The following is a 144,179-nucleotide window of genomic DNA, read 5'->3' as shown; positions in this document are numbered from 1 at the left end:
AGGTAGACGCTCCTACTAACGTCGCCAGCATTAATTCCTTCTAGGGTGATAAACTGACTCCTCCAGGTAGCCTTCTCAGACAAGCACATCATCAAATAGAAAAATCTCAAGGGGACATCTCCCCATGCCCTGGGAATCCCACTTCCCTTTGTTGTTGTCGTTCAGTTACTATGTTGTATCCAAGTCTTTGCGACCCCACAAAATGCAGCATGCCTTTCCCTCACCATCTCCCGGAGTTTGCTCAAATTCATGTCCACTGAGTCAGTGATGCCATTTAACCGTCTCATCCTCTGTCATCACCTTCTCCTCCTGCCCTCAATCTTTCCCAGCATCAGGGTCTTTTCCAGTGAGCTGGCTCTTCACATCAGGTGGCCAAAGTATTGGAGCTTCAGCTTCAGCATCAGTCCTTCCAATGAATATTCAGGGTTGATTTCCTTTAGAGACAAAATAAGACAAAACAGTTCCTCATTTCAGAATAAATTTTCTTTCTGACAAAATCTGTTTTCTGTCTGCCTAAAGCACCTTTATTTATTTTTTTTAACCTTTTTATTTTGTATTGGGGTATAGCCAATTGAAAATACTGTGACAGTTTCAGGTGAACAGTGAAGGAACTCAGCCATACATGGACATGTATTCATTCTCCCTCAAACTCCCCTCCCATCCAGGCTTGCCTAGTCTTCTTTAGACTAAGCTCCTTGACACACTTTAGAGGATGTCAACCCTGAGGGAGCCCTGGGGGGTCAGGCCAGGGATGCCAGAGGCTCTAGTGAGAGTTACCTGGAGTCAGAGGCCTGTTGGAAAGCCGCATGCAACCTCTTGTATCTGTGGATGTGCAGAAAAGCAGCACATGACTGCCTGATGTCTCATTCCTTCACACGTCAGTCGGTCTGTGTGTGTGTGAATGTCTCTACATCTTATGACTTTCTACCTGGATGGCATAATGAGTATCTACATGCATTCCCTTTACCTGGAATATCCCCCATCTCCCCACCTCTATCAGCTTCATCTAGTTACACACCAACACACCTTCAGATCTCAGGGATATGTGCCTTCTTCAGAGATGACTTCCCTGACTCCTCAGGCTAATTGCCCAAGTTATTCATACTCTCTGTGCCAAGCCCTCTCCTCCATGACCTTAGCTGTAGCTTGCAATGATGCATTCATCTGGGTCATTTTCTTTTATCTCTGCCTGCCTCTCCCATGGTCACAGGCTCCATGTGGGAAGCATGAGTCCAGCTTATTCCTCTCTGTAATCCCAGCTCTTACCTGGTGCAGGTTCAACCCCTATGTCAAGAAGATCCCCTGGAGAAGGAAATGCAAGCCCCTCCAGTATTCTTGCCTGGAAAATCCCATGGACAGAGGAGCCTGGTGGGCTACAGTCCATGGGGTCGCAAAGAGTCGGACACAACTGAGCGACTGAGCATGCATACATGCACAATCCTAGCTCTATTTCTGTGCATATTATGCACTCAGAAAATTCTCCTTGGTTATTCAATGAATTTCAAGTAATGAGATTCTCTCCCAGAACTTGTTTCTCCTGTTCTGCCACACCACTGCTTGGCTTGGATTTCTGTTTGGTTTGAGGCTTTGTTTTGTGGATCAAAGTCATTATAGGCAAAGGCAAAGTCCTTCCACCTCCAAATATCTCCTGTGCCAGTTGGCCAAAAGGAGCCCTTCAAAGGAAGAATGCAAAAATAGTAAATAGGAATTTTAAAAAATTAAGGTCTGAGTTCAAACAAGCCAAATATTTTGCCAAGAGTAGCATACACCAGTTGTTTCAGAAGGCTGTCATAGACACAAATCAATAATGTTTTCCTTCCAGTAGATTAACTTCATGTTTAAAACAAGAATCTAATGGACAGCTCTTTGCTTTCTCCCCTCTATGATATGATGCGGTTATACCATAGCGAGGAGTTTGAGGGCACAGAAGGTTAGAAAGCTAAGGACATTGTCTAAAGCAGGAAAGAAGACTTGGAAAGAAGGTCAGATTCTCCCTGACCTCTCAAGTGGGATAGAATTGTTTATGCACTTGAAATGTGATGTGCAGATAAGTCACGTTGAAGGTGACTGTGTTGGCTGCACATATAAAGAACCAAAGAAGGCCAGCCTGCTGACAGGGAGGATGACAAGAGGTCAAGTGTCCATGAACAAGATAGCCACTCCATTCCCACCTTCCTGAATCCTGATCTTTGTCCCTTATGAGGCCAGCCTGAACTTTCCATCCTTGGAATCCCATGGTACCCCTTGTGTCTCCTGAGAAAATGCCCACTCCTCACATTTCTTGTTGCCAAAGTTACTTGGAGTGAGTGAGTGAGTGGGTGAAGTTGCTCAGTCGTGTCTGACTCTTTGTGACCCTGTGGACTGTAGCCTACCAGGCTCCTCCATCCATGGGATTCTCTAGGCAAGAATATTGGAGTGGGTTGCCATTTCCTTCTCCAGAGGATCTTCCCAACCCAGGGATCGAACCCGGGTCTCCCGCATTGTAGGCAGACTCTTTACCCTCTGAGCTTTGAGTGTGTTTCTGTTCCTTATGTATTAGTTTCCTGTGACTGCTGTAACAAATTACCACAAACTGGGTGACTTAGAACAACAGAAATTATTCTCTCACAGTTCTAGAGGTTAGAAGTCTGAAGTTAAGGTGTCAAGATGGCCAGATCCTTTCAGGCGCCTCTAGGGGGAGAATCCTTTGCTTTTTCCAGTTTCTGGTGGCTCCTGGCATTCCTTGGCTTGTAGCCACATCACTCCAGTCTCTGCCTCCATTTTCACATGAACTTCTTCTTTTCTGCCTCTCTCCCCATTTGTCACTTCTAAAGACATTTGCCATTGGATTAAGAGCCCACTTGGTTAATTCATGATCATCTCATCTCAAGATCTTTAACTTAATTACATCTGCAAAGATCCCTTTCCAAATGAAATCACGTGTATAGTCACTGTGGGTTAGGACTTGGACAAAGCTTTTTGAGGGTCGCCATTCAGCTCATTATACCTTGCAACCCACTGAGCCCAGGGGTGAGTTGACCAAACATTCCTGATTAGGCTTGCAAAGTGTCAGTGACCAATTGATGTATAGACCACAACACAAACTGTTTATAGATTCTAAAGAATGAATAAATGAAATAAAAGGCAATTTTGTATTTTTTTTTTTTTTGGTAGGGGAAGTGCTTTGTGACCAGTTGTTCTTGAATATTCTGGGATGGAGTCAAGCCTTGGTCTGTCATATCTGAACTCACTGTCTTCTCTAGACCCTTCTGGATTTGTATTGATGATAATATAGTGTGGTGAATTGAGCACGTGCTAGGTATCAGACACTGTATTTGGCTCTTCATGGGGCAACACCATGATCTTCTGAGGGCGGTTTTCGTATCCCCAGGAGTCACACTCAAATTGGTCTAGTGCAAAGTCAGCATTTTCATCACCAGGAAGACCTTTTGGAGATCTGGCACCTTTGAGGGCTGCGGATATTAGAGAAAAGAGAAGGACCTAGTATGGGCAGCCCCTACTATATGTCAGCTTCCCAGGTGGCACTAGCTAAAGAACCTGCCTGCCAATGTAGGAGACACAAGAGATGAGGGTTTGATCCTTGGGTCAGGAAGATCTCCTGGATGAGGGCATGACAACCCCACTCCAATATTCATGCCTGGAGAATCCCATGGACAAGAGAACCTAGTGGACTAGAGTCCATAGGGTCGCAAACAGTTGGACATGACTGAGGTGACCTAGCACACACCCATTACCACGTGTCAAGCACTGCCTTTGGGTCATCACAGTTATCCCCTTTGATCTTTATAGATCCTCCATGAGAGAGATGGTACAGAAATTCACAGGAGGCCAATCAGGCTAACCAGGACTTTCCCTGGACATAACCTGCTGAAGTCAGTAGGACAAAGTCCCATGTGCTCCTGCTCATCAGTGCCCAGGAGTTATCAGCCCCTACAGATCTATCTCTACCAATCTAAGGAAACACAGCACAGGTAGACACCAGAGTGGTAGTTGTAAACTGAAGATGAGAAAGCGCTTCCTGAATTAGAATACTCTTCTCGCTGGAGAAGCTGCTAATATCACCTCTCAAGTTGTGGGCTTGGATGAGAAGTGAAGCAGCGTTCAAGGTCATGCCCCAAAGGGACGGCTTCTCCTGGTACATGTTTTGTCTTGGTAGTTTTCTACCCCAACCCCAGGGAAAAATTTATTTCCAAAAGCCTATTCTCATAGTTTCCCTCTTTCTCCTTATTGTCAGTGGAATTTTTCCCGACACACGGTGCAGATCAAGACCATCACTGACCTCCCCCTTTATTCCTACTCGCTAGCTCTGGCCACACAGTCACCTAAGTCAGCCACCAGGACATCATCCTGAGCTCTCTCATGCCCAATCAGTCATCAAGTCCTGCTAGTGCTAAAGAACCTGCCTGCCAATGTAGGAGACATGGGAGATGAAGGTCGATCCCTGGTTTGGGAAGATCCCCTGGAGCAGGGAATAGCAACCCGCTCAAGTATTCTTGTCTGGAAAATCCCATGCACAAGAGGAGCCTGGAGGGCTACAGTCCATGGGATCACAAAGAATCAGACACAACTGAGTGACTAATGCTTTCACTTTTCACGTTTTTGCTTGCATAGGACCTCTGAACATGAACGGTAGGGGAAGGGAATAATGCAAGGCCATTTGCAGTGGTTTTGTGGTTAAAATTAGTATGAAGTCCCTTGAAGGATCTTTTGCAGAGTAGAGAGTAGTTTCAAAGTAGAAGTTTCCTAACCTTCATAATACATTGGGAACATGTGTCAGATTTGTTCATTAGACAACATGGAGTATTAAGTGTTGGAGTAGGAATTTTTCCTTGGTCAAAGACATTTTGGTTCCTTTTTTTAAGAATGAGACCCCACCCAAACCTACCCCCAGAGACCTTTGAGGTCACTAAAGAACGTGGAAGAAGAAAGTCTGCCCAGCTAAGCGATTTTATGGAAAAAATCATACACTTGTCAGTCGAAGTCTTAATTACTCTCACTGTGATGGGAATAACCATAAAAAGTCATGTGGTCTAAACTGGACAGGATAGATGGTTTTGAATTGTCTTCAGTCCAAAGATATTTCGGTCTGAGCCAGGAAGTGAGACACTGAGGGTAAAAACATCTGAAACCCATGAGCACCTTCCACCTATTGATCAAAGGTATTAGAGGATGTAATGAGCCCAAGCGTGGTTTGAGGAAAGTAGCTTTAGCACAAATGAAAGCAGAATTTCCTGGGGGCTGAATGAGCATCTCGGTCAATTTCTATAGAGTTCCAAGAAAAGAGAAGTTTTGACAGTTTACCTGATCAATGCATTCTGGTCCTCAAATGGATTTCTTTTAAATATGTGTGTATAAAGCCTGATCAGGCTCTTAATAAACCATCTATTACTTGTCAATGAATCCAGTAACTGTCTAAGCTCCTGTTCAGTATGTATAAAAAACACGCCCACACATGTGACTTATAGTGTCAATAGTTGTACAATATCAGTGTGCTCATCTACCCACAGGAGTACGCATAAACCAAATGCATCCAAATAATTCATTCAACACACTTTGAATTCCTGGGCTGGAGTTACAAACACAGATAGAATGTAATCCCTGCCTTCAAGAAGCACAGTCATGTGGGAGTGACAGGTATGTCAGCAAATTAAAAGTCCCTGTGGAGTGACTGAGTCAAGGATAGAAGTTTGTACTGAGAAAAGGGAGGTCTGGAGGCAGGGGTGTCAGAAGGCTCGGAGAAGGAATTTCAAGAAAAAAGAGGGAAGCTGGCAGGAAGACAAGGGCACGCCATTATGAGAGAACTGCTTGTGCAAAGGCCCTGAGCTATAAAGTCTTAGTACTCAGGGGACTGCCGATGGTTAGGTATGATGAGTATTGAAACAGGGATGTACGATAAAGGTGAAGAAATATAGGGAGAGATCTGATCTTTTTCAAAATCAATATTTTTATTGATGTACAGTTGATTTACAATGTTATATGAATTTTTGCTGTACAGCAAAATGATTATTATACATATATACATTCTTTTTTCATTTTCTTTTCCATCAAAATCACAGAATTTTGAATACAGCTTCCCTGTGCTATACAATAGAATCTTGTTGCTTATCCCCTATAGATACATACATATACACATATCATCTGCTGCATCTGTTAATCCCAAACTCCCGGTCCATCCCTCTCCCACCCCACTTCCCTTTGGCAACCTCTAGTCTATTTTCAACGTCCCTGATTCTGTTTCATAGACAGATTCATTTGTGCCATATTTTAGATTTCACATATAAGTGATATCATATGGTTTTGTGTTTCTCTTACTTCACCTCGTATGATAATCCCTAGTTGCATCCATGTTGCTGCCAATGGCATTATTTCATTCGTTTTTGTGGCTGAGTGGTAGTCCATTGTATATATGTAGCACTCCTTCATTATCTATTACTAACCTCAATAGACATTTAGAGGTCTTTGGTATTGTGAATAGTGGTGCTATGAACATAGAACTGCATGTTTCTTTTTGAATTACAGTTTTGTCTGGATATATGCCCAGGAGCAGGATTGCTGGATCATATGGTAATTCTATTTTTAATTTTCTGAGGAACCACCATACCGTTTTCCACAGTGGCTGCACCAACTTAAGTCCAAACAGTGTAGGAGGGTTCCCTTTTGTCCACACCAGGAGAGGTCAGATTTTTCACTCACTGCTTCAGATAGCATTGCAGACTCTACCATCTGAGCCACCAGGGAAGCCTCAGATAGCATTCTGTTCAGTTTAGTTCAGTTCAGTCTCTCAGTCGTGTCTGACTCTTTGCGACCCCATGAATTGCAGCACGCCAGGCCTCCCTGTCAGATAGCATTACTGAATACTTATTACTTACCAGGCAGGTACTTCTTGATACATCACTAAACAAGACAGATGCAGTTCCCAAGCTCATGGAGTTTATGTTCTGATGGGCTGAGACAGGATAAACAAGCTAATAAACTTAATTTCACATAGTGATGAGTGCTGGTGAAGGCAATAATCAGGAGGCGAGACAGAGTAATGGGTTTGGAAAGCAGCTTAGAAAACATGGTCTGGGAAGGCTGTTCTGAGATGAAGGCTGTTAAATGAGGCCAAAGATGAAAAGGCCAGAAATGAGGACTAAGGACCCTAGCCTTTCCCTTCTCCAGGGGATCTTCCTAACCCAGGGGTCGAACTGGGGTCTCCTGCATTGCAGGTGGATTCTTTACCGACTGAGCTATGAGGGAAGCCCCAGAAATGAGGACTAAGGACCCAAATGTGGAGGTTCTTATCATTTAGGGGACAGAGAAAGGAAGAAGAGGCAGCAAAGAAAACCAAAAGAAATAATCAGAGATTAAAGACAGGAGTTGGGAGAGGACAGCGTAATGGAATCCAAGGGAAAAACAGACTACAAGGAGAAGAAAGGCCTTCACTCCATCCTTCTCCCTTCACTTAGTTTTTTTCAAAATAGATGGTTATCAGATTCCCAGGCAAAGACGGTGTATTAAGCCAAGCATCTGGTTTTCCTCCTCTTAAAAATCTCACTTAAAACTATATTAAAGAAAAATTTTCTAATACCTAAATCCACAAGGACAGAGAAAGTTGGCTAAGAGACAATATCAAAATTCTGAAAAGCAGATGTGTGTGTGTGCTAAGTCACTTCAGTCATGTCTGACTCTGCGACCATATGAATTGTAGCCCACCAGGCTCCTCTGTCCATGGGATTCTCCAGGCAAGAATGCAGGAGTGGGTTGCCAGTGGGTCCTCCAGGGGACCTTCCTGACCCAGAGATCAAACTGGCATCTTTTATGTCTCCTGCATTGGCAGGTGGGTTCTTTACCACTAACACCACCTGGGAAGCCCAGAGAGCAGACAGAGGAGTGTTAATTGACTTGACAAACACAAGGAAGCCAAATTCTAAATTGGCAATGGGGAATGTGGAGAAAATTCAAAAGACTCAGGAAATGGTGGCACCACATACCTTTAGAAATGAAAGTAAAGCTGGGAGATTAAAATTAGTTAAAACTGGGAGGACTTAGTTGAAAGCTGTGTGAGAAATAATTCCTTCCTCCCACTCCACATCACTACTCCTCTCTTACCCTGGCAGAGACTGGGATTATAATATTTGGAGAGAGTAAAACACAGCTGAGGGCATGAGTGCTATAGTAAAATAACTTAAAATTTGTAAATGGATGCAGCTGATCTCTGAATTCCTCCTGATTTTCTGCCCTTACACAGTTCCCAGAACGCTGACATTCTGGTCTGTATCTTTAAGCCAGGAGAATCAAAGAACATTCTCTAAGGAATCTAACTTGCCTGGGAGGAAATATCTAATGATACAGCATGAGCAATTACTCTAAGGGTGGCTGATTCAGATCATTCTACAGACAGTTCAAAATCTAGAAGCAGACTAGCATACACAAAGCTCCTATCAGCTACCTGGCCCACCTCTCTTAAATATATGCAACAAGCCTGACTCCTGAGAAATAAACACTCACACTTATGGTCAACTGATTTTTGAAAAGGGCACAAGACAGTACAGTGGAGGAAAGGACAAAGTGTTTCCTACAGATGATTTGGGACAACTGGATCTCTACATGAAAAAGAATGAAGCTGGACCCCTACCTCACACCATACACAAAAGTCTACTCAAGGTGGATTATGTACTACATACACGTAAGAGCTAAAACTATAATTCCTACAATAAAATATAGGGGCAAGTCTTCGTGACCTTGGGTTAGGCAATGATTTCTTAAGTAATGATGCAAACTGCACAAGAAAACAGATAAATTTGACTTCATCCAAATTGAAAACTTTTATACGTCAATGGACACTATCAAGGAAAAGTGAAAGTGAAAGTCGCTCAGTTGTGCCCAACTCTTTGCAACCCCATGGACTATACAGAATACTGGAGTGGGTAGCATTCCCTTTTCCAGGGGATCTTCCCAACCCAGGGACTGAACCCAGGTTTCCCGCATTGCAGGCAGATTCTTTACCAGCTGAGCCACAAGGGAAGCCCAAGAATACTGGATTGGATAGCCTGTCCCTTCTCCAGCAGATCTTCCCAACCCAGGAATTGAACCAGGGTCTCCTGCACTTCAGGCAGATTCTTTACCAACTGAGCTATGAGGGAAGCCCAATCATCAAGGAAATGAAAAGACAACTCACAGAATGGCAGAAAATATTTGCAAATCATATATCTGAGAAGGCACTTATATCCAGAAATACAAAGAACTCTTGTAAATTAATAATAAAAGACAAGTACCCCAATTTAAAAATAGACAAAGGATTGGAAAAGATATTTCTCCAAAGAAGATCATCATTAGATGTGAGGGAAATGCACATCAAAACCATAAAGAGATCCTACCTCACACTCATTAGGATGGCTAAAATCAAGAAAACAAGCAATGGCAAGCAAGTGGAGAAATTGGAACCCATATGCACTGCTGGTGGAATGTTAAATGGTGCAACTGCTTTGAAAAACAGCCTAGTAGTTTCTCAAAAGGTTCAACATAGAGTGACCATAAAATCCAGCAACTGTAGTCATAAGTATATATTCAAGAGAAATGGAAACATATGTCCACATAAGCATTTGTACACACTGTTTCATAGCAACATTATTTGTCATAGCCAAAAAAGCAGAGAAACCTAAATGTCTAACATCTGCTAAATGCATAAATAAATTGTATGTTCATGCAAGGGAATATTATTTGGTCCTAAAAAAGAATAAAATACTCATAAATGCTATAGCATGGATGAATCTTAAAGGGATTATGCCGAGTGCAAGTTGTTGTTATTCAGTCACTGATTCACTCCCAACTCTTTGTGACTCCATGGACTGCAACGTGCCAGGCTCCTCTGTCCTCCACTGTCTCCCAGAGTTTGCGCAAATTCATGTCCATTGAGTCAGTGATGCTATCTAATCATCTCATCTTCTGCTGCCCTCTTCTCCTTTCACTTTCAATCTTTCCCAACATCAGGGTCTTTTCCAATGAGTCAGCTCTTCACATCAGGTGGCCAAAGTGTAGCCAGGGACAAAAAAATCACATATTGTGTCATTTCTTTTACATGACATATCCAGATTAAGCACACAGATAGAAGATGATTCGTGGTTGCCTGGGGTTGGAGTGAGAGGAAAAGAAGAGTGATCGTTAATGGGCATGAGGTTCCTTCTTCAGGTAACAAAAATGTTCTAAAATTAGATTACGGTGATGGCATCACAACTCTGAATATATTAAAACTAATCAACTGCACAGTTTATATGGATGAATCTTACGGTATGTGAAAAATATTTCAACAAACCTATTAAAAATCTCACTAGTCATAAAGATATCAACAAAATATAAAACATAAAGATATGCCAATATCTTCCTAGTACTACAGTATGTTTCTCCAGCTTGTTACTCAAAACCCTTTTGGCACTTTTTCAACTTGTAATAACCTTGTAAAGCTGGTTGGTCTTCAAAAGATGAAGCAAGTCAAAGTTTTGTAATTAGAGGGAAGAAGTACTTCTAAGTTCAGAGGTCAGGTTTTTACTCAATAGGAAAGGGTAGGTCAGAAAATATTGTTTTACATCTTAAAACTAACTTTTAACACATGCTTATTAACTGTTTGCATGGTGTTAATAAGCTTTATTTGTCTTTCTGAAGAATCTGAGGAGTAAGAAGAATAAAGATGCTTAGCTAGGGGTCCCCCTGAATTTTTCTTCAGTAATGTTGATTATTTGGTTCTCTGGATGTGAGATGGTAGGCAGCAAAGAGCCAGTATGTCAAGGTGGTCACCAGGTTGGAATCCAGACAAGTGAACCTGGATTCGTTTTCTTCCTTTGCCACTTAGTGGCTGTGTGACCTTCTGCATGTTGCTTAGCCTCTCTGTGTTTCCATTTCCTCTCTGTAAAATAGGAATTCTATCTCCATCCCATGAACAGAGGAGCCTGGTGGACCCCAGTCCATGGGGTCGTAAAGAGTCAGACATGACTGAAGCAACTTAGCACGCACGCGTCCTGATTCAGTTTTTATCTGAGGGCCTAGCCCATTGCAGTTACCTTTGTTTTTAAAAAGCTTTTAACAGGCGCTTATGAGCACTATATCTTGGTTACTTTGTCCTGATTTTAAAAATAGTGTTGGCATTTTCTGCAGATCAGTATCTTATTCCTGTTTCATTAGTTCTGTTTTATTTTGATGTGTTTATTATTGAGTTACTTGTCCAAGCTCTTCCTTGAAACTCTGCTATCAATCAGGAAATAAAGAATTAAAGCATTTGACTGCTGTGTATTTTGTTACTGAACAGTGGTGGCTCTACTGCTGGTTAGCTAAAAAATAGAGTGTAGAGGGGGTGGGGGGCAGTAAGGGGCAGTAAGGGCAGGCGGCACTATACAAATTTCCTTTTAAAGGTCCCAGGTGGCAGCATTCATAAAGAACTCGCCTGCCAATGCAGGAGATGCAAGAGACACAAGTTCGATCCCTGGATTGGAGGATCCCTTGGAGTAGGATATGGCAACCCACTCTAGTACTCTTGCTTGGGAAATCCTATGGACAGAGGAGCCTGGCAGGCTATAGTCCACGGGTTCACAACGAATTGGACATATAATGAACACATATACATTATGCATTCACTCCAGAAATTGGGGGTTGAGTAGGAATCTTTGTAACAATGCAAATATTTCTTGGCCATCAATAGCACATAAACAATAATAATAAAGTTCAGTTGTCCTTGATATTTTGCCAACTTTTAGCCACATAAAAACTAGAATGTGCAATTTTTTTTAAAGCTTTGCCATTGTGAATCCATATTCATAATGCAGAAAGAGAAGACAAATCCTGTTTAACAGCCTGATTTATAATTTTCAAACATTTTCAGTATTCCTACTCTAGCCCTGAGTCCACATATTTTAAGACTGGGCCCCATTGCTTCAATCAGATAATCAGATTATTCTTTCCCTGAAGTTTAGCTAGTAATAACTTACTGACACTAAGCATGTGTCAGACTTCCTATTAAGCACTCTCCACATATTACCTTATTAAACCCTCTTAATAGTCTTGTGTCACCAGTAATTTTATTATCCTTGCTTTACAGAGAGGACTCTGAGGTTTGTAGAGTTTAAGTGACTTGCTCAAGGTCATATAACCTCTAAGTCCTGGAGCTGGGATCTGACTCCAGGAGGCCAGAGTAACTTTGGGAAGGGGTATTTGGGAGAGGCAACCTTGATGCACAGTGCCGTGGGGAACTTGGACAGGGGAAGGTGATGTGGGAGGGTCAAGGTATAGGGAGAAAGGGCTGCAAGGACACGTTCCATTGGACTTTGCAGTCAGACCGGAGATTTGAGGTCCCCTTCAGGGAGCATCCCCAAGCACCAAGGACTAACAGATATCTGAACAGGTGGGCAGGAGTGCCAGTGTTGCCAGCTTTTCATATTTTCCTGACTTTAACATACACAGGGAAGAAGAATGTCCCATGTAACTGTGTTACTCTTAGACGCTCGTTCTGAGGTCTGATTTCTTCTTTCCTTCCTTTCTCTCCCTCTCTCCCACTGTCTCCTCTGTCTCTGTCTCTCTCTTTCAGGAAATACACACTGAGTTAACACTATGCACTAAGAACTATGCCTGGTTCAGAACAAAACAGACAGAACCTCACCCTTATGTCCAGCGGAGAGACAGAGAGCAAACTAACGAGAAAAGACTGAAAACCGCCACGATGATCCAAAATGCCACGAAGGAGAGGTAGGTGCTCTGGAAAAGTGGGAACTAGGGGAACCTGGCCCAGTCTCAGGGCGAAGTGAAAGTTGCTCAGTTGTGTCTGCTCAGGCCAGAATACTGGAGTGGGAAGCCTTTCCCTTCTCCAGGGGATCCTCCCAACCCAGGGATCGAACCCAGGTCTCCCGCATTGCGGGGAGATTCTTTACCAGCTGAGCCACAAAGGAAGTAGGGATGAATTCCCTGAGGCAGTGACATGTCAGCAATGACCTAGGTGGTAGCAGGGGTTAACCATACAAAGGCTCGGGAGAATGTTTCAGGCTGGGAGCCCTTTAAGGAAAGAGCCCTGTGGATTGGAGCATGAAGATTCTGAGAGGAGGCTAGTGAGGCTGGATTGTGAACAGAGGGCAAAGTTCCAGATCTTCCAGACCAGGAAGTAGGCAAATTATGGCCCCCTGCTTAGTTTTGTAAATATAGCTTTCTTGGAATACAGTGACATTTGTTTATCTACCGCCTGTGGCTGTATTTGGCTACAATGGCAGAGTTGAGTAATTACAATAGAGAACTCATGGCCCACAAAATCTAAAATATTTCCTTTCTGCTCCTTTACAGAAAAAGTTTGCAGACCCCTGATCCAAGGGGAGTTTCCAAATGAAACCAGTGCTGGGCAGACAAAAAAAATATCCAGTGACATAACTAGGCCTGCTATATCTATGCTGGCCAGGCCAGTACCCACACGCTTTGTAGAGGAAGCCGCTTCTGCCCCTGTGGCCAGAGCGGAGTAGACCAGAGATGGGTCCCAGAGCAGCCTGCAACAACATCAGTTGAACAAAAGAGAGGCTGAACAACACTGAGATGACTCAGCACAAATGCGGGGTGAGGGGGCTTGGAGATCTAACCAATCAGACCTTCTCTTTTGGAAATATAAGTGCCGAGTCAGCAAAATAAGGAGGGCTATTTGCACTCAGATTGTCAAGGCCAACATTACTTAGAAAAGAGTCTTGGTTTCTAAATATGTAGCTCACCCTACATCCCAGAGCGTAAACAGGAATCCACACAGTAAATACCTCCTTGACTGAAGGAAAACCACACTTGACTCTTCCTCCTAAGAAATTTGCCTGTCTTGATCACTATAGTCTGATGCCTTGGGAATATCTTCCTCTGACTTTTCAAGAGAAAATGTTTCCATTTTTGAGTTTTATTTGTTTTATTAATTTGATTGTGCTGGGTCTTAATTCGGGCACACAGGATATTTAGTTGCAACATGTGGCATCTAGCTCCCTGACCAGGGGTTGAACCCCAACCCCTCTGCATTGGGAGCTCAGAGGCTTAGACACTAGACTACCAGGGAAGTCCCTATCTTTGAATTTTAGACAGCAAGAAACGAGCTACTTTTCTGGCAAGGAATATGGTCAAAAGAAAGACTCCCTTGTTGAAAGAGAATTTAAACACTTCAGTAGGTGGTTAGGAAAATGTAACCATGTTATGCCCAAGTCGCGAAATCTCCCAATGACCACCCAGAAGCCGATATCCGATGCGAAAGCAAGAGAGTTTTTATTACCAAGCTCGAGCTGGGGCTCCCACTGTTACTGACCCGGCAGCTAAGGAGAGGAGCCCCGAGTTTTGGGTTACACTGCTTATATACGGAATATTCAGGTGAAAGGGTAACCAAGGGGGTGTTCAGGCTGAAGGACTACTGATTGGTTACCCTCTTCTGTAGGGTTGTGTGTGGATTTCTGTTGTGTTTTTTTTTTTACTTCCATGGTAACTCATTACTTCCAAGGTAAATCACAATGGTAACTCATTACTTCCAAGGTAAATCACAATGGTAACTCATTACCTCCAAGGTATAACTCACAAAGGTAAATCATTACTTCCAAGGTAAATCACAAATTCTTGAACTTAAAGTCAGGAGGTTTAACCTAAGGGCTGATAGGCTCGCGCACAGTGGGGCAAGTTTAGGCAATATCCAAAGTCTAAGTCTGTTTGTCCGGTACCTTTGCAAAATGGAGCTCTTTTACAAGATGGAGTAGCTCAGGCTCTACAACCACAAGACGTTTTAGGGAAGGTAACTGAAATAAAAGCTAAGCACCACGGAATTAGTAACCCACTGGCAGCTGGGCAGGAGTCCTGAGTTCAAGTCCCTGTTGGGAGCACCAGGGCAAGTCACTTCTTTCTTCTGGAAAACAAAGTTTCAAGTCATTCATTCTTTCTGCAAAGCTGTGGATTAATGGCTGGATTAAAAGGGTGGCTGAAGAGTGAATGAGGTGGAACGTGGAAGATGATAGGCAACAGGGACCAGGTCATCTGGAACCTTGAACTTCACTGTTCAACATCAGCTTTCACCTTGCCTGAAACAGGGAACTGTATGAGTTTCTTGTGGCTCTTATAGCAAATTAACTACAAACAGTGGCTTAACACAAATTTATTCTCTTACAGTTCTGGAGGTCAAAAGCCCAACTTTCAGCAGTCTCACTGGATGGAAATTAAAGTGTTCCTTTCTGGAGGCCTTCTCCATTGGAGAAGGAAATGGCAACCCACTCCAGTATTCTTGCCTGGAGAATCCCATGGACGGAGGAGCTTGGTGGGCTACAGTCCACAGGTTGCAAAGAGTCGGACACGACTGAGTGACTTCACTTTCACTTCACTTTCACTTTCTGGAGGCCACCACAGTTCGTGCTCTTGGCCCTCTTCCATCTTCAAAGTCAGCAATAGCGGACTGAGTCTTTCTCCCATCACGTCATTCTGATCTTCTGTCCTGCCTCCCTCTTCCACTTAGAAAAAAGAAACAACTGCTGTTTGGTTATTTGACTGTGCCAGATCTTAGTTACAGCATGTGGGATCTTAGGTTGCTGCATACAATCTCTTAGTTGTAGCCTGTGGGATAGAGTTCCCTGACTAGAGATCAAACCCCTGTATCAGGAGTTCAGAGTCTGAGCCACCGAACCACCGGGAAAGTTCCCTCCCTCTTCCACTTTTAAGGACTCTAACAATCATACTGGACACAATTGGATAATCCAGAATAATATCCCTCTCTTAAAGGAAGCTGAATAGCAACCTTAATTCCATCTGCAACATTAATTCCTTTTTGTTGTATGACATAACTTATGGAAGGGTCCTGTTGATCATGGCATCCAGTCCCATCACTTCATGGGAAATAGATGGGGAAACAGTGGAAACAGTGTCAGACTTTATTTTTTTGGGCTCCAAAATCACTGCAGATGGTGACTGCAGCCATGAAATTAAAAGACGCTTACTCCTTGGAAGAAAAGTTATGACCAACCTAGACAGCATATTCAAAAGCAGAGACATTACTTTGCCGATTAAGGTCCATCTAGTCAAGGCTATGGTTTTTCCAGTAGTCGTGTATGGATGTGAGAGTTGGACTGTGAAGAAGGCTGAGCACCGAAGAATTGATGCTTTTGAACTATGGTGTTGGAGAAGACTCTTGAGAGTCCCTTGGACTGCAAGGAGATCCAACCAGTCCATTCTGAAGGAGATCAGCCCTGGGTGTTCTTTGGAAGGAATGATGCTAAAGCTGAAACTCCAGTACTTTGGCCACCTCATGCGAAGAGTTGACTCATTGGAAAAGACTCTGATGCTGGGAGGGATTGGGGGCAGGAGGAAAAGGGGATGACAGAGGATGAGATGGCTGGATGGCATCACTGACTCGATGGACGTGAGTCTGAGTGAACTCCGGGAGCTGGTGATGGACAGGGAGGCCTGGCGTGCTGCAGTTCACGGGGTCACAAAGAGTCGGACACGACTGAGCGACTAAACTGAACTGAACTGGGGATTAGGATGTGGACATCTTTGAGGGGGTCACTATGCTGCCCACCAAGGCACCACTGGTGGTTTTGAGCACTTGAGTGAAACAATCAGACTTATGCTTTAATGCACAGGGGCATCTGTGTTTGAACTGACATCAGGGTGGCCAGGGAAGAAAGAGAGAGGCCAGTGAAGAGTCTGCTCTGAATATCCAGGCCCAATATGGTGCCTGAACCAGGATGTTGAATTGGTAAAATTTCAAATATATATTGAAGATAGAACCAACAAGATTGATCAACAGAGCAGATGTAGATATATGCAAAAGAAAGGTGTCAAGGACGACATGGAGCTTTTGGCTTGAGTACCTGGAAGAACAGAGGCACCATTAATAGAGGGCTGCCCGAAGAACCAGTAGTGGTGAATATTAGCTTAGTTTTGCACAGTATTAATATGTGAAGCCATGTGGTTGAATTAGATCACCTAAGGAGTGAATCACTCACCTAGAGCCAGACATCCTGGAATGTGAAGTCAAGTGGGCCTTAGGAAGCATCACTACGAACAAAGCCAGTGGAGGTGATGGAATTCCAGTGGAGCTATTTCAAATCCTGAAAGATAGTGCTGTGAAAGTGCTGCACTCAATATGCCAGCAAAGTTGGAAAACTCAGCAGTGGCCACAGGACTGGAAAAGGTCAGTTTTCACGCCAATCCCAAAGAAAGGCAATGCCAAAGAATGCTCAAACTACTGCACAATTGCACTCATCTCACATGGTACTAAAGTAATCCTTAAAATTCTCCAAGCCAGGCTTCAGCAATACATGAACTGTGAACTTCCAGATGTTCAAGCTGGTTTTAAAAAAAGCAGAGGAGCCAGAGATCAAATTGCCAACATCTGCTGGATCATTGAAAAAGCAAGAGAGTTCCAGAAAAACATCTATTTCTGCTTTATTGACTATGCCAAAGCCTTTGACTGTGTGGATCACAAGAAACTGTGGAAAATTCTGAAAGAGATGGGAACACCAGACCACCTGACCTGCCTCTTGAGAAACCTGTTTGCAGATCAGGAAGCAACAGTTAGAACTGGACATGGAACAATAGACTGGTTCCAAATAGGAAAAGGAGTACGTCAAGGCTGTACATTGTCACTCTGCTTATTTAACATATGCAGAGTACATCATGAGAAACACTGGGCTGGAGGAAGCACAAGCTGGAATCAAGATTGGCAGGAGAAATATCAATAAGCTCAGATATGGGGATGACACCACCCTTATGGCAGAAAGTGAAGAAGAACTAAAGAGCTTCTTGATGAAAGTGAAAGAGGAGAGTGAAAAAGTTATCTTAAAGCTCAACATTCAGAAAACTAAGATCATGGCATCCAGTCCCATCACTTCATGGCAAATAGATGGGGAAACAGTGGAAACAGTGGCTGACTTTATTTTTTGGGGCTCCAAAATCACTTCAGATGGTGATTGCAGCAATGAAATGAAAAGACGCTTACTCCTTGGAAGGAAAGTTATGACCAACCTAGATAGCATATTCAAAAGCAGAGACATTACTTTGCCAACAAAGGTCCATCTAGTCAAGGCTATGGTTTTTCCAGTAGTCATGTATGGATGTGAGAGTTGGACTGTGAAGAAAGCTGAGTGCTAAAGTATTGATGCTTTTGAACCATGGTGTTAGAGAAGACTCTTGAGATTCCCTTGTACTGCAAGGAGATCCAACCAGTCCATCCTAAAGGAGATCACTCTTGGGTGTTCATTGGAAGGACTGATGCTGAAGCTGAAACTCCAATACTTTGGCCACCTGATGCAAAGAACTGATTCATCTGAAAAGACCCTGATGCTGGGAAAGATTGAGGGCAGAAGAAGGGGACGACAGAAGATGAGATGGTTGGATGGCATCACCGACTCGATGGTCATGGATTTGGGTGAACTCCGGGAGTTGGTGATGGACAGGGAGGCCTGGCATGCTGTGGTTCATGGGGTCCCAAAGAGACAGACACGACTGTGCGACTGAACTGACTGACTGGCTGAAGGAGCGAATATAAAAACAAAAGAGGTGAATGTGCCCTGGGACCCCATTGTTACATTGATTCCCAGCGGTAGATCTGGATCCGCCAGTAGATCTCAGGAGCTTACAAACTTCAAGCCTCTTGCAGTTGCAGCCTATCATTCTCCCCCACAGTTACCTTCCTCTGCTTTGCAGGGGAGTACAGCCAAGGGCAGTGTCTCTCGTCTCAGTCTAATGGGGCATTCTGGTAACAGCGCTGCCTCTTCCCTAGCCTTTTCCTTCAAACAAGTGGTCTCAAAGTTTCAGAAAAATAGGGTAGCTCTCTCTCACCAAAAGTGGAGAGGATGACATGTGAATATATTCATTCATTTAATAAGTATCAGTTGAGCACTTACTACATTCCAAGCTCTATATTGACTGGGAAACACTGTGGTTTATAAGACACATTGTACAACTGATGACAAAAAGACGTGATGAACCTATATCAGGATTGAATCCCATGGGTTCACAAGAGTTGGACACAACTTAGCAACTAAACAACAACAGAGACCTGAGAAATAGCTAGATAGCTTAAGGGATATATTTCTCTAAAGCAAAAGAGGTCCAGAGGTGGGACTGCAAGGTCGTATATAGGTTCAGTATCATCAGTGTTCCAAGATTCTTCTTTCTGTTTAATTATCTTCAATGCATTCTAAACTCTATGGTTTTCTCCATATCTTGTGATATTTGCATTATTTTATATCATTTTTATTAATGGTTAGTAGGTTACTCACAAAGTCTCCATATTCACATGCTTTGGCTTTCTCATCTTATTTGTTCCCTCACCAAGAGGAATTCAGAATTTAACAGCAGAAGTGGTTCACGCCTCTATCTGGCTGGTGAGAATGCTGGTCTTATTTGTACCCCATCTTCCAGTATTCAACTGCCTTTCCCCTTGAAATGGATACTTCCCAGGAAGGCTGGTGGGGCAGATACATTCCAATGACATCATTTGAAACTCATTAAAAGGTCAGCAGGCTGGCTAAGTACTTCTTCCTTCAAAAATATACTCAGAATCATAAATGTTGAGAGCTGGGGGTCAAAGCTTCTCAGACTTTTGAGTTTCTGTGAACTAGCATTAATATTTTTAAAAGGTTGCTGAATTACTATTCTTCCAGAGAATGCCATTAAAAATAACAAGCTTCTAGGAACACAGTATCACCTCCCACAATGCACAGGACATCCCTCATAACAAAGAATTTTCCAGCTCCAAATGACAATAGTGCCCAGGTTCAGAAACCCTGGGTTAGCTGCCCTTAATGAAAGGCAAAAGAAGAGAAGCCCCCAACCTGGCAGACATCTGCATTGGCAGACACTGTTGAAATGTGGGAGTGGGTTGGCCAGATGGGCTATGATGAGGTCAGCTAGAGAGGGGGTGGACTGGCTATCCCAGGCCTGGGCAGGGTGGAGGGACAGGGCCAACACTTATGGACATCTTGATTTTAAAATGGGATAAGGCACATAAAATCTGTAGCACTAAGCCTGACACATGGGCTTTCTGGATGGCTCAGCAGTAAAGAAACTGCCTGTAATGCAAGAGACACCGGTTCTATCCCTGGGTTGGGAAGATCCCCTGGAGAAGGAAACGGCAACCCATTCCATCATTCTTGCCTGGCAAGTCCCATAAACAGAGGAGCCTGGCAGGCTACAGTCCGTGGGGTAGCAATGATTAGAACATGACTGAGCATGAGCACAAATGAATGAACCTTAGGGGACAAACTCTGCTGGGCGCCTGATCAACCCTACATAATGGATTGAGACGATTTGAGGTTCTCAGAGGTGATCTGAGGAGTAAGGATGAGGTAGGAGGGCAGAACAGAGAAGAGCCTGCAAGATGGAGTCTGAAACCGAGACTCCCAGGAAAATCATCAACTTGTGTGTGGGGGAGGGAAGTGGGCGAAGAATATTTTAAGATGCATAATGCATTAACGCACAATTTGAAGTATCTCAGTAATGTGAAGATTACTCAGACAATCTTCCACCTCACCTCCAGCTTCTGTGATGTTTAGTGCAATGTGAACGTGTTATCGGCTCAATCCTGTCTGACTCTTTGTGACCCCATGGACTGTAACTCACCAGGCACTTCTTGTCCATGAAACTTCCCAGGCAAGAATACTGCAGTGGGTTGACATTTCCTTCTCCAGGGGATCTTTCCTACCCAGGGATCGAACCCAGGTCCTCTGCATCGCAGGCAGATTCTTTACCCTCTGAGTCATCAGGGAAGCCTTACTACAATGGTGCAGGAGTATTACAAAGGTTTTTGGTGGATATTAAGGGTCTACATTTCCCACTGGGGTTGAAACAGTGTAGAACTGAGACAGCAGCCCAGAAGCAGAGGCAGGAGCCAGAGGTGATCACAGGAAAAGAGGCTGCTTGGAGCTCCCAGATATCCCTGCAGGGTTCTGGACTTCCACAGGATGTGGAATATGGTTTTGAGCCTAGTTCTCTCATCAGGATTACATTTTCATAGTAAAGGAGCCATTCTGGTCTCATACTTGGGCATGCTGCTGCTGCTGCTAAGTCGCTTCAGTAGTGTCTGACTCTGTGGGTCCCCATAGATGGCAGCTTACCAGGCTCCCCCGTCCCTGGGATTCTCCAGGCAAGAACACTGGAGTGTGTTGCCATTTCCTTCTCCAATACATGAAAGTGAAAAGTGAAAGTGAAGTCGCTCAGCTGTGTTAGACTCTTAGCGACCCCATGGACTGCAGCCTACCAGGCTCCTCCGTCCGTGGGATTTTCCAGGCAAGAATACTGGAGTGGGTCGCCATTGCCTTCCCTGACTTGGGCATGAGTAAGTAAGATGATATCAGCTTGGTTCCAAAGTTCTATACCTGCTCCAGCTGGGTCAGAATTCTGTTTTCGTTCTAGACTCACCCAGACTCAGGACAGTCACTAGCTTGGGTATCTTCCAGGACTGGAGAGGAGCCCTGCCCTGGCCCCTTAAGGCTATCCAGAACCAACGAGACTTTTAGGTATGGAGTATTCTGACCTTTAGTTCAGAAAACTAAGATCATGGCATCCGGTCCCATCACTTCATGGCAAATAGATGGGGAAACAGTGGAAACAGTGACAGACTATTTTGGGGGGCTCCAAAATCACTGCAGATGGTGATTGTAGCAATGAAATGAAAAGACGCTTACTCCTTGGAAGGAAAGCATGACCAACCTAGACAGCTTAAAAAGCAGAGACATTACTTTGCTAACAAAGTCCATCTAGTCAAAGCTATGGTTTTTCCAGTAGTCATGTATGGATGTGAGAGTTGGACTATAAAGAAAGCTGAGTGCCGAAGAATTGATGCCTTTGAACTGTGGTGTTGGAGAAGACTCTTGAGAGTCCCTTGGACTGCAAGGAGATCCAACCAGTCCATCCTAAAGGAAATCAGTCCTGAATATTCATTGGAAGGACTGATGCTGAAGCTGAAACTCCAGTACTTTGGCCACCTGATGCAAAGAACTTGACTTATTTGAAAAGACCCTGATTCTGGCAAAGATTGAAGGCAGGAGGAGAAGGGGACAACAGAGGATGAGATGGTTGGATGGCATCACAGACTCGATGGACATGAGTTTGAGTAAACTCCGGGAGTTGGTGATGAACAGGGAGGCGTGGCGTGCTGCAGTCCATAGGGTCCCAAAGAGTCCGACACGGCTGAGCAACTGAACTGAACTGATCTGATCCGTGTGGGAGTAGGGGCAGATCTTTGTGTTGTCCCTGTGGTTGGAGCACAAAAGCATTTATGATGTAACCAGACGGCAGGGGGAGTAACATTGTTGCTGGGCAACCTGGCTTCATTAACTCTATGGCTTTCCTCAAGGGGCTACCCTGTGCAAAATTTCCTGAAGTCTTTCCTCCCCTCCCCCTCCCCCTTTCCCAACTCCCCCTTCCTGAGCCCCAGGGAACCAATCAGCCCCCATCCAACTCTAGCAATCTTGTTATCCTAGTGCAGAGTGGTGACCGAGGACTTAGGATTTAGTTTTAGACAAACCAGGCTCCATTGTGTAACCCAGCAACTTCCTTTGCCTCTGTGCCAGCGTTTGCATTTGTAAAACGGATGGTGGCTAACTAAAACTGGTGGCTAACTAAAACTGTCTCTTAAATGGACTAAATGTGGCAATACACTCAGGGGCTTAACGCACTCCAAGAGCTTGACGGTGACTATTCATCTTCCAATCATCTAGCAAGTTCATCTCACTCATTCATTCCTTGTAGCGGTTCTTTTCTGTCCTTCTGGTTTAAATCTCAAATATCTATCTAGGTAGTAAAGTTAGTTCGCATCTGAAGCTTTTTTTTGGTCTGTCCCTCCTTCCCAGGGCCCACCCTCTGCGGACGCAGAGCGTCTGTTGGTCAGGCTGATGGTCGGTTACGGCAGTCTCCGAGGCAATGCAATCTTGTCCTCGGCTTGGAAAGTCTCCGAACCGCTAGCTCAGATCTTCTGCGGCGCTGCCCTGCATGGAAAGCCGCCAGCCCATTCTCAGGGGCGCGAGTGGAAGAATCACACTGCAGCAGAGGTAACAGACAGGGACCGAGGCCAACGAAGGGGGATGGGCGCATTAGAAGATAACGGGATGACCAGGATCAAGAACACGCCGCCACGCCCTCTCCGCCCGGCCTCTTCTCCTCCAGCCGGTGGCCCCAGTGATCCGAACAGCGGCTTCCGAAGTGACAGCCACGTGGACTGCGGGGGACTAGAATGTTGCCGTGGGGGGCGGGGCTGGAAGGGCGCCTGAGAGGTGAAGAAGGACCCGCGTACGCATGCTCGGGCGCCGGCTGCCAGGCGACGCCGCCGGGAGCGAGTACGCTCCTGACGTCACGCGCCGCTCGTCCAATGAGCGGCGGTCGGAGGGAGGCGCCGTTCCGCCCCCTCCCGCCTCCGCCGCCGCCTCCGCCGCCACCACGGCAGCCGCCTCCGGGAGTGTCTGAGGGCGCGCGGGGCCGCCGCAGGCTCGGGCGCCGCATCGCGCGGTCCGGAGCTGCCGGACGAGGCCCAGCGTGCCGCTTGCTCCGACCCCCGCCGCCCGATGTCCTCAAGATGGAGGCAGCGGGGAGGGCGGCGTGAAGAAAGCGGCGCTGTGGGCGCTGGGGCAAGGGCCCGGGCGTCCCGGGCGGCGGCGGCGGCGGCGGCGGCGGCGGCGGCGGCGGCGGCGGCGGGATGGGGCTGCTTCTCATGATCCTGGCGTCGGCCGTGCTGGGCTCCTTTCTCACGCTCCTCACCCAGTTCCTGCTGCTCTACCGCAAACAGCCCGAGCCGCCGCCGGACGAGGCCGCCCGCGCGGCCGACGGCTTCCGCTACATCAAGCCGGTGCCGGGCCTGCCCCTGAGAGAGTACCTTTATGGCGGCGGCGGCGGCGGGGCTGAGGAGCCCTCTGGCGGGCCCCCCGAGGGCGGCGCGACCCCTGCCCCCGAGACCCCCGCCCCGCCGACGCGGGAGACCTGCTACTTCCTCAACGCCATCATCCTGTTCTTGTTCCGGGAGCTGCGGGACACCGCACTGGCCCGCCGCTGGGTCACCAAGAAGATCAAGGTGGAGTTCGAGGAGCTGCTGCAGACCAAGACGGCTGGGCGCCTGCTGGAGGGACTGAGCCTGCGGGACGTGTTCCTGGGCGAGACCGTGCCCTTCATCAAGACCATCCGGCTCCTCCGGCCCGTGGCGCCCTCGGCCACCGGGGAGGCCGACGGCCCCGAGGGGGAGGCGCTGCCCCCCGCCACCACCCCCGAGGAGCTGGCCTTCGAGGCGGAGGTGGAGTATAACGGGGGCTTCCACCTGGCCATCGACGTGGACTTGGTCTTCGGCAAGTCCGCTTACCTGTTCGTCAAGCTCTCGCGGGTGGTGGGGAGGCTGCGCTTCGTCCTCACCCGCGTGCCCTTCACCCACTGGTTCTTCTCCTTCGTGGAGGACCCGCTGATCGACTTCGAGGTGCGCTCCCAGTTCGAAGGGCGGCCCCTGCCCCAGCTCACCTCCTTCATCGTCAACCAGCTCAAGAAGATCATCAAGCGCAAGCACACCCTCCCGAGTTACAAGATCAGGTGAGAGGAAGGTTGCGGGGGAAGGTCGCCCGGGCGCTAGGGCCCCCTGGCTGCTGGGACCCTGAGCCTGGCAGGGCACTGCCTCCGTCGTTGGGTGGGAAGGGCAAATACTTATACAGCCCCTGCTTTCCAGGGCTCTTCCCCACCCTGGACAGGGCCCTCGATTAAGTGCCCACATTCTTTGCTTCCGAAGGGCATTAATAAGGAGCTGGAAGCCTTTCCGTGTGCTCTTGGTCGTCCACGGTGCTCTCAGCGCGGGTCGAAGCAGCATATTGAAAATGGAAGGGAAGTCCCTCCTTCCCCGGACGGCTCTGGGACTGTTGAGAAACTATTTCTCTAGGTGGTTGCTGCATTGAGGGCAGCCTTGCAGCATCGCCTCGGCCACACTGAGAAATAGTTCTTGGATACCAAGTACAGGCATGAGGAGTGTGCTGGGAGCCCAGAGCTGTTGTATTTTGCAACCGCAGGCCAGTTTTGCCGTGGTGCTTTGACAACTTTCAAGGCAGAGGCAGCATCTATCGGAAAGGAATACTTTTCCACTGCAAATTGGAAACGAGTTGGGAGCCTATACATCTTGTACTTCTCTGTACCTTTTGTGTTAATGTCGTCTAGGGTAAATTCTGTAGCACAACCCCAGGCTGCCCCGTGACCTTTCAACTCTACTTGGCTGTAGGCTCCTCCCACAGTACCTGAAATTGCCCAACAGGTAGTACTTTAAGATGGGTAGTGATTTTAACTTTGTAAAGCCTACCTATATTTGGCGGCTTGATTTTTGTGTAGTATACTATTTTGATTAATGTACAAGGGTTTCGGTTTTTATTTATTTATTTTTAATATTGTAAAAGTGGAAGGGGAAAAGAAGTTTTGTGGGGCTAGAGTCGGTGTTGAAGGGTCATATGTGGTTATTCTAAAACAGATACATTTTTAATTTTATTTAAAGTGTTTAACCCTTTTGGATTTTGTTCTTTACCATAAAATTATGTCAGCCTGGTATTTGGCTTACCTAGTTCCCTTTAGTGGAAGTTACATGTTTCTAGATCACTAACTTGCTACCACAGTTTAAAACATCAATGACCCAGGTAATTCAGGAATGTTTTATGTTTGAGACAGAGTATTGACTTGTGTTATGTGGCAAGTTTACCTTAATAATTGTGTTTGTTTAGGCTAATAGCACAGTTGACAGCTTAAAACTGTCAGGTGGCAGAAATTTATAATGGAAAAGTTCCATAGATTTGCAGAAGATGGTGAACTGGCCACTGTCTTGATTTCCTGTTCTGTGAAGTAGAACATACTTTATGAAGCCTACTCTTTCAGCTCTGGAATATGTGACTAAATTCTCAATGAATTGCAGTGTTTAAGCAGTGAGGTGTTTATAGCAGTGTGTGGCTGAGAAAGTCATGAGAGAAAGTTGTTACAGATTTTGATATGTTTTCACAACTTCAGTTCTAATATTTTCTAAGTGGCTTTAAGATGCCAAAGACTTGACTAAGCTGTTACTAATATTTGGGGGTTATTTGCAGGATAGCCAGTGGTAACGGAGAAGGCAATGGCGCCCCACTCCAGTACTCTTGCCTGAAAACCCCATGGGTGGAGGAGCCTGGTAGGCTGCAGTCCATGGGGTCGCTAAGAGTCTAACACAGCTGAGCGACTTCACTTTCATGCATTGGAAAAGGAAATGGCAACCCACTCCAGTGTTCTTGCCTGGAGAATCCCAGGGATGGCGGAGTCTGGTGTGCTGCTGTCTATGGGACACGACTGAAGTGACTTAGCAGCGGCAATGAGATTACATGTCATTTGAGTTGTTTGGTTGTTTGTTTTCAATGTTGACTTGAAATTCAGTTAAATCTGAAGGAAATTATGATTTTAGGACTTATGGAGCCATTAATAGGTTTATTTCCTTTGAAGGAACTTTAGCGCTGTTAAATTGAATAACATCATCATTTAAAATATAGTCAAATTGCTTTTATTTATTGTATCCAAAAGGATTTTTAGAAAACCTAAAAATCTTCGGTGTGTTTGGGTGTTTATGATATTTCAACTTTTAAACCTTAAACGTTAAATGGTCACCTCCAGAAGTCTACACACTTGTGCTCTATATTCCCAAGCATTTAGGTAGTCAGTAAGTACTGCACAGAATATATCACTCAATTTGTAAATATTTACTGTGCATCTGCTATGTGCTTACCATTTTTCTGGGTACAGAGTTTCAATACAGTCTCAACCCTAATGGAGGTTGGAGTTTAGTGAGGATTGAATTAGCTGTACTTCATAAGATTTAGCTAGAATGTCATTGATGGGGTAACACTGAAGTAATTAGGAAGCTGATTTTAGTTTAGTAAAAGAAAATGATAGAAGTATGAGGATGGAGAGTGCTGCTTCAGAAAGTGTTGAGTTCTCTTATCTGTGTGTAGCTTTTCTGCCAGGAATATTTTAAACTACTGATGTTGTGGAGCAAATTCAAGTTTTAGCAAAGAGAATAAATTAAAATACATTTAAGATGTGTCACAATTCTCATAATGAGAATTAAAATAGCTATGGCTTCTCCTTTTTTATAGATGGGGGAAGAGTGCTCAGAGTAGTTAAATAACTTGCTTAAAGTCACACAACTGTCAGATGGTGAAATGCAGCTCAGATAAAGCCAGACTACCCTTTTTTCTTAAACTATACTGTGTTGTCCTTAAGGGATTTTAAAAGTATGCCATCAAAATGATGTATGTGGGGGGTATCCTTCCAAATTAACTGAGAACTCTTGAGAGGCATATGACAGTACAGCTTTTTTTCTCCTTAAATTAGAAGTTTTGCGAAATATTCCTTTTAAATTTAAATCATAAGGTTAAATCTTTGGGTGCTTCTCTATTTAGCATTTCATTTTTAATCCAGCAGATTTTGTTTCCAAATAGGTCTTGCTAGTTTATCCTTTTTAGCTGTCTACTCTATTTAGTAGAGCTAAAGCAGGAAAGAAAACTGTTTTGAGTCTTAGGATCTTTTGGCACTTGAAATTACTATAAAGCAGAAATATCTTAACAGTTGGCCTTGTTGTCACTTCTTCCCCCCTTCATTTGTTTTTCCATTTTCATGTTGCTAAAGTAAAAGTGTAAAGTGGCCCATCAGGGCTACCAGTTCTCATCAGATGAGAGGGCAGCTCAAGTGGTTGGCTGCTTTCTAAGGACCCAGCTGATAGACACTTCATTTTACCCAGCTAACATAGTTGGTAAAGGTTGTAGTATTTTTTTAATGAGTATACATTTTTTTACATATTATTCTAATTTTTAATATTCCAATGTCACTATCTCAGTGTTAATTTTTTTGATTTTTTTCTTAAAATGTACACTTTAAAATAGTAAAGCCATAATTTTAAAAATTATTATTAACCAAAAATTAGTCTTCAAGAGAAAAAGATTACCATCAGTGTTCTATTCTTTTTTTTTTTTTTTTCCTCAAAAATTTTTTTAAAATTCAGTTTCCTATTAGCAGAGAATTGTGGGTTACCAGTGATCTTGACTCTGTGGAGAACCCATCTTCAACATGAAATCTGAGTCATAGTCCTGAGGAGTTTAGGGTTTGCAAGTCAGATATTTAGGATTGTTACTGATGCTCCTCTTCCTAGGGTATCATTGCTGAATAGTCAGCAGTGGTTGCATACTGAAAGGCCAGATCTGGTTCGTAGGTACTTTCAATTTGGCCTGCACTATAGTTCTTTTGTTTCTTCATTGCCAGCATTTAAAAATGGAAAATATTGCATGATTTGGATTTCTGGCTTCTCTTAGGAAAATCTGGAAGATCTTAAAGCACTAGGCCTGCATTTGTCCTAGCAATAATAAGATGGGAGAGATGGAGTCTAGTCACAGCTGCAGGAAGCTGGTACATAGAGTGAGTCCCCACCCACTTGCTGCATTTACTGATGACACTTGCCTGGCCTGGCATTATATACATTTGAAATTGCTTACTAAATGAAGAACATTACTCTTGCTCTTCACTGCAAGTGGGAAGAGTGTCAGTAGCTGGGTAGTAGAGGGTGATCATTTTTATCCCTTTTTAAACATTATATCTTTGAAAAGCCTTTCACTGAACAACTTTATTTTATAAAAGATATTATCATTATAATGTTGAATGTTAAAAACATCATTCTATTGGAAATCTTTTTAAAATCCCTTGAAACATTTATCTGATGTATAGTGATAGTAAGTAGACAGTGGCTGCTTTTCCCTTGAGTGCTGGACTTTTGCTTTAGTGCAAAGTGTGGGTCATCAATTAACTATGTATAAGTGTTTACTTCTCTGAGTTACAAATAAGGGGGCATCTACTTATTGACACTATTTGAATTTAATAAATGAGTATGGAACAAATATTGGAAAACTTCACTTTTCAAATTCATGGAATGTCTTCTGAGCATGACTGTTTCGTCAAAACTGTTTCATTCAATGTTCTGATACATATTTGTAGAAAATTTTCATATATTCTTAATGACTGGAGATTGAGGATAGGTTTGTATTTAGTTCGATAGGTTCTTTTAGCATAATTATCTGTATCTTCTCTAATATATGATTAATTTCAGAGAACTAAATTAGGCTTGGTCTGGAAAGCTTCATACTCTGTAATGTAGCTTGTAATTGTGTTATTTCTTCCTTGGTCTGAGATGAGAAAGAAAAACATTTATTCTTAATGTTAACTATAACTTTTAAAAATTTTATTGAATATTGGAAGTAAAGATAGTTTCTAGTAATCAGTGTCTTCTTAAAAATTTTCAAAGTGAATTCTCTGAAAGCTGACAAAATCATTTGTAAAGTTAAATGTATTCTACTGTGTTTATTCACTTACACTTTCTGTATATGGACCGCTTTGAAAAGATATCTTTGCTTAGTCTGGAAGTACTTTAAAATAGCTACTAATCATAATTTTATTTACTCATATTGGTAGGAAATAAAGCTCACCTTTGGTTCTTTGGGATAGTGAAGACAAAGACATTGGGATATCACTCTAGCTATTCTAGAGTAATGATGTAATGTATTAGCTAATTTTTCATTTGTTATTTCTTGTACTTCTGCTCAGATGAGTATCTTACATAAATGGAATTGTAAGATAACATTGTCTTAGATAAATAATCGTCATTTTTAAAATAGTCACTTATTTTTAGTAACTATTTCCTGAAAACTACCATACCAGGTGGAGAAGGAAATGGTAACCCACTCCAGTATTCTTGCCTGGACAGTTCCATGGACAGAGGAGCCTGGTGGGCTAAGTCCATGGGGTCGCAAACAGTTGGACAATACTGAGTGACTAAAACACACACACACACACACACACACACACACCATACCTAGTGTTGTGGTTGGACAACACTGAGTGACTAAAATACACACACACACACACACACACACACGCACACCCCATACCTAGTGTTGTGGTTGGACAATACTGAGTGACTAAAACACACACACACACCATACCTAGTGTTGTGGTTGGATAATACTGAGTGACTAACACACACACACACACACACACACACACACACACCCACCCATACCTAGTGTTGTGGTAAGAGTATGATGATAAAAATGGTTATAGCGTAGTTCATGCTTTCAAGCTGGTTACTCTTCCTGGGAAAAACAAAAAACAGTTAAAGATCATTATACTGGCTTTTGTATATATCTAAGACCTTCAGTTTTGTGAGAAATAAAGAGGAGAAATCAGTGTCTGCTAGGCAAACACTTGATTACTTTGTGCTGTGTAATGTTTTGTGACCTTGGAATACCTGAGTATGCTCCAGTTTAGTGCTGGTTTTAACTTCTTGCAAGTTGGGTTTTCTTCAGCTATTTTGAATTATTATGATTTAGACATTTAAAACTCTTTAGATGGAAAATAGTATATTGAACATTAAATCTTTGCTCTAAAAATTTGACTTACATATTGAAAAGAGAAGAATAATAATGAGAAAGCTGTTGGTGTCTAATCAGTAGTGTAGAGATCTGTTGGCTTCTGAGAAAGCCCTACTGTGTTACTGGAAATAGCCAAAGCAGATCACTATAAAGTAGATTGCCTTGAAGGAGCATGCCTGATCAAACACTTAATATTGACTTATAAATATTACTAGTCTATCGTATGAGATAGAGTCACAGGTAATAAAATCAGTTTGCTAACTGTATGCAAAGCACTGTGTGTGCACTTCCATATACTTGCTATCTTTTTTCATAGTTCCAGGAACTGTGTAGGAGAAGTTGGTATCTCATTTTTACAGAGATGTTGGAAACTGGAGACTTCCAGGGGATTAGTGACTTTCTCAGAGTTCTTTTAAAAAAGTCCTGGACTCCCAAAGCCATGCTGTGTTTTTTCTACGGAGGTAAATCAATGGTTACTCTAAATACACCAGGAGTTTGCAAACAAACTGGTGCCAGACTCACGAATTAAGAATAAGAATGGCTTTTGCATTTTTTAACTTTACATTTTAAAGTTGTTCAAACAAAAAGAAGAATGTGCAACAGACCATATTCGCCCATGGATTCTAAAATATTTCCTTTCTGGTCCATTATTAAAAAAGGTTTGCTAATCTCTGGTCTAAACCCTGAAACAGAAAGCCCTTAAAAAAAAAAAAGTTGTGCTTAAGTGTATACAAAAAGGAACATGTGTGCATATACAGTACGTTGAAAGGTACTTTTAAACCTTTTTTTGAGGGTCCTGTCTTTTTGGAAAGCTAATGATAACTGTGGTACTTTGCAGAAAAATGCATGAACAGTTTAATTTCATGGGATTTTTGCTCCCCTGGAAACCTGTCTGGGATTCTTAGCCCAGGTTGCATAGTAAACACAAAGGAATACAATTTTGTTCCCATAAATACAACTAGAACTAATCTTCTGAAATAAATATTAAGCACTTCATACTTTTGCTGGCCTTCTTATATGGCTTCTATGGCTCACTGACCCAGCATTTCTTCCCTTCTCATTCTCCGTACCCTCCGAACATTGTCACCAGGAAACAAGTGCTGTTAAATCCCTTTGTTTCTTTCTAGAGTCATAGGACCTACCAACACTTTGTCATGACATCAGAGCATATCACACTTCGTTGGAAAGTTGTAAAGCACCTACCTGGTCATTAGCAGAAGTTTTACATAGTAGTTTCAAAATCTCTCTTGCCAAATTGCTGCTGCTGCTAAGTTACTTCAGTCATGTCCGACTCTGTGCGACCCCATGGACTGCAGCCTACCAGGCTCCTCCATCCATGGGATTTTCCAGGCAAGAGTACTGGAGTGGGGTGCCATTGCCTTCTCTGTGCCAAACTGCTAGGACTCCGATAAAACCACATACTTTGTAAGGAAAAATGAGGTGTTAAGTGTTAATTATTTACCTTCAAATGAGTAGAACTGCAGGTGTTACAGAGAGGCTGCCAGTACTGTGGAATTATTTCATCCTTTTGTTTGAGGCTACAGAGAAGTACTTCAGTTATCTATTCCAATATATAGAGTTTTGGATTACCGTATACCTTAATTCAGCACTCTGCTGCTCAAAATGACCTTAGACAAAAGGCTTTTTATCTTCTCTTAGTCTCAGTTTCCATATTTGTAAAATGGAGATGAAATAATATCTAATTAGAGATAATAAATGTCATATATGATACCTACTGAATAAATATATCTTTGCTTTAGTAACTAATTGAATGTACACATTTATTGATTATCCTACATTTGTCACGTTTTGCTAGAGATATCTCAGAAATTTGTTAGGTGATACCGTAAAAAAAATTTCTCTTTTCAAATGAGTGGTAAGCTCATTGTAAAAAAAATAGAAACAGGGGAAACCTAACTGTTAGAGAAAATCACAGTGGAAAATCTCCTGTAATATGTTTTCTTAAAGAAAACTGTTAAAGTCAGGGACTATTCTTCCATATTTTTTTCTAAATGTATTCTAATTTGTTGTTGTTCAGTCACTAAGTCATGTCAGATTTAGTGTGACCCTGTGGATTGCAGCACAGCAGGCTTCCCTGTCCTTTACTATCTCCCGGAGTTTGCTTAAATTCATGGCCATTGAGTTGGTGATGCTGTCTAACCATCTGATCTTCTGCCACCCTCTTCTTCTCCTGCCTTTAATCTTTCCCATAGCAGGGTCTTTTCCAGTGAGTTGGCTCTTCACATCAGGTGGCCAGAGTATTGGAGCTTCCCTCTGTCCATGGGATCCTCCCAGCAAGAACACTAGAACAGGTTGCCATTTCCTCCTCCAGGGGATCTTACCTACCCAGGGAATCCAGCCAGTGTCTCCTGCATTGGCAGGTGGATTCTTTACCCCCTAGTGCCACCTGGGAAGCCCCTGCAATTTGTTACTAGTTTATAAAAACAGTTGGTATCCCACTGTTGGCATCTTGCCTTCTTTGTTTGTTTTACTCACTGTATCTTAGGTTTTTAAATCTTAGGTTTTATCTTGCTTTATTTTCTTTTTAAAGGTGCTTGGAATTACACTGATTGCAAGTACCACAAGTTAACCAATTTCTTGTTGATTTTTTCCCCCCAGTTTTTCACTAATATATATAATGGTACCACAGACATTTCTCTCTATATATCTTTGAGTAGAAACTAGTTTTTTTTCTTGTGACTTGTTTTTTTGAAGGAGTATGTTTTGTTTTGTTTTTCCCCCATTTTTTTTGCCAGTGTTCAAGTAGTATTTAGGAGCATTAAGGAGTTGAAAATATACTCCTCTCCCTTTTAATTTCATTCCTCGATAAACCCATTGTTAAGTTTGTAGTGTACACCCAGCTCTGTGCTCAGTCACAGGTACATCAATACAAGCCTTTGAGGAGTACACCAAACTCTTATGCTCAAACACACATATACAAGCCTCTTATATACTGAAGAGGTGCCTGTCTCCTCTCTTTCCCTCCCTCTCCATGTCCCCGTCCTTTTCTCCTTAATAAAAAAATGGGGAGTGTAATATAAATGTGACCCTAAAAATTGGTTTGTAGGTGTAACACGAACATCCCTCCAGGTAGTATGTATAGGTCTAACTCACTGATTTCTTCCACTCCTGGCCATACCTTATTTTCTCTGTCTCTTATTTTCTCTGGCTCTGACCCTATATTCTATACCTCTTGCTCTTACTTAGTTTGTTCCAGCCTCCTGAGGGGTCTCACACTCCAATCTTGCAGCCATCCCGAGGCCTTGGCTAGTTGTTCTCCAGGAATATTTTTCCCACAGATAGCCCAAGAGCTCACCCTGTCACTTTTCAGGTCCTTGCCTCCTTATCACCTTTTAGTTATCCTATATAAAAAGTACATTAGCATGTTGTATGGAATTATTATTTTTTTTGCACAGACTTTTTACTGACACATTGTGTGTATGTTTCTGTGTGTGATATAGAAACTGCCCAAATCCTAAGGATACACTTAAATTCTCACAAAGTGAACTCAGCCTTGTAACTGAAGTGTTGGAATTTTGAATTTAGTCTGAAGAATACCTGTTAGTTGACTTTCTTTAAATGAAATGTATAGAATATATTAACTTTTTTTTTTTAATGGTTAAAGGTTGTCATTATAAACACAGACTGATGATGTAATCCAATTCTGTTGTAAAATCAGTACTGAAGAGGAATGCCTTCTCTCCCAACACACATACGTGCACACAAATGATGCTAATGGAGGTTTCCAAAAGTTCGCAGTGCTGACTTCAAGGTCTGTCAGGCACCTTATGGACACCATCTCTCTTCCTCTGATTCTTACAAAGAGAAAACATGAATCCATTTGCACCCTGCTCTAACACTCTAGAAACCTTGGTTTTTGATTTCACATTCTTTGGGAAGGTCAGTATTGATAAACTAGATTATCATCCTTCCCTTGGACTGATATAGAATAACAATAAAACTTATTTTCACATAATTACCAGTTTTCTTAAAACCAGCTGAATGCTTCAGAACATGTATTTCTTCTGTAATCAGCACATTGGGTCTTTATTTTATGCCCATGAATTCTTTATATATTGTAGGGGAATGGAGCTGATGATATTACTGTGAATTACTGAAATATCTGTGCTTTGATTTGCATAACTTTGATTAAAAAGCTGTACAATTTCCCGCTCCCCAGCATAGTTTTTCTTGATATGTACTTAAAACAAACATACTGATTAGCAAGCACAACAGTAAAGATCTTTTAGAAGAGTTTAATCTTTTGTATCTGGCTTTCCAGGTGGCTCAGTACTAAAGAATCTGCCTGTAGTGCAGGAGACGCTGGGGAGATAGGTTTGATCCCCGGGGGGCAGGAAGAGCCCCTGGAGTAGAACATGGCAACCCACTCCCAGTATTCTTGCATGGAGAATCCCATGACAGAGGCCTGCTCGCAGAGTTGGACACAACTGAAGCGACTGAGCATGTGCGCACTGTTTTGTGTTGAATACCTGTTAATGTTTACTTGTTTCATTGGGTGAGGTATGTGGCTGTTATTGAATAGGTATTTGTTTAGAAATGATGTTTCTGCTAGGATCAACTCCATATCCTCCTAGATAATCTGCAGTTATAAGTGACTATTGTTTTTAGTTTAGTTTTTTTTTTTTTTTGCTGTAAAATCTTCAGTAGCAATATGGGGAGATAGTATTTCTGTTTAGTAGCTGGCTATAAGAATGTTTGTTTTGAAAATGACTGTGTTCTTAGTACAGCTGTTTCATGCGGGCATCAATATCTGCTAAACAGAGTATCTGGTGTGTGCTAACTCATTGTCCTCCTCACACAATAGCCTTTCATGCATGTAAGATTATACTCATACTCATTACTAAGGATGGATGTGGTTGCTGACTGCAGTCTCTGCATTAGTTATTTGATCAAGCAAGTAAATTATTCACAGCTTTTAGTTCTGTGAAACTTCGTATAGCTGAAGTTAAGAGTCATTCTTCTATAGCTAATTTCATCATATGATAATTATTTTTATAACACACTGAAATTTTTGTTTTGTTCTCACCATTATTCAGTACAATATTCTGTAAAATTCAGGAGATGATATCTGGTCTATTTTAATGTTTGGGAAGGTTATTAGTTCTCAATATTTAAGTTTGGATTTTAATCAGGACTAGAATTGCAGACTCTTAACATGGGAAGAATTTAAGTAAATGTTTGTAACGAAATATGGTAGCTTTTGTTTACTCATTCTGGAATGGTAGATAGCACAGATTTAGTTCAGGTATTTTGAAATTCGTGAAGTATAAGGAGACAAATCATGACAATCTTAGTCTGTAGTAAAGCCCATGAATATAGTTTATCTAAATGAAAGGCCATTTTAGGGATCAATTGCTTACCTTTATTTTAAGCTTCATGAAAGGTTAGAGTTTCAATGTAATTGGTCATAGGCCATGGTAAGAGACCTTCACGTTGTAGGTCGTGATGAACGTAAAAAGATAGATTTATTAGACGTGGTCAAGAGGATTGTTTTGGTTTCCTGAGCAACTCATCTCGATTGATACTTTATCTCTCTCATGCATAGGATATCAGTTAACACTGACTCACCTTTGAGTCACCAGCTATTGAGTTCTTTAGTGAGGGACTTGCAGCCTCTGTTATCACTCTTATCAGCCTATATATAAAACCACTTCAGAAAATTTTGTAACATTTTAAACCTTGATTAGTCTATGCAGAATTAGGAGTTTGGATAAAAGTGAACCCCTCATATTAGGTAGAGGGTGTATGGATGAATGAGCAGGAGGGAAAGTTTTTTTGTAATATTATTTGTTATCCTTGTTTTTATTAGTTTCATTACCACTTAGAAGTGCTTTTTTCTCCCCAGGAGTACAGAAATTAAAATCATTTTCCCAAGTATGAACTTTATCCACCTAGTGTGCCTCAAGGAATTCCATAAATAGAACAATTCTGTGTGGGTTTCTTAAGGAAACCCATATCATAATATATTCAATTTAATATAAGCCTTTGTTTAAAAAGCTTAATGACACAGAAGTATAAAGGTGATACCTGAGGTAGGGAAGCATACTGGCTATTATTAACTTGTTTCTTTGCACTTGCAAGTTTATATCCACATAAAGGACACAGTTTTTAAAAGGTCAGCTAGTAGAGTGACTGAAATCATGGTCATGTGAAATCTGAAGTCCAAGGAAGACAGACAGCTACAATCTCAAACATTGTCCATGGTGAATGCTAAGTCCTGAGATGGTTCCTTGTGGAAGGGAAGAAGTTTGCTGTCTCACATGTCTCTAGGAGACCAGCCTTCAAATAAATAAAGTTTGACAGGAAATATTTCTAGAGCATCTCCCTATGCCAAATGCTTTATGTGAACTTTCTCATCTAATCCTGAGTAACCCTATAAGATAGGTTCTAATTATTTTTTTAATATAAATTTATTTATTTTAATAGGAGGCTAATTACTTTACAATATTATATTGGTTTTGCCATACATCAACATGAATCTGCCACGGGTAGGTTCTAATTATTATACTACGTTTACAGATGGAGAGCCTGAGGCTCTCAAAGTTGAAATAGCTTGCCCAGGTCTCAAAGCTAATAAGTGCTGGACCTGAAATTCAAAACTAAGTCTTAACTAAAATCTGTGTCCTTACCACTGCTTTAAACTACCATGTTAAAAAGAAACTGAGAAGTGAGGGATGCTAAGTGCTTTACATTATTTCTTGTAATCCTTATAACAGCACTGTGAGATAGTTGTTATTGTCCTCCTTCTGATATGAGGAAACTGAGGCTTAAAGGCAAGAGTGGACTCAGGGGCATGTTGCTGCAAAGTGGCAGAACAGGACCCCAAGCCCCCCTGTCTGGCTCCAGAGTCTGCTCTTAACCGCTCTGCTGTACTACCTGCGATAGATGTTTCCTCTCTGCAGGCAACTCCCTGTCTAGCTGGGAGGGGTGGGAGGGGTGGGAGAACCACAGAGAGACAGACCTGCAAACGGGTGATTAGTGACAGAACAGAAGTGTGTGTAAAGTGCTTTTAGAGTACAGTTGAGGAAGCTGTGACCAGACGGTGGGGGTGGGGAGGGGGCTGCTGGTTAGACAGGAGGTGACTTTGAAGGAGAACTTGAATAGTGTAAATTAGGAACTTACCATCTGGGGCTAGTTACAAGATCAGAGTGATTAGCAAGCAGACAAGTCTCTCAGGAGAAATAAATAATATGGCTGTGCTAACCTTGCTCACTGGAGGAGCTTGACGTATGAATTGTCTTTTTAGTGTACTAACAGGTGAATTGTCTACATAAAATAGATTTGAAATTTAGCTCCATAGTTTACCAATATAGAAAATAAAGAGTGTTTCCAACTACTTGTACTTTGTTTTCTTTCTCATTACACACGGTTTTGGATGTGTACCATACTTTGCATAATAATGGGCACCATACGAGTTATGACTAATAGAGGTTTGTGATGATGTTTAAATGCACCAGGAGAACTCTTTCTTTAAATGACTACTGAGGTGCCTCTGAAGAACAATGAATGGAGACACATTTTGAAACGATCACCACTGATTTATCTAGTTTATATATTTGGTCTAGGAGATTTGGGAGCACATTTAAGTTTGCTAGTTCCTAATGTGAGAAAGTCAAGACTGTCAGACTAAAAGGCAAAAACCACTCAGAACTCCCAGTGGCCTGCTCATATCTGCTTGTTCTGCTGTTCATTAGGCAATTTGTAGTGCTGTTTATGTTCCTGAGCCTGAGATAAGACTGGTCTCTGAGAGCCTGACTGTAATTGGTCTCTCCATTCTTGAACACAGTAAACCTTTGTTGAAGGGATGAGATGACATTTAAGCTGATTGTTGAAGGATGGTGTGGCTTTAGACCTAGGGAGATGGGATGGAAGTTTAGTGTGGGTAGAAGAAATAGCAAAGGAACAGAATGAGGACACTGTGTACTATCTTTAGGGACATTAAGAAAGCCAGTTTGATGAGACTCAAGCACAGAGAAGGGAGAAAACTAGCATCTGTGTACCTGTTACCTGCTGAGAACTCTATGAGGTGCTTCACATGTGTGAACTCTCTAATTAATAGTCCTGTGAAGTAGCTTTTTATTTAAAGAAAATAAAGGACAAAGGCTCTTGTTTTGGGCTCAGAAAATAGTCTTTTTTAAGAAGAGGAAACATAATTTTAGAAGTCACAAAATTCTGAGTAATCATTGATAACCTGAACCAAGCTAGTGGGGAATGCAGAAGAATAGTAGAAGAGACAGTTTAGCAGTATGAAGTTGGGGGAGCGGAGGTGGAACTGGATGGTCGTGAGGAGGAGGTACAAGTTAACTTCAGATTTATAAGAGTTCATGAAATCAATGATGCCAATAAGAGAAAACAGGAGAGGAGGAGCAAGTTTGAAGCAAAGGTATTCCATTTACTTTTAAGCATAAATACATGGAATTCATAGATGCAGTGAGAGCAAATGATGTTGCTAAGGAAAGTATAGAAGAGAAAGGAAAGAAAAAGAATCCAAGTTGTTTTAGTATACAGAATAAACTTCTAATTCTCCATTATGGGAAATTTCAAGCTTACTCAAAAGTTAAGAGAAATAGTTTGATAAACCCCGTTATCTGTAGCCAGACAGTCATTAACTTGTAGTTACTTTTGATCAACTGTATCTTCCCATGCTCCCTTCCTTGGATTATTTTGAAACAGATATCTAGGAACTGGGACCATAATCTGTGTTTGTATGACTCTAAATCATGTTAACACAACACCTTGCCTCCTTGACAAGGCCTCATCCAATCTCTACATGAATATTTTGAGAAATAGAAGGCAAGCAATGTTTCAAGACATTTGTGCCTTTTTAATTGTTATTATTATCTCTTAATTGGTAAAAAGTTTTCCATTTTATTGAGTTGAAAACTCTAGCTGATTTATTATTATGGCAAGGATGCAAGAACCCATGGTGAAGTCCAAAGTAGATTTAGGCCTGAGAATATTTTTACATTGGGTTTGTAGTAAAGCCTTTTCTCTAAAGATCACAGTGTTTGCAAACAGTTCTACTGCTGCCATGTGATGGAGATGTCACCAGCTGGCATTCAGGGTGCTTATAGAACAGTCTTGAAACATCTTAGAGCAAAAACATATTTTAGATGTTAAAAAAGATTCTCTCGGATCCACAAATGAGAAAAAGGCTTGGCATTTCTTGTAAGTGTAAAATTTTAAATATGTATTTTTAAAATGTTATCAAAGTAACATATTTTAAAATTAAACATGGTTTTTCTTTTAAACTTTTACTGCAGTATAACTCACTGCTTAAAAAGCATACTAACTGTAAAAGTTCAGTGAATTTTTACAAAATGAACAAAACAGTGTTTAGAACAAGGACTGGAATATTACCAGCAATTAGGAGGTCCCTCATATGCTACCTTCCCTGCTCTGCTTAGGAGTAACTACTGTCCTGCCATCTACCACCATTGCTTTTTGTGGGGGGCGGGGGGGCCTGTTTTTTAACTTGTATAAATCCAGCCATAGTGTTTACACTCATTGTTTTTCTGGTTCTTTGACTCAACAGTACATTTGTGAGATTGTTTCCATGTTCTTGTGTATAGATATAGTTTGTTCATTGTATTTGCTGTGGTGTCTTCCACACGTACCTCGATTTATCCCTTCTACTGTTGATAGACAGTTGGATGTTGCTGTTATGAGTATTCTTATACATGTTTTTGGTGAACATTTATCCACATTCTATTGGGTATCTGGGATTGCTGAGTCACAGGTTAAGCGTCTATCCTGGTGTAGTAGATATAGCCACACAGTTTCACAGTAGTTACAATAGCACACTCGCAGTTTCACATCCTTTTCCGCATTTGATATCATCTGTCTTTTCATTTGGAGAACCTGTCTGCCAGTGTAGGAGACTTAAAGACACGGGTTTGATTCCTGGGTCAGGAAGATCCCCCGGAGTGGGGCCTGGTAACCCACTCCGGTATTCTTGCCTGGGTAATTCTACAGACAGAGGAGCCTGGTGGGCTACAGTCCATAGCGTTGCAAAGAGTTGGACACGACTGAAGCGATTTACCATGTATGCACGCATGTCTTTTCATTTGAGTTAATGTACATAATTTTAAAATCAAACATAATAGAAGGACTGATAATTAAAACCAATGATTACTTCCCTAAACCCTCTACTTTCCTCCCGTAAGTCACAGTCTTCAGTACCATTTATATTTCTGTTTTTAGCAACTTTTAATTTAAGAAGCAGTGATAAATAGCATAGATTTTGAAGCCAGACTGCTTAGATTCTCTTCTTGGCTTTACCACTTACTAATTGTGTAACCTTGAGCAAGTGTTTTAAACCTCTCTGTGTCTCAGTTTCTTCATCTACAAAATGGGGATTAATTATAGTATCTGTCTTAGAAAATTGCGAGAATTAATAAATGACTTATGTAGTACGTACTCAGTAAACGTTAGCTGTACTAATTAATTATGACATTACCTTTATTGTTCAACAAAGTCTTACAGTCAGTTGTCTTGCTTCAGCATCTTTAAATATTTTCTATTGTTTGATTTCCTTCTAAGATAGATGAAGATTTAGCTAAATGATACCTTCTCACCTTCCTTTCGGAGAAGGAAATGGCAACCCACCCCACTGTTCTTGCCTGGAGAATCCCGTGGACAGAGGAGCCTGGTGGTCTGCTGTCCATGGGGTCGCACAGAGTCAGACACGACTGAAGCGACTTAGCATGCATGCATGCATTGAGTCAGACACGACTGAAGCGACTTAGCAGCAGCAGCATGCATTGGAGAAGGAAATGGCAACCCACTCCAGTATTCTTGCCTGGAGAATCCCAGGGACATGGAAGCCTGGTGGGCTGCCCTCTGTGGGGTTGCACAGAGGTGGACACGACTAAAGCGACTTAGCAGCAGCAGCAGCAGCAGCGGCAGCGCGTTCCTTTCTGTCTTTTCCAGTCCAGTTATGTCGCTATTTTCAGCTCATTCACTGAACTGCACCCTTCATTATATAGATAACAATTATGTTCTATTCAGACTTAAATCTTCCTTGATTGCTATATATACCTTATTGCTAGGTCTGTACAGTTTTTTTTTTATTGCAGAACTGCCAAATGTGCCAGTTTATGCTTCCTTTTCTATACTACAGTTTAAAAATCTTTGAGCCATTCAAGTAAGTTCCTAGAGTCGTTTGAATTCTTTTTTATCCTCTTACCAAATTGTCTTAACCAAATCTTCAAGATTTAATTGAAAAATGAACCTCTTCCTTATTTTTCTTTCATTCCCTATTTTCTGGAGATTTCCTTCTTGGAGTTTTCATCACCTTCCCCAAACTGGACTTGTCCCTTGGTTTGCCACAGTCCTGTCATCTGGGTTTAGGACATCATTGCCTTCTTGACTTGGATCCCCTGTTTCCTGGATTACGTTCTTCCTCCTTGCTTTAGACCGTCATTTTGTTGGCATGTATTTCATGTAACTTTTTAATAAAGGATACAGTCTCCAGCAAGGCTCTCTGTTCTCTCTGAACCTATTGTGTGAAATGGGGAAATGATCTGCAGCTGTGCCTCACCCTATTGTTGCTGAGTGAGGATCAAGCACAGTAGTACATGTGAAACCATGCCCATCCTTGTCAGGTCACTGCAGACCAGGTTTAGAGCAGGTGTTCCAGCAGAAATCAGGGTGGTCATCAAGTCAGCCTCAGGAACTGTAGACCGGGCTCTGGAGTTATGTTGGGGTTCTTTTATGGACAAATTGTGTCCCCAAAATGTTACAGCCCTAACCTTCAGTGTAACTATTTGAGATAATAGGGCCTTTAAGGAGGTAATTAAAGAGTTCGTAAGGATGGAGTTCTAATCCTAGTGAGACTGGCTCCTTACAAGAAAAGGAAGAGATACCAGAAGTGTGTGTGCAGTGTGTGTGTGAGCAGGATACAGCAGGAAGGCCGTGAGAGGATACAGCAAGAAGGTGGCTGACTGTGAGCCAGGAGAGAGCTTTTACCAGAAACCAGCTCTCCTGGCATCTTGATCTTTGACTTCTACTGTGAGAAAACAAGCTTCTGTTTTTTCATGCCACCCAGTCTATGGGATTCTGTTGTGGCAGTGCTAGGAAACTAATATAGGTTCCAGTTTTGGCTCCAGTGTGTAGTGTTTGTGAGGCATCTAGGACTGTTTCCTTCTGTACAATGTGCTAATGCCTGGTTTGGGGGAGTTAAGTGAGCAAACAAGTGCTTTATACAGTCAGTCCCTGGTATGGTAGCCATTCAGTAACTCTTTCTCATAACCCTTAAAACAACCTGTAAGTTACTTTATTTTATTTTAGTTAGGAAAGGAGAGATTTATTGTTTTGTCAGGCAAAGGGGGACACACTGGGCTTCTGCCTCGAAAAACTGTGTGTCCCCTATAAGTTATTTTAATGAAAAGTGTCATGTATGGTTTTGTTTCTTTAATCAGATAATTCTAACCAAACATTTACATATCAAAACAATGACAAGAGCAATTATCTCTGGGTAACTGGGTTAGATTTTTTTTTAAGTAGCTTTATTGAGATATAATTCATACTCCAAATTCATCTATTTAAACCTACAATTCAGTGGTTTTTAGTATATTCACAGATATGTACTACTGTCACTATCGTCATTTTAAACCATTTTTTATCACCTCAAAAACAAAACCCCATACCCTCAACCATCATCCTCCTTACCCATCTATCACCCTAAACCCTAAGCAACCACTAATTACTTTCTGTCTCTGTAGATGTCTTTATTCTCGATTTTCATATGAGTGAAATCATGTAATTTGTGGCTTTGAGGCTTATTAGCTACCTCTGTTTTAGAGAAGGAAATGGCAACCCACTCCATTATTCTTGCCTAGAGAATCCCGTGGACAGAGGAGCCTGGTGGGCTGCTGTCCATTGGGTCGCCCAGAGTCGGACATGACTGAAGCGACTTAGCATGCATGCATGCATTGGAGAAGGAAATGGCAACCCACTCCAGTATTCTTGCCTGGAGAGTCCCAGGGACGGAGGAGCCAAGGGGGCTGCCGGATGTGGGGTCGCACAGAGTCGGACACGACTGAAGCAGCTTAGCAGTAGCAGCTACCTCTATTTGAATATTTTTTTCTGCTTTTCTCTCTCTCTCCTCCCCTCCCACTGGCACTCCCATTATGTTTATGTTGGTATACTCAACGGTGTCATTTATCTAAGGCTCAGTGTGTTTTTCTTCATCCACCCACCCCCCCGCCACCCCACCCCACCCCCTGTTCTTTGACTTGGCAACCTCTGTTGCTCTGTCTTCCAGTTCACTACTTTTTTTTCTTCTACAAGTTCATAGCTACTGTTCAGAGCCCTTTTGTTGAACTTCAAATTTTCTCTGTACTTTAAATTTTATTGTATTTTTCAAGTCCAGAATTCACATTTTTTTAATATATATGTTTTAAAATATATCAGTGTATCCATTGATATTAAAGATTTCATGTGACATTGTCATAATACCTCCTTTTACTTCTTTAATCATGCTTTAAACATTTTTTGCGCAAACATATTTTTGAGAGCTATTTTTAAGTCTTTTTCTGTTAAATCCAACACCTGGTCATTTTAACTGGCAGGTTGTAGTTTGTGTTGCCTACTTTCTTTCTGCTTTACAGATCATGCATTCCTGTTGCTTTATAATCTTCATATTTTTTGTTGGAAACCAAATATTTTAGATAATATATTATAGTAACTGGATACTGTCCCCCCTCTCCCAGGGTTTAGTGTGTGTTTGTTTAATGATTGTTTTAGTGACTTGCTTGGATTATTTTAGTGGCGTGTTAAGCCTCTGACATGACTTTTGTTTTCAACAATGCCCTGGAATGTTCCCTGGCTCTAGCTGTTGGGTGTTAGATGGAAGTGAGATGCGGGGGTGGCAGAAGCCTCTCGGGGTGGCAGAAGCCTGAGGTCCTCTTGGGTTGCCTCTCTTGGCAGAGAACCACTGTGTCATGAACCAGGGCAAGGACAATCCAAGATGTGTTATGCCCAAGATAGAGTCTGCTTTTCTCAAGTGGGGACAGGGTCAACGAAAGGAACTCCCAATTTCTTGAGCACTCTTGCCCTGAACTTAACCTCATCATAGGTAGTTGAGGGCCAGATGAGAAACACTGATGACCTGTTCTTTCCTTTGACAGGGAATTGGAGTTGGGGCGGTGGTGATGGCAAGGCAGCCTGTGTTCTTGGCTTCAGCAGTCCAGAGTGAAATCTCTTTCTTGCTGAGCCTATTGGTGGGAGCAGTCTTGACTTCAGCACCACAGATTGTTATCTTTCTTACCACGTCTCTATAGGTTTTCTTGATTAGAAGTTTCTTTACTTGCTGTTTGCCCTTGGAACCATTACCAGAGGCCTTAATATTTGTTTTAATAATTTCCCCAGTTTTACTGGGAGCAAGTCAATGGAGTATCTCATGCTGTTGTTATGAAAGACCATCTTCCCAGATTGGTTTTTAAAGTTTTCTACAAGAGGAAATACAGATAGCTTGTAAAAGGTTTGTCTTCTGGGAACTTGAGTGAGAAAACTGACAGTTTTAAGTTGATAGGTTAACAAGAGATAAAGGCTAATGAAAGGATTTTGTGATAGGGTGGGATGACAAAGGTCAGTTCAGTCACTCAGTCTGCTCTGACTCTTTGCAACCCCATGGACTGCAGCACACCAGGCTTCCCTGTCCATCACCAACTTCCGGAGCTTACTCAAACTCATGTCCATTGAGTCTGTGATACCATCCAACCATCTCATCCTCTGTTGTCCCCTTCTCCTGCCTTCAATCTTTCCCAGCATCAGGATCTTTTCTAGTGAGTCAGTTCTTTGCATCAGGTGCCAAAGTATTGGAGTTTCAGCTTCAGCATCAGTCCTTCCAATGAATATTCAGGACTGATTTCCTTTAGAATGGACTAGTTGGATCTCCTTGCTGTCCAAGGGTCTCTCAGGAGTCTTATCCAACACCACAGTTCAAAAGCATCAATTCTTCGGGGCTCAGCTTCCTTTATAGTCCAACTCTCACATCCATACATGACTACTGAAAGAACCATACCTTTGACTAGACAGACCTTTGTTGGTAAAGTAACGTCTCTGCTTTTTAATATGCTATCTAGGTTGGTCATAACTTTTCTTCCAAGGAGCAAGCGTCTTTTAATTTCATGACTGCAGTCACCATCTGCAGTGATTCTGGAGCCCGCCAAAATAAAGTCTGTCACTGTTTCCCCATCTGTTTGTCATGAAGTGATGCGACCGGATGCCATGATATTAGTTTTCTGAATGTTGAGCTTTAAGCCAACTTTTTCACTCTCCTCTTTCCCTTTCATCAAGAGGCTCTTTAGTTCTTAGCTTTCTGCCATAAGTGTGGTGTCGTCTGCATATCTGAGGTTATTGATATTTCTCCCGGCAATCTTGATTCCAGCTTGTGCTTCCTCCAGCTCAGCATTTCTCATGATGTACTCTGCATATAAGTTAAATAAGCAGGGTGACAATATACAGCATTGACGTCCTCCTTTTCCTATTTGGAACCAGTCTGTTGTTCCATGTCCAGTTCTAACTGTTGCTTCTTGACTTGCATCCAGATTTCTCAGGAGGCAGGTCAGGTGGTCTGGTATTTTCCATGGTTTGTTTGGATCCACACAGTCAAAGGCTTTGGCATAGTCAATAAAACAGGTAGATGTTTTTCTGGAACTCGCTTTTCCCATGATCCAACGGATGTTGGCAATTTGATCTCTGGTTCCTCTGCGTTTTCTAAATCCAGCTTGAACATCTGGAAGTTCACGTACTGTTGAAGTCTGGCTTGGAGAATTTTGAGCATTACTTTACTAGCATGTGAGATGAGTGCAGTTGTGCAGTAGTTTTAGCATTCTTTGGCATTGCCTTTCTTTGGGATTGGAATGAACACTAATCTTTTCCAGTCCTGTGGCCACTGCTGAGTTTTCCAAATTTGTTGGCATATTGAGTGCAGCACTTTCACAGCATCATCTTTTAGGATTTGAAATAGCTCAACTGAAATTCCATCACCTCCACTAGCTTTGTTTGTAGGGATGCTTCCTAAGGCCCACTTGACTTTGCATTTCAGGATGTCTGGCTCTAGGTGAGTGATCACACCATTGTGATTATCTGGGTCATGAAGATCTTTTTTCATAGTTCTTCTGTGTATTGTTGCCACCTCTTCTTAATTAATATCTTCTGCTTCTGTTAGGTCCATACCATTTCTGTTCTTTATTGTGCCTGTCTTTGCATGAAATGTTTGCTTGGGAAGACAAAAGGAAGGTATAGAAGTAGCCTGCTTCATTGTTTAGATTCCTTTATGAGCTTGAGCAACTAAAGACTTGAACTAAAAGTTTTGAAAACCAAGTGTTCTTTGAAAGTGTGTGGATTCTGTTTATTAACTTGTGAACAAGTGGCTTTTGTTTTGTTTTGTTGAAGTATAGTTTAATTTGCAGTGTTGTGTTTGTTAATTACTGCTATACAGCAAATTGACTCAGTTATACACACATATATTAATATGTTCTTTTTCATATTCTTTTCCATTATGGTTTATCACAGAATGTTGAATATAGTTCCCTGTGCTATACAGTAGGACCTAGATGTTTATCCATTCTGTATGTTAAAACTTACATGTGTTAACCCCAACCTCCAACTTTATCCCTCTCCCAAATCCCTCCCCCTTGGCAACCACCAGGCTGTTCTCTGTGTCCTTGATTTTTCATGGATAGGTTCATTTGTGTCATATTTTAGATTCTTCAGGGACTTCCCAGTGGTTCAGTGGTTAATGCAGGGGTCCCTGGTTCAAGACCTGGTTGGGAAACTAAGATCCCACATGCTGTGTGACTTGGCCTTAAAAAAGAAACAGTGGAAACAGTGGCTGACTTTATTTTTGGGGGCTCCAAAATCACTGCAGATGTTGACTGGAGCCATGAAATTAAGACGCTTACTCCTTAGAAGGAAAGTTATGACCAACCTAGACAGCATATTAAAAAGCAGAGACGTTACTTTGTCAACAAGGTCTGTCTAGTCAAGGCTATGGTTTTCCAGAGGTCATGTATGGATGTGAGAGTTGGATTATAAAGAAAGCTGAGTGCCAAAGAATTGATGCTTTGAACTGTGATGTTGGAGAAGACTCTTGAGAGTCCCTTGGACTGCAAGGAGATCCAGCCAGTCCATCTAAAGGAAATCAGTCCTGAGTATTCATTGGTAGGACTGATGTTGAAGCTGAAACTCCAATACTTTGGCCACCTGATGCGAAGAGCTGACTCATTTGAAAAGACCCTGATGCTGGGAAAGATTGAGGGCAGGAGGAGAAGGGGACGACAGAGGATGAGATGGTTGGATGGCATCACTAACTCAATGAACATGGGTTTGGGTGGGCTCCAGGAGTTAGTGATGGACAGGGAGGCCTGGCGTGCTGCAGTTCATGGAGTTGCAAAGAGTCAGACACGATTCAGCAACTGAACTGAACTGATAAGTTATATTACATGGTATCTGTCTTTCTCTTTCTGACTTACTTCACTTAGTACGATAATCTCTAGCTGCATCTGTTGACCTGTGCTGCTGCAAATGGCATTATTTTGTTCTTTTTTATGGCTGAATAATATTTCATTGTATGTGTGTAGCACATCGTCTTTATTCATTCATCTGTCTGTGGACATGTAGAGATTGTTTCCCTGTCTTGGCTGTTGTGAATAGTGCTACTGTGAACATAGGGGTGCATGTATTTTTCTGAATTATAGTTTTGTCTGGATATATGCCCAAGAGTATGATTGCTGGATCATATGGTAATTCTGTTTTTAGTTTTCTGAGGAACCTCTCTGTTGTTTTCTAGAGTGACTATGACCACACCAACTTACATTACCACCAACCAGGTAGGAGGGTTCCCTTTTCTCCATACCCTCCCCAGCATTTTTCGTTTGTAGACTCTTTAATAATGGCTATTCTGACCAGTTTGAGGTAGTACCTCATTGTAATAATTTTGATTTGCATTTCTTTGATAATTAGTGATGTTGAGCATCTTTTCATGTGCTTACTGGCCATCTGTATTTATTCTTTGGAGAAATGTCTTTTTAGATCTTCTGCCCATTTTTATTTTGGGCTATTTTCTTGTTCAGTTGTATGAATTGTTGGTATATTTCAGAAATTAAGCCCATGTCAGTTGCATCATTTGCAAATATTTTCCCCCGATCTGTAGGTCATCTTTTTGTTTTATTTATTTATTTTTGCTGTACAAAAGCTTATAAGTGTGATTAGGTTCTATTTGTTTACATTTATTTCTATTGCCTTGGGAGGTTGACCTATGAAAATATTGGTATGATTTATGTCAGAGAATGTTTTGCCTATGTTCTCTTCTCGGAGTTTTACGGTGTCATGTCTTAAAGTCTTTAAGCCATTTTGATTCTGTTTTTGTGAATGATGAGAGGGTGTTGAACAAGTAGCTTTATCCCACTGTTTAGTGTGCTGTTTTTAAATGGAATACATTTTTTAAATTTTGGTTTATTTTTGTGCATAAATCCTTTCAGCAACACCCCTAGAAGTATTAATAAACCCAAATTAGATTTTACTGCTTGTAACATTGAAGTCACACACCTGTGAGAAATTTCTTAATTGAATTTTAGCTTTATATTTGACAAGAAAAGGTAATTCATGGAGCAGCTGTGATTTAGCACCTGGATTATTCAAAGTTGCTAGTGTATGTAGTGCTTTTTGCGATTTTTTTGTTTTTAATAGAGTGACTGTAACATGTTCTTCAGGAGTCATAAGGCTTATTAAAAACACTCAGCTACCACATCATCTGTCATTTCTATGATAGATGTAGTTTCTAACTTTTTTTCCTCTCAGAAATTTGGCGCCAGTCTGTCTGAATCAAATAACTTCAGTGGAAATTAAGAAACTAAAGGGGCCTTTCTGCTTTCCATCCATTTCAGAAACAGAAGAGCACTGAACGTTGTCTGTGTGCCTGCTCACCTTTCCCTGAGAAGTGCCTTTCTTTACTCCTGTTTTAGCGGGCAACCGTAAAATAGTATTTCTCTCCCTCTAACAATCTTTTTCAGTATAAACTGTTGAGGGCCATTCATATTTTCTTGATGTTTGTTTCATTTTTATTGTTGGATTTTTATAAACCAGATCGATACATGCTTCAGTCCTGATGGTATGTGTGAGGGGTTAGATAATTGTGAGACCAGATTATATCTGAGACTTCAAGGCATAAATGCCCAGCAATTTTTAAATCACCATAAGATAAAGAAGAATGAAAGCAGTGTGTGTGGTCTACCATGATTCAGGACCTAAATCTGGTTGTTTAGGGTTTGAGTAGGCTTTGAGGGATAGGGGAAACCTTCACTTTGTGCAAAAGGCTTGAAAGCAGGAATACACATGCCATCTTCTGGGATCATGAGGTGACTACTCTTCGAGATTGGAAAGTTTCTATTAAGGAAAAATGCTATTGGAAAGATTGGTTTTGGTAGACCTTGAATATGAAACCAAGAACTTTTGGCTATCTTTTATATTGTGTGGTTAGTGAGAAGGCATAAAGCTTTTGAGCAGGCAGGTGTCATACCTAGTGACAGCAAGTAGGGTTAATTGAAAACTATAGACCCTCACCTCCAATTTTCTTTTATTTTCTTTGTCCTTTGCTTAAATGGAGAAGTACGAATTATGTGTCAAAGTAAAGATTTTTAAAGCTGCAGTTTGTAACTCACCACAAGCATCTCCATAAAAACCTAGAGTATTAACAACGAACACATAAAGACCTGAATAATTCATAGGTAATGGAAGTGTTTGTTTATAAACACTACATAATGGAAGTGTTATATAGTTTGAGCTTTGATGAAGTCAGAATAGCTTGAATTCTGGTTGTGCTACTCACCATGTAATGTTGAACAAATTCTTTAACCTTTCTAACCCTCACTTCATCTGGAAAGGGAAGCTAGTAATATTGCCCACTCAGGATTGTGAGCATGAATAAGATACAAAGCATGTAAAGCTCTTAGCACACTGCCTGGCAAATAGTAAACATCTCTGATAAATACCTTTGCTGCTGATAATTGTTGTTGTGTTATTATTTATCATTATCTAGTACTAATCACTATCCAGTTATATTGTTTCCATGGAACAGTGCATTCTGAATTTTGATCTTGTTACTGTAGGAACAAGATCCCATCTGGTCCAGAAAGAATCTCTCTCCTCCCCACTCAAGTTTCAGAGCCCACTGGTTGGCCTTAGATTTTCTTTAACTTTCTTCCCGGAGTCCTGCCTGGTCAGTGAGGTCATGCCAGAAAAACCAGGAAGTTTTGACTGCCGCAAAGAAAGCACCATTTGCAGCCAGTTATGCGGGAGAGTGGTAAACTTTGGTTTTATAATTTAAGTATTAGGTGTTTTGCTTTGTGTTGTTTCCTACAGGTAGGTTTTGTTACTATGCTTTAAAGTGTGGTGTTTATTATTCAGAAATTTAGACTTATCTTTACTTTTGTCAGGTATAAGCCTTTTTTCCCGTTCCAAACCTTGCAAAGATTTGAAGACGACGACGAAGAGCTTATCCATATACAACAATGGGCACTTACTGAAGGCCGCCTTAAAGTTACATTGCTAGAATGTAGCAGGTATGTTCTTTGTTATTATTGCTACCTTAGAGGAAAGAAGGTATACCAAAAGTGCACTTGAGCAGTATTTGTGCTTGTTCCCCTCTGTGTTAATTTATATTATATTATCTGTAAATTCTTTAGTGGTAAATTTCATAAGAGTAGTCCTTTCCAACTTATAGAAAATATAAACTATATTTTAGAAAGCATGCTAATGGGGGGAATCATTTATCCTGCACTAATTTCCAGACTTCTTAGATACATAATGCTCTGTTGGCATATTTCTTACTACCTGTTAGAAAGTTGTTCATAGCATAACAGTTTGGAAAATTGTTTTTGATAATTAAAAATACCCTGGAAAGTTGCATAACCAGACTTGTAAACCCTTGTGATTCTTAAATTTTAAGCTGGAAGGGAATCTCAGAAATAATCTGGCCCAGCCTCTTTATTTTTCCATCCCTATAGTCTAAGCTGTGTTTATACGTTGCTTGAACTACTTACTACATTAGCCTCCTTCCTTATCTCCTAACACTGGTTACCAATATGACAAGCAGAATAAGCTTTTCAAAATGCATATCTGATTGTCCTTTTCCTACTTAAAATTCTCTTAATGGCTTCCCCATTCCCCTTAGACTATAGACCCAAATCATTACCATGACATGCATGCCCCTCTTTACCTCTCTAGTTTCTTTTTGTACTCAGCCCCTCACTCACAGTGCTTCAGCCAAATAGGCCTTCCTAAGAGAAGAGGATGGCAGATTTTCCCTCTAAAGTGCCAGATAAGTAAATAGTCTAGGCTTTGACATTCACATGGTTTCTTTTGCAATTACTCAACTCTGCCTTGTAGTAAGAAAGCAGTCATAGATACGACAGTAGGCAAATGAATGGGCCTGACTTGACTGTGTAAGCATAAAGCTGTATTATATGAATTTCATAATTTTTGTGTGTCATAAAGTTCTTTTGATTTTTTTTTTAACCATTTAAAAATGTGGAAACCATTGGTAGCCCACAGGCCATAGAAAAACAAACAGTGGACTGGATTTGGTCCATGGGCCATAGTTTGCCATTCCCAGCCTTAAATATTTAAACATACCAAGCTCCTTGTGTCTATTGCTTGTGGCTTTTAACCACTAGCTATTGTTGCCTCCTTTGCTCATGATTCTCTTACTGCATCTGAGATACTGCTCACCTAAAGCCTTGGGTCAGTCTTGGACCCAAGACTATGAAGGCATCAAGAGAGTATGGTAAGGCATTATTTAGGTCATGTTGAATTGAGATCAATGATACGAAGAAAAACATGACAATTGTGAAGTATATGTATCCTACTTTCCTTTAATAAGGACCTGTATAACAAAGAATGTATAAGAAACCAATAAAGATTTTTATGGGGAAAAGGTGAAGGGAACTGGGTTAATGATGCTGGACAGGGGTGAAGGTGGGAGCCAAACTTCTCACTATAAACTTTTTTTGTACTGTTTGTTTTTTGTGACTGTTATCACCTTGTCAAAAAATAAAAATAAAGACCAGTATTTCTGGAGGGTTGAAGGACAAAGCCTGGACAGTGGTTCATGTTCTTATGTTAGTCCTTGTAGGCTTGGGTTATATAGTGCCAGCACCTTTTCCCGGGTGACAGCTTAATCTTGGAAACAAGCATGCTGTCTCAATAGTTTTTAGTCACTCTGGTTACACACCTGACCATGTAAAGTTACTTAGTGTTGTGGTGCTGTGTATTATTCACATAGTTTAAGGCATACGTAAAATTGTTAATGGAGGAGAGAATAAATTATTGTTTTCAACTCATCCTTGCTTTTTTGTCTTTGTGTTGAAAAGTTGAAACATTCACCTCATTTTTATTAAAATCTTTTTTACGTTATTTTCTTCTAAACATTTTTGTTACTATACAAATAGAACTCTCGATTCATATAGCGTCCAAGTTTCTAGAATTCACACTAAAGGAAATATACTATTGTAATCTCAGTATTTTAAGTTTTCTCCCTACTGAATATAAATTCATCTTGTGTGGTTTATTGTAATTTCTAAAACAGAAAATGACACTCTAGAAAAAACAGAAGAACAAATAATAATGCCCCCCTTTTTGGAGGAAGAACAAAAAAATGCTTTTCATTTATTTCAATTTTGGAAGCTTAAGGCTTAAGAACTCTTAAGATATTTTTACCATGACTGCTTCACTTAGTGATGTGAAAAGTTGTTGTTCAGTTGCTAAGTAGCATCCGACTCTTTGTGACCTCATGGACTGTAGCATGCCAGGCTCCTCTGTCCTCCACTATCTCTTGGAGTTTGCTCAGATTCAGGTCCATTGAGTTGGTAACGCTACCTAACCATCTCTTTTGCCACCCACTTCGCCTTTTGGCTTCAATCTTTCCCAGCTTTAGGGTTTTTTCCAATGAGTCAGCTCTTTACATCAGATGGTCAAAGTATTAGAGCTTCAACTTCAGCATCAGTCCTTCCAGTGAGTATTCAGTGTTGATTTCCTTTAGGATTGACTGGTTTGATCTCCTTGCTGTCCAAGGGACTCTCAAGAGTCTTCTCCAACACCACAGTTCAAAAGCATCAATTCTTTGGCACACAGCCTTCTTTATGGTCCAACTCTCACATCCATACATGACTACTGGAAAAACCATAGTTTTGACTACATGGACCTTTGTCGGCAAAGTGATATCTTTGCTTTTTATTTTTTATTTAATATAAATTTATTTATTTTAATTGGAGGCTAATTACTTTACAGTATTGTATTGGTTTTGCCATACATCAACATGACTCTTTGCTTTTTAATCTTTGGTTTATAATATGGTGTCTAGGTTTGTCATAATTTTCCTTCCAAAGAGCAAGCGTCTTTTAATTTCATGGCTGCAGTCACTGTCAGCAGTGATTTTGGAGCCCAAGAAAATAAAATCTGTCACTACTACTCTTCCCTTTCTGCTTGCCATGACATGATGGGACCTGATGCCTTGATTTTAGTTTTTTTGAATGTTGAGTTTCAAGACAGCCTTTTCACTCTCCTCTTTCACCCTCATGAAGAGTCTCTTTAGTTCCTCCTTACTTTCTGCCATTAGAATAGTATCATCTGCATATCTGAGGTTGTTGACATTTCTTCTGGCAGTCTTGATTCCAGCCTGTGATTCATCCAACCCAGCATTTCACATGATGTACTCTGCACAGAAGTTGACAATATACAGCCTTGTGTACTACTTTTCCAATTTTGAACCAGTGAGTTCCATCTCTGGTTGTAATTGTTACTTCTTGACCGGCCTACAGGTTTCTCAGGAAACAGGTTAAGATGGTCTGGTACTCCTATCTCTTAAAGAATTTTCCACAGTTTGTTGTGATCCACACAGAGGCTTTAGCACAGTCAATGAAGCAAAAGTAGATATTTTTCTGGAACTCCCTTGCTATCTCCATGATCCAGCAAATGTTGGCAATTTAATCTCTGGTTCCTCTGCCTCTTTGAAACCCAGCTTCATGTGAAAATATTTGAAACAAATAGAAGAACGTTTTAGAATGATCAAATTTTTGAAAGAGTATAAACCAGTTAAGATTAGAACTTATCTGTAGACCACTTGTATGTGTATAAAATTGTTCTAAATTAGCATGCTATCATGATTCGAAGTTTCTTGGGTTTTTAACGTTTAGGCATGCGTGTTCACACTTCTCCTCCTTGAGACCTATTTAAACATGTCCAAGTTGTTACAGTGTCATATGGATCGCTTACTATTGTCATGTTCGTACATGCTTAGTCTCTTAAGTTGTGTCCGCCCACAGACTGCAGTCTGCCAGGGTCCTCTGTCCATGCGCTTCTCTAGGCAAAAACACTAGAGTGGTTTGCCATTTCCTCCTGCAGAGGATCTTCCCAATCCAGGGGTCAAACCTGCATCTGCTGTGTCTCCTGCATTGGCAGGCGGATTCTTTACCACTGAGCCACCTGGGAAGCCCAATGTTGTTGTAGTTTTAATTTAATATAATGTATTTTTTAAATTTTTATCTTTTGGTTGCCCTGGGTCTTTATTGCTGCACACGTGCTTTCTCTAGCTCCTGTGAGAGGGGCTACTCTTTGTGGCAGTGCAAAGGCTTCTGATTGTGGTGGCTTTTGTTGTGGAACACAGGCTCTGGGCACGTGGCCTTCAGTAGTTGCGTCACACAGGCTCAGTAGTTGTGGCCTGTGGGATCTAGAGCACAGACTCAGAAGTTGTGGCACATGGGCTTCCGTAGCGTGTGGAATCCTCCTGGACCAGGGATTGAACCCATGTCCCCTGCATTGGCAGGTAGATTCTTATCCACTCTGCCACCAGGGAAATCCCCTAGCTTAATATTCTTTTAAATGTTTGTTTCTTAAGCATTTTTGAACTTGACCTTGAATCAAGTAAAATATAACTTTAATAATGTTTTCCCGAAATCCAGGAAAGGATCATACTTATCACCCACAGACAGTGATGGCTTTCTGCAAGGATTTCTTTGTTTTTTTAAACTTTATTTTGAAATAATAAAATGGTTGGTTCTCTGTGAGGATTTTTTTCTTTCTTAACTTTATTTTGAATTTCAGACTGCCAGAAGTCTGTGTGGAGATTTACCAAACTTAGCTGTTGTAATTTAAGAGTAAATTTTGCCAAAGAGGAAACAAGTTAGAAGTATTCATAGACAACCGTTTACTGAAAATAGTGGAGTTGTACAGCTTTATGCTTCAGAAGGCAACGCAAAGTAGAAATAATCCTGACTTTTGAGTTACAAGTGCTATGTTCACATCCTGGCCTTACGGTTTTACTGTTAGTTACATGTTCTTGGGCAAGTTACACATCTGTAAAAATGGACAAGTGTGCTGCTTTGCTGGTAATTGTGATCAGAGATAGGTAAATAAACTATAGTGCCTGTTGCTGCTGCTAAGTCGCTTCAGTTGTGTCTGACTCTGGGCAACCCTATGGACAGCAGCCCACCAGGCTCCTCTGTCCACGGGATTCTCCAGGCAAGAGTACTGGAGTGGGTTGCCATTACTACACACTAAGGCTTCCGTAGATGTAACTTCTGTTATTATGCCTTGATATAATCATTCTCATATTTATCAAGAAAAAAGTAAATCTTTATAGAAAACTGGGTTTTTTGGACATTTAGTTGTGAGAACTGGAATTTGAATTTCATTAATTTGAAAGGATCTTGCACCGTGAAGGGAAGTTGTTTTCTAATTATATGAAATACAGTTTTGAATTTCCCAAATAAAGCTTGGGAATGGAAACATAGTTGTGTTTGTAAAAATTGGTTCTTATACCTTGCTTTTAGAAAGCAAACACAGTCATTCTGAAGTTGCCTTTTTTTTTTTTGCATTGACTAAAGTTAGTTTTTTAATCACAGAAGATCTCAACTGCTGTGTTTGTAGTACTGCTATTAGAAGACTAAATTATTTCACATTAGTGTTGCAGTCACTAAGATTATTAAGATTATTTTTATACTTCAGCTTCTAAGAGGATTTTAGATACTTTGCAAAAGAAAATAATATTCCCATGTGCAGTTAAATAGAAGATAAATTAGATCAAAAAAACAGCCTTGTAGAAAAGAGGTCAGTTTTCTAGAGAAGGAAACTTGATAGATTTCTTAGTTTTTAATCTCTTGATAAACTGTGCCTGCTTTTCAGGGGAGGAGAGAATCTGATGTCAAATTCTAGAAGGGATTTGCCCCTACATCTTTGTACATTAAACAGAGTAGTGGGCCTCTTCTCATCTCATCTATTCTGTTTTCCTGGTTTTAGCAACCAGTGATATTTTTAAGAAACAAGCTAAGATTATAGTCACTGAAAGCAAAGCCTGTAAAGTTTTGTCGTGTGAGAGTTCTGTACTCTAAAGCAGTATATTTAGGATAGCCTGTCCTTATTATAGATAAAAGTTCTAATTAAGGTCAGTTCTTCACTGAGTCATACTTACAGTGTTGTAAAGCTTCTGTTTTCTCAGCACCTTTTAGAGTGTTGTTTTGTTTTACTGGGTTCCAAAAATATATCATTTAAAAAAATTTTAAATGTTAACACAAATACAGAAAAACCATAGCCCTTGGCATTCTACTTTTATTATCAAGAGTTCTCCCTTATCCCATAATTATCTGTTATCAGCATGCACTCATGGATTCCTGTTTTTTTCAATGGTTATAATTCTTTACCATGCTTAATTATTTTGGTGCCTAAATTTTCTCAGATGTAGCTTCTTGGAGCCTCTTCAAACTGGCTCCTATATGCTTGTGACATGACCTTGTCTTTTTTCTTTGCTTTTCTTTTTCTTGCTGCTGCTTCTTGAAAACTGGACGTTGGAAATAATGAGTTGTAGAAACTCTAGATTCTGTTATATTCTGGAATGATTGATGTTATGTTCTAGAGGGCAGTTGGCTTTCCTGTCCTCAAGTTGCAAACTTTGTCTCCTTACCCTTCCCGCCTTTCCATCTTCCCAGCAGCAGCGTGTTTCCGCTCTCTGTTTTGTCTTCCCACTGCTGCTGTGTTAGACTGGTGTCCCAGAGTCTCCTCCTGTATATAGCAGTCAGCCAAGGATTTGAGCAGAGATGGAACTTACCCTCTCAGTGGTTTCTTTGCTCCTAGGGGTCACCCCATAATTTCTAGCTGCTCTGTCGGCTTTGCCCTCCATCCTCTGATAGATAAAATCCATAAAGCTTCAACTTTCTGCTGTATGAACTATACCACCATTTTCCTGCAGCTCTAGCCCTGAGCTATGAACACCCCAAGCTAGTAATTTGTACTCCTTCTTGAAATTTTTTGAAATTAGACTGTCCTCTGGCTTCTCTCTGCTTTGGGAAGGTTTTCATTGCCTTTAAATGTGTTTTTGCAATTCTTTTTATCACTTTTATACTGCAGTCTGTTGGAGAGTTTGTGTGACCACTTTACCACTATCACCTGAAGTACTGCTCACCTGGTTTTGTGGTAGATGTTGTTGACAGGTTTTGCCTTTGTTTTCCTGATTGTTCTCTGTGCTTTTATGGGAAGATTTTGGAACCATGCTATCACTACCACCATCCTTCTAGAACCAGAAATACCTATTTTTACTTAGATTTTTATAAGGCAAAGGGAAGGGTTTAATCATGTGATTAAACAATTTTGAAATAAAATTAGCTGATCTTGTTTCTTTTATTAGAGGCAGCTGAAATAAAAATTTGGCAGAAGGAATTAATACTTTTAAGTAGCGTTATATCCATATTATATAGTGACATACTTAGTTCTTCCATGGAGAAGGCTATTAACATGGAGTTTTGAAATTCATTTCAAATTCATGAGCTATTTAAAAAGTTAAAACCAAAGATATAATTCCAGCTTACATTTGTCTGTAATCTTCCATTTATTTTAGGATTGAGTTTGAGTACATTCACTTGTTTAATTTTGACTCAAGTGGTAACTTAAAAAAAATTATCTGCAGTAAATAATCCTAAATATTAACTTTCCCCTTCTGAGTAGTTGGTAAATAGATGTACCTTATAGTCTGTATTTACTTTAATATTTGACAGTTTTCTCTTTTTTCAAAAGAGAAAATATCTAGCTAGATTTGAATATATTTGGGGGCATGATACCTTTATTGTTGTTAATAGCATTTACTTATTATCTGCAATATACATATATATATATAGTAGGCACTTTGCATTCATTATTTCAGTCCTCAGAACATCTTCATGAGATTAGTAATATATCTGTTTTGTAGATGAAGAACTGAGATCCACAAGTTACTTGCTTAAAACCACATAGCTGGAATTTGAAGCTAAGTTTGTTTGACTTCAAAATCCTTCACTCATTCTATCTTCATAGTCTTTTTTTTTTTTAGCTTGCTGAAGAAGGTTTTGATTCTTAAATTTTTCATATTGTGTTAGAAGTATATAAATTTTGGAATTTTTTTTTTAATCTGTTTGAAGGCAAGTCATTTTTTAAATTACCTTTTTAGGAAGATCTTGAGATACAGAAATGTGTATTAATAATGAAGCATCATTTATATAAAGGCTGGAGGAGAGATAAAAAGGAAATTAGCTCAAACATGAGATATTTAATTTTGTTTAAGAGGAAACTTCCACTCAAAGTGAGCTGTTGAAAAACAGAAGAATTACTTGGCACTGTTGCTGAATATTATTCCTAGAGTTTTTTTTAAAAGCTATGTAGATCTGTAACAATAATGGTCTGTAACTCTGAATTTGGACATATAACTCTACAAGATGAACTGAATTCCTAGAGATCTTATGCCTATGCCTGTATTTATTTAACTGTTTAAGTTCCTCTAGCAGTAAGAGATAAATAAAATAAAATAATTGAATGATTTCCCTTTGTTTCTATACACTTCTCTGGGGTATAATTAAGTAATCTTCCTGTAGTTAGGTTGTTTTTTACTAGAAGCAGGCGTCTCAGAGGATCCTAAATTTGGAGTTCACTTGCCCTAGATTTATGTAGGTATTCTTTTCTTCCCCCGCTTCCTCTTCCCTAAGATTATTGTGTTGGAAATAGTATTGTTTCTTTTGTAATTGTATAGGCATAGTTCCAGAGCATCACAACATGACGATAAAGCAAATCATATGAATGTTTTGGTTCCCCAATACATATAAAAGTTATGGTTACACTAGACTGTAGTCTATTAAGTGTGTGATAGTATTATGTCTAGAAAAATGTACATACCTTAATTATAAAAGACTTGACTACCAAACGATGCTCACCATCATAGAGCCTTCAGCGAGTCATAAACTCTTTGCTGGTGGATAATCTTGCCTTCATGTTGATGGCTCCTGTGACTTACCAAGTGTGGTGGTTGCTGAAGGATGAGATGGCATGGTAATTTCTTAATGTAAGACCACAGAGAAATTGGCTGCATTGATCGACTCTTCCTTTCATAGACGATTTCTCTGTAGCATGCAGTTCTGCTTGATAGTATTTTACTCACAGCAGAACTTTTTTCAAAACTGGAGTCAGTGCTCTCAAATCCTGCCACTGTTTTATCAGTAAAGTTTCTGTAATAATGTAAATCCTTTGTTGTTATTTTCAAAAGTCAATTGAGTTTGAAACAGTAAATGCTAGAGAGGATGTGGAGAGAAGGGAATTCTCCTACACTGTTGGTGGGAATGTAAATTGGTACAGTCACTATGGAGAACAGAATGGAGGTTCCTTAAAAAACTAAAAATAGAGCTACCATATGACCCTGCAATCCCACTCACCGACATATACTTGGAGAAAAACATGATGTGAAAGGATACATTCACCCCCATGTTCAGCGCAGCACTATTTACAGTAGCCAAGACATGGAAGCAACTTAAATGTCCATTGACAGAGGAATGAAATAAGATGTGGTACGTATATTCAGTGGACTGTTACTCAGCCATTAAAAAGAATGAAATCATGCCATTCACATCAACATGGATGGACCTCGAGATTGTCATACTGAGTGAAGTAAGTCAGAGAAGGAAAAATATCATGTGACATTCCTTATATGTGGAATCTAAAAAGAAATGAGACATGGACTTAACAAAACAGAGACTTGCAGAATGAACTTAGGGTTGCCAGGGGGAAGGGATACTTAGGGAGTTGGATGAACCTGAACACACTGCTATGTTTAAAGTAGATAATCAACAGCTACCTACTGTGTTTAGCACATGGAACTCTGCTCAGTATTAGGTGGCAGCCTGGATGGGAGGGGAGTTTGGGGAAGAATGGATACATGTATATGTATGGCTGAGTCCCTTCTCTGTCCGCTTGAAACTATCACTGCATTGTTCAACTGAAATAAAAGGTACATTAACAGATTCTTTAGAAGTCAAACAAGTTTGCCTTCTTCATGGTGCTCCAAAATAATTACATAATAGCATCAAGGATCATTCATCATAGATCACCATAACAAATATAATGATAATGAAAAATTTGAGATACTCTGAGAATTAACAAAACGTGACACAGACACAGAGTGAGCAAATGCTGTAGGAAAAATGGTATTGATAGACTTTCTTGCTCAATGCAAGGTTGTCACAAACCCTCAATTTCTAAAAATTGTAATATTTATAAAATAAAGCAAAGAGCAGTAAAGCAAGGCATGGTAAAACAGGTTTGCTTGTATATCCCTCTACTGCTATTTCATGTAGTAAAACAACGATTTTCATGCTTCTGATATCTGAATAGCAAAAGAACTTAAGAAAATTAGGTACAAACCCACATGGCACAAAGCCAACACTGTTAAAATGCCAGACTCCAAAATATTTCAGTGTGCTGTTGGCATGCTATATACTTAAATATGATACTTTCAGCAAAAGGGAACTGTGAAATGAACTGTGGGCAGAAAAATAAAAATGCAAGGGTATTATATCTGAATTTTCCCTCTCTTTGCACCATGATGCCATAACTGTCAATCAAGTGCTTCTGATGAACTTATTAAAGATACCTGAAGGTGACATTAAGATAACACTTGTTTTCAGAAATTGCTGTTTATAGTATGGATTGCATAGTAAGAGAAATTGAAGGCCCAGAAACAAATTAAGAGGTATTATAGGTTAAAAGTGAGGAAGTAAGTTCTTGAAATACATGTATTAGTAGAAACGAAAAGGGACAAATGGTATAACTAGGACAGGATTTAGTGAGTGACAGAATATGTGGGTGGGTGTAGGTAGAAGAAGCCAAGGAGTGTTAAGAATTTGAGTCTAGGTGAGTTATGATCTTATTGAATTTTGATTTGGTCAAGTATTGGTTATTTTCTAATATTAGAGGTTATAAAGTTCAAAGTTTCTCTCTCCAGGACTAGTAGGGGAAATAGTGACACTTGTTTCAGAGGGAGAAGAAGGTACAGCCATCCTCACAGTCTGATTTTAGAACATTTTTGTCCCTGTCACAGAAGCTCCACACTCATTAGCAGTCAATTCCTATTCCCTCTAGTTCTCTTCCCCCAGACCTTATGTAACCAGTAGTCTTTTGAATTCTTATTTTTCTGACCACGGTTCATTTCACAGTTCACTTTTGTGGAAGGTATCATGTGTAAGTGTATAGCATGCCAACATCACACTGAAATATTTTTTGGAGTCTGGCATTTTAACACAGTGTTGGCTTTATGTCATCTGGGTTTGTACTTAATTTTCTCAAATTCTTTTGCTATTCAGATACCAGAAGCATGAAAATCGTTTTACTACATGAAATAGCAGTAGGGATACACAAGTATACCTGTTGTACTGCACCTTGCTTTACTGTATTTCATAAATATTACATTTAGAAATTGAGGGTTTGTGACAACCGTACACTGAGTGACAACCCTACACTGAGTGACAACCCTACATTGAGCAAGTCTGTCAACACCATTTTTTCCAACAGCATTTGCTCACTTTGTGTCTACGTCATATTTTGTTAATCCTCAGAGTATTTCAAACTTTTTCATTATTATTACATTTGTTATGGTGATCTATGATCAGTGATCTTTGATGCTACTTTTGCCTCTATAAATTTGCTTATTTCCAGACATTGCATCAGAGAAGGCAGTGGCACCCCACTCCAGTACTCTTTTGCCTGGAAAATCCCATGGAGGAGCCTGGTGGGCTGCAGCCCATGGGGTCGCTAAGAGTCAGACACGACTGAGCGACTTCCCTTTCACTTTTCACTTTCATGCATTGGAGAAGGAAATGGCAACCCACTCCAGTGTTCTTGCCTGGAGAATCCCAGGGACGGGGGAGCCTGGTGGGCTGCGGTCTATGGGGTTGCACAGAGTCGAACACGACTGAAGCGCCTTAGCAGCACCAGCAGACATTCCATACAGTATGAGGTCTTTTGTGACTGGCTTTTTTCACTTAGCTTGTTTTCAGGGTTTATCCTTATTGTAGCATGTATCATCACTTCATTGCCTTTTGTTACCAGATAATATTCCATTGTGTATATATGCCATATGCCATATCTTATTTACCTGTTCATGACCTCATGGACATATGGGTTGTTTTCACTTTTTGGCTGTTGTCACTAGTGCTATCATGGACATTCATGTCAAGTTTTTATGTGAATATATGCTTTTATTTTTCTTGATTATATATCTAGGAGTAGAATTTCTGGGTCATGTGTTAATTCTATGTTAACTTTTTAAGAAGCAAGTGACTACATCATTTTCCAACCCCTCCAGCAATGTGTGAGGATTCTAGGTTCTCCATATCCTCACCCATACTTCTCTCTTTTTAAATTAGCCATCTAGTGGGTATGAAGTATATCTCATTGTGGTTTTGATTTGTATTTCCCTGATGACTAATGATGTTGAGCATATTTTCATGTGCTGATTGGCTCTTCGAATATCTTCTTTGGATAAATGTCTATTCATATTCTTTGTCCATTTTTCAGTTGGGTTATACTAGGTCCTTATGAGACACCTGATTTGCACATTCTGTGGATTATCTTTGCTTACTTGGTGGTATCCTTTGAAGGAGAAAAATTTTAATTTCAGTAAAGTTCCATTCACCCTTTTTTTGTTGTTGTTCTCCTGTTTTAAGAAATTGTTGCCTGATTAAGGTCACAAATGTTTGCTTTTATGTTTTCTTATCAGAAATTTATTTTCTGAAACAAGAAAGGAATTTATTTATCAGATATTTAGTTCTGTGGCTTACTTTTTGGTTACTTTTTATTACATGTTTTTACAATTAAAAACAAGTGTTGTCAAAAATATAGAATGATTTATGATTTTAGGGAAGGATTGCAAGAATTATGCTTTCTCATTCCTGAATCCTGTAATACCTGTTGAGAATTTGGGAGTACTAGGTGGTGCATTGGAAAAGGCAGTGGCAACCCACTCCAGTACTCTTGCCTGGAAAATCCCATGGACGGAGGAGCCTGGTGGGCTGCAGTCCATGGGGTCGCTAAGAGTCGGACACAACTGAGCGACTTCACTTTCACTTTTCACTTTCATGCATTGGAGAAGGAGATGGCAACCCACTCCTGTATTCTTGCCCAGAGAATCCCAGGGATGGGGGAGCTTGGTGGGCTGCTGTCTGTGGGGTCGCACAGTCAGAGACGACTGAAGCGACTTAGCAGCAGCAGCAGCAGCAGCAGCAGCAGCAGATGGTGCAGAGCCTTCTCTGGATTGACAGTAAATCCTTCAGGTAGTTTGCTCTTTTGAACAGATGGTGGCAGCAGAGCTTTGCTGAATGAAAATTCTCAATTTTTAAGCCTAGTATTTTTGAGTTATGAAGATTTTTAATGTTCTTGGCAATAAATTGTTAGGCAGTAAGTTTAAATTTCCATTTAAGATTAAAAATTATTTAAATTTAGGGAGTTTTTTGCTATGAGTTTATTCTGGCTTTTCAGTTTATGAAACCAGTTTGTGAGGTATGAGCATGGTTTTCTTCAGTTCTCCAACCTTAGGACATAATTTTCTCTTAATACTCTAAGGTCTTTTACCCACTTTTCTTTCATTATCTCACTCCTATCCCTATGATATTTGTGTAGAGATAAAGTAATAGAGTAATAGTCAAAATGGTGATTAATGCTAAAGCTATTTGCAAACTTACTCCTAAAACACATTGGCAGACTCACATTCTGACTTAGGAAATATGTAATATAGAAGTTGAACATGTGGGTAACAGTTTTTTCTCCTTCAATAAGAGAAACTGCTTTATATCATCTCAAGATTGGATTAAAGATTTCCTTTTTAGATCTAAATATTAAACAGTAAAATTAAGTGGTGCAGTTATTCTGTGACAGTTGTTTTCAAGGTAATAGAAATAGTAAACATATATTGAGCACTGACTGTTCGCTAAGTGTTAGTCACTCAGTCGTGTCTGACTCTTTGAGATCTCATGGACTATAGCCAACAGGCTCCTCTGTCCATGGAATTCTCCAGGCAAGAATACTAGAGTGGGCTGCCATTTCCTTCTCCAGACTGTTTGCTGAACACTATGCTAAATGCCTTATGTGCATTGACTTATTCTCACAGCAGCTGCTTCTGAGAGGTAAGTTACTGTTTTTGGCCTGAAGTTTCCAGAGGAAGACAGGAGTTTAGAGAAGTTAAATAATTTGCCCAAGTCACATTAGTGGATGGAAAGGTGTGTGTATGTGTTCATAAGCAAGTATATTATACTATTTTATGTGTGTTTAATTTTTACAGAGATGGTATCATACTGTATATATGCATCACTTTGCAACTTATTTTTAAAATTCAACAGCCTGATTTGAAAATCTATAGCATTTGCTACTATGTATAGATGTCTGATCAATTTTTTTACCTCATGAATAGATACTATCTTTGAATAAGCTGCTTAAAAACAGCTTGTCGTAGAGTTTCATCTGATTCTTCTTTTTATTTCGCTTTTCCACTAGAGCATGTACCAAGTGTTTAATTAAATTTTTTCCTCTGTTAACAGAGTAATTTATTAATTTTTGGTATAATGATCAGGAAGAAAAAGCTTAATACATATAATTGGTATAATAGTCCCTATATTTTATTTTATACTTCAGATTACTTATTTTTGGATCATATGACACTGAAGCAAATATTCATTGCACACTTGAACTGAGTACTGGTGTTTGGGAAGAAAAGCAAAGGAGTTCTATTAAGACGGTAAGATATATTTGCTTAGTTTTACATCTGTATAAAGTTTATATTCTATAAGTGTTTTTTCAATATTTCTGTATCCTTGAGTTATTTTTAGTCATTTGCAAATAATTATGAACAGCTCTTATTTGTTTTGTTGTAATGCATCCATAACAAAATGAATCACGTAAAACTATAATATTAATTGCTTGCTTGCATCAAAAACCTTGTCTGACTAATTTTCTTTTTATAACTTCAGTTGTTTCATAGTTGTGGGATCAGAGGGAAATAATTCTGAAAACATTGAAAAGTGTGTACATTCAGAGCATTCATTCACTCATTCATCAGATATTTTGTGAACACTTACCTGGTACCAGGCACTGTGTTAGCTGCTGACAAGAGACCCTGTTTTTGTTGTGCTGTCCTACGGGAGAGGTTTGATATTCGTCTGCCTGCACAGAGAAAGAATTACAAGAGGACAGGGGTAAACCTGCAGAGAAATCAGATCAGTTAAGAGGCATTTAGGGGAGGCATTGGCTACTTAAACTAGGTGGTAGCCAAGGAAATGGAAAGAAGAGAATGGATTTGGGACCTACTTTTGGTGTGTCAAGGACTCGGAGTTCTGGTTCCTTTTTTGATCTCTCTCAAAAGAAGCTGTCACCTAAATTGCAAAGAGTTTGAAAAAACTGTAAAAGCATTTAAAAAATATTTTAAGTGCTATAATTTAAAAAAAATGCTCTAATCTCATTATGTTTTATTTGGACTTGTCTGTGTTCTTTGGGTTCGTAAATGAGTAAAAATTGTCACTAGTTATTAGCTAATTTGTTTTCAAAGTTGAGTTGGTGTTTTTGAATGTTCTGCAAAGCAGTTTTAGTAGCAGTTATGTCTTGGTTCTTGGAATTTGCATAAACCTAGTAGTCTATTAAAGATTTCAGAGCATTTATTCAAGATATTGTCTACAAAATTTCATTAAGCCCGTGAAGTTACACAATGAAAATAGAATCCCAGAATTTTATGGCTGAAATTGAGAAGAAAAAAAAAGTCAGTGTCCTAAAGGGACCCTCAGACTGTGGAAAAAAAAAAAGGTTTATTTAGTTTACTGCATATACTGAGATATTATGGATTTAGTAATAATAAAATTCCAAGAGTGCTTTTGGAACCCCAGACCTCTCCAAAGTTACTTTTAGTCTGTTTTAAGGTAAGATCTGTTTAGTACATCAGTAGTTTTTTGCAGGAATAAATTATTGTGTGTTTAAAGTTGTGTTTAATAAGTTAGATATTTAGCTGTTCACATTTAACTCTTGGTGGCAGTATAACTAATCCTGTGATGATTATTTTTTAGCCAGTATTTAAGAAAGCTCTCTCTTTTGTCTTCATTATACTGGTGAATAAGTGCTTTTGAACTGTACTACCTAGCTGTTTCACAGTAGTAGTAAGGGTACTTTTTGGAATCTCTAGAATAATCTGTTATTCTTCATAGCATTTTTAAAAAGACAGTTCTCAATTTTTTAAACAGGTATGTAAACATATTACCATGCTTTCAAAAATTTTGACTTTTAACGGTTATGTGGTATTTTTATAGATGTCCCTTTGGCTTTTGAATTGTTGCCAGCTTCTCTATGTAGTAATTGTTGTGAACATTCTTATGTAAAAAACTTGAGCACTGTGAAATTCTTTTGGAATAGAGTAATTTCAATGAGTATGGGACAGGAGGGAGAAATAAAGCTGAAAAGGGAGGATGGGCTGACCCCCAGAGTTTGAATATGTGAAAGTGATTGGGAGCATAGGATTTGGGACATGGGAATGCAGTCCACAGGGCTGCAAAGAGCTGGACACGACTGAACGACTGAACTGAACTGAACTGAGTGACAGGGTCAAAATAGTTTTTTACAGGAAAACCTCCCCTTTCTCTTGTGGTTGTTCATGCCACCTTTCCTTTGTTACATCTCAAACAATTTGAAGCAACTTCTCAGAGAAAATAGCCAGGTTTACAGTTTGTTCTCAAATAAATAAATACGTGAAAACCAGCATTGTTTTGTCTAGATATGAAAGGGTCCTAATTTGCCATTGCTGTTGGCATTTTCAGTTTCCTTTATTATACTTGCAAAGATATGAGATTAGACAGCTTTAATATTTTGTAGCAAAGGTTACTGAGACTTTAATCTTGAGTCATAATTTTAGATCTTAGCATATGTCATAGGTAGTTTTGGGGAAGGAATTCTAGGTTAGTAATTACATCTGGTGTCAAAAATGGCAGCAGCACTTAAGTGTCTGCAGGCATTAAATCAAATGTGTCTGAATTTAATAACTCTAGGGAGGAGAATCACAGTGTTTCTCAAGACTACGTAAAGCATTACAGAATAGGATTTGATAATTTGAGATACATTGCAAATTTGGCTAGAAAAAAGTCTATCATTTCAAAATAAGTGTGCTAAAAAAAGTATTTGAAAGAAACTTAATTACATGTTTTAAATATGCCTTAGAGTTTTTCAAACCTTTTTTAAAGTGTAATGTACCTTATGCTCTTAAGTTGGGTAAGATCAATAATAAATGGAAAGTTTTGAATTTGTGGTATTTGCACAGATGTTGGAGCTGGGAGTAGAAGTGGAACAGTTGTAATGCAATAGCTGTAAGTCCTAGCTAAATCTAATGACTAGTGGCTTAAGCAAGAAAAGAACTTAATTGTCTTGTGAAATTTTTCTTAAATTGGGATGTCAGAGAATAATTTAAAAGAATAATTTAATAAATACCCTGCATAGAACCTACTTTCTACCTTATTAGAAATCTGAGGAAAGTTTGGATCAAACTCAGACACTCAGTTTGGTGCCCTGTTTGTTAGCTTATTTGCACAATAAAAGAGCTCATAGGGTAATATGAAGTACTCTATGGTAGTGTTTGTTCTTTAAAAATAATAAGTAAAGATTCCTCATGAGATAGAATGAGGAATAAATTGGAAATTAGGCTTAAACATAAATTATAGGATCATCTTGCAAGTGATGACAGTGTCAGTACTAAAAATGTATTTACTAGCACTAAAAATTTATTTACTTGCACAAAAGAGACAGGACACTTTATGATTTATTTCAGTCTGTTGCACTATACAGGTTTGGTGATGATAGTTTGCTTTTTTACTAAGGAACAAATTTAAGGAGTTTTCAGATTTTAAAAATGTTTCAGGCGATGATATTTCAGTAGGAAGCGATGAAGACAACAGTATAGCTCAGCTCTATTGACAATACGGTTAACCTGATATCTGTTAAACATGGGACTTCGCAGGTGGCGCTAGTGATAAAGAACCCACCTGCCAATGCAGGAAACCTAAGACACACTGGTTCGATCCCTGGGTGGGGAAGATCTCCTGGAGAAGGGCATGGCAACCCACCCCGATATTCTTGCCTGCAGAATCCCATGGACAGAGGAGCTAAGCAGGCTATGGTCCATAGGGTTGCAAAGAGTCAGACATGACTGAAGCAACTTAACATATACACATATTAAACATATTGATCACAGTCATTATTGTGTGCATGGTAAAGCAAACAGATCTCATAAATGTTGCTTAGACACACATGGTTTTAAAGAAGGAGAGATCTTGAGTGCTACCCTCCCAGAATTGGAGTTCACTCATCCTTGACCACCCACTTGCTTTACCCTTGCTGCTGCTGCTGCTAAGTCATTTCAGTCGTGTCCGACTCTGTGCAACCCCATGGACGGCAGCCCACTAGGCTCCTCTGTCTCTGGGATTATCCAGGCAGGAATACTGGAGTGGGTTGCCATTTCCTTCTCCAATGCATGAAAGTGAAAAGTCAAAGTGAAGTCGCTCAGTCATGTCCGACTCTTGGCGACCCCATGGACTGCAGCCTACCAGGCTCCTCCATCCAAGGGATTTTCCAGGCAAGAGTACTGGAGTGGGGTGCCGTTGCCTTCTCTGCTTTACCCTTCCTGCTGGACATAAGATGGGTTATCTGTAAATGCTCTTTTCTTTTACTCTCTCTCAACTATTCTGTCTGTGCCATCCATGTCTTCTCTTCCATCAGTTATCCAAACTGCCACTGGAGTCTTCAAACATTGTTTCATTCTTGGTGCAACATGAAATTCTTGAGGCCATTTGGGGAGAAGAGAAGGCACCATGAAAATGAGCTGTGGAACCTCTGAATGTGGAAATTCTGGGGTTGAGGGAAAAGCAATGTGGGCCTTTTGGCACCCGGCTGTTCAGTCTAGCTTTCCCTTGTTCTCCATTTTGAATAAAAATATAAAAGGAGTTTTAATTTTTCAAAACAAGCTTTTTAATGTACATTTTTGATACTAGCCCTATTCCCTCTCCTTCCAGCCTACCAGACTATGCCCAGAGACCCTTTATAGCAGTTGTCCCTTGTAAGATTTAAGTTTTCCCTTCTCTAATTAGAGATAGAAGGCTAAAAATCTAAATAACTGTTAAGGCAGTCCATCCACATAAATATGTCACTATCAAACAGAAAGAAAGAATATCGATATATAGTAGGTGGACAAAAGAGAGCTACTGTTACAGTCACGTGTTCAGTATGAAAAGCAAAAGCACTTAATGTCTTATTAAGCACTTATGTAGCCCAGTATGTAGATGCCAGAGAGAACCATTAAAGACATTAGGAGATGTCATGACATTTCAGATTTGTCTGAAAAATAAGAAGTAATAAATTCCTGAAAAGCGTTCAGCTAACCACTTGGGGAGAGTCCATAAGTAATAATTTGAAACTCTTAATCAGAACGAATGTATTCCTTTTAGAGGGTTATGTGTTGTCAGCTGGCAACTTGAAACTGGCCACTGCTCTAAGAAGGGCTTTAGATAGGATCAGGCACCTCCAGAATCATGAAGTCAGAAGAAGTCATCTAGAGTCTAGGCTTTATCTTTTTGTTTTACTTGATTGTTACTTTTCCTTCTCTCTATTACCGCTACCCTATCAAAACCTCATTTTTTGAAAGGATTTGATTCTGAGAGATAAATAATTTATATCAGATTCCCTTCCGTTTTCTTTTAACCTACTCTCAGAATTAGACCCCCAGTTCGATTCCTGGGTCAAGAAGATCCACTGGAGAAGGAATAGGCTACCCACTCCAGTATTCTTGGGTTTCCCTTGTGACTCAGCTGGTAAAAAATAATGCCTGCAATGCAGGACACTTGGGTTCTATCCCTGGGTTGGGAAGATCCCCTGGAGAAGGGAAATACCCACTCCAGTATTCTGGCCTAGAGAATTCCATGGACTGTATAGTCCATAGGATCTCAAAAAGTTGGACACGACTGAGCAACTTTGACTTTGACTGGAATTAGAGAAATATTCGATGAGATGATGCCTACTTTCTAAGAACTATCAGTGTAGGAAAAGAAACATGTAAACCAAATATGTCACATAAGTAATTCTTAAGAGTCTACGAAATACTGGATTCTTTTACCATATATAAAGAACCAAAGTCTTTCTCCCCATAGGATCTGTTCTTGTTCCCTCAAATCCCACTACCTCTTAACAAAAATTAGACTGTGTGTGGTAGTCTGATAATTAGGAGACAGTTTGGGAGTGGTGTTAGTGGGATTATTTTAGACCAGAGGCAAGGAGAGTTTTGAGACTGTGGAGAGATGGAAGTTGAGTGGAAGAGCCTTCATAATAAGGTCAACCATGTTTAATTGCCAAAGATCGAGCTTGATAATCTGCCTTAATATAGAGTCCAATGAGTCTGCTACTGGAGATCAGTGGAGAAATATCTCCAGAAAGAATGAAGAAACAGAGCCAAAGCAAAAACAACACCCACTTGGGGATGTGACTGATGATAGAAACAAAGTCCAATGCTGTAAAGAGCAATATTGCATAGGAATCTGGAATGTTAGTTCCACGAATCAACACAAATTAAAAGTGGTCAAACAGGAGATGGCAAGAGTGAACATCGACATTCTAGGAATCAGTGAACTAAGATGGACTGGAATGGGTGAATTTAACTCAGATGCCCATTATATCTACTACTATGGGCAAGAATCCCTTAGAAGTCAACAAAAGAGCCCAAAATGCAGTACTTGGATGTAATCTCAAAAACAACAGAATGATCTCTGTTCGTTTCCAAGGCAAACCATTCAATATCACGGTAATCCAAGTCTGTGCCCTGAGTAGTAATGCTGAAGAAGCTGAAGTTGAACAGTTCTATGAAGACCTACAAGACCTTTTAGATCTAACAAACACCCAAAAAAGATGTCCTTTTTTTATCATGGGGGACTGGAATGCAAAAGTAGGAAGTTAAGGGATACCTGGAGTAACAGGCAAATTTGGCCTTGGAGTACAGAATGAAGCAGGGCAAAGGCTAATAGAGTTTTGCCAAGAGAACGCACTGGTCATAGCAAACATCCTCTTCTGACAACACAAGAGAAGACTCTACACATGGATATCACCAGATGGTCAACACTGATATCAGATTATATTATTTGCAGCCAAAGATGGAGAGGCTCTATACAGTCAGCAAAAACAAGACCGGGAGCTGACTGTGGCTCAGATCATGAACTCCTAATTGCCAAATTCAGACTTAAATTGAAGAAAGTAGGGAAAACCACTAGACCATTCAGATATGACCTAAATGAAATCCCTTACGATTATACAGTGGAAGTGACAAATAGATTCAAGGGATTAAATCTGATACAGTACCTGAAGAACTATGGATGGAAGTTTGTGACATTATACAGGAGACAGTGATCAAGACTATCTCCAAGAAAAAGAAATGCAAAAAAGCAAAATGGCTATCTGGGGAGGCCTTACAAATAGATGTGAAAAGAAGAGAAGCAAAAAACAAAGGAGAAAAGGAAAGATATACCCATGTGATAGCACAGTTTCAAAGAATAGCAAGGAGAGATAAGAAAGCCTTCCTCAGTGATCAGTGCAAAGAAATAGAGGAAAGCAATAGAATGGGAAAAACTAGAGATCTCTTCAAGAAAATTAGAGATACCAAGGGAACATTTCATGCAGAGATGGGCACAATAAAGGACAGAAATGTATGGACCTAACAGAAGCAAGGAGATCCAACCAGTCCATCCTAAAGGAGATCAGTCCTGGGTGTTCATTGGAAGGACTGATGCTGAAGCTGAAACTCCAATACTTTGGTCACCTCATGCGAAGTGTTGACTCATTGGAAAAGACCTTGATGCTGGGAGGGATTGGGGGCAGGAGGAGAAGGGGACGACAGAGGATGAGATGGCCGGATGGCATCACCAACTCAATGGACATGAGTTTGAGTGAACTCTGGGAGTTGGTGATGGACAGGGAAGCCTGGCGTGCTGTTATTCATGGGGTCACAAAGAGTCGGACATGACTGAGCGACTGAACTGAACTGAACTGAACTGAACAGAAGCATAAGATTAAGAAGAGGTGGCAAGAATACACAGAAGAACTGTACAAAAAAGATCTTCATGACTCAGATAACCACAATGGTGTGATCACTCACCTAGAGCCAGACATCCTGGAATGTGAAGTCAAGAGGGCCTTAGAAAGCATCACTATGAACAAAGCTAGTGGAGGTGATGGAATACCAGTTGAGCTATTTCAAATCCTAAAAGATGATGCTGTGAAAGTGCTGCACTCAATATGCCAGGAAATTTGGAAATCTCAGCAGTGGCCACAGGACTGGAAACGGTCAGTATTCATTCCAATCCCAAAGAAAGGCAGTGCCAAAGAATGCTCAAACTACTGCACAATTGCACTTATCTCACAAGCTAGTAAAGTAATGCTCAAAATTCTCCAAGCCGGACTTCAACAGTACGTGAACTGTAAAGTTACAGATATTCAAGCTGGATTTAGAAAACGCAGAGGAACCAGAGATCAAATTGCCAGCATCTGTTGGATTATTGAAAAAGCAAGAGAGTTCCAGAAAAACATCTATTTCTGCTTTATTGACTATGCCAAAGCCTTTGACTGTGTGGCTCACAATAAACTATGGAAAATTCTGAAAGAAATGGGAATACCAGACCACCTGATCTGCCTCTTGAGAAATCTGTATGCAGGTCAGGAAGCAACAGTTAGAAATGGACATGGAACAACAGACTGGTTCCAAATAGGGAAAGGAGTACATCAAGGCTGTATATTGTCACCCTGCTTATTTAACTTATATGCAGAGTACGTCATGAGAAACGCTGGGCTGGATGAAGCATAAGCTGGAATTAAGATTGGTGGAAGAGACATCAATAACTTCAGATATGCAGATGACACCACCCTTATGGCAGAAAGTGAAGAAGAACTAAAGAGCCTCTTGATGAAAGTGAAAGAGGAGAGTGAAAAAGTTGGCTTAAAACTCACCATTCAGAAAAGTAAGATCATGGGATCTTGTCCCATCACTTTATGGCAAATAGATGGGAAAACTGTCCCAGACCTTACCTTAAGGGGCTCCAAAATCACTGCAGATGGTGACTGCAGCCATGAAATTAAGAGTCTTAGTCCTTGGAAGAAAAGTTATGATCAACCTAGATGGCATATTCAAAAGCAGAGACATTACTTTGCCAACAAAGGTCCATCTAGTCAAGACTATGGTTTTTCCAGTAGTCATGTACGGATGTGAGAGTTGAACTATAAAGAAAACTGAGCGCTGAAGAATTGATGCTTTTGAACTGTGGTGTTGGAGAAGACTCTTGAGAGTCCGTTGGACAGCAAGGAGATCCAACCAGTCCATCCTAAAGGAAATCAGTCCTGAATATTCATTGGCAGGACTGATGTTGAAGCTTAAACTCCAATACTTTGGCCACCTGATGCGAAGAATTGACTCATTAGAAAAGACCCTGATGCTGGGAAAGATTGAAGGCGGGAGGAAAAGTGGACGACAAAGGATGAGATGGTTGGATAACATCATCGACTCTGTGGGCATGAGTTTGAATAAATTCCAGGAGTTGGTGATGGACAGGGACGCCTGGTGTACTGCAGTCCATGGAGATGCAAAGAGTCAGACACGACTGAGTGACTGAACTGAATGATTCTTCCTCTACTTCCAGAGTGAAGGTTAGGCCCACTGAATACAGGAAGCATTTGGAGAAGGAAGCTAGTCATTTGGGAGAAAATCAATGTATATGGAGATCTTTCCTGTCTAGTGTGAAGATGTTAAACAAACATATAAAAGGAATGGAAACAGTAAATGCATTCTCAACTTTCAAAAAGCTTTTGATGAATATCCATACTGTAGGTTCCCAAATCATCTAATTACTAGGAGAATATTTTGTCACAGATTTGCCTTAAGGATAAGGGGAAACAGGATAAAAATAACCAGATGTAATATCCTGGATGATTGAGTTCAGGACTTTGATGAGTTTTCACAAATGATCTAAAATAAAATAGCACTCTCCAATAGAAATAAAATGGATGCCACTTAAGTAATTTTAAATGTTCTTGTAGTCACGTTTGACAAAGTAGAAATTAGCCAGTAAACAATTTTAGTAATCTTTTATTGGACCCATAAACCTAAAACATTGTCATTTCCGCATAACAAAAAATTTAAGGAGACTGTTTTTTTATAGTCTTTGAAATGTGGTGCATATTTTACAATTACAACAATTCACAATTCATCCTAGCCACATTTCAAGTGCTCAACCACATGTGACCATATCCAACAACACAAATGTAGAGAAAGCAACTCAGCTTTGCACATATCATTAAACTTCTAGAATGTGCCCTGTTAAGAGGTACAAAATTGAGAATGCACTCTCAGGACAAATGTGTAAGAAAGAATTCCAAACTGTGCCTAAAATATGTGAAATCTAGGTTCCCTAAAGAAATAGACAGTTATATCATTGTACCTCCAAAACAAGACAGCTTTTCATTAGAGTGAGAGTGAGTGTCGCAAAGTGAATATGCTTATTTTAAAGCTATGAAATTCTCAGAATAAGTTGTTTGTACATTTCCGTTTTCTATGATACTACAAATTTATATTTGCTAGATAAGCTAGGGAGAAAGAACTAAAGTTTACATGGAAGTGAGGCAGCCATATAAAGATAAATGGATGGGAAAAAATTAATGTTCTTCAGCTGAAAAGACAAATGTGGGTGAATGATTAATGGAAGAATATAAATATAAAAAGTGAACAATAGAATGATCAAATTTACAGAGTCAAGGAACTAAGTCTGTAGGTCTGTGAAGGAAATCTCATAGCCCTGATGATAATCAGATGATAAATGCTGAAAGAAGGGTATTTAAAAGGTCTTTGGTAATACTGCACACTACGTACTTGCTGATAGACCTTGCAGGAGCATAAATATATTTTATTCTATTTACGCTATGTGTCCTACACCTATTAGAATTCCTGGCATGTTGCAGTTGTTCTGTGAATGTCCTGGGAGGGGACGAGGAGGATTGGTGGCCTTCATGGCTCCATACTTCTCACAGGACACAAACTCACTACACTTGTACCTTCTGGTGGAAAAATCTGCTTGATGCTCCAGCCTCTAGCCTCTGCTAATAATATTATAATTTCTCCCTATGTTCAGCAAGAGCTTCTAAAACTCCCCACAACTTAATGGGAAGTAAGGCTAGTAAAATTTAGATCCCACAGTGTTTCTTCCAAACTTTCAGCATGGCTTAGTCACATTTCTGTCCCCTTTCTCCCTTCAAGTCTATCTCTGATGTATGTTTTAAGCAAATAAAAATATTTATGTTAAGGATAACCACAAAATGAGATTTACGGCTCGGTATTCAAGAGGCCTAGTTTTTAGAGTGAGGAATTTACACATGTGGCACATAAAAGTATAATGGCATTATTGAAAATATCAGAACTTCTTACCCAATGTGTGTAATTCAACATATCCTGAAATAAAACGACTGGGATCTAAAATTTTACTTGCCTCACTTCTTTCTTAGTTTTGGAGAGTTTTAGAGGTTCATGCTGCATAGTATTCGTCCATGAATTGTGTGTACACACAAACTGTCGAAAAGAGCTCCCTAAAGAACTGTGATTTTAAGTAAGAACATAAGAGACAAGTTTATAAGCACATTAAGCTAGATACTTCAGAGTTGGCATTTCGGTGTGTTTGTTTAAGGCCATATGCCTTGCAGATGGTATTTTTTGGTGCTCCTGTTTAACCATTTGCCATTTACAGTCTTAATCTTGTTGAAAGGAAGAGAAAGATTAAAACAAATAAAGCTTTTTTGAAAATGTCAGTTTTTATGAAAACTCTGCTTTAGTTCCATTTTATAATATTTATGAATTCAATAGGGACTCTGAAATTTTAACCATATATAACCCTCTGTAATTTGGCTTCTTAAATAAACTAAATACCTTTGAGCTTTAGGAGTAAATCCTATTTAGCATTTCCACTCTTAAGTTCATCTTGGTTAGAAATGAAGGATGCAGTTTTCTGTCTCATGTTTTCTGTGTTTAATATGATTGTGAAATCCTGTGAAAAGAATAGAACTTAGGTTAAAATACAGAAGTATCTCCAAATCAAGTCAGTATAAAGCATTGAGTATGAGAAAGAGGAAACTGAGCATCAGGTGCAAGGCGATGAGAATGTGGTCCTTTACTTCAAGGAGGAGGAAATAAGATCAGCAATATAATGAGCATACCTGAATGTTCATTGGAAGGACTGATGCTAAAGCTCCAATACTTTAGCCACCTGGTGCAAAGAGCCGACTCATTGGGAAAGACCCTGATGCTAGGAGAGATGGAAGGCAAAAAGAGAAGGGGGCAGCAGAGAATGACATGGTTAGATATCATCACTGACTTAATGGACATGAATTTGAGCAAACTCTAGGAGATAGTGAAGGACAGGGGAGCCTGGCTGCTGCAGTCCATGAGGTCACAAAGAGTCGGATGCGACTTAGCAACTGAACAACAACAACGTGATGAGCATCAATATTCCTGTTAGCACATGAATGCTCTAAGAGAGTTTCATGATAAAGTATAATAAGGTTCCATTGGAGGCTAGATAGCTTTCTTTTGGGAAAACCAGGAAAGAATATTTTGAGGTGACATTTGAGCCAAGCCTCACAGTATATGTAGGATTTTGAAATGTAATAGGGAGGGCATTTAAGGGTGGAAAACATGGGGTAAATTCAAATAAATAGTATGAATGTTTGAGCATGTTTAGGATACATTGTGGAGAAGGAAATGGCAACCCACTCCAGTGTTCTTGCCTGGAGAATCCCAGGGACGGCGGAGCCTGGTGGGCTGCCGTCTATGGGGTCACACAGAGTTGGACACGACTGAAGCGACTTAGCAGCAGCAGCAGCAGCAGGATACATTGGGGGCTTCCCAGATAGCACTAGTGGTTAAAAAAAAAAAAAGAAAAACCCGCCTGCCACTGCAGGAGACATAAAAAGACTTGGGTTCAATCCCTGGATCAGGAAGATCCCCTGGAGGAGAGCATGGCAATCCACTCCAGTGTTCTTGCAACCCACTCCCAGTATTCATGGGAGGATCCCATGGACAGAGGAGCCTTGTGGGTTACAGTCCATAGGGTCACAGAGAGTCGGACACAACTGAAGCAACTGAGTGAGTGAGCATGCATTGAGTCATCCAAGTTGGCTAAAGAATTTGGTAATGCAGGTAGATCATGCAAAACAAGAATAAAAGCAGTGGGATCATGTTAAATTTGACTTAACTCCCAGACAGCAGTTACGGAGGCTTTTAGAATGAAACTGATGTCAGCGCAATCTTGATTTAAACAGACTTGGCTCTCACTTTGAGTCTTAGCTGTTTCACTTATTGGCAGGAGGATCTTAAAGTCCCCAAATCTATCTCATTCACAAGTATTTTGTCTCTCAAATACTGCTCAGTCATTTCCAACTCTTTGTGATCCCATGGACTGTAGGCTGCCCAGCTCCTCTGTCTGTGGGATTCTCCAGGCAAGAATACTGAAGTGAGTTTCCATTTCCTTCTCCAGGGGAACTTAGCTACCCGGGGATCGAACCCAGGTTTCTTGCAGTTGCAGACAGATTCTTTACCAACTGAACCAGTAGATAAATGAGATTATGTATACTAAAATGCCTAGTACAAAATCTGGCATATAGTAGGTAATAAAATGTTCACTAAACCTGGCAGCAAATGGGTAAAAGCGAGGATGATTTGACAAGGGAAAGACTTGAAATAGAAGAGGTGAAGGGTAATGGAAGTCTAAAACAGAACAATGGTGAATGTGGAAAATAGAATCATTGTGGCTCAGATACCACTGGAAATGGAGGGTTTTGGAGAATGAGAGAGAAAACCAGAAAGACAGGAACCATGAGGAGGGTAAAGGAAGAGGAGAAAGGAGGTCTCATTCTGGATGTGCTGAGTACACACACATCACTGTCCCTGTAACATGTTAGGGTACAGTGATGGTCAGAGGTCAGTCCGGAGATAATTTTTTTTAACGTGCTGCTTTTATTGTTTTGTGTTCATTTGTTTTTAATGTTTTCAGTGCTGTTGTTCAAAGTTTTAATATCTGGTAAGTTGAACACTTTATTTGGAATATCTCTTGTGGTTCAGCTGGTAAAGAATCCGCCTGCAGTGCAGGAGACCTGGGTTCGATCGCCAGGTTGGGAAGATCCTCTGAAGAAGGGAAAGGCTACCCACTCCAGTATTCTGGCCTGGAGAATTCCATGGACTGTACAGTCCATGGGGTCGCAAAGAACTGGACATGACTGAGCAACTTTCACTTCACTTCACTCTATTTTTAGATTTCTTTATTTAAGGATAAAAAGAAGCAGAATGGTTTTGCATAAGAATAGTAAGAATCTAATTTTTTTTTTTTTAAGAGCCTTTGAGAACACATTAAGGAAATAATACTAATGAGACCTAAACACTGGTTTGGGGTTTTTTTAATAAGAACTCTCCAGTTCACTGCAATCCAAGTAAAACTGATTCCCTAAGTCCTTACTTTGTCATGAACTAAAACATTCTGTTCAAGGCACAGTAGCACCTTCCCATAGAAATCCACTTAGCCAGATAGCTCATTTTCTGACTCATACACTCAGATGCAGGATACAGAACTAGGAAATAGACAGTTTAGAAAAGTGTTAGGTTTTATCAGAGATCTTGCAGTGTATTACAGCTCCTTGCCCACATGTGTTCATTCATTCCAGTGGTATTTAAGAGCAATAACAAGATAGCAGTGATTTCTCTGTGCCTCTTGGGATTTTAAGACACATGCATTAAATTCTTATAACAACTCCTTGAGGATAGGCACTATTATCATCTCCATTTTATGTATGAGGAAACTGAGGCACAGAGAGAAAGTAACTGACTCAGACCATCCAGCTAAGCAGATGGTAAGACAGTCTGCATACCCAGGCAGTGTGACTCCAGAGCTGGGGTTCTGCATTACTATGCCATCTCCATGAATGGTGGCTTCAAGTCTGGTTGTTCCACTCTAGTTCTATGCCAGTGAACAAGTTATTTCATAATTCTAAGAAAGAAATACTAGTAACGGTTGGACACTTAGCCCAGTGTCATAGTAACTATAACAGTAACTATTACTATTGAACTTGACCCAAATGCCGCCTCTTTTGCACCAGTGTTTTTAGTGCTATCTGATATTTTGTACATTCTTATAAATCCCCCTCTCCCTTTTAAATCCTTCCTGTAACAAAGTGAGGAGGACAAGGAAATAGCTTCCTGAAGGGATAGTATTGTTTTAAGAGTTTCAGATGGTTACTTTTAAAAACATCTACAAGGTTATTAAAAGCTATTAGAGGAGAGATAGAGATCAACTAGCTACTGCTCATCACAGCTGATGATTATCTTTTGTAAACTGATCAGAACTTTGGGCTTCCCTGGTGGTGCTCAGTGGTAAAGAACCCACCTGCCAATGCAGGAACCACAATGAGATACAGATTCGATCCCTGGGTTGGAAAGATCCCCTGGAGGAAGGTATGGCAACCCACTGCAGTATTCTTGCCTGGAGAATCCCTTGGACAGAGGAGACTGGCAGGCCACAGTCCATGGGGTCACAAAAAGTTGGACATGACTGATGTGACTTAACACACATATGAGAATGTTGTCACAAGTCTAAGTAGGAAACCATTGAGCATGAGGAAGTAGGTATCATGAAGCAGAGTTTTAGTTTTTGTTACACTCACTTGTGAAATTGGAGGAAATTTGTGTATTTTAACAGTAAAATCAGTAATTTATATAAGATTAAAATGATGTATGTTTGGAAATTGGTATGAGCTTTCTTTTTTTGCCCATACTAAAAAAGAGAGAAGGCTATAAATAAAACTGTAAAAGCCAGCCATATTACTACTTTCCAGAGAAACCACTAATAACTTTTAAGAAGAACCTAATAGATACAAGCATATACACACCGGTATGTATATGGTTCTGTAAATAAGAATAAAATGAGATTGTATATTTTATAGCCTACTTTTTTTCCAACTAAGCAATATTCCAAGGGCATATTTTTATCTCAATACATATGTTATTGTTTTTATGTCTGCATGATAGTCCACCGTGTACCATGATCTATTTAACCAATCATTTATTGGTAAACATTTGGACTTTTTCCAATTTTTTGATGTAGAAAAATATATAATGGCTATGTGTGTATATATATGTATATATTCACACACATTAATTAAGTCATAGTGTGGCACACTTTTTCTATAAAGGGCCAGATAGGAAATATTTTAAGCTTTGTGGGCAAGATGATAAGTCTCAGAACTACTCAACTCACCTGTTTAATTCTAAAGCAGCCAGAGACAATACATAAATTAGTGTGGCTGTTTTCCAATACAACTTTTTTAGAAATAACTGTAGTTTGCTGACCCCTGATCTAAATGATTCCTTGATCAAAGATTATGCCCTCCCCAAAAAAAGCATTTAGTAGGTATTTCAGAATTGCATCCCAGCTAGAATCAAGGCTATAAATTAGATAATAGTATTATATCAGTGTTAATCTTCTGACCTTGATAACTGTGCTGTGGTTGTATAACAAAATGTCCTCTTTAGGAAATACACAGTCAAATATTTAATGGTGAGGGGACATCATGCCTGCAACTCATTTTCAAATGGTTCATGAAAAAATATGAGAGAGGAAAAAAGCAGGAAAATGTTAATAATTGGTAAATCTGGATTTAGGATAAATGGAAACCCTTAGTACAATGTTTCTGTATAATTTGAAATTATTTCAAAATAAAAAATGGTCCAGCTCTAAAGCTCTCATACTTTCTTAGTGAGGTGTAAATCACCCAGCAGAAGGATGGTTGACAATACATGGAGATGCGAGTTGACTTGGTGATTCAGAATCAGCTGTTTCTGTTTGACAAAGGAATTAAAAAGGGCGAAAGTGTTCCACTGCGTTGTTTCCGCAACAGCTCAGACTTAATGTACTTTTCAGAGCCTTTTATTTCACTGGAGATCAAAATATTAATGCAGACTTCAATCGCATTTAAAAAGAGAGAGAGAAGAAACCTAGGGTATGGCAAGGTAATCATTTGGCTCAGCTTACTTTGCTAAGAGCCTTTGAACCTGGGCAAAGGGTCATCATTATTCTTTGGATCTCTTAGGTCAATGGTGTTTTTATAATGGACTTTTTTTCTCAGCGTGTCTGTACATCTTTGTTGTCTCTCAGATGAGGCAATGAAAGGATGCAGCCCTAAGTTACCATCCAGTTGCTTAAGAGACAAGATTATCAGGTGGCCAAGCTGGCATTCCGTTTTAACACTTCAGGGTCTCACTTGTATTTTTATCCCAGAAAGAGGTCTTCCTCATCCACCTGAACAGAGATAATTAAAGTGCCTGAATTGTACTGGAGTTTATTCCTGGAGTTCATTTAATCTTGGCAACACCCCAGTGTGGTAGATATTAGTGTCCCCTTTTCACAAAGAAGACCCATAGAGGTTAACTCACTTGCCTGAGACCACAAAACTAGTACATGTTACAGCTAAAATTCAAATCCAATATGGAATACAGGCCATCTCAGACACTGCAGTTTTTCTTCAAAGAAGAATTTTGAATTGGTCCTAGTACTGAGGAGTTTATTTCAGTATTTTTGTTGTTTCTTTTGTTGTTGTTTTTTTTTTACCTATTCATTAAGATGTGATGACTGAAAATTTAGACATTCTACTAACAAAAAAAGATGTGTACTTGTCTTTGTGAGAGAATTTACGGTTTATCCCCTGTACTATTAATATATGCCTTTTTAAGAAACACCCATCTCTTTTAAAAATAATTTTTGTCATCATTTGGGACAGGGCATGAAAATTTACTTCTGTGGTGGCACTTCTCTATCTGACAGAGTCTTTTATTTTTTATTTATCTGGCTTATGAGTTTAAGATCTGTTATGATTTAAACCTTTATGAAGTGGTTAACTTTAATGCCGGTCTTTGAAAAAGTTTACTGAGTTGATAGTTGTTTGCCAAGCGATAAAAACAAGACATTTGCCATATGTATGTTTTAAGAGTTACACTTTTTTGTGAAAAAGACAGTAAATTGTGAATTTTCTTTGCTGATAAGAGTTTGAAAGAAGACAGCTAATAAACATAGAATCTTCTTTTTTCTGGTCGAGTGATAAACTTTAGTGGAAGACAGTTGAGAATTTAGTTGAATCTTTGGAAGCAGCATAGTTACCCAATAGTCTAGAGCCCCATAACTAACTAATGGAGTTAGTGGAATCATCAATTATGGTTTTGCTTTTTAAAGGTGATAGACGGTACAATACACAGTGGGTGAAGGTGATTGTGGGAGGAATTGAGAGTAACGTTGGCATATATACACTGCCGTGTGTAAAATCACTAACCAGCAGGAAGCTGCTTTATAGCACAGGAAGTTCAGCTCCTCAGTTCGATGCTCTGTGATGACATAAAGTGGTGGAATAGGGGTATGGGAAGGAAGCTCAAGAGGGAGGGGATATATGTATGCTGCTGCTGCTGCTAAGTCACTTCAGTCGTGTCCGACTCTGTGCAACCCCACAGACAGCAGCCCACCAGGCTCCTCCGTCCCTGGGATTCTCCAGGCAAGAACACTGGAGTGGGTTGCCATTTCCTTCTCCAATGCGTGAAAGTGAAAAGTGAAAGTGAAGTCGCTCAGTCATGTCCAACTCTTCACGACCCCATGGACTGCAGCCTACCAGGCTCCTCTGTCCATGGGATTTCTCCATGCAAGAGTACTAGAGTGGGTTGCATTGCCTTCTCTGGGATATATGTATACATATGGCTAATCCACGTTGTTGTACAGCAGAAACTAACACAGCATTGTAAAGCAATTATGTTCCAATTAAAAAAAAAGATCACACCCACAAAAAAGTGAAATCTGGCTGTAGCTCTTCAACGGCCTCATTGCTGCTTCTAATTGAGATGGACCGTAAACTGTTGGTCCCAAGCCTGGCTGTATTCTGTGCCCTGTAGCCATAAACAGATTGATCTGACATCTGGAATTCAAGCAAATGACCGGAAAGTTACACCTCTAAGACACTCTGTGCCAAGTATGTTGTACTTCAAAGTTTCCCTTGGAAACAGCTCAGAAACTTATATTTAATATAAAAGTTGTTCTAGTTTTAGAAATCTTGACCTCTCAAATATAAATCAGAGTTTGGGGATAAATCTTTAATCATAATTGACTGGGCCCCAAGTATTCAGAATTTAAATGCCACATCCCAAAGTAAGCCAAGTAAAGGTGATCTGTTAAAAAGTTGAGTTTTATACAGGTGCTGTATACGTATGTGTACAGGCTGTTGTGTCATTTCTCCTCCTTTTCCCCTACTCTACTAAAAAAGCTAGGAAATAGTCCTCATGATGTCTTTTTCAGAAGCTTTTTTTGATGAAAGAATACTCAGAAGTGTACATGGTCACAGTAATTCAAGGGTCTTTCACATAGACTCTTTTATTCTTTCTTGCATTTTTTGGTTTTTTGCTCAATGTTACAAGCTCAAGTAAGAGAACAGTTTGTGAAGGAGTTATATTGATGTGTTATTAAAATAAATCCTCTTCTTATCAATTATATAAAATTATGTCCCTATTAGGAAGGGATTTAAAAATCAATATGTTGTTTCCCAACCTCTTAGGTGAAAATAAGGCATCACAGCTGGGTCCAGGAAAGGCTAAAATTATGTCAGAGTGTGAGAGCTCTTAAAGGCTATCTTGGTGTTTTTACTAAATCGCTGTCCACCAGATAGGTACCCATACAGTTAGAATTTTTTAACCTGAGTCCAACATTATTGGTGAAGTTAAATGCAGGCTGTCTGCAATCTTGTATGTATTGACTAGTGATTTAGCTCAGGTAGTTGCATTTAGTTTGTATGTGTCAGCAGTTCTTGACAATTGATAAACTTTTTTTTTTATATATCATGCAAAAGAATACTGGAAATAGTATTTCTCTTCCAGTAGAAATTTATCTTTTGGTTTCGGCAAAATTCAGGCCAGTTGATACATGCTAAGCCACAGAGAAAACACTTTTCCATCCTACATTTTTTTTTTCTGTTCCTTGTAGAGGTTGGTATATTGATTATGTTTACAGCACAGTTAAAGAATTTCTTCATAACAGTTCAGAGTATAATCAACTACTAAGATACAAGTTACAGATGTTAAAGCCCACTTTACTTAGCACATGAGGGTACTACAAGGGCAGGGAGCAGGGGTGTACTTCTGCCCAACAAGGATGTCTTCTAGCAGTTCCCTGCTCTTCCCAGACTCTCTGAAGCCACTGTGCTTCTCCTGGGGGCCGGGGACAGCAGCTCAAGCCTCATGGAGACCCTGGAGACGCAGCTTATGAGTTTGGAGATGCCTAGACCTGCACCCTTCCAAGAGCCTCTCTGTCGCTGACACTCCAGGACCTGGAGCTGCCAGCCTGGGGGTCCTCTTGTTATGGAGCAGGGCTTGTGTACCCGAGATGTAGCAGCCCAACACTGACAACAGGGGCATGGATCAAAGCGAGGCTTTGTTTGTAGGGTGCCGAGCAAGGGAGTGGGGGACGGATCTCAGATCCACTCCGATTTGGTCTTTGATTCAGGGGCTATTTTAAAGGGTAAGAAAGTCACAAGATTAATCATCACCTTGTGATTGAATTGAGGCATAGCTGATGTATTATATAACTTTCAGGAGAACAACATAATGAGTCACCATTCTATAGGTCGTATACCCTTTATAGTTATTCTAAAACACTGGCAACCTTCCTTGTTGTGTGTGTGTCAGTCACTCAGTCATGTCCCACTGTTTGTGATCCCATGGACTGTGGCCTACCAGAAATCCTCTGTCCGTGGGATTTCCCAGGCAAGAATACTCGAGCGAGTTGCTATTTCCTGCTCCAGGGGACCTTCCCGACCCAGGGATTGAACCCAGGTCTCCTGCTGGGACTTCCCTGGTGGCTCAGATGGTAAAGTGTCTGCCTACAATGCAGGAGACCAGGGTTTGATCCCCGGGTCGGGAAGATTCCCTGGAGAAGGAAATGGCAACCCACTCCGGTAGTCTTACCTGGAAAATCCCATAGACAGAGAAGCCTGGTAGGCCACAGCCCATGGGGTCGCAAAGAGTCAGACATGACTGAGAGTCTTCACTTTGTTTCTTTCTCCTGCATTGCAGGCAGATTCATCTTCCTTGTGCTGCATGTATAATACATCTGTGTAGCTTACTTATTTTGTACATAGTAGTTTGCTGTTTTTTAACCCCTGGTGGTGGTGGTGGTAGTCAGTTGTGTCTGACTCTTTGCAACCCCATAGACCATAGCCTGCCAGGCTCCTTTGTCTATGAAATTCTTCACACAAGAATACTGGAGTGGGTTGCCATTTCCTTCTGCAGGGGCTCTTCCTGACCCAGAGATCGAACCCAGGTCTCCTGCATTGCAGGCAGATTCTTTACCATCTGAGCCACCAGAGAAGACCTTTTAACCCCTACTCCTGTCTTGTCCCTTCCCACTTCCCTCCCCCCACTGGTAACCACTAGGTTGTTCTACATGACATTTCTTTTTTCAAACTATAGTTGATTTACAGTGTGTGTTAGTTTCAGGTATACAGCACAGTGATTCAGTTTTATATATGTATTTTTTCAGATTATTTTTCATTATAGGTTATTATACAGTATTGAATATATAGCTCCCTGTGCTATAGAGTAAATCTTTGTTGCTTTGGTGTTGATCTTTTGTCTACAGTAATTTATATCTATTAATCACATAGTGTATGTCAGTCAGTCAGTTCAGTCGCTCAGTCATGTCCAACTCTTTGGGACCCTGTGGACTGCAGCACACCAGGCTTCCCTGTCCATCACCATCTCCCGGAGCTTGCTCAAACTCATGTCCATCGAGTCAGTGATGCCATCCAACCATCTCACCCTCTGTTCCTTCTCCTCTTTCCCCCCTTCAATCTTTCCCAGCATCAGGGTCTTTTCCAGTTCTCCACATCAGGTGGCCAAAGTATTGGAGTTTCAGCTTCAGCATCAGTCCTTCCATTGAATATTCAGGACTGGTTTCCTTTAGGATAGACTAGTTTGTTCTCCTTGCAGTTCAAGGGATTCTTAAGAGTCTTCTCCAACACCGCAGTTCAGAAGCATCAATTCTTCAGCGCTCAGCTTTATTTATAGTCCAACTCTCACATCCATACATGACTACTGGAAAAGCCATAGCTTTGACTAGACAGACCTTTGTTGGCAAAATAATGTCTTTGCTTTTTGATATGCTGTCTAGGTTGGTTATAGCTTTCCTTCCATGGAGCAAGCGTCTTTTAATTTCATGGCTGCAGTCACCATTTGCAATGATTTTGGAGCCTCAAAAAATAAAGTCTATCGCTGTTTCCACTGTTTCCCCATCTATTTGCCATGAAGTGATGGGACCAGATGCCATGATCTTAGTTTTCTAAATGTTGAGTTTTAAGCCAACTTCTTCACTCTCTTTCACTTTCATCAAGAGACTCTTTAGTTCTTCTTCACTTACTGTATATGGCATGTCTTAATCATAATCTTAGGAGTCAGGGTATCTCTGGTTTATGATTCTCAGGCCAGGTGTTCCCCAGGGACTTGTTAGCTAAACTTGCCCTGGAGAAACAACTTGAGTTTGTACTTTAAAGATGATATCTACAGTAGCAATTTTGATACATTAATGATGTTAGCAGTAATCTTAGCTATGACTCTAGTTGATTGCTGTTCAGTTAGCACAGGATTGGAGTAAGAGGTGACAAAGAAAGGAAATAAAGCTTTAGATAGAATAACCACAAACTCAGTAAGGGAACTCTGCTTTGGGGGGACTTGGTTTTAGCGAGGATAGCACCCCACTTCTGAAGCCTCGAGTCCCCTTGAGCTGCTAGACAGGCCCCTGTCTGTGGAAGAGGCAGCCTGTGTTGTCAGGAGGAGCTGCTGGTACAGTGCCAGTCCTCATGCTCCTCCCTTCTCTGACCCATCTCGCAGGCCTCAAGCCCCTGCAGGGGCAGGCAGCAGAGGCCCCTGGCTAGGTACAAGCAGATTTCCCCGCTACACTCATAATGTATCTGTAGCTGTGTAGTTAATAAATATAGCAATTTGAGTTTATGACATATTGTATATCATGATTTCTAAAACAGGGCCTGGTCAGCCTGAACATGTTTAAAACAGATACCTACTAAAACTTGCTTAAGCACAAAACGGATACTTATTCTGAGGATTCCATGGTGTTTCATGCCACAGTCAGGTGTCCCGGTCACTGTTCAGGGTTTCGCTTTTAGTAGGAATCCAGCTAGACTTTAGCTGCAAACTGGAACCCGAAACTAAACCACTCTTTTTCCTCCCTGCTCCTGGCTGTTCAGTGCTGTATTCTTCACTCTGTAGACTTGCTTTCTCCCCTTCCCAGCCCATAAGAAGATACACAGACACCTATAGCCATGTTTATTTTTATTCCATTCAAGGAATCTCTGAATCTGAATACCTACCAGCCAGGAAAGGACTCTGATTGATACAGCTTGGGCCAGGTTTGTGCCCCTGGACCATCCAATGAGGCAAGGCAGTAGAAGCATGTTATATAAGCATGGCTGTTCCCACTGTAACTGTAGGAAGGACTAAAGGGTTACAGACATAGTCCCAGAGAGGAGAATTTGGCAAACATTAGTGTTTATTTTACCAAGCCTGTGGTAAGTATTAATTTCATTTCTTATTTCTCTTATAAAATATCTGCCATGCTACAAAGTACTCGTTCAGGAACGTGTTTATAGCAACTAGATATTAGTTTATATATTCTTTATACATTTATACTCTTTATACATTAATTGCAAACTCTTTATACATTTACCAAACAACTTCCTATAGGACTTTTTGTCTGTAGGATAATCAGAATGTGTAGGATTCTATGATAGGTAATGAAATGTTCTCTGAAAGGCTATTTCTTTTTCCCAGTAAAAGGTGTTTTACTGTAATTCAGTTTAGTTCAGTTCAGTCACTCAGTTGTGTCCGACTCTTTGCGACCCCATGGACTGCAGCACGCCAGGCTTCCCTGTCCATCACCAACTCCCAGAGCTGCTCAAACTCATGTCCATCGAGTCGCTGATGCCATCCTACCATCTCACCCTCTGTCATCCCCTTTTCTTCTTTCCCCTCTTCAGTCTTTCCCAGCATCAGGGTCTTTCCCAGTGAGTCAGTTCTTCGCATCAGGTGGCCAAAGTATTGGAGCTTTAGCTTCAACCTAAGTCCTTCCAATGAAATCAGGACTGATTTCCTTTAGGATGGACTGGGTTGTTCTCCTTGCAGTCCAAGGGACTCTCAGGAGTCTTCTCCAGCACCATAGTTCAAAAGCATCAATTCTTTGGTGCTCACCTTCCTAGAAGTCCAGCTCTCACATCCATACATGACTGCTGGAAAAACATAGCTTTGACTAGACGGACCTTTGTTGGCAAAGTAGTGTCTCTACTTTTTAATATGCTGCCTAAGTTTGTCATAGTTTTCTTCCAAGGAGCAAGCGTCTTTTAATTTCATGACTGCAGTCACCATCTGCCATGATGCAGTGATTTTGGCGTCCAAAAAAATAAAGTCTGTCACTGTTTGCATTGTTTCCCCATCTATTTGCCATGCAGTGATGGGACCAGATGCCATGATCTTCGTTTTTTGAATGTTGAGTTTTAAGCCAACTTTTTCACTCTCCTCATTCAAAATATATGTTCTTATTTGTCCATAAGAAATATAATTTTTTTAATCTTCCTGCTATTGCTTTTCTTGACTCCTTCCCCTTTTATTTGATATGTCTTTAGTCTTCTATAGAGGAAACTTTCCAGTGGGATAGAAACATAATTTAGATAGAAATACAAAAACATTATTTTGTGAAAAGGTAGATATTTATCATCACTGTGTTGGTTTCTAGATTTCAGAAATATTAATAAAGACCATGCTTGAGCCCATTCTTCTCCTAGTGGGTTTGAACCAGCTGCTGTTCTCTTATTGAATGTTGACATCAGTCACCATCTTTGTCTTTTCTAATGAGACAGTTTTTAAATTTTTAAATTTTATGTGATCATAAAATTATTTTTAGCTTCTCAGTCTTGATCCTATAAAAGTAAATTAACGTTTGTATGATATAAACTAGTTTAACTGTTCTAATGTCCTGAATTAATGTTTGTTTCATGATATGTTTGCCTTGTTTGTTGAGCAGTATATTAAGTTCACAGGACTTCCTGGTGGCTCAAGATGGTAAAGCGTCTGCCTACAATGCGGGAGACCTGGGTTCAATCCCTGGGTCGGGAAGATCTTCTGGAGAAGGAAATGGCAACCCACTCCAGTATTCTTGCCTGGAAAATCCCATGGATGGGGGAGCCTGGTAGGCTATAGTCGATGGGGTCGCAAAGAGTCGGACACAACTGCGCGACTTCACTCACTCACTCACTCATGATATGTTTGCCTTGTTTGTTGAGCAGTATATTAAGTTCATTTACAGCAGATTGGTTTTTAAATTTGCTTTTGTATCCCATTTTGACTAGTGATGCCAAGTCTTACTAATAGGAATAATAATAAATGCTGAAACTTTTCACAGCTCCACATATGAAAAAGACGTCATTTTGTCAATGACATTCACAGAACTTAATATTTGCCTAAAGTCATAGGCAAGGATTGTTGAAGACATTGTATTTCACCTCTAAGTATTTCAGTATGAATCTTCTAAAAATAGAACATTTTACTACATGTTTTATTGGTAGATAGATGCTACAATAACCATCACACATAAAAAATTAATTCCTTAATTTGTCTATATTAAAATGCTCCCAATCCATAAATGTTTTTGTGAGTTTTTTTACCCCCCAAGCTTACATCTTACCAAGATTCACACATTGCATTGTGTTGTTTACATCTCTTTAGTCTTTGTCTCTCTCTTTTTTAATCTAAATGCTTCTCTCCCCTTTTGGGAGATTATAAAAGAGTGATTTTTCAAATATAATCATTCTTTCTGTATTTATTAACTGGCTTCTTTTAGGCAGGAATGAAGGAGAGGTAAAGAAAAACTTCCCTTTGACCAAATGCTAAATAATTTAATATGTAAACAAATGGATAGGTGCATTTAAGAGCTAATTACAGAAACAGTACTTATTACATAAATCCTGCATTTAAAGTGAAAGCTGTCGTTTTAAGAAAAACCTCCAAGGAAAGCAAGAACAGAAAATGTAAAGATGTCCAGATCTCAATGAATAATATTTATATAGTTATAAAGTTTTACACATAGCTGACTTTCAGTCAACCTTGATGGCTTAAAATAGTTTAAAAATGAATATAAAGTTATCAACTTTGATGATAGAGTTTAGAAAGTAGAAAGTGACTTATACTGTTGACTCCTGGCTGCTTGAATCAGCCTTGAATTCCTGAATCAACTCCACTTGATTGTGATTATTATCCTCATCTACTAGTGAAATTCCCTAAAATTTTGCTACCAGATGTAAGGAAAATATTTAGGATTTCTATTTTCACTTCATCATTTAAAAGTTTATCTATTTTGTCATATGTTTTATAGTATGTGGTATATCCAATAATCATATAAAAATTTAAAATATAGATACATGTATATAGGGGAGAATTATATAATTATTTTGGTATTTTTAATTTAAAAATAGTTTCACCCCAATGGACATGTCAGTTTTGTTTTAAAAGTATGGGATATTTGAATGGTCTTGTAAACATTATCTTAAATTTTCATTAAAATAAAAATGTTTTGTGATACTCATCTTTAAATATTTTCTTTAAAATTTTTCTCAGGTTTTTAATTATTAGGGGTTTTTATACTTTAAAACTTTTGAATCATTGTCACAACTTAATTGTAAGTTTCAAATTTGTATTTCAGAGAAGGCTGGAACTAATTCTGAAAGTAGATGGGTCAGCAGTATTACCTTAAAAGGAAATAAGCTTTTAATAAGAAAGGAGATGAAATAAATAGTATCTTAAGCTCTGTACCCTATGTATGAAATTCAGAGCATTTACTAATAATCAGAAAAGTTGGGAGAAGGAAGTAATTTAGTATTTGCCCTTATTAATTATTCCTACTAAAAACCTTTTTTCCATCTGAAATGTTTACTTCAAGGATCATTGGAAATAAGAAAAGCAAAGGAAATAATATGATTGGTTGGGAGAAAATAAATTAAGAAACTGAATTGTGCAGAAGCCTGTATTAGACTTAATTCCCTTCTCAACCCCACCATCCTCCCATCTCTGTTCCACTTTAGGAGCAAGGTGTAGGTCACAAAAAAGCACATTCTAAATGTTAATTTGTAAAATTTGCAGTTCTCAGACTCATACAGTTTAGCGTTTTTTTATCCATTTGCCATCGTTAACTTTTTGAAAGTAGAAGAATTTGGATTCTTTTTAAGCTTTGGTACTCTGTATATTAAGAATACATACAGGTTCATGGATTTGAGAGAAAGTTTTCTTTAGGGCTTTTATTAACTGAAAAATGCTTTTAACATTATAAGGTGATTATTTACTATATCATGAGGCAAGAATTGGACCAGTGTTTCTGGAGGTTTAAACAGAAATGATGTTTTATGGAAGGATTGTTTTGGTAGATTTTTTGGTAAACTTTTAAATGGTCAAAAACTTGACTACATTTTCCATTTCTTGAATATATTATTAATATTGGTAAGATTTTTCTTAATATAAAAATAACTTGTCAATATCTGTTAACACCCATATTAAAGAACAACATTCAATAACATCATTAGGCCAGCATCATTAGGTAGGAGAATTGAATTTTTGGCTTTTAAATGGGATTTATCAATTAAAGCACTACAGACAGTGATATATGTGGATATTAGCAGATTATTTGGCAGAGTCCTTCATGAGATAGCTTGAAGAATAGACATGGCCTGAGTAATAATACAATTAGACTGATTTATAACTTAGCTTAATAAACACAGATTAAATTCTTGTCATCTTAGAGGGTTGTGGTATTCTATCCATTTTTTAAATCAGTGATTCAAATGAGGACAGATAGCATATGTTGTTTTTCTTAATTTATAGATGATATGAGTCTGAGACACATACTCCTAATAAATTGGATGGTATTTCTTTAGAAAACAGAATGATCTTGATGAGTTAGAACAGGATATTTCACAAGATAATTCTTAATAAAACATGAGCATAAACTCCCCCCCCAGAAAAACTTAACAATATACTATAAAAAATGGAAGTTCCTAAGCACATCTTAATAGATATTAATAGACGATTATTCCCATTTTATTTCAAAAAAGCAAGATTCAGGATTATATTCATAATGGGGTCTCAACTCTACACACACACACAGCAGTTCTAGATTAGGAGTGATTTTCTTTTCATTTTGCCTTATTTTCAGATTTTCTGCAGCAAGCATGCATCTTTCCTAACATATGTGAGATAAGGTGTTTCATGTTCCAGTGGCCCAGATGTGCAGTCCAAGCATAGGTTAGTCTCTGTTGTCACAGTAGAGATTTCCTGCCTTGTATCGGTCTGTAATAATCACCAGGCGCAAAAGCATCAGCTGTAGTGCTCTGTGTGTTCGTGTTTTCTCACTCCACCACTATGGACCCACTGAATCTGTTTCCATTTTTTTCTCTTTATCAAAGGTTGAATTAATAAAGGGGAATTTACAAAGTGTCGGACTTACACTTCGTCTTGTCCAGTCAACTGACGGCTATGCTGGGCACGTCATAATTGAGACTGTGGCCCCAAATTCACCTGCTGCAATTGCTAACCTTCAGCGGGGAGATCGACTGATTGCTATTGGAGGTAATTATGCTGATGTGCAGTATACTTGACATTTACTGAGAAAACCAGAGAGTGGATGTGGGGCTTTTTTCCTCTTCCTTCTTTGTTTCTATAAGCACATTACGTTTATAATGGGAAAAAATTCATTACTATAAGTAAAAATCTGAAGGAAGCCTTAAAAAATTTGAAACAGGTATCATTTTAGTTCTAATGTATAAATCTTTAAAATACGTCCTCTTTAGACCACTTTCCTACTTTTACTTCTCTATTTTTTACTGAATATGAAAGGGCAGGTCAACAGTTATCTTATCTTCTGTATGTTCACCACCATTACTAGTCTGAGCCTAAAACTGACAGAATTAGCACGGCTACCCCCTCACTTAGGACTAGCTAATGAACAGGGGAGAGATTCCTCGTCTAACAGGGCATGCCTGATCTATCCTGTGACCCCCATATTGCTGGCCTATATTGTTCCTTATTGGCCAGCCTTTTGTTGATAGACTGTCATTCAGAGTGCAGCCCAAGTCACTGTCACTAGCAGAAAAATGTGTCACCTGCATGCCTTCCTGTCAGTTGCATTGATATAACAAAAACTGCAAATCTATTGATTGGCAGATTATTTGCTTGCATGTGTGTAAATTATCAATAAGGCTAACTTACGGACACCAGTGGGGAAAAGTCTAAACCTTTTCAGATCTTTGTAGTACCTGGCCCACCCATTCTAGACTTGTCAAGAGATTCTTTAAACACATGGTTGGTTACAGCTGAGCTTTTAAAGGCAATGTGGAATATTCTCTCACAGCTAAGACAATAAATAACCAGGTAGCTTAGTTCCTAAATTAAGGAGCAGTTGTCTTTGGTTATATGTGAAAGAAACTCTGCCTTTATTTTAATTCATATCCATCATGACAATAAAATAATGAAAATTTTTTTAAGTTTCAAAATATTGAAAAATTAGAATTTGAAAATTTTGAAACAGTGCTTTTCAAAGTCTTTTGTGTATTCCAGTCACCCAGGCATGGTGTTAAAGTGTGAGTTCTGACTTAGTAGATCTGGGGTGGGGCTCCAGGTTCTACATTTCTAACAAGCTCCCAGATGATGACTCTGGTTCACAAACACCTAGGATAATAAGGCTATAAAATAGGCCTCATCTGTTACATAGTCATTTAACATAAACATAACACCAAAAATCACAGTTCAGTATAAATTTTTTATATTTATATTTATATATACCCTGTTTTATATTTATATATACCCTGTTTTTATTTTACCTACAGCATAAAATTTTCCTTTTTAGGCCCTTTTACAGGAGATATTTGTTTTCAGTTACATAAGTCATAAATATCTATTATCAAAAGTAAATCCAAGCAATATAAATATAGATGGGGTGAAAAAACAAAAATCACCTCTTCATGTCTAACATTTGTTACAAATTATAATATTGAGATAAGGGGCAGGTATAATACACATTCTTTTTTTTTAATCACTGTACTTCATTTATGCAGGTATGTATCATTTAAAAAATATTTTAAAAATTAACAGGATTGGTGATAGTTGAAATAAGACTGACAAAATGTTATATTGAAGCTCAATGATGGAGTTCATTTTACTGTTTCCTCTGCTCTTGTGTATATTTGAAATATTCCAAAAGGAAAATAATCCAGATCTGGCTGGCTGGTTCTGAAGGATGAATTTAGATTGATGTGACGTTTTGCCCACCTCAGATCTTCAGACGGACTTATTTTTTTATGTCAGACTACAGTTTTGCTGGAAAATAGTATGGTTAGAGGGAGGCAGTAGAGCTTAAGGCTGGATCAATCATGAAGTCATGTTAGCTCTCGGTTTCCGGATGACTGAGTTTGGCTAAAGGGTTTTGAACCAGTGTTTTAGGGAAGTTGGGAAGCAGCATATGTTTGGCGATTAAAATAAGGACGCTCCAAGTGAGGGATCATAGTAAAAAGCTATTTATTACTGTAGTTGAAACAAGTGGTCAGGAGGATCTGAGCCAGGAAGGAAAATGGACTGGAACTCTTGGATTCACAGCAGAATGAACCTCGAGTCCACCATCTTCACGATTCAAATCAGGTTAACTGGGAGGGCAACAGATTGATTCATGTACTAGTGAGGACAGCAAGATGACACTGTCAAAGAGAAGTTTTAACTTTATCAACAAAACATCCAGGTGGTGATATCCAGAAGCCTTTGGGAATGTATGACTAGATTGAAGAAGAGGGGTCGCCACCCAGAGAAAAAGTTGATGGTTGAAACTACTGAATGGGCGTAATCTAAGGAGAGAACAAAAAGGTCAAGGAAACTAGTGACAAAACCATGGGAATGTTTGCATACAAGGGACCGATATAGGTGGGCGGAGAAAGAAAGGAAAGGAAAGGTGATCAGAGCTAAATTACCACAGCATTGTAAAAAACAAGGGGAAGGAAGGTTTTAAAGGAAAAGAAGGACGGGAATTTACATTTCAGCAAGAATAATTGACAGAGCAAAGTCCTGAAGGAAATGGGGAACAGAATCCAGAGTACAGGTGAAGGGCGGCTTCCCCCTCTCAGACAGCTGTCTGGAAAGTGATTGGCAGGGAGAAAAGGCAGCAGTTTGTTGGTCTTTTCAGTAAATAAAGTGATGTCATCTATAGAATAAAAGAGCAGGAACGGTGGGTTTCAGGGGAATAAGAAAGGTTTGAAGCTGGTGTTTGGAGACTTAGTTGTTTAGAGACCAATTCAAAGAATGCTAAAGCATCACTGAGAAACACGCTGGAGACAGATGGCATAACTTGATGCTGTCTCCAGGTAGGAAGCTCAGCAGCAGGAAAGGGCAGGGAAGGGGCTAGCCCAGCTAGGGATCATCGGGACAGGCAGATGGTAGAAGAGGAGAGGGCTGGAGCAGAAGCATAAAAAAGCTTGTTGTGAACACCATTATGGTGAAGAGGACAGGCTAGGGCAAAAGCATAAAAAAGCTTGATGTGAACACCATTAAGGTCTTGAGACTGAGCCTGGGGAGGGAAGCAAGTGGATCAGCTGGACCATGAGAGCAAAAGGAGGAATGACCGGGCATGGACACTACCTCAAAACAGATTCAGTTAGCAGACAGGCTTGTTAGAGGTGGAAATAGGAGACTGTGATCAGAAGTTCATTTCCAAGTAGAAGATCTTTGATGTGGAAAAGTTCCAAGTGATCAGATCTAAAGCATGCTCTTGCCTGGGCAGCTGAAGTTGGAGAATATAGAGGTTGGGGAACTCTGAAGTCAGGTTATTAGATGAGGCTGATACTCTTGATCTATTGAGGATGGCTGTAGGATCTTTGGAAAGCCAAGACTCACCTTTCTCTTAAGTCCTATAGCAGCGGATTGCTTAGGTAAGTACTGTTTGAGGGAGGGCAGAGAGACCTTTTAAAGTTAAACCTGGAATGTCCCTAGAAGAATGCATCAGAAGCTGCTGGCTTTGCTTGCCTCAGGGAAGGGAGACTTTCCACTGTGCTTCTTTTTGTGCCTTTTGAATTTTGAATTAATATAGCACCTATCAGAAAATAGAATGAAAACTTAAGATAGGTATTATTGATACAGATACAGGTAATAAACAACTTGGTTAACTTTAAAGCCCTCCTATCCCTTCCTTATTCTTTCTCGTCCTGAAAAAGATTTGTTTCATGGGTAGGGCTAATAGAATCTGTAAGCGTCCACTATTCACAGCATAGTATTTTGCTAAGTTTAGTTCAAGCACCGGTCTCTTAATTTGAATCATTCATCACCTAGCTTATAATCCCTGAAGCGCTGTAGAATTTCCTTCAGTAGAATCACAGTTTCCCATCATTTTTAAGCCTGGTTTAACCATTAATAAAATCCTTTTCAATAGGTTTCACTCAGTTCACGTCAATTCAAACTGAGAAAAAATGTCATTTAAACCTAGGAAGGAATGGGAAGCAGTTGGGAGTTAGCAGCTTGACACCCTCCTAAGATTTTCATCGCACCATTTGGTTTGGAAAGGTAAACAGTTCCAGGACGTTGGAGCAGTCAGAGTTTAAGAATCAGCACACTGATGTATCCATAAGCCCATAACAGATTTTAGAGTTTCCACTGTTGCTTTTCCGTTAGTTAACTGATCATGAATTAATGGCAGTTATACTTCGTGAATGTAGGTAATTTTTACTGCAGTAATTTTCTGTTTTCCCTTTTAAAATCTTGAAACAGGTGTGAAAATCACATCTACACTGCAGGTGCTGAAGCTCATCAAGCAGGCTGGTGACCGAGTGCTGGTATATTATGAGAGGCCTGTTGGCCGGAGTAATCAGGGTACAGTGCTGCAGGATAACTTTGGACAGCTGGAAGAAAACTTTCTGACAGGCTCCTGCCAACCGAACTTTGAAGAGGAAGCCACTGGGTTGGCAGTAGATGCTGAAAATAGAGACCTGGATTCTGAATTTGAAGACTTAGCAAGTGATGTCAGAGCACAAGCTGAAGTCAGAGAGGAGGCACAGTCGCTAAGTCACAGCCCCAAGCGAACTCCAACAACACTTTCTGTGAAACCCCTTGGAACTATATCACCTGTTTTAAACCGTAAATTAGTTGTAGGAAGTTACCCACCACCACCAAAACTTCCATCCAAAGAAGGAAATAAGCCCTTAGCCCTAAAATCTTCTGAGGTAACAGAACCAGCACCAGTGTCAAAACCCACCCAAGGATCCACTTTCAAACCACCTGTGCCACCACGACCGCAAGTCAAAGTTCCTTTGCCTTCTACTGATGCCCCGACTCAGGCCGAACCAGATATTTCTGTTGAAAAGCCAGAGAAGGTGCTGCCACCGCCTCCTGCAGATAAACCTGCTGAAAAGCAAGTGAAGAATCTGGATCACATAGAAGAAGCAGCTGCAGCTAAGCAGTTTTTAGCCAAGCAAGAAGTGGCAAAAGATCTGATTTCTGAAAGCACCTGCGCCCCTAAGGACAGTTCAGACGACCATCAAACGTGGGAATCATCGGAAATTCCTTATCGCAAGAAGCTGGGAAAATGGACAAGAACCAGAGCCAGCTGTTTCTTTGACATAGAAGCCTGCCACAGGTACTTAAACATTGCCCTGTGGTGCAGGGACCCTTTCAAACTAGGGGGTCTCATCTGCTTGGGGCACGTGAGCTTGAAACTTGAAGAGGTGGCGTTAGGATGCTTAGCTACTTCGAACATGGAGTACCTTTCCAAGTTCCGACTGGAAGCCCCGTCACCTAAGGCCATGGTCACGAGAACCGCACTGCGCAATTTGAGTATGCAGAAGGGGTTCAACGACAAGTTCTGCTACGGCGACATTACTGTTCACTTCAAATATTTGAAAGAAGGAGAGCCAGACCACGCAGTTACTAACTTAGAGAAAGAAAAAGAACTCCATTTGGTCGAAGAGGTTTCTGCCCTGCCTAAAGAGGAACATTTTGTTGGACAAATGGGTTTAACAGAAAATAAACACAGTTTCCAGGACACTCAGTTCCAGAACCCGACTTGGTGTGATTACTGTAAGAAAAAAGTCTGGACTAAAGCTGCTTCCCAGTGTATGGTCTGTGCTTATGTCTGCCATAAAAAATGTCAGGAAAAGTGTCTAGCCGAGACTCCTCTTTGTGGCGCGACGGATCAGCGGATAGACCGGGCCCTGAAAAATCTCAGGCTGGAAGGACAAGAAACCCTCTTAGGCCTGCCCCCTCGTGTTGATGCTGAAGCTGGGAAGTCAGTCAACAGAACAACAGGTTTGACGAGACATATTATCAATACTAGCTCTCGTTTGTTAAACCTGCGTCAAGTCTCCAAAACTCGCCTGTCTGAGCCAGGAGCTGACCTAGTAGAACCTTCACCAAAACAGACACCCAACACATCAGACAATGAAGGCAGTGACACAGAGGTCTGTGGTTCAAATAGCCCTTCTAAACGGGGCAACAGCGCAGGAATAAAGTTAGTGAAAAAGGAGGGTGGTCTGGATGATAGCGTTTTCATTGCCGTTAAAGAGATCGGTCGTGATCTGTACAGGGGCTTGCCTACAGAGGAGAGGATTCAGAAACTAGAGTTCATGCTAGATAAACTGCAGAATGAAATTGATCAGGAGTTGGAACATAATAATTCCCTTGTTAGAGAAGAAAAAGAGACAACTGACACAAGGAAAAAGTTACTTCTTTCTGCTGCTTTGGCTAAATCTGGTGAAAGACTGCAAGCTCTTACACTTCTTATGATCCACTACAGAGCAGGCATTGAAGACATTGAATCTTCAGAAAGTCCAGACCAGCACTCCAAGAAAATCAGCAAGTACACAGATGACACAGAAGAAGACCTCGACAGTGAGATAACCCAACTCATAGACTCTCAGCCATTCAGTAGCATATCAGATGACTTATTTGGCCCATCTGAGTCTGTGTAACAGTCCATATTTAAACTTCCAAGTGATTGAGGAGAAGTTGCATCTAAAGTACCATAGATACAACCACGTTTAAACCCTCTCATTATGCACTTTGGCCTGCTTCTTCACAGTTATTTACTTGTGTGAGAACTAGAGTGGAAAAGGTGGTTTTCCAGCTAAAACATGACCAGCCCACTAAATTGGTTGTTTCAGATTGCATTTATAGCTATGCTTTTTGGGTTTATACTGGGGATTTATTTTTACTAATTTATTTTTAACTTTTTCTAATTATGTAATTATGTAAGCTAACTTTTTGTGTTCATGTATGTGTGATGTCTCATCGTGTTTTCTTCCCCCTCCTCTTCTAGTTTCTGAATTAGTGTTAAATAGCCTACTGTCCAGATTCTTGAAATATTTTCACTTCCATCACGGTTGTAACAACAAATTTGCTGCATGCCCAACTTGACAACAGCAATCATTGAGGGAACAGGTTTTGAATCTTACTTTGTGTTAGGAAGTTTGTAATTTCTACTTGCTTGAGATTTTTGTTATTTTGGGGTTTGGAGGTTATGCTTTCTGTTTTGATTTTGCCAAATGTAATATGAAAGCAGATGCTGCAGCTTTAGTTAGTTATGCTGATTTAGTAAAAAAAAAAAAAATTACATATATTGCTTGTTTTTTATGCTTCTGTGAAATTTTTTTCTAAAGCTTCTGTGCAGTTTAAGTATAGTAAGAATATAGTGATTAATTTGAAGAGCTTGCATTGAAAAACAAAATGTAATAGGGAATAAATATAGAATATAGTTGGTTAAGAATTTTGAGAGGATAACAAGATTACTTTAAAAAAAACAGTAACCATAGGATTTTGAAGTATAATCTTTCAAAATATTGATACTTTCCTTTCAAATAGAAGTTTTAAACATATTATGATTATTTTTCAGTTTCAGTTCTCCCATAGGAAATAAAGCATGTGCAAGGATATTTGAAGTTTCAGAGGACTGTTCTTAAAATGACCTTGTTGATATCTGGTTTGGCTGTTTTTAGAAATTTTTTCATGCATGAGAATGTTGTGAACGAGAGGAATCATGCAGAATACATTTATTGTTTTATCTGACATCTGCAGACTTAAAGGAATGATCACTCTGAATGCTTCTATAGTTCGGACTGTCTTTTATTCATTAAAAAAAAAAAAATGGACTGCGTAGACACCTCGGAATTGGGACCAGGTATCTTGAAAGGAGGGTCTGCTGTAACAGTTCGTTGTGTGGAGCCTAGGTAACACGACTGAGGGAAAACGTGTGAGCATGACCTTTGTTGGTACACCATAAAAGTTTTGGCCTTTTATATGTCTATAAAAGATATGTACATGTTTTTCCCTTTCGTAGGTAGCTACTATGATAATTGCTATATAGTGAAACTGACATGAATTTAAAACTAGATAGCACAGCTTTTATAACTGGCAGGAAAAGGCATCGTATAATAGTAAGGATTCTGGCCCAGGTCCATAACCCAGGATTCCATACAAGAGTTTAAGCTGAAGCTCTTCTGCTGGCCATTAGCAAACTGTGTAAGCATAAGCAAGCCACAGAAGGGCTCCATGCTGCAGTCTCCCCGGCTCTAAATTAGAAATAAACCAAAACTTCCTCTTAACTACCTCACAGAATTATTGTGAGGATAACAACAGCATAACTGTGGAAGTTCTCTGAATAGTAAAAAGCTGTTCAAATAAAAGGGATGACTTACATGGATGGTAAAACATTTTTATGGGTAGAAAAGCTATTCCAGTTTTCAAATCAATAGCCAGTTCTCATTCTGTTTTATTATCAAGTAAAATATAAGGAACTAAATACCTTTCTTGGCCAAGTTTATAACAAAAATATATCTCTATATGCCCCCCTTTTTTGTTTAAGCATGCTTGCATTTTAAAAGAACACTGCTATAGAAGTCTCTATACACCAAATTCACTGAAAGCTAAAATACTGTTCTGTAAACAATAGCTTAAAGTAATCTGCCAGTGTGATCACAAACTTTCATCTTAACGTAAAAAAATCACTTACCAATGACAACCTGGACGGCAGAGTAAGTGACTGGTGGTTTTGGATTATACCATGGAAGCTTTAGTGACATCCAAGCATGCTGCTGAAACGGATGCGTTTGAAACAACTGTAGAAATAATGCAGAACTTCGCTTTCATAAAAATCTGCTCATGTTTTTAAAGTATCTAACTCTGTAGAACCACAATTATGGAAAGCTCAGAGATGCTGCTAATGATAATTGTAAAATGTACCTTCAGTGTAGTACGATATTTTTCTATTCACTGGTGAGAGGCGACGGAGGCATCACAGTTGTATTTTAGGGCAAGGGAGGGGAACCCTCCCAGCCACCTAGGGAATAGTAAGGTCTAAAGCTTCAACGAAAACAGTTGTATTATATCACATTCCTGATGTAATCTTTCTGCCATGCTATGTTATCAATAGCTTAAAAATAATAATAAATAAAAACTACCAAGAAAACAAGAATATCTTCATTTAACGACATCTGGAAAAAAGTGATTACTGCATCTTTGTGGAATTATTGCCTGTATAATTGGGCTGTGAAAACAAGCTTAACAAGTCCACTTTTGCTAAACAAAATTGCTATTCTGAAAATTGTTTAAAAGCATTAAATTTGGTTTTACTCTTTTTTTTATGCTGTGAAATATCAGATTTATCTAATTGCCTCTGCTATCTACTCTAACTAGCCTGGAGACTAAAGTGTATTTTCCACATTTCGGTATTCAGATGAATGTTTAGACAGTCAAGTTGAGCAACGTTTTAGTATTATTTTAAAATCAATTCCTATGCTACAGTTGTTAATATCAAGCCTTACATTCTTCAGTATCAGAACTAGCTAAAATATTCTGTGGCCATTTGTGATTTTGAGAGGAAAAAACACATGGTAGTGAAAATTTGAGGGTTACTGTCAATTCTAAATTTAAGTATATCTGAATTTTTTGAAAGGTAGTTTGAAGACATTTGGCTCTTACTAATAGTAAGATAATAAAATCTTAAGTTCCCATAAAAGTGAGTAACTTCAAAATCACTTTAATTTTAAAATATATTGAGTTTATTTCTAAACTGAGAGATAAAATAGCTTTTCTTTAAAAATGGGATTGGGGGAGGTTCCCTTAATCCTTTTTAAGCCATGGATCCACTTTAAATCTGTTTCAAACCACGGATTCTCCCCCCTGAAAGATGCACACCAGCACGTCCTAGACTTCGTGGTACTTCCATGGCCGTGGACCTACTGTGTCAAGTGGCTGCATATCACAGTTATTTGTTCATAGCAATCAGGAAAACTACAACTTTAGAGATGCAAGGATAACTTACTGGTTGGTTCCACATTGACACCATGTGGCTAGTTACATATTTCAATTTAAAACACATTTTGCAAAGCCAGAAAATATGGTTCAAACTAGTCTGGAGTAGATTTTACCTGACGCCTGCAAGCAAAAAAGAATAGTGTTTAATTGAATATCCACAGTTAATATGTTCTCACATATTTTATTCTGATGATATTATCTGGTTAACAAAGGAAAACAACAGGCACAGTAGTGTTCAGAAGATTTATTAGGTAAACGAGCTAAAACAGAATGTAGGTAGATACACTTAGCAGTCAAAATAAAGAACTGAATATTCATTGCTACCTCATTACATTTTTTGTATCTGTTTTGCTAGGTAACAAACATAAAAACCACCTCTGCTCAAAAAATTAACAGTTCAGAGAGCTGTGTGTTCTTTGTTCTGATACACACATTAAAAAACAGCCCCTCTTTTCATAGTTTTGCCAACCCCAGAATATTACTCATATGAAAGACCATATAGTTTTTTTTTCCTCATCAGATAGTTTTTCCCCTTTTGCTCTCAATACACATCTGAAAAACATTTCTCTTTTATATGATCTCTAGGGATCACTAGCAGACATGGCTGCCAGTCATTCTTGAAGAGACTGAAGCCTTACAGGCAAAAATTTTAAAAGCTATATAGTATTAGGAGTGGGGAGAACTACAAACCCTCCAAGAGAACTGATTTGCAGCACACTGATTTTTAAGGGTCTCCCCTACAGAAGTAGAGAACAATCCCGCTTTTTTACTTTAGCCATAGAAGCTCCTCCAGCAAAGCAGAGGCCTTGTGTGAGTCGCCCAGTGCAAATACATGAGTAGGAAGCCAATTTGCTTCCAACACACGCACTTAAAAAACCAGACTTCAGATCAAAGCCCCACGAAAAAGCTTCATGAAGAAAATGGAAAGGAAGTATTAGCTACTTTCTTAGGGAAGTAAAAGAGTCTTTCCAAATTAACAGAAACAATTTTAGCTTAACAAAAAAACTGACATTCGGTAGTTTTTGTTTACAGAACTACAGAATGGACAAGTGTTTTTGAGACATTCCACACTATCTTCATGTCATACAAAATGATGTAAACGGACAGTGTTCACTAACAGTACTTACATCGAAAAGGCACAGCAATGTTCACGCTCAGAAAAACTACATCACACAGCACTAGGTGATACAGTATTACACAGACATGTTTAGATGTTTGGGTTTTTTCCTACATGTGAAAAGGGAGTGTGCCCTGACCACCCTATTATTTTTACCTGTTTTCCTAACACGATTCAAGACTTCCTCCTCCATCTTCGTCTAAAGTAATAGTATAAAAAAAATGAACAGATCCCTAGAAAACACTTAACTTCCAGGTAAAAGAAAATTATGGTCTGATTTTTTTTTTTTTTCCACATCACAGCAGCTATTCGCTTTTAAAATTTCTTTTCTAAAACTTCAGGTACATGTTGATATATCTCATCAGGCTTAAACAACCCTAACAGTATAAGGTGTTTCTGTTCTCAATCGTTTGTCATCCGGTAAGACAAGTACGTATCTGAAAGGGAAAGCTTCTAGTTGTTCATAACTATATATTTGGGTGCTTTTCTCTGCTTTCAGAACATTCACTTGTTTTACTCTTATTGGCTTTAAAGTTTGCTGCCAACCACAAGACATGTAAACATATAATTTACAACCATCTGCTTCCAGGTAGGTTATTACATAGAAAACTAATGCCAACTGAGATTCATGGATTAAATCCGAAAGATGACTGACTCAAGTTCTTCTGCATTTGAGATAACTAGCTTTTACCTCATGAGTATATTATATTGATAGTACAGTTGACCCCTGAACAACATCATTTGAACTGCATGGGTCCACTTATATGCAGAGTTTTTCAACAAATAACAGACTGCAGTACTATGTGGCCCGTGGTTGGTTGAATCCAACCACGAGTGGAATCACGGATACAAAGGGCTGATTGTTTTTGGCTGTGTGGGGTGTTGGCATTCCCAAACCCTGTGTTGTTCCAGGTCAACTATAATTCCAAGTTCAGTAACATTCAGTGTCACTACATAATATATGCTGTCTGACTTGACTTTTTCAGACTTCCTTCTAGTTTCTCATTGTTGGAAGTGTCTCGGAGATATTGTGTGCTTTAAAAACTCATTACCAATATTCAGAAAAAAATAAGACTTTTTTTTGCCCAGGTGTTTGTGAATGTAAGTTAAAAAATTATATTTGATTTGGATTCAGATATTTATAGATTTACACTATATTTCGTCAAAATATATTGTATAATATTTAATAAAATCAAATACATAAAATAAAGTTTTCAACACTATTTATACAAACCCTTAGAAAAGCTGCTTTTTCTTTATAAGGCCGTTGGCAATCGATCATAACCGTGGAAAAGAAAGAACCTTTGGTTGCATGACTTTCACCAGGGATGAATGGTATGACTAAGACAGTTCTGGATGAGTCATTTCACTGGAAACACTTTTATACAATTAGGTACTTGGAGGACTTTTGCAGGTCTCAGTCACTTTCAGAATCTTCATCCTCACCTATCGGATGCGACTGGCTGCTGTTCTGCGTGTACATTTTTGTTTTAATGGGGCAGTTGTGATCCATGAGGATAGCCTAAGAGAGAGCCGGCGCAGATACATTAACTCACCGGTCACAAAGAGAAGGCAGAGACTGCTTAAGACGAAGGATTAGTAGCTTGACAGCTTCCTACAGTACCACCCAATATTACCCAACCAGTAATTTGGTGCAACTGCCAGGTGCCTGGCCTAGAAGACCTGGAGTTCTACAGTGAAAATTCCAGGCAGTAGGAGGCAGCAGAAGCAGTCTCTACAGTGTTCCTAGTACATCTGCCAGGGACCCTAAGTCGATTTGGAGGAACCTGTAAGCTATGAAGAAAGGGGTATTCAGGTTAGGTTTAGTTTACACTTAGGGTGGGGGGATCCTCCTTACTTAAGGCCACAGGTATGGCCCCTTTGATTTCCCTGGATTAAGCATCACAGGGCCCTTATCTTTTAAATATGGCATCTTAGAAGGATGTCTTGCCTTCCCGAGTCCTGGCTGGCCTCTTCTTCATTAATATTATTTTATTAATAAAATATGTTTCTCTCATACACGTAAAAATTCTGTGTGCTCCCTTATTGTAACAAAAACTTTTTAAAGATCAACTGATCCTCAGTTGATAAGCGCTACAGTCATTATTCCTCCTGGAAGTATACAGACCAAGCACGTAGTCTTGAGTATACAGCTGGGTTTTATCATGCTAAGACTGTGCTAGGCATTTTCAATATATCTCTACTCCACAACAGCCCTATGTGATAGCTTGATCACCCTCTGTGTAGGCACAGGGGTCAAAGACCTCGACCAAGAGATGTGTGGCTAAATGGTGTGGATCGAGCCCAAGCTGTGCCAGCATCCGCTCTGGTGACGCCCCACAGGACAGCCAGGGGTGCCGAGCATATGGTGCAACTGCAATGAACTCTCTCACCAGGCATGTCTTTCAGTTTCTCTCCACGTAAGCTATCCCGCCAGTGCCTTTTTGTGCATTTGAAAATCTAAATGGCAACATTTATCTGGATTAAATTAATCTTCTGTTGGCCTATTGCAACCTATCTTGGCACTTGTCAGCTGCTCCTCCCAGTTCTTGTCCCACAGATTTGATAAGCTGCTGTGTCTCCACTCAGCCCTTAACCCATTTATCATTTCCCAAAAAATTCTAAAATGATCTGCCGTGTGGTCTGTGATGATAAGGATTTCCGTGACTGTCTAAGTTAGGCTGCCAGCTCAAATTGTTAGCTGCAAATTCAACTCTAGTTTGTTTTTTTTTTTTTCATTATTATGCTGCTTGCCAAGCGAATTGATACATGGACTTCAAGAAGAGCTCAATTTTTTCAAAAGTAACTGAAGTGATAGACAGCAGGACCCTTCTTGCCACATGGGTGTGTGCTTGTAACACAAAAGCTTTAGCCATCAAGAGCTCCATGTCTTGCCTCTGGAGTCACAATCCTCAAACGTGCCCGAGAATCACTCGATGGGGCAGGTTAAACACCGAATCCCAGGTTCCTACCCTTAGTGACACTGGTGTCAACATGCTGTGAGAAGCACCACCCAACTTATGTGTGGCATCTTCTGGGACAAAGCAGTGTTGCATGGCTGATGACAGCTTACTGGGCACTTATCAGATGTGTGTTTCAGTGCCTTTAAGGTCCTCTCCCAGCAACTGAGGAACCCCATTGCACACAAGTGATGGTTCCACAGGGTTTGTGGACAGAGTGCTTCCTGGGAGTTAAGTGCTTGGGGAAAGCACATGGAGAAGATAGGGGTAGACTTGAAGCTTGCAGGACATTAAAGCAGCCTGCTTTTTCCCCCACCCTCCTGCCAACCGCGAGATCCAATGTTGAGGCACAGTGAGACCATCACAGGAAAGACCAACCAGACCCAGACTGTAGGGCCCTGAATGCCAGGCAAGAGGCCGTATTAACCCCAGGCCCACAGGCGGAGAGCCAGCCTTGGAAAGGATGGCCATCCTTCTTCCTTACCACAAAGGCCTCTCCCCTGGCTGCTGCTGCTAAGTCACTATGAACTACACAGACTTAAGGACTTTTGGAACCTAGCACTGGGCACATAACAGGGACCCAATTTAAAAACTGCATTGCAAGGGAAGATGTTCAGTCAGACCAATTATTTGGCACTGTACAGAACTTATCAGTTAACCAAACTGCATTTGCTGACACTACCTATACCAGGTAAAGGCGTTTTCTTTCTTAAAAAATCATTTGTAACTTTTAAAACCTAGCTTACTGGCTTCTGAACACTTTTTTTAAAGATTTATTGTGCCATCTTTTTTTTTTTTAAGTTACACAAGATTAAGCCAGATGGCATGTAATAGTCCAAAAGTGCCATGAAAAGAGAGGCATGAGCAGCAGCAAGTGGGTAAGTCACGGGCATGAGGGACGAGTAGAGGGACCCGGGGAGCAGTCTGGTAACTAGCAGTCCTCCGTGCACTGCTGTGGGGAGAAAGGTGTGTTTGACCCTCAAGTGAAGTGTAAAAGAGGAGGGTGCAGGGGACTGTCATTTGTATTCAGAGCAAACCCCGTTCCTGAGAGTTGAGCTCCAGTCCTGCCAAATGCCTGGTTTCATATCAGACACCAAAGAGTCAGGATTTCCAAAGCAGTGAAAACACGCTGGACCAAGTGAAGTGTAAAAATAATATAAATATGAAGCTAGGACAGTGAAACCATCAAAGGATTAAAATGTAAGAGTTCCAGGCTTCAAGACATTGAAAGATACCAGGGCTCCTGTGTGCTAGAAAAGACTTATTTACCACGTTATCTTTTTTTTTTTTGAAGTAATGGTTTTGCATCAGGATCAGCCAGTAAAAGCAAGCTACAGTCTTCAAATTGCCTACTTTCCTGTCTGAGCAACAATTATAAACTTGAAGAGTAAGACCTGAATTGTTTAGTCGCTAAGTTGTGATTCTTTGCAACTCTATGGACTGCAGCACGCCAGGCTCCCTGTCCTTTACCATCTCCTGGAGTTTGCTCAAACTCATGTCCATTGAGACCTAAGAAATGTGCCCTATCTTTAAAAAAAAATTTAACCTGAAAAAATAAAAGTCCATTCCAGAACCCAGTTTCCTCACTGGCTACTCTAAGAGCCAGAGGCTACAATCATGGAACGCAGTTCCTCAAATGACAGAGCTGGTGTTTTTTATACCTGCAGAGGGACTACAGTAACAGGCTTTTTTCTCTGCCTGTATTGATAACACTGATTTCAAACAAACAAACAAACAAAATCCCAGAAATCCAATAAACCAAATGAAAGCAAAACTCAGGTGCTCACAAACTGGTTCATGATCAGATGACTTGGGAACCATAAAATGGCACTCGAACTTTCCATTTCGAGCTTAAGTCCACACACCACTTAATCAGAATGTTTCCTAATGAAGGAATGACTTGCTAAGGCTTGTACGCCTTCTGGCTCTCCTGTCCCCTGCGCTTGGTAACTGCTGATCCTGAATGCAGGCACTTGGCGGTATTGGATTTTCTCAAGTGGATGGTAATCGATCGTGTCTCCGCCCTGGCACGCACTGCTTCCTGCCCTCGCTCCCTCTCATCACTCAGTGCCAGCGGCTGCTTCCTGCCCACATAGTGAGTAGGCAGCGGCTGTTGGCTGCCACCTTCCCCTGTCACCATCATGCCCCTCAAATGGATCTGACATGATGCCTTCAATTACATGCATCAATTATGGGCAGGGAGACACACATTCTCTCTGGTTTTCAATGATTCATCTTGCTAGGCACTTATTAAGGGACATTTTACAGTGGAAGTAGCTTCTGGAAGCCTAGCCCTTCTTATCGCTTTGCCTTCCAGGATTGTCTCTTCCACTTCTTTCAGCACTTTTCTTTTTAAATGAAAAAAAAGCCTTGATTTAAATGTGGGAAGAGGCACAGAGGCCTTCTGCCCATCATGTGTGGACTCCAGAGTGGGAACTGGTCCCCTGACCTCACCCACTTCCTCCAAGACCTCAGATAAGCCCTCGAAGCTGTTACTGACAAACGGATAACACAGTAGCCACTAACGTCTGCTGCTCAGCAAGGGAAGCCCACTGGGCAGTGCTGGGTTATGAGAGTTCTCATCTCACAGAAGAGAGGGAGGGATCTGAGGGACCGCTGGGCTGACAGAGTGCGTCAGAGTTAGGTAAGAGCAAGAAAGGAGGGTGGGGTTATGTGGAAACTAGTGACAACTTATTGAGCAGTTACTGTGTGCAGACATGGGGGTCACACTCTGCTGGGATTCCTTCACTGAATCCTCAAACCACCCTGTGAGGTCAAGGCTAAATCATCTTCCTATGAGAGAGACAGCTTGGCTCCAGGGCCCTGCACTACCTTCTGAGTCTTACACAGTCTCCTGGGTGACAGAATCATTTGTAGGTGATTTTTTTTTTTTTTTTTCGGTCAAATAGGGTTGGGAGTAATCTTCATTCAGCCTTAATCAGATTGATATGGTGGCAACAGAACAAGAACTATTTTCTGTGAGTGCACAGAGAATCTCCTGACCCTGATGGGGGCCAAGGAACTCTGCTGGGGTCAGACAAAGGTGGCCAGGGAACTCAGATGACCAGGCTGGAAAACAGGAAGTGCCCTGAGAGAGACGGGAAAGTTGTTCGGAGCTGGGGAGGCATCAACAAGAGGAAGAGTCAGATGGGTGTGAGTAATTCAAAGATACCTACTTAAATCCTATATAATAAAGGGCACAAGACCAGTGCTCAGTGCTGGATACACTTCTTAAATATACTGAACAAATTAATAAATGCCTCAAATGCCCCAAACAAAGACTACACACGACCCAACTTCAGGGTCTGTGTCTGTCTTTAAACCTACTCTTTGGGGAAGATCATGAAGAGGGCAATTAAGAAATGCCAAAGCCTTAAAACCCATTTCAGTTTAAAAGTCATGGAGAACTTCTGACGTACTCCCTAGAGCACAGTGCAAGGGAACCTCACATCCATTACTAAACAAAGAAATACCATCTCCCCCGGCCTTGCTTCTCTCATTCACTCTTAATCTAAGGCCCTCTTCTTTCAACCAGATGAATGTCCATTAGCATCGGACTTTTAAAAAAAGTCAGCAGCAGCAGCACCAGGTATGAACACTTATTGGAAAGGGTAAAATGACTGATGCATTTCAAAATTCAAATTTAGAATTGATAAGTTTGAATTTGTTCAAAAGGGGAACACTTTATATTCAATACTATATCTTGCCTATAGCTAGGATTCTGGTCATGAAATTGTTAACTTAAACATTATAAAGATGTGCTCACATGTGCCCAAAGGTACATAAAACAATGTTTTTCCATAAGTGTCTATTACCTACATTAAAACAATCTCCAGAGTCTCATGCAGAAAGACTTGAGACACTACTACTGAAAACCATCAGGGTTAGGAGAAAAGCAAACAGGACCAAAAATGGTTGATCTTAGGAGTGAGCATAGGAGGTAAAAAAGTTATGTTCAAGATTTCAAGAAGCTTTGAAAATTAAATTGTTTAATTTTCAATATGCTGCTGCTAAGTCGTGTCAGTCATGTCCGATTCTGTGTGACCCCATAGATGGCAGCCCACCAGGCTCCCCCATCCCTGGGATTCTCCAGGCAATCTATGTTTATATTTGGTTGACAGAGAGCTATATTGACAGCTAATCTATATATGAAAATTATTTCACTCTTCAGGTGCATAAACATAATGCTTGATACAGTCAAAGAAGTATCTGCTCCATGTGGTATAAACTAAAAAGGAACTCTTACAATTTATATTTGGGGAGTTCTGTTCAAAAGGAGTAGAAATATATTTTAGAATCAAGCCATAAGATGCTAGCCAGAAGACCATGCTAAAATGATCAAGAAACACTTAATTGCATCCTAAAACTTTTCTTACCATTTTTTCTTCCTTGGCAGGTGGACTTCGAAGAAAAAAGCAGAGAGGAGCAAAAAGAATATCAATTATTCCAATAATTGTCATGAGCCATGGAAATCCAATTGCCTTTGCAATAGCCCCACCAGCAGAAGGACCTTTCAGGAAACAGAGAATTAGATGTAGGCAGAAAGATGCAAAGGTTTAAATAATTTTCAGTAGGCATTATCAATCGTGTACTGAGAAAAAAAAGTTCTTTAGGAAACCCAATGTCCTTACCTATGGCATATCCCATACAAAACGCTACATCAGCAATGGCATACACACTCCCATAGACTGACACATGCCGCAGGTCGACCAGGTAGCCCATGATGGGCATCATTGATGAATCCACCATGCCTGTGGACAGTCAGGGAACACAGACAGTCTACAGAAAACTGATGGAAACCAACAGTGGGCTGAACGTCAATGACTGTGTCCTAACCTCACAACCCTGCCAAGATTCTTCACTGCTATCTGCCAAGTCTTGAGGCAAACTCCCTACAACAGACCTTTCACTGAAGACAGACTAAAGGTGCCTGAGGCTGGGACTGGAACTCAGACTACTATTTGCCTGTTCCCTGCCTTGCCTCATCTTGTCCTCCACTGTCTGGTAGACAGCACCCAGTCCTCTAGGGGGCTTGCCTGCCATTCTGCAGACCCAGAGGGATGCTGGTTACTGGCTGTGTGAACCCTGAGCCTGCTTCCTGTGGGTGCTTTCCTGATTCACTAGTCTCTGGTCCACATCGTCCTCTGCCCTCAAAGAGGGCATACATGCCTCACCCAACCTCCTCCCCACCCACAGCTTGGCCTCACTCCTAGATTATGAGAGTTAAAGTCAGAAAGCATAGAGAGAATCAGAAGGACAGAAGGAACCAGAACAGGAAAGAGTCTAAGGGATTGCCCGGCCCTACTCAGGAAACTAAAATCAAAAGAGGTTTGCTCATTTAGTTGGCTAAAACACCAAAAGCCATCACCACTGCCAAGACCTGTATTAGGACCTCTGGTCTCTAAAATAGTCAGAGAACAGGAAGCATAAAGAAAGGATATGTGTATTCGGAGTTCTAAATCCAAACCCCTGGCTGGTTAAGCATCGTCATGCTTTATCTCTCTGAACGTCACTCTCCCCATCAATAAAATGGAGATGATAACGACTGGCTGAATGAGATGATGGCTGTGAACACCCCTGGCAGGGCATTCAAACATCAGATCCCTCACCCGCACCCCTACCGAGGTAGGAGGGTAAGGGAAATTTCTTGCATTCAACTAGTATGTGCTGATCACCTGAAATGTGAAGGTGCTGGGATAAGGGTGAACAGAGCAAAGAGTTGAAAACTAAATTATGATTGTGAGTGATGCTCTGAAGGCGCTGTGAGAAGCTATGTGTATGGATACACATATGTATGTGTACGTGTATGAGTGACTGAAGTTGCTCAGTCATGTCTGACTCTTTGCAACCCCATAGACTGTAGCCTACCAGGCTCCTCTGTCCATGGGATTTTCCAGACAATAGTATTGGAGTGGGTTGCCATTTACTTCTCCAGGGGATCTTCCCAATCCAGGGCTTGAACTTGGGTCTCCCGCATTGTAGACAGATGCTTTACCATCTGAGCCACCAAAGCTCAACAAAGTTGGGTTAGTGAGTGAGTGAAGTCGCTCAGTCGTATATGTATGCACGTAAGCTGGGATAACCTAGCCTGGTCTAAGGGGTCAGCAAAGGCTCCATCCTCGCTGCTGTACCAAAGATCCGACTTCTGCCTTTACCCTGTGACAGATTCACCTTTATCATGATTAATCTGTATATTATAAATGAGAAACAAGCATGTGCTATTTATCTAACATATGAGCGAGATTTTTCCTAACACATTACTTACTGTGCCTCACATTGCTACAAAGATTTATCCCCTTTGCTTGTGGAACTTCCCACAGTACAGCTGGTCATCAATACATTAGTCTACCTTTTCTGTACCAAACCTTATTGAAAACTACATGTGAAGCCTTTGTCCCCCAGCCTCATATGAGAAGGTCTGTGCACAGATATGAGCCCAAACAGATGGGTTCTGAGTAAGCAGTTCTCCTGTTTGCCCAGGCTCAGCAGTGGAGTGTCATTTTGCTTCTGTAAATATCAGGCTTTTACAATACTGGTTTTCAGGAAATAAATAACTAGTTCATGAAAGCCAGTACCTGTGGACAGTCTACAAACTGTACATGAGCTAAGGTGCCACAGCCTCCTGTTAAGCATCTAGAAATTTTCGACTGAGTAACTATAAGTCTGCCCAAGTAAGAACTCTTTTTGTTTGTTTGTTTTGGCCACACAGTGCACCATGCAAGATCTTAGTTCCCCAACCAGGAATTGAACCCAAGCCCTTGCTGTAAAAGTGCAGAGTCCTAACCACTGGACTGCCAGGGAAGTTGAGGAACTCTTTCTTGGTACTGGGAAAACAAATTTTTAAATTTAGGCACAAGGCTCCAATGACTTACCAATTGCAAAACCAACTCCGAAGTTGGGAGCTATGAGTCCATAGATATTTTTTGCAAGAGGAATCTGTAAGAGGAAATACATGTTATGCCAAAAGAACATGCTATTCAACTCTGAATTATCACAAAATCTTAAAAATAGGTTTTCTCAGGCCTGTTATGTGTGTTCCCTTCTGAAAGAAGTAGGAGGAGGGAGCAAGATGGGGTTTGGGCAGAAGAGGACCCTCCAAACCTTTAATAGAGTTGAAATGGGTTTTGTGACCACCACGAAAAGCTAGTTCACTTCCATATGTGAAAGTTCAGCCTAGCCTATACTCCATTTTTTTAATAGTTATTTTTATTTATTTGGCTGCACTGGGTCTTAGTTGCAACATGCGGGATCTTTAGCTGCAGCATTCAAACGCTTAGTTACTACATGTGGGATCTAGTTCCCTGACGAGGGATCAAACCCAGGCCCGCTGCACTGGGAGGGCAAAGTCTTAACCACTGGACCACCAGGGAAGTGACCATACTCCATTTTTGAAAAGAACCAGAAGGTCTCATTTGGGGTAGATATTAGCCTTTGGTAGACGATGTTTTATTCTAGAAAAACATCTTGCTACTGCTTCTGGCTAGCTGCCCTAAAGTGTTCAAGCCACTGTGATATTTTAGATGCACAAGGAGAGGGGAACAAGGTGAAATAAAAACAATGTAATAAAACATTCTAAATAATTTCCAACTGACATAAAGATAAACCCTTTGGAGACTCTTGTCCGAAGTTTTTAACATGATAAAAAATGAGAAGAAAATGGAAGATTAATAAAACTAAGTGTCAACAAACTTCAAACTGCCATATTTGTTGGTGACTCTTGCCCAAAGCAAAAGTTTCATTTACAGGTTATTTCCACCTGTCAAATGTCATCTTCCCCCCCCTCCACCCCCTGCAATGTCATCTTTTACTCACACATAAAATGCTCATTCCGACAATTATCATTCCTAGAAGAGCACAAAGCCATCTGTCAAAAAACAAAAAAGCACCATTAAGAAATGATTCTACCCCCCCACAACCCAGGTTTTCAGTGGAAACAACAGTTTATAGCAGTGAAAGTTTCTAATAGTTATAGTAGTGAAACTAGAAACACTTGGAATTTTTTAAAGTAAGTTCGTTACTGTAACAGAGTGAGTGTTGGGTTGTTTCATTTCATCTTACCTCCCCATTTTGTGTGCGAGGATCCCAAATACATTGGTTCCAATGAGATAAGAGATGCTAGCTGGCAAGAAAGCCACGCCTGTAAATTTATGAAAGGGACACCTTATCAGTACAGCTATCAGTCACGTGTGAGAAAAACTAATAATTGTGAGGCACCACGCTTGTGATGAGAGCTGAGGAAATGAAGCCCTGGGACCTGCACCCAAGCAGCTAATATCCGGTGTCTGATGGAGCTAGTCTGGACTCCACACGGCTTATCCGTCCACACAAAGCTGCCAGCCGCCTCGCCACTCCAGAAATTGAGATTCCTCCCTCTATCGTGGGCTTCATCTCGCCCCCACCTCTGCCTGGTGGCGGGTTTTACCAGGCAAGTTGGGGTGGATGACAGTGACGGCCCCTGGCTGTGGAGCTGCCAGCTGCCACCCCACACAAGCAGTGAGCAGTGGTGGTCATCCGCTCCCAGGTGCCTCCCTTCGTATGTGTACAGAACAAAGACACAGGAACTGACAACAGTCAGGAACACTGAGATGAGCACAAGGAAAAAAACATTAAAACTCTCCCACGCTCCATTACTCAGATAATCCCACAGTTGTTTTCCCTTGCAAGTTCTATGTACATAAATAAATGCGTAAGCACAGGAGTTTTGTGTCTTTAAAAAAAATAGTATTATACCTACGGTTCTACATCCTGCTTCTTTTTTTTAAGATTTATTTCTTTATTTTTGGCTGTGCTGGGTCTTCATTGCTGGTCAGGCTTTTCCCTAGTTGTAGCGAGCGGAGCTAGTTTTCCTTACAGTGGCTCTCTTGTTGGGCCCACAGGCTTCAGCAGTTGCAGTTCCTGGGCTCTAGAGCACAGGCTCAGGAGTGGCACATGGGCTTAGTTGTCCCGTGGCATGTGGGATCCTCCAGGGATCGAACCAGGGATCAAACCCGAGTCTCCTAAAATGGCAGGCGGATTCCCTACCACTGAGCCACTCGAGAAGCCCCATCCTGCTTTCAATTCCCTTTATGAACATCTGTGCATGCCAGATAAATAAGTAAATAAATACGTGGTCATTTTTTTGTGGCCAAATCCTATGTGACTGACAGTTTCATGTTTTCCCAGGAGAGGAACTTTGCAAGCCCCAAGCTGAGTTCACAGCTGACGAGGGCGATGGTTGCCTTGAACATGCCTCTCTGCCTTGAATAGGAAAGCCTACTCAAGCCAGCCCACGCTTGGTGGCCAGGGCATTTGTCCACATCAGCTCCATCTGGCCTCCATCCATCCTTAGGACAATAGGACAATCTCTTTTCCAAAGATGGCTTTTCAAACTTCTCACACTTTTGGTGTTTCCCCTTGAAATCCAGAAATACCAGGCTTGTTCCTAAGCCTTGCCCACAAGTGGTAAATGTTGCTTTGTTCCCAATCATCTGACTGCATAAATGGTCAGTAGCTCCCCACTCACTCCAAACGCCCAGGGCCAGAGTCCTCCTTGTACAGGCAGCTCACTAGCACACGAGCAGCAAGTGTGATCTTACCTCTCCAAAGACACACTGGCTCCCCGACAGGCACTAACACAAGCCATCAAACTCTCAGATACACAGTATTGAAGGAAATCAAAAAAGGGGATTTATGTAACCATACAGCAGATTGCATTTTGCTGTACAGTAGAAACTAAAACAGCATTGTAAAGCAACTATGATCCAATAAAAATTAATTAACAAAGGAAAAACTCCAGAAAGGCCAAGCTTCCCAGAACAGAAGCGACTTCAACAGTGATTGCTTACGGGAGCTAAATCTAAAACCAAATCATTCTAGATTTGATAATCTGGAAAATAACAATTAAGTGCAATCTCATTTCACGTTCCAGGAAACCATTTCCATCACACTTAGCAACATACAGTGGCCACATAATTGCTAGAGGTGACAGGATACAGCAAACATCACCGGCAGCTCACACCCAGCTCAGTGCTGGGCTGCGGCAAAGACAACGGGCACAACATGGTCCTGATCACCATGAGAGTCACTTCAAAGGATCAGAGGACATCTGAACTACGACATGGCTGAGCTGGGGTTGCACACAGGTACCAGTGCCGTGATCAGGGAACCAGAGTCTGCAGTTGGCAAAGCTCCCCAAAGCAGCTGGTGTTTAAACCTGACCCTGGCAGGGGCATAGCAGAGAACTAAATTAGTCTGGAGATGTAAGAAATCATGAGGGCCTTTGTCTGAGGATGAGTGTCAGGAGGCATTAATGAATGAAGCACACAAACTATCGGAAAAGTGACAGCATGGATACTGTGATAAAGAGCCGCCGACATTCAGCTTCAGCATCAGAGAAACAAAAGGAAAACAGAGTGGGGGGCCCAGGCCCACCTGACGGCGCAGCTGCCATTCTGCCCAGACAGTGACCGCCCTGGGGACTGAAGTCCCAAATGAGATGATCTGGTTTTTCTAGAGAAGTTGGAACTCCAGATTCTTACACGAAGTCGCCTGATTTTTACACGCTGGCAATTCGTATTTTAAAAACATAAACCTCATGCCAACACCTGTGCCAGCCAAATAAAACATACTTCTAGGCTGCATTTGGCCCAGAACCTGAGCAGAGGTTGGAGAAAGTGGTTGGTACAGCATCTGGCCAGAATGCCTTGCTGGTGACTCCTGACTCCCCAGGTGGAACATGGGAAGCATCACTGAAGCCAAAACTTCAAAGCAGAGATGCAGACAAGCTCAGGGGATGCCCCAGATGAGCTACGTCTTCCCAGGCAAACCAGCTGGGATGCTGAGTGCACAGGAGTAACCCAGGAGCCAGCACAGATCGTTTTCCACAGACGGCAAACAGAGCTGACCCTTGAACAATATGAGTTTGAACTGCTCAGATTCACTTGCGTGTAGATTTTTTTTCAATAGTAAATACTACAGCTCTACACGCCCCACGGTTGGGTGAACCCACACCTGTGGAACCACAGACACCAAGGCAACTATAAATTATAGCGGATTTCCAACTGTGAGGAGGGTCAGTGCTTCTAACCCCCCCCCCCCACTGTTCAAAGGTCAGCTGTACTCTCAGATGGCAAACACCAACTTCATGATTCTCTAGCCAGAAGCATGGAATTAGGAGGGGGGCAACAAGGTGTTCATTTCAGCAGGGGATTTACCAGCTGAGGCTTGAATGGGTCGCTTGAACCTCGAGACAGAGACGGCAACAGCTCCCACTGCACACTTTGAGGATCACGTGGCAAAGTGAGCACCAAGGGCCCTGGCACCTGCCCTCCCAGCCTGATCGCTGTGCCCTGTCACTCCACACTCACCCCACCTGACCCACCATTCACCCTGGCACGCTGACCTTCCCCACACTGCAGCAAGCTGCTGTGGGCGGGGACCACTTCATCTGTCTCCCTGCAGCCTTGCTCCGCAGCGGCACACAGGAGGTGCCCAGAACCAGCTGACCATTCAGAGGAAAGACCCTGAGCAAGGGCGTTCACTTCACAGAGCTGAAGGCCGTCCCTCGAAGGCACCCCCACTGGTCCAGCAGCCTGCCCCTAGGGGAAACAGGCAGGGTGCGTGTTCGGGAGCCCAGAGGGCCCCCTTCTCCCTCCAAGGTGCAGACAGGGCCACACACGTTCTTTGGACCTCAGGCTCCAAGCTCCCGATTCGTGTTCTGACACAGCCTCTGCATCCTCGGCCTTCTGGGACCTCCACCGCCTACATCATCGACGGAGCCAGCCTCTCGGAACTCAGAGAGACCTCAGTGGGCCTCACGGAGGAACTGCTCCAGTGTTCCAAGAGGGGGCCATCCATCTCTGCTTTAGAGACCAAGGGTGGCAACCTACTACCTTTCCAGACAGCCTTTCAGGGGCACCTCCTAGGACAGGGCAGGCACCCTGACACCAAGCCCTAAGCCTTCCCATCATCTCCACCCACCAGCCCTGGTTCACATTCCAGAGCCAAGAGCAGCAGGCTTCAACCCCCACCCCATGAGACCCTAGACCAGAGGGGCAGAGCTGCCAGGTCTCCAGGAAAGAGCTGTGCGGCCTCCTGGCACTGGATCCTCACCTTGGGGACAGGCCCAGCCTGGGGGCTCCTCACCTGGCTGGGAGGGGCCCAAGGGGCTCGGGAGAGGTGGGCAGCAAGGTGCCAAGGGCCCACATGGTGGGGAGTGGGGGGAGATCCCCCCTACACAGGAGATGACACTGCAAATGGGAACAGAAATCTGATTCTCTGAAGGAAACACAAGTCTAGCTCTGGGGCAAGGAAGGAGCCAGGTCACTGGTGGAAAGGTATGGGGTTGGGGCACCATCTGGCCAGAGAGATAAGCCCTGCAAGAGGTCCTCCTGATGAAATCTAGGCAGCCTGTGGCCAGCTATCTAATCCGGATGGCCTGGGTCCCTGACTGACGTGAAAGACTTGACTGTGTTTACGTGTCTGGAGAGGAAGGAGGCGAGGCCGCTGAAGAGCCCTGCGTACGGCCAGGACGTGGTCAATTAGGGCGATGAGTCAGTTAATTGGAGAAAACAGAAACACCGCAGCAGCATCTCTGCCCAGGAGCACGTGCAAAGACAACACGTACGCTCCACTCACAGCCACGCACCACACCCCCAACACACACACACACGCACACACAGACACACACACAGACACAGACACACACACACAGACACACAGACACACAGACACAGACACATAGACACACAGACAGACACACACACACAGACACACAGACACACACACACACAGACACACACACACACAGCAGCATCTCTGCCCAGGAGCACGTGCAAAGCCAACACGTAGCTCCACTCACAGCCATGCGCCACCCCCCCAACACACACACACACACAGACACACACACAGACACACAGACACACATACACACGCACACACACACGGCACAGCCTGAGGACCCCTGGAGGCCCGGAGCAGCATCTTTGCCCAGGAGCACATGCAAAGCCAACACGTAGCTCCACTCATAGCCATGCACCACCCTCCAACACACAGAGACACACACAGACACACAGACACACACACACAGACACAGACACAGACACACACACACACACAGCAGCATCTCTGCCCAGGAGCACGTGCAAAGCCAACACGTAGCTCCACTCACAGCCACGCGCCACACCCCCAACACACACACACACACACACACACACACACAGCACTGCCTGAGGACCCCTGCAGGCCCCAGTCAGCACAGGCCAGAGGGAAAGAGCCCGAGAAAAACACCTCCCATGGTGTCATCCACTGGTATCAGCACTGAGACGGAAGCTGTCTGATCCTTTGCAAAACTGCTATTCGCTAACTTGAGGACAGAAGCCCATGCCTCCTGCGAAGCACTAAGCTCGCCTTAGGACCCTGGGGAGCCTCCACAGTTCTTCAGTCACCTCCATAGCCAGGAAGTTTAGAGTGAGATTTCTGCTGAGAACTGGCCTTAGTTGAGCTCCCAGAATCTTTCCTCCTTCACTGAATGACTCTTGTTGTTGAGGGTTTGGTTTTGTGGCATAATCCACAGACCAGACAATTCTGCGTACCCTTTTAAAGGACACAGTTCACTGGTTTGTAGTATATCCACAGGGCTGTGAAACCACCATTAAGATTTAATTTCAGAATGCTTTCATCACCCACAAAAGAAATCTCACACCCTTTAGCAGTCTTTCCACATCCAGCCCAGCTTCTAGCCATTTGGGGCTTTTTAATGAAGGATTTTTTTTTTTTAATTAAAGAACACAGAAATTCAGTGCAGACCCCCAAAGGACTAGCCCCCAGGCCAGGCCAACTGGAATAAGTCTGGAAGATGAGGGACCAGCCCCAACCAGAGGGCAGCATTTGTGAAGACGCCTCTGCAAGGGCTGCGCAAGCTCATCCGAGGAAGGTAGTGCTGTGCAGTCCTGTGCTCAGTTGCTCAGCTGTGTCTGACCCTTTGCAACCCCATGGACTGCAGCCCGCCAGGCTCCTCTGTCCATGGCGATTCTCCAGGCCAGAATACTGGAGTGGGTTGCCATGCCCTCCTCCAGGGGATCTTCCTGACCCAGGGATCAAACCCAGGTCTCCCACATTGCAGGCAGATTCTTTACCAGCTGAGTCACCAGGGAAGACCAAGAATACTGGAGTGGGTAGCCTATCCCTTCTCCAGGGGGTCTTCCCAACCCAGGAATCAAACTGGGATCTTCTGCATTGCAGGCAGATTCTTTACCAGCTGAGCTACCAGAGAAGGTTGGGGGGCTCTAAAAATGTGGGTTTATTCAGAACTGAGAGTCTCCATCTGAAGATGTCAGTACGTAACGTGAAAGAACTGTGAAAAGAAACTAAACTTCTGGGAAGGACAATTGATAAATTCTTAAAGAAATGTGTACATGCAAGACCTAGTCTTCAGATATTAAGCAGGATTCTCAGGCTACAGTAATTAAATAGTAAGGTATTGACAAGGGGATACAGGCAGACAAATGGAACACAAGAGAGTAACCCAGAAACAGACCCAAGAACGAAATGGTCGTTTCCAGCAAGTTGGACATGGGAAATATCAGATGGATTCCAGGGTGCCCGGCTGTAGGGCTGGCTGGCTACAAAGAGAACAGTAACATCAGGTCCTTCTCACACTCTTTTACAGCAAAAGGCATTCTCTGTAAAACCAAGAGCTAAATGCAAAAAAAAAAAAAAAAAGGCAACTCATACATTTATTGAAGGAAACTCAGTGAAACCATAATCTTGACATAGGAAAGGCCTTCCTGAACCTGACTTGAAATGATGGAAAAGACTGCTAAATCTGACTCATGGCATTTTAAATGTTCCAAGTGACAAAAAGGAAAACAAAAAAACCTGAGAACACCTATTAAGTCAAAAGACATAAAACAAAGGGCGATATTTGCAAAAGATCTGATAAAGATTAATATCTGAACACACAAAGAACACATTTTTAAAAAAGGATGAAACAACAGAAAAAATGGGCAAAGGAGATTAATCAGAAATCCACAGTAAAGGGAATAGATACGGATAATAAACATATGAAAAGGTGCTCAATTTCACTCACAAAGCAGAAATAAATCAATATGAGATCCCCTTTCTCACATACACTCAGTGGGGAAAGGCTGATAACACCTGTTTTAGTGCAAGGCCACCAAATATCAAAACACAATTTAAGTTTAGGAATTTGCCCTATAGACACAGGTACTTTCACACTTGAGCAGGAATACATGGAAAGGATATTTCACTGCAGTGTGGTTTCTAATGGCAAAAACTGGGATGAAACCAAATGTCCAGCTAAGGACAGGTAGGAAATGTATGGTATAATCATAACACAGAACAGAAAGAAATCACTAGTAGGAATGATGGGGATGTCCCTCGTGGTCCAGTGGCTAAGATGCCACACTCCCAGTGCAGGGGGCCCAGGTTCGATCCCTGGTTAGGGATCCAGATTCCACATGCAGCAACTAAGTGTTTGCATGCCACAACTAAAGATCCTGCTCAGCCAAATAAATAAATATTTAAATTTTAAAAAGGAATGATGTTGTTTAGTTGCCAAGTCATTTCTGACAATTTTGCGACCCCTCTGAACAGTAGCCCTTCAGGCTCCTCTGTTCATGGAATTCTCTTGGCAAGAACGCTGGAGTGGGTTGCCATTTCCTTCTCCAGGAGATCTTCCTGACCCAGGGATTGAACCTGCATCTTCTGTATTACAGGCAGATTCTTTACCACTGAGCCATCTGGGAAGCCAGATCCAGTTAAACAGGGCAGACTGAATCTACAGGGTTTTCTAAATTCCACTTAAATTTTAGTAAAGGAATAAAAGAAAACTATAGACCCTCCGCTGTCTGCTCAAGGAGAAACAAAATGAAAAAGCAAAACGCAGTGAGAAGGAGGATCAACCAGAGGGAGAGAAGCGAGGTACATGGCAGAGAGCTCCGGAACCTTCCACCCTCACACAGAGTGGGCAGAAGCAGTGAGACCTTCGTGCCTCAGAACCCAGGACGTTCAGGAGCTGAAGGCTGCAGGTGCTGTGAACGTAAGGCTGAGAGTGGAGGCTGTCAACCAGAAAGAGGCCGAACCGCCCCCTCACCCGCCCCGTCCTCAGTGGTTCAACTGGCAGGAGACAGTTTCTTGAGAGAGACTGAACTGAAGAGGTTCAAAGACCCCAGGTAATGACACGGGAGGCTGAAACAAGGAGGGGGAGAGAGTCTTCCTACTAAATAGTAAGAGGATATTCTTTCAACAACCCCATCACCACTCCCTAACACATACACAAAACCACTCAGAGAAAATATGAAAAGACTCTTCAAATGTATGATATGATGACATCAATTATAAAAGCTCAGCTGAGTTCAGAGGATGAAGATGAAGAAATCAGTGGAAACAGGAAAGGCAAGATAAGAAATTAGAGCATAAAATGTAGGGTCCAACATCTGACCAACCAGAGCACCAGAAAAGAGCAGACAGGAAATGGAAGAGGGGTAGGATTAAAGAAATAATATAAAAAAGATTTCCCAGAACTGAAAGAAGGGGTTTCCTAAGTGTTGAGGAGGCTGACCATGAGACTGCCCAGCAGAGTGGAGGAAAACAAGACTCCTGTCAATCACCATCATGGATGCTCAAAACCTAGAGACAAACAGAAGACCCTTCAAGCTCCTATAGAAGATGGGGAATGAGGACACCGGCCTCCTCAACAGCAACCCTGGCTGCCAGAACACGGCAGTGGCCTCAAAACTCTGAAGGAGGACTTCCCTGGTGGTGAAGTGGTTAGGGCTCCATGCTTCCAAGGCAGGGAGTATGGGTTTGATCCCTGGTTGGGGAACTAAGATCCCACATACCACACAGTGTGGTGCAAAAAAATATTTTTTTTATAAGATTCTGAAGGAAAAGCATTTCCAACCAAGAATTATATACCCAAACAGACTAAGTCAATCAAACTCAGGATAAAATTGAGGCAAGGATGCGTGTGTGTGTGCTAAGTTGCTTCAGTCATGACCAACTCTTTGCAACCCTATGGAGTGTAGTCCAGCAGGCTCCTCTGTCCATGGGATTCTCCAGGCAAGAACACTGGAGTGGGGTGCCATGCCCTCCTCTGTAGAGACACTTTCAGATATGCAGTATCCCAGAGGACTTTTACCTCAGGAAGCTGCTGGAGGATGCGTTCCAGCATAATGAGAATGCAAACCAAAGAGACGAGCGCAAGAGGAGGGTACAGGAAACAGCAGAGAGGCAAAGAAGATGCCCAGATATTAGAAGAGAAAAGTCTCACGATGGCCTAGAGCACACGTCTGGACTGGAGACAGAATGACGTGGAACAGACGTCCACAAACAAGCAAAAACACAGAAAGGATAGGTCTGTGGTGCACTTGGCTGTATTTAGAGGGTCTCTCATCTCTGCAGGAGAGTTTGAGGGATATATTCACAAATGCTACACAGGAATCTAAGGAAATAGAAAGACAGCAATTACTACCTACAGGAAAAACAGGCAGCTTGTAAAAGAGAAAGAAACCACTAGTAGTCTACTAGTTAAGACTCCACGCTTCCACTGCAGGGGCCCTGGGTTCAACCCCTGGCTAGGGAATGAGGTTCCACACACACACTAAAAGGAAATAATCACAGAACCCTATACAGCTCATCTTTGAACAATATTTACACAGTCAGAGTAATGTCAACACTGAAAGCCAACGTAAAGAAAATCTGTAGAGAATTGTTTTAGGAAAACAGAGGATGAGAAAACACGTGAGTTGTTTGTTTGATATTCTCAGGAAGAGCAATACTGGCATTAAAGCTTCATCTATTATGTTTGGAAGCTGGTGGACAAGTCAGAAATTGGAAAATAAAAAAATAAGAGTGTACATGTTATTGAGAGACAACAAGGAATTAGCAGAAGAAACAACTAGAAGAGTTGAGGGTGAACAAAATTTGAGGAAGAGATTGGCGATGAGAAGGCATTGAGAAAAGACTGCTGTCTTTTCACTACGACTTGTATAATATTTTACTTAAAAATTAAGTACATGTGTAATTTTGATAAAAATTAAAATTTAACTGTGAAAAGTAAATCTATGCATTCTGACAAAGAAACAGGAAAAAACAAGAGGTCACACAGTGATGTACATGACAAGATTTCACAGGGGTTGGGTTTTCAAGCATTGCACACAGATGGCACAGAACCAGAAAAGACACAAAATTGTTTACAGAGGACTGGGCTGGGAGAAGGGGAAAGATGCATATGAGATTTTTTTTTTTTAATTTTACTTCCTCATTCCCTGTACTTCGGTTTTGAACAATAAGCATGAAAGCGAAAGTGAAAGTCTCTTAGTTGTGTCTGATTCTTTGCGAGCCCATGGGCTATACAGTCCATGGAATTCTCCAGACCAGAATGCTGGACTGGATAGCCATTCCCTTCTCCAGGGGATCTTCCCAATCCAGGGATCGAACCCAGGATTGCTGCATTGCAGGCGGATTCTTTACCAGCTGACTTACCAAGGAAGCCACCAGTAAGCATGAATTACTCTATAAATAAAAAACACTCTAAAAAAATTCATCCTCTTAAAAACTAAGTTTGTTATGGATAAAGATGATGTGGTATATATATAAAATGGAATACTACTCAGCCATAAAAAGAATAAAATAATGCCATTCCAGCAACATGGATGGACCTAGAGATTATCATACTAAGGGAAGTAACTCAAACAGAGAAAGACAAATAGCATGTGATACTACTTATATGCGGAATCTAAAATTTGACACAAATGAACTTATTTAGGAAACAGAAACAGATTTAGACATGGAAGACAAAATATATAGTTGCCAAACAGGGAAGGTGGGGAGGGATAAATTAGGAGCTTGGTATTAGCAGATACAAATTACTACATGCTGCTGCTGCTGCTAAGTCGCTTCAGTCGTGTCTGACTCTGTGCGACCCCATAGACAGCAGCCCACCAGGCTCCCCTGTCCCTGGGATTCTCCAGGCAAGAACACTGGAGTGGGGTGCCACTGCCTTCTCCAATGCATGAAAGTGAAAAGTGAAAATGAAGTCTCTCAGTCGTGTCCAACTCTTCGTGACCCCATGGACTGCAGCCCACCAGGCTCCTCCGTCCATGGGATTTTCCAGGCAAGAGTACTAGAGTGGGGTGCCATTGCCTTCTCCACAAATTACTACATACAAAATAAATAAACAACAAAAGCCTACTCTACAGCACAGAGAACTATACTCAATATCCTGTAATAAACCATAATGTAAAAGAATATGTAAATATAAGCTTGGGCCTTCCCAGGAGGCACAGTGGTAAAGAATCTGTCTGCCAATACAGGAGACACAGAGACTCAGGTTTGATCCCTGGGTCAGAAAGATCTGGGGGATGAAATTTTCCTGGAAAACTCTGACAGAGGAACCTGGTGGGCTACAGTTTGCAGAGTTGTGAAGAGTCAAACACGACTGAGTGACTGAGCAGGCACGCATGCATAATTGGATCACTCTGCTTCACACCAGAAACTAACAAAAAAGTGTAAATCAACTATACTTAAATGTTTTGAAACATTGTTTAGTTGCTAAGTCCTGTCTGACTCTTTAGCAGCCCCATGGACTATAGCCTGCCAGGCTCCTCTGTCCATGGGATTTGCCCGGCAAGAATACAAGAATGGGTTGCCATTTCCTTCTCCGGGGGATCTTCCTGACCCAGGGACCAACTCGCATCTCCTGCAACACAAGTGGATTTTTTACCACTGAGCCACTAGGGAAGCCCCCTTGAAAAAATAAAACTAAGTTTCTCGTTATTCTCTTTTCTATAAACTTGATTGCTGTCCACATACATTTAATACAATAGTTCAGCTGCAGAAACATGAGGAAATACTGAATGCATCTTTTCTCTCTCATTTCTGGTCTTTGTATTAACTGCACCTCTATCAGGCATGACGCAAAATCTGGAGTTGAAAGAAACCCCAAAGCTCATTGCTAATCTAAGCACTGATCCCCTTAAGTGTCAAACAGAAACAATCACTTTATCATCCTGCCACCAGCCGCTCAGCAGGGCTACAGTGATGAGACCTACCCTGGGGAAACAGTTCTAGAATCAGAAGTGCCCAGCCCAGTCTTACCCAGCTGCCACTTGTGGGAACACATGGTCTCCATCATCCAGATCGGCAGGGCTGGCTCCAGCATGGCAATCCCCATGTTTGCGAAGCAGATGGACCCTTTAAGGAAGGAAGAGGGTTAGTGTCCTTCTGTTTGGGGTCTCCAGTGTCCCCTACCATTCCCAAATACAGCTAAATCCCATGTGCCCACAGCCAGAACAATCAGCTCAGAAACCCAGAACTTCTACTTTTGTAAGAATAACAGATCAAGGGGATGGTGGGGAGGGTTGTTTCTTTTCAGTATTGTTATTACTTAAGACAACTAGCATCTCAGAGTCATAAAGTTTGGAACTGGAGAAAGGCTTAGAGATCACTAGGTTTAAATTTTCCCAATTTATTAGGGAAATAATGTGCTTGAGGCCACTCAGCAGCTCAGACTGATCACACACAGACCCAGGCAACCTGAGGCTCCTACATTTTGTGCAATCACACAGATATTTCTAATGATGCCCCTGGTTGCTTGAAATTCCAGTGCACTTGGTACAAATATCCTGGTGAGGAATTTTTCTTTTTAAACAACTATACCTATAGGGTAAATATCCATCATCACTGTGTTAACCAGAACCCTTTGTAAATGCAGAACCTTTGGGAAAAACACACACACACACACCCTGCTGTCCCCATTATTCTGAAAGCTTCCTCTGCTGTGCGCTGTGAATCGTCTAATTTTCTAGACTTCTGATTCAAAGAACATCGTGCAACCATAATTAAGGTGCTTACAGATGAAGAAAGATTTTTTTTTTCATTCTTTGTAAATTTAAAGACAGAACATAAAAATGATATTGAAATGGCTGGACTACCTTCACTCACCTACTTTGTGTTTCCTTAGATTCTGTATTTGTCTATTTGACATTAACTATAGGGCCAAGCTAACCAGGGTTGTTCATGTCTCCCCTGTGATCCAGAGCCCATATTCTGAGCTCCCTCTTCATCAGCTCTGACCCATGGCACCAGTGACCCCTCCCCACCCTAAATTCACCCAGGGAACTGGGGAGAGCACCCAGACTGGGATTATTGAAACTAGCCAACCCTAAGCTGCTTACCCTGCCCTGATATTCACACAGAAGCCCCTAGGATCTGGCCTGGGCTTTCCCCAGCCCCTTTCTGCCTGTTGACCAAACCAGCTCCCCATGTGGCCCTGAGCAGTGTGGCATGCTCCCTTTTCTTGGGAAACACAACTAACAAAATCTTCCTTCAGTGGTGTTGACCTCTCTGGGTCATCACTCACTCATCTCCATAAACTGACAAATGAGATACACCAGGCTCCCAACTAGCCCCTCCCCATGGCCAGGCTTCCCGGACCTCCGACGGCCTGACACTGAGTGCGGGCTGGGTCTCCGTACTGCCTCCATGGCGGGTGGGGGTGGGGGGGCACGTAGGAACAAGGCAGGTCAGAGAAGCTCAGAGAAAGGCAGGGGCAGGAAGGTCACAGGCAGCAACACCTGCCCACACGTCTGCCCCAAGGTGCAAGGTCGCATCTCTGGGCCCCCACCTCTCACCACACATGTCCTCACCCCCAGTTCGGACAGCCAGGGCTCCAGGGGAATCCCAGTTCTGGAATGTTCCCTGTGTCTTGCAGGGGGCACACAGAGGGGCCCCTCCAGGAGGCGGTCATCACACTAGGTTTACTACCCTTTGGTCAACGGGTATGACAGACAAGGTCTAGACCAGGATCACATGCGTGCCACCTGAACCAGACCCAGTGGCAGATGGCTTAACAAAGTCTGCCTGGGTATATAGGTCAACCCCAGTCTCATAATTCATCCCACCTGCTCCTCCCCAGCTTGGTAACAAAACGTTCATTCTCTACGTCTGTGTCTCTATTTCTGCTTTGTAAATAAGATCCTCTGTACCAGCTTTTTCAGATTCCACAGGGACATATACACACTATTGATACTATGTATAAAATAGATAACTAAGGAGAACCTACTGTATACCACAGAGAACTCTACTCAATGCTCTGTGATGACATAAATGGCAAGAAAAATCCAAAAAAGGAGGGATGTGCTTAGTCTCCCAGTCACGTTTGAATTTTTGTGACCCCATGGACTGTAGCCTGCCAGGCTCCTCTGTCCATGGGGATTCTCCAGGCAAAAATACTGGAGTGGGTTGCCAAGCCTGATTCAAAAAAGGAGGGATATATATATGTGTGTGTGTGTATATATATATATAGCTGATTTGCTTTGTTACACAGCAAAAACTAATACAACACTATAAAACAACTATACTCCAATAAAATTTTTTAAATATTAAAAAAAATCAGCCTTCATGTCTGTGACCCCTGCTTAGAAATACCTAACCCTAACAGGAGGGAACCCACACTGCACGGCTCCCCTGACCTCAAGGGCTGCTGCTGACCACTGTGTCCAGGCCCAGGCCACATAAGACTAGTTCCTCACGAGGCAGTTCCAGGCCCAGGTCACAGGGATGGTCCTGGGAGGATGGTCACTTGGATGGATACAGCCCATTATCCCCCACAAGAGCCACAGCACCCCAGGGCATCCTTTGAGCCTCTCTCTGCTAAGAACACAAAGGATGTCTTCTGGCCGCTACAGGATACCCTCTGCAGAAAGGGGGCGCCCCTTTGCCCTCCAGATGCCAAGTTGAAATCAGACCACCCACCTAAGATGCCTGCAGGGAGCCCATGGACCCATTCCGGAAGCTCAAGGCCAAACAATGATGCCCGCTGACACAAACACAGCAAACAAGCTTGGCCCCAAACAATGCTCGTGGAGGTCATCTCTGTGACTCAGACATCTTTGCCCCAAATGCAAAACAACAAAGGAGCTTGGCTGTGTCAGAAATCAACGACGGAAGAAAAACATTTCTTCTGACCTCTTTGTGACTTTTATGTTTTTCTACAGCCCAACGTTTCCAGCACAGAGAAGGCAATGGCACCCCACTCCAGTACTCTTGCCTGGAAAATCCCATGGACGGAGGAGCCTGGTAGGCTGCAGCCCATGGGGTCGCTAAGAGTCGGACACGACTGAGCGACTTCACTTTCACTTTTCACTTTCATGCATTGGAGAAGGAAATGGCAACCCACTCCAGTGTTCTTGCCTGGAGAATCCCATGGACGGAGGAGCCTGGTGGGCTGCCGTCTATGGGGTCGCACAGAGTCAGACACGACTGAAGCGACTTAGCAGCCGCAGCAATGTTTCCAGCAGCAAAACCAACACTGGTCCTCGCCACCCGCCCCCACCCGCTTGACGGGGAAGTGCCGGGGTGCTGGGGGAGCCCCACCTGCAGCGATGAGGATGTATGGGTCCCTCAGCAGGGTGGTGAGCGGCGTCCCCTTCTGGCTCTGTCAGGAAAACAGGAGTTAGAAGAGGCCACGTGGCCACCACAGTGCCCACCTGGCCCTGCTGCTCACCTCTGGCTGCACCCGGGATGGCTGGAGCACAAAGAGCTGAATAGCTATGGGAGGAAAAAGAAGAGGCGTGGCCCCAAGCACCTGCTCACAAGGATGCTGAGCCCGAGGTCCCCGAGATCACAGCCAGGGGTCCCAGGGGACTCACTCACTCACCTCCATCCAAGAGCACCAGGGCAGCCAAGACTAGGAACGGAGCTGTCTTCCCCACAAACTCATACAGCACGCTCCCAAAGGGGGGGCCCACTGCGAGGAAGACAGAGCGGGGCTGGTACCGGGCCCAGGACTGCCAACCACCCCCTCGACCAGAACCATCTTCTTTGTGTTTCTCCCTCTATGCATGCTCAGTTGCTCAATTGTGTCTGACTCTTCGTGTCCCCATGGACTGTAGCCCACCAGGCTCCTCTATCCATGGGATTTCCCAGGCAAGAATGCTGCAGTGGATTGCCATTTCCTACTCCAGGGGATCTTCCTGACCCTGAGAGCAAACCCTCCTCTCCTGCGTCTCCTACGTTGGTAGGCAGATTCTTTACCGCAAGCGTCACCTGGGAAGCCCCTCTACTTGGTTCCAGACAGTATGTGAAAGGACCACCCTATATTCTGTTCAGGAGTGTTAAACCACCCTGGCAACTCCTCTAAGTGGTTTTACACCTGAGATATGGGCAAAAGCCTATGAGGGAAACCCCACAAGCAAAGGTCAGAGAGAAATAGACTCAGGCACAGACATGCATAGGAAAACGGGCCAGGGAGGACTGCAGGGTCCTTACGAAGCAGCAGACAGGGGGGACTGTGGGCCCCCAGATGAAGGTCAGGAATGTACAGAGAAGGCAGATGACCTGGATCTGTCAGGGAAGGTGCCTGTTCCCGGTCTGGGAGCTCAGCCAGGGCAAGTCAGGGAGGCAGGCTCAGAAAGTGGGAAGGTCCTCGGGCAGGATGGAAACTCAGAGAATGTTCTAGGGCAGGGACCTTGGCAGAGCATCCTGTTCAAGACTCGTTTTCATCTGGATCGGGGAGAGAGGACTAGGGAGCCCAGGACCGCCCAGGTCAGGACACGTCCCATTTTTCAAAGCCTCCATGAAAGCAGGGAGGAAACAGAGGACACAGTGAAAAGGGGCTCAGCGTCCAACACAGGATAGACCCTTCCCTGTACGGCGGCCCTCACCCACCTAGGACCCCCATGGCCAGGCCTCCCAGGGCAATCCCCATGGCGTTGCCTCTCTCCTCGTCATCTGTGTACACGCTGGCCAGCATGCCCATCCCTAATCAGGGAAAGAAACGGTGACAGCCAAGCTCTGGAAGCAACAGAATTATCTTCATGACTCACAACCCCACCCACCCCCAGCCCAGACTGTGGTCTTCCCACACCTGCCAGACCAATAAAACAAGGTCAAACAACACTGAAAAACCCAGCACCCACCACCACCGATACCTTGATTGCCTGAATTATTCCAGCTCATTCTGTAAAGGGTCGCCAGCCAAGGCAGGGCCCGGTCCTCCCATAGACCAAAGCCCCTGGGGCACAGACTTAGTCAGTTCCACACCTACCAGCTACAGAGGAGCAGGAGGAACCGATGCCCTGCAGGGACCTGGCGAACAGCAGGAAGGCGTAGCTGCGGGAGAAGGCGAACACTGTGGAGAGAGTGGCCAGGCCACGGTCAGTGTAGACCCGGCTGGCACGGTGATCAAATCTGCTCAAACAGGACCTTTCTAAAGGCCTCCCTTAACCTGATGGGGGTTCTTCTGGATTAACCACATCATGCTTTGGTTCCCTGAAGACCTCACCCACCCTGAAGACCCTCACTGCTTTCTGCAGTTGTTGCCAACACACCTACCCCCGCCCCCATCCCAGCTGTGTTCTCAATTCCCAGCTGGTGGTGGTCAGAGCCTACCCGGTGACCCAAACTCGGAAGGCAAACGTCAGACACTTACTAACTGTTGAGATGAACATGATGCAGAATCCTGTAAACATGGGAATTGGGTAGCCAATTCTGCAAAACAGAACCACAGAGAGAACCTAGTGACTGCTCCGTATTTTATTTAAGCCTTTCTATTGAGTTTCTCCTGTTAGCCTTTGGGATCGGGTGGATAAGCGTCTGGTCAACTTTTCTAAAAATTCATATAGTTGGTGCTTCCTCCGTGACCTTTTGGTGTTTGACTGTCTTGGAACGTGAATATATTTAGGGACTGCCACTCTGAGGGGAAATTTCTCTGGCATAAATGTTAATAAAATCTTGGCAAGTAACCCAAAACACATTCAAATACACAGCCCCTGTTTCCAGCATTCTGTAAAACTTTCTTTAATTAGAGTCTTGGCTAGAGCTTCCCCAGAGGGACGGCTGCAATCAAATGATTCTAGTAAAAGGTCATCAAGAGATTCCATGGGCAGCAGACACAACTGCAGTACGTCTAAGAGGCATCGGGAAATGAGGACATTTCCAAATCTATCTTCACCTTGACCCTGATACAGGCCTTGTTTTCTGCATAAAACTTTCAACATCCTAATTGCTCCACAAGACCACAAAGCACAGGGGTCTGCCACCAGGCAGACAGGAGAGGTGGGGAGACCTCAATGTCTGGGTATCACACCCTTGGCTGGACACCTGGCCTTGCCATTTAACTCCAACTACTCCCTCGAGGCTCAAAGAGAGACCACCACCCACTTCCCATAGGTGGAATGCTAAGTCCCTTCAGTCATGTCCGACTCTTTTCAACCCCATGGACTGTAGCCCATCAGGCTCCTCTGTCCATGTGATTCTCCAGGCAAGAATACTGGAGTGGGTTGCCATTCCCTTCTCTAGGGGATCTTCCTGACCTGGGGAGTGAACCCACATCTCTTCTGCCTCCTGCACTGGTGGGTGGGTTCTTTACCACTGGTACCACCCGGGAGGTGGAGTGGGTATGATATGACATGGCTATTAAACTGCTACCAGGGCACCTGGAACATGACAGATGTTTCAGAAATTTTGCTTCATCCCTCATTCTCTTCCTGTTTTCCCTACCTGTTTCTGCAGATTAAGCAAGCAGGTTGGTCCCTGTCATATAGATGGCACATGACAGTGAAGCAGCTTCCTGCCCCCTGGCCTCCTTTCTGCCAGGAACAAATCACAAAAAAGCAGGGGCCAGGACTGGCTGAGCTACAGCCCTAGAGAAGATCTGTGTCACAGCCCAGAATAGCCCTGAGCATCTCCAGGCCTCATCTTCCTCCAGCCCCAGACTCAAGACCCTGGAGAGAAACCCAACGAGGAACAAGGAGCCCTGAGTACCAGTCATACAGCCTGGGAGGGCTCTTCTACTCAAGGCTGGAATGAAAAATCATAACAATATCTTCACCTAAGGTTACACTCCATTCTCCAAGCACTTCCACCCATGAGCTCCCTGATGTGATAAGAGCAGATAGACCACTTCCACATGTTACAGATGAGGTATGAAAAACTGACTTCTCTGATGTCCTAGGGCTAATTCCATCCAGGGCCATTCCATCCAGTCCTTCTCCTTGCAGACTTACTTTACTAACCTCCCCAGGTAGCCAAAAGGCATATGTGGTTTTGAACAGAACCTTCTAAAAGTTCTGGTCCCACTTACATAATTTTTAAGTGTTTCATGTGCATCCAGGAAACAAATAGCATCATAAAATCCTCGCATTCTCAGGCAATCACCACCCCACTAACTGATGCAAAGACTCCTCTACTGTGACCTGAAGTGAGCTTGTAACTCACAAAGCAGGCTTTGAAGCCAATTTGGTGAACTAGGAAAGATACCAAGGTGCTGAACTGCAGTTCAGATACCATCAAATGACAGCTGCTCGTCTCCACCAGCCCCGAGCCGACTGCTCTGTGCTCTCACTTCTGCAGGCAAAAGAAATCTGCTCACAACACCAGATCCAACACGGCACTAATGGAAACTGATGAAGGAAACTTCCAGGGGGCTCAGAGAGAAGTCACAGGCAGTTTATTTTCTCAGCAACTATTACATGTCCATAAAGAAGGCTGAGCGCCAAAGAATTGATGCTTTTGAACTGTGGTGCCGAAGAAGACTTTTGAGAGTCTCCTGGACTGCAAAGAGATCAAACCAGTCAACCCTAAAGGAAATCAACCATGAATATTCATTGGAAGGAGAAGCTCCAATACTTTGGCCACCTGCTGCAAAAAGCTGACTCATTGGAAAAGACCCTGATGCTGGGAAAAATTGAGGGCAGGAAGAGAAGGGGACAACAGAGGATGAGATGGTTGGATGGCATCACCAACTCAATGGACATGAGTCTGAGCAAACTCCGGGAGCTGGTGAAGGACAGGGAAGCCTGGCACTTGCAGTCCATGGGGTCACAAAGAGTCGGACACGACTGAGCAACTGAACAACAACATTGCATGTCTGGGGAAAGAACGAACACACAACTGCCCTGGAATGAACAGAGGCTTCTTATCCCTTTCAACATCCAGCTTGGAAAACCACTGACTTAAGTCAAAGCTATTGCAAAACCAGTAATATTACATCCAGTCAACAGCCCAGCCACTGACCAAGGTCACCTGGCAGGGCACAGCTGGTGTGAGTGCCTTCTTACCAGGAGGCTCCAGCACTCCCGGAGATGACAAGCATGCAGAGTCAGCTGTGACCATCACAATTCCACGTGATAGCTGGCTCCAACCCTATATTCAGATGGCCACATGGAGGCTCAAGAGATTTAGGTAACTTGCCCCAAATTCAGGGCAGAGGGCATAATCTTGAGTGTCAATGAGGCCGGGTCCTGCTAGTATACACTTTGGTGGAGACACCAGTAGCAGGAACAGTGGTCCACACGGGGTGTGTGGAACGTGGGTCCACAGTACCTGTTAATACCAGGTGGCTTGGTACCCAGAGGGCTGCACACTTATGGACGATTCTTTTAACCAAGACCAGGTGTTGTGTTTTTCTCTAAAAATGCAGCAGCTACTGTTGTGTTTCTCAGTTGCTTTCAGATTTTAATAAAGCATGACTGGAAAACCAAATGGCAAAGCTAGAAGGAAACTCAAAGGCTGGCCAGTCCAATCCCCTATCTTAGATGAGAAAGTCAAGGTTCAAAGGTGGAGCCTGTGACTCAGCCACGACTGCAGAGCAAGCCAGTTGCTTTGGGTATCACTGGGATCCTGCTGCTTCCTTCTCCTTACCAGACTCGTGTGCCCTACGCTTTCAACACTGGCCAAGCCACTGGCAGGTTGCCCAGTGGCAAGTGCTGGGCAGCATCCTTCTCTGGAGCTCAGCCCCAAGGCAAATGCAGCCCAATGGGCAGCTTCTGGCTCTCCACCCTCAGACTGCCCTGTCCCCCTGAACACCTGCCTCAGGACAGCTGCCCAAGGCCCCAGGGTCACTGAGTGGTGGCCAGATGGCCACTGTCCTTTCTCCCTCCCCACAATGTCTCCTAAATGGTCAGAACCTCAACTGACATTAATCATAAATGTCTGATTTGGCCTCCTGCAGCAATTCAATGCCATCTCAATTAAAGTGATACTGAGCCAAGCCATGTCTGATGCAGCAAACCTTTACCCAAGCATCCCATTATCACCCCCTCGTGAGTCATCCTGGCCCACTGTCATCTCCACAGGGCATCAGGGAGCAGCTAATCCAATTGGAATGAGTAAAAGTCGTATATTTGACTCCTAGAAGAGTGCAAAGCAATAAAAGTTATATGCATTATGTATCCATACACAGTCAGTGGAGAAACCCTATTATGTTCCTAAATTATCACTGGCAATCAATACTTGTTCTCTATGCTACGGACTAGTTTATCTTTACCTTATGTAAGCTCTTGTCCCAGGCTTGCTAAGATCTGCCTCGGTTCCCTCTTCTGGGTAAGTGACAAAAGCAAGGACGCAGAATAGGGGACAGAGAAGGGAACAAACTGCCCCAGACCCTTTCCAACTATCTCCACACACTCCTCAACAGTGAACAGGAGTGAACAGAGAGGTATTTTACATTTCCTAGAGGCTCAGTGGTATGCAGGAGACACAGGGTCCATCCCTGGAGCGGGGAGATCCCCTGGAGAAGGGAATGGCAACCCACTCCAGGATTCTTGCCTGGAAAATGCCACAGGCAGAGGAACTTGGCCGGCTACAGTCCATGGGGTCACAAAAAGTCCAACAGGACTTGGAAGCTTGTGGTCAACCATTTCATAAATAAAAGAAAATCCTTAGGTTTAGCCCCTGGGTCTGTCTCTTTCAGTTATAACATGTGTGGAGTGAGCTACATGAGCCTTGAATTTCTTACTCTCCCGGGTGTTCCTTGATGCACAGATCACATGAGGGCTCTGCTCCCATGGGAAGGACCCAAATCCACGGCCAGCTTGTTCTGATTTCAAAGCAAAGACTCTGTCACACCCTCTCCATCCTCACGACGTCTGGGATGGGAGATCCCTTCCCAGAATGGCTGATTTCCCTGTCCATGGAGACGCTTTTTGAAAAGGTCACTGCTTATTGCTACAGAACCCACTTCAGACCAACTGCCTGAAGTTAGAGAAAAAAAAAAACAAACACAAAAACACACAGTCGATTTGGTGGGGATTTCATGCCCTGTGGCTTTCTCCCTGTCGTTCAGATGTGAGCTAAGATTTGTGAGGAAGAATACCTGGCTTTCAAATATACTAGGTAACTATGGAAATAAATTAAGCCACTGACGCTGGTTTGATAAAAAGCAGACCACTGAGAGCGACAAGCTGAGGAGGGAGCTCTCCCCACCCCCGGCCCCGGAGTTAACCCTTTCCCAAGCCGTCGGGTTCATTTGGAATATCTTGGGTCTAAAGATACAACTACTACGGAAGCCTTATGTTAAGCAAGTGAAGACCATGGTGCCATGTTCTTCACTTACGGAAGAGAGAAATGTAAAGATGCTTTTCACATTGTGTACCTCCCTGGAACATGCTTTTTATGTGTGGGTACCTCTAAAATGCACTTACTGGGCCAAATGACAACAGCTGTTGCTCATATTCATTTCACTCACAAGTGCAATCATGAAATGAACAGTTAAACTGGAATTAGAAAAGAAGTCACACAAGCCTCAAAGATGGCAATCAAGTCAAGACACACACCCACAGGCTTTGGAAAGTGTGTTACTGGACCTGTGATCACCACCCTCACCACAGTCAAAATGTCCTTTGTTCCCTATCTGGTCACAAATTATTCAGTGAAAATATACTACCTACAGAGGAAATGAAATGGGAATTACTTGTATCATCTAGCAGCCAAGTGAGCATTTAAATACTCCCCAAGAATCGTCATATTTTATTTTCATGGTTCGACATGAGATCTTACCCAATATTTGAAACAAAAGACAGGAGTTGTCACCCACTCACAAAAGCCACTCACACGGCAGCATCGTGACCACAAACAATGGGGCGCTGGACTGTAACATGGGGGTTCAACGGGTTATGATGGGTGTGACATTGGGTGTCTCATTTCAGAGTGGGTGCTGCTTACAGCAAGAAGCTTTAGAAATGAGTGGCTCCAAGCTCCCTACTACATCTCTGGAGATGCAAGAGAGCTCTTTTTTCCCCACTGTCAGAAGCACTGCAGAGACACGGGGAGGCTAGGCCAGCGTGCATTGTGGGATGGAAAAAGATAATTTTCTAGGCCAGGGAGGTGGGTGAGGATTGAGGTCCCTCACATCAGGCTGATTTTTCCTAAACTCCCTCCCACTGAATAAAAATAGCATCCAACAACTCACTGTTTGGACTTTTCCTCATTCAGCCTGGGGCACCCAGGGAGAGCCCAAGGAGATGCAAAAAGGCAGATATTACCTGTATTATTTATATTCCGTAACTAAAGGTACAAACTGGGTTAACAGTAAGCTGGTGGAAAGAACCAAAAGAGAGGAAGACATCAGCCAGAGTCTGGACAAATGCTTTCTCCTCCTGAGTTATTGTTTAGTCGCTAAGTTATGTCTGATTGTTTTGAGACCCCATGGACTATAGCTAGCCAGGCTCCTCTGTCCATGGGATTTCACAGGCAAGAATACTGGAGTGGTTGCAATTTCATTCCACAGAGTCACTGAGGAATCCTATCCTTCAGGATCTAATGCCTGGTGATCTGAGCTGGAGCTGATGTAATAATAACAGAAATAAAGTGCGCAATAAATGTTATGCCACTGAATCATCCTCAAAGCACCCCTCACCCCTCACCTGTGGAAAAACTGTCTTCCACAAAACTGGTGCCTGGTGCCAAAAAGGTTGGGGACCACTACTATAAAAATACTAAGACAGCCCCCAAAGCTTTTGCTCAAGCTTCCTCAAGATCTGATGCTTCATGTTTTAACTACTCTTTAATCAAAAACATATTAACCAAGTGTAAAATGCTATTTTAAACTCAGTTCTTTACAACCCTGAAAATGTGAGTCACATATCTCGTTGGTAATTGCGGATGTGATTGGCACAAATTACATCAAAAGGCTATTTGCAATGGCTCACAAGGGAAGAGTCTGTAAACGGAAATATATTTATCACTTCTCTGAGCAGAGCCACAGAGTGCCCAGAAATGCTGCAAGTCCCCAAATTCATATCTACTGCGCTTGGAAAATATTGGAAAACATTACTTATCATGACCATGTTGGAGGGACAACTGAGTTTGTTCAATTGTTTTGCCTGCCTGAATTGATATTAAAATTTGTTTCAATTTCCACATTACAAGGCAGTGCTAGAAGATGAAGATTGTTTTGAAATTTGCTGGAGAGCTGGGAGAAATCAGCTAGGGAGGAAAATTTTGTTCTTGACAAGTTCCACCATACAAATAGACTAAATTTCACAGGTCACTAAAGGAAATTAGTTTTCTCTTGGAAGATAATTTTTTTTTACGAGGCCCAAACACAAGCCTTGCATGCATGCGTGCTAAGTCGCATCCAACTCTTTGCAACCCCATGGACTGTAAGACTGCCAGGCTCCTCTGTCCATGGGATTCTCCAGGCAAGAACACTGGAGTGAGTTGCCATGCCCTCTTCCAGGGATCTTCCCAACCCAGGGATCGAACCTGCATCTCTTGCGGCTCCCGTATTGCAGGCAGATTCTTTACCGCTGAGGTGTACAATGTCAAAGTATTTGGAGTATATAATAGGGCAAAAGTCTCTCTGGTTTTAAACAAGCTCCTGCCCCTTGGCATAAGCAAAGCATTAGAAATGAGAATGGGATTTTTTTTTAAGCTTTTCATTTGCCATTTACATTTGGAAGATTGGAACGCTCACATCATTTCCACCGAGTTTCTAAGTATTGCGCTGTACAGCTAGTGACATTCACGTCCAAGTGATTGGCAAGGTGTTATTACAATAATGTCCTGAATTTTCCCATATAGTATTTGAGCTGTTTGCTTTCTCAGAATACAAAACCCTGAGCTGTTTTCTGTAATTATACCAGATGCATTTTAAGGAGCGCTCTTAGGGGTGAGAAAAGAAAGAAAACCCTGTAAACCACGGAGGTCTGCTTGGTTTTCCTCCTGAAGAATAGAAGAAATGCTGAATGCTATCTTAATAATGGTGCCTCTTGGTGGGCTCCCAGTGGGCCCAGCGTCCTGCATTCATTTGCTTACCATTTTATGCAGTAGCCTGATAACACTGCCACACAGCCTGCAGGCTGGATGTGGCCTGGGAGGGTTAAAATGGATTCAGTGGCAAACCCAGTCCAGAAAATCACATCGCAGAGGTAGAAAAGGTACTTCCATCTGACTCACCATGGGTACCCTACCAGAAATCTTTGCTTCAGGGGATCGCTTGTGTGGAGGAAGGCAGGCCTGCTGCGGCCGCTTTGAGCCCCTGCCACCACCCCAGGCCTTGTTGCCTCATAGAGCCCCCAACCCTCCAGAGTTGGCCCGACTCTCAGCCACACAAGGCCCCTCTCTATTGTCACCATCTTGATATGATTAGCAATATTTTAATAAAAGACTGGGCCTTGGAGAAGGAAATGGCAACCCACTCCAGTATTCTTGTCTGGGGAAAATCATGGACAGAAATAGCCTGGTGGGCTACAGTCCATGGGGTTGCAAAGAGTCAGACATGACTGAGTGACTAACACTTTCACTTTTTACCTTCCCTGACTCTTCAATTAGCTTTGGAATCTCTAGTGGCTCCCAAGTGCTCCTCCTACTCCTCTGTCATCTAGCACGTGGGGCTCCTCACAGCCCAGCCCCGCCCAGTCCCCCCAGACCTGCCCTCCTCAGTCCTCTGGACCCCTCTTTTGCTCTCTTTCCCACCTCTGGTCCTTGTCTCTGTTTGTGCGTCTAAGCCTGTTCCACAGGTAGGACCCCGGGCACCGCCCCCCTCCACCGTTTTTCACATCTCTGCTTTTGGGGTCACACTGTTTAGATGGGAGCCCACCACCACTGCTCACTCTACCAGCTCCCACTCTTTGCAACAGACACCTCCTCCCCTCTTTTGCAAGCCCCCTGTCCTGTGCTTGCAGCCCCCAAGTCCTGGGCAGAGCTGGACCACCTCAGCTGGAGAAGAATAAATAGTAGCTGGATGGCCGCCAACAATGGACATGTGAACCATTATTCAGAAAAACTGGGTCTCAAAAGACTCCAGAACATCCGGATTCATATAAAGCTCATGTGGGCAGCTTGAATTATCTGGGGAAAAAGATTCTCTTCATTGGTGTGCACATGGACACAGCTCAGCACGTGGCAGGGGAAGGTCCAGTGCCCAGGGCCTCAGTGTCAGCGAGCTGCTTCCTCTATCAGCAGGACTATGGATCACATGCCACGTTCCCCACCTGGCCATCCACACGAGCCTTGACCACACCAGCCTGAAGGAAACCGCTTCGGCTGTCTATTGGGAAGTCCATGACCAGAAGTGGAAGAGAAGAGAAAGCCACATGGCACGTACAATCCCACGATGATGGCCACGGTGGCAATGAAAAGGAGCACCAAATGGGAAATCGTGACTGCCTCAAGATGGAAACGTAAGGTGAAGGAGACTGGATTTCCCCTCCAGCTTTGACTCTCCAGACTCTGATCAATGAATGAGAAACAAAAAGATCTGGAACAATATTATGAATATTTAGCTCCTTGACTGAAACAATATAACCTACCTGTTGGTCAACAGTCCTATGAATGGGTTGGTGAGGAGCTGGACAGTGGCTTTCGAGGCAAACAGCAGGCCGACCTGCACATTCTCATTCAGGAGGTCTTTGTCTTCACTGGGACAGTCGGAAGGGGCCGAGGATGAGTTAGTGACCACGCGCTGCGTGGTGGCCTCATGCACCAGCGCCCCCTGAAGGTGGTCGGTGTTGTTCCCCGTGACCATGGTGGAGTTGTCATAATAGGAGAAGATGTTCTGAAAGCTTCCGGGGGCGGAGGCTGTGAGCCCAGGCTTGGCGGTCTGGATTTCTAGAGCATCTTTCTCATGCTCAATGCTGTACAAGTAACTCGGGATGATGGGGACTGGGGATGAGAGCAGGACAATGGTGATTACACTGAAAGCCTCCCTGGAACCAAAGCCAGCAAACCTGTGGTCTTGTCAAATGCTAAATGAGACCCAGAGAAGTGGCGTGTCTGCCTCAGGAAAGGAAACCTCTGCACCGACACTGAACAATTTCATGTTGTTTAGCTCTGGGAAAGACTGAGGGCAGAAAGAGAAAGGGGTGACAGAGGATGAGATGATTAGAGGGTATCACTGACTCAGTAGACTTAAGTTTTAGCAAATTCCAGGAGATGGTGAAGGACAGGGAAGGCTGGTGGGCTGCAGTCCAAGGGGCTGCAAAGAGTCGGACATGACTGAGGGACTAAACAACAACAAGCTCTGAGAACAAAGCCCCAGAGGCTGTGAGAGCTCTCAGGGCCAGCAGACCTGAGCAGCCCCAGAGCTCCCTGTGCTTCTTACAGGGCTCCTTCATAGGAATATTTTAGGAAAGGAAAGCAAGATGCGATCTGAAATCTAGTCTGTGCTGACCTGGGGTCAACCAGGGCTTCTCAGAAAGAGGCTAGAAAGACCTTTAAGTGAATGAATCAGGAAAACAGAAACCTAAATTTCATTATGTGTCTTAGAGAAAAAAAAAAAAAATTAACCCGCAGGAAGTAATAATTCGGAAATTCTGCACTAGACTCACTTTATCTTTCTATTACTTGAGGGGGAAGCAACAATGTTTCATACAACTTGACAAATTCAAGACTTCCTGAGACTTTCACAAAGGAAAAGAAAGCTGATGTAATCGAAGCTTTGGGCATGTGTATAACAGAGGATTCAAGACAAAGGAGGACACAGGCCCTTGTTACTCTACTGGGATGAGCCCCAAAGCTCCCATATTCCTGGAAGTGAAAACCTGACTCTCTGATGCTCTGAAAACTGTCCAGAGAGAAAAACTTAGACAGGGGAAATGACCCTTTAAAAAGTCATTTTTTATTCATTAAAAATTGGGATATTTTTCAGGAAAATATGCGTGCCAAACCTGTTGTTCATGGGGCTAATTAAGAGACCTGGATGTCAATTATGTGGCTGTTCAAAAATCTATTACAGCAAAAAAGATGAAAACCAACAGTTAAAACTGCTCTTGATAGGAGTCCTGACATGTGTCCATGTCCCTTCCTTCTATGGAGGGAGGTATGCTGACCTGTTCCTTTAGGTGACAGACCACATAATTAATCCACCTTTTTCGGGGGGGCGTAATAATTATTATAATATTATTGTGAATCCTGGAAATTGCTCTTCCTTCATAGAATATTTAAAAAAAAATTTTAATCGCGTTGAAAGTGACAAGGGGAAGCAGGAAATTATCAGGAGGAAACATAAGTTCTTAGTTTTATCCGATGCCACGTTTTTTTGACCGGACCTCCAGGAAAACGAAGCCGCGAACGCGGCCTCTAGCCTAAGCGAGGCAGTCTTGGGCGGGGAACGTCTTTATGAAAAACGTATTCTCTCCAACCTGCCCGCACCGCGCCGGGGTAAGCGGGGCGCGCCGGGGGACTGGGACGCGGGGTCTGTACGTACCTACAACCGTGAGCAGCATGTTGTCCAGCAGCAGCGCGAGGAACACGATGAACAGGATGAGCTTCCGCGAGTGCCGGCTCTCCTGCAGCCGGCGGAGCAGCGCCAGCTCGCTCAGGGCCATGGCTCCTGGGCTCGGCTGCGGGCGCGGCGCGCGGTCAGGGGCCGTGCGGGGCCGCCCGCTCCCCCGACCCCAGGGCTCGCCCGGCCCGGCCCGCCGGAGGGGCGCTCGGGGAGCGGGGCTCACCTGGCGGCGCCAGACGGTCCCCGGCGTCCCCCCTCGGCTCACGTGCGGCGAGCGCGTTCTCACCGGCACCTGCGCTCCGGGGGTAATAACGCCCGCGAGCGCCGTCGGGGCGCGATCCCCCGCCACGGCCGGCGCTCCGCCGCCCGCGCCCACCTCACCCTCCGCGCGCTCGGA

General features: G+C 41.9%; 2 protein-coding genes across 2 annotated transcripts; one reads left to right on the top strand and one right to left on the bottom strand.

Annotated features, from left to right (window-relative positions):
• Window positions 1-23,644: 23,644 nt before the first annotated feature.
• PDZD8 (PDZ domain containing 8) lies at window positions 23,645-102,409 on the top strand. The gene is made up of 5 exons (XM_068961224.1): window positions 23,645-24,519; window positions 50,861-50,986; window positions 65,391-65,493; window positions 93,381-93,543; window positions 97,717-102,409. Exons 1-5 carry the CDS (start codon window positions 23,645-23,647, stop codon window positions 99,909-99,911), a joined length of 3,462 nt encoding a protein of 1,153 aa, XP_068817325.1. The 3' UTR covers window positions 99,912-102,409.
• Window positions 102,410-105,785: 3,376 nt separating this feature from the next.
• Window positions 105,786-143,882, bottom strand: SLC18A2 (solute carrier family 18 member A2). Its single transcript, XM_068961225.1, has 15 exons — window positions 143,762-143,882; window positions 141,867-142,218; window positions 132,764-132,822; window positions 132,380-132,463; window positions 132,001-132,093; window positions 130,991-131,080; window positions 130,838-130,881; window positions 130,708-130,768; window positions 127,429-127,524; window positions 115,387-115,465; window positions 115,141-115,192; window positions 114,201-114,264; window positions 111,960-112,079; window positions 111,705-111,838; window positions 105,786-105,890 (listed from the first exon to the last, which is right to left on the bottom strand). The coding sequence occupies exons 1-15, from the start codon at window positions 143,880-143,882 to the stop codon at window positions 105,786-105,788; spliced, it is 1,554 nt and encodes a 517-aa protein (XP_068817326.1).
• Between the last annotated feature and the right edge of the window lie 297 nt (window positions 143,883-144,179).

Source organism: Capricornis sumatraensis, chromosome 23 (assembly GCF_032405125.1).
Source record: "Capricornis sumatraensis isolate serow.1 chromosome 23, serow.2, whole genome shotgun sequence".
Classification (NCBI taxonomy): Eukaryota; Metazoa; Chordata; class Mammalia; order Artiodactyla; family Bovidae; genus Capricornis; species Capricornis sumatraensis.
The sequence above is the reverse complement of the archived record's forward strand: the minus strand, read 5'-3'. Positions and strand labels throughout refer to the sequence as shown.

What these genes read in the sequence shown, in the direction of transcription:
- PDZD8 (XM_068961224.1), top strand. Translation starts at nt 23,645, where the DNA reads ATGGGGCTGCTTCTCATGATCCTGGCGTCGGCCGTGCTGGGCTCCTTT. An exon ending in CTCCCGAGTTACAAGATCAG is followed by an intron (nt 24,520 to 50,860) that starts GTGAGAGGAAGG and finishes TACTTTTGTCAG; the next exon opens with GTATAAGCCTTTTTTCCCGT. An exon ending in TCGACTGATTGCTATTGGAG is followed by an intron (nt 93,544 to 97,716) that starts GTAATTATGCTG and finishes ATCTTGAAACAG; the next exon opens with GTGTGAAAATCACATCTACA.
- SLC18A2 (XM_068961225.1), bottom strand. Translation starts at nt 143,882, where the DNA reads ATGGCCCTGAGCGAGCTGGCGCTGCTCCGCCGGCTGCAGGAGAGCCGG. An exon ending in CCTGGTGCTCTTGGATGGAG is followed by an intron (nt 130,882 to 130,990) that starts GTGAGTGAGTGA and finishes TTCCTCCCATAG; the next exon opens with CTATTCAGCTCTTTGTGCTC. An exon ending in CGGAGTTGGTTTTGCAATTG is followed by an intron (nt 112,080 to 114,200) that starts GTAAGTCATTGG and finishes GACTGTCCACAG; the next exon opens with GCATGGTGGATTCATCAATG.